A 134,323-nucleotide genomic window follows, 5' to 3' on the forward strand; every position below is an offset into this window, starting at 1 on the left:
TGATACTTTCCAGTATAAAATATTCAGATCCCTAAAACTCATGGATCCTCTCCTGTAATGAAACCTACTATGTATACGGGTGCCATCTGGCCCTCTTTGCATCATAACCCTATGGGACTTAGGGCTCCAGGAGCCAGCACGCAAAGAAATGTGATACTCTGGCTACTGATATTTCTATCTCTGACTAGACAATCTCGTGTTTTATACCAGCACCCTTGAAACTATGGAAGACTAACTTTTTAGCTAACAAATAAAGTAAAAATTCTAGACCTTTCACTGTTCTTGGGGAGACATTTAAAAACACAAATGTCTGGTCGCCATCATATTAGCTAAGAATCTCTGGGAGTGAGCCCTGGGAACTGGCTTTTTTAAAGCTCCCTGGGTAATTCTAATATGCAGCCACATTAGAGAAACATGTAGGATAGAGTTTGCATGCAAGGCCATCTAAAGTCTGACTCCATTTTGCCTTTTCAAACTCATTTTCCAGGTGGAAAATTGGACACAAATAAAAGAGGTGGCTTTGCTGGAGGAAGAGAAACATGTTCATAAGAGAAAATTAAAATATAGAAGAAAGGAGAAACATGTACAGTGGAAAAATGAGATTCTGAAAAGTGGAATAGAAACATATAAAAAGGAAAAAGACATACATTCAGAATCACTTCCTGTTAAAAAAGGGCATTTTAGAAAAGAAAGAGAGCCCTGGCTAGTATAGCTCAGTGGATTGAGCACGGGCTGCAAACCAAAGTGTCACAGGTTCCATTCCCAGTCAGGGTACATGTCTGGGTTGCAGGCCATGACCCCCAGCAACTGCACATCGATGTTTCTCTCTCTCTTTCTCCTTCCATTCCCTCTCTAAAAATAAATAAATAATAATAATAATTTTAAAAATCTTTAAAAAAAAAGAGGCATCTAACAACTCCCAGTAAAGTCTCAGAAAACAGGATGAAAACTTTTCAGGAGACCAGGATGCTGAATGACTTTTCAGGAGACCAGGATGCTGAAAACTAAAAGAAAGAGAGCCCTGGCTAGTATAGCTCAGTGGATTGAGCACGGGCTGCAAACCAAAGTGTCACAGGTTCCATTCCCAGTCAGGGTACATGTCTGGGTTGCAGGCCATGACCCCCAGCAACTGCACATCGATGTTTCTCTCTCTCCTTCTCCTTCCATTCCCTCTCTAAAAATAAATAAATAAAATAATAATTTTAAAAATCTTTAAAAAAAAAGAGGCATCTAACAACTCCCAGTAAAGTCTCAGAAAACAGGATGAAAACTTTTCAGGAGACCAGGATGCTGAATGACTTTTCAGGAGACCAGGATGCTGAAAACTAATAAGAAGTGGCTTCCAAAGCTGTAAATATAGAGTCTACTATAAAAGTAGTTGGGGAAAAATTCCTTAAATGCAGGACAGCAATACTAAATTGTTAAGAAAATTAAAATCTGCATAGACTTGAGGTGAGAAAACCTCAGGACATCACAGCAAGAATTATTAAGCAAGTTTCAGAGTGATACACCATCCTAAGAATACATACCAGAAACATGGGTGAAATTAGGACTCTTAGGGGATGGCACCTTAGAGTGGAGCCAGACTGAACAAAAGCAGATGGAGTCTGAATTAGATGATGGTCTTATGGGAGAATATCTCCCAAGTGGGATTATCCAACCCAAAACATATAAGTTGGACAAGATATATTTAGCAAGCAAAGATTTTGGCAGTCCTACTATTGCACTATAGCATCCATACAAAACCTGGAGTAATAGGGTAGAAATATAAAGAATGAACTAAAGAAAAAAGCAATTACTGGGTTGACCAAAAAGTCTGTTTAATTTTCTCTGTAAAATAAAAGACACATTTTTCATTTTCACCAATAACTACATTGATTTGGATAGTTCGAGTTATGTCAGCTATTCCCACATGGTATAACATTGATTGTTCTTCATTAATGTCTTGATTTGGTTGCTATTACTTTCATCTGGTCTACCTGACCATGGATCATCATCCAGGGAGAAATTTCTAGCACAAAACTTTGCAAACCACTTTTGACACATTTGATCACTCACAGCACTTCTCCATACACTGTACAATTTTTTTCATTTCAGTTGCATTTTTACCTTTTGTGAAATAATAAAGCATAATATACTGAAAGTATCACTTATTTTCTTTCATCTTCAATGTTAAAATAGCTATACAAAGATTCACTAATTTTGATATGATTTTTTAATGCATGTCAATATGACAGCTGTCATAATATCTAACAAAATTATTTCAAATGAAGTTAAAAACAACTATATGCTACTAAAGCAATCCTATAGAAAAAAAAACCAGATGAACTTTTTGGCTGACCCAATAACCCAAGCAAATATTGCTAGAGATGAAAACGACTTAAGAAGCTGATCAAAGATACAACTGATAATTCTTTTCATATATAACATAGCAGTAGAAAGAAGAGAAACCAGACAGATATCCTACAGCTACAGAAAAGAATGTGGGAGAAAATGATGTTACTTAAGCCCTACAACACTTAAAAACTAAGTACAATGCCTTAAAGAGCAGGCCACTAGGGATGCCATTTTCAGACTTACCAAATGGAACCTCAACTCAAAAATCTATTAAGAGTAATTCTCAGGTAGATAGATACTAGAGAGAAACTTCCCTAGCAGATGGCTTCTGGGATTAGACAATTCATATGAAAAGAAAAGAACAAGTACAGGGCTGAAAATGCCTGCTCACAAGATACCAATGACTATATCTCTACACAGAGTCCACTTATTAAGCTCTGGAGCACCATAAGCACAAGATCAATATTTAAAGGGATGCATGTAAATATAAAGGGTTTAAATATGTAGAAATAAAAAACAAACACCTCAAATGAGACCCATGAGCCAAAGTTGCCATTATTGTAACTTGTAAACTTGGGGGGAAAATACAGAGTACATGGATAGATTCTTCTCCCCAGTTTCTCATCAGGGAATAGTGTCAAAGTTAAATCTTGTTAGAGAGATCTCAGGCTTTCAAGTTCCCTGATGATGAAAGGGAAAGAGCTACTATAATCATGGACAGAAATCACAGCAAATCTGAACTGAGAAAAAAATCTCTAACTCCCTTCTCTCAAATACTACTGGGACTTTGGCAAACTAAGTGTAGGGCTCTGGGAACACAGTTTTGCTTGGGATCATTGCTCTCAGAGATTGGAATTCACCTGTTTTCTAAATTGGGTGAGTGTAGTTTTGGTGCTCAGATAATGCTTTGTCCCACAAACTCATGACACTTTTTAAGGTCAAGTATATGAAAAATTTAGACCTGCATGTATTTTTGTGAAAAATCCTGTCCACAAATCTAAAAAACAAAAGCAAAAAAAAACAACAACAACAAAAACAAAACCTTCACTCTACTCAGACAAAAATTGGGGAAGGTTTGAATTTCTTTGATTTTAATTTAGCTTAAACAATAGAATTTGATTAGAAACTATTTAGAATATCCTTGGAAATTTTATAACTGTAAGGCATTTATAGTCAAATTTGGGACATCTCTGTGTTGATGGCAATTAATTACAAGAGTATCAAATTTTTCATGCAATCTTATTGCAAAACTCTAGTACATGATTTAGGACGTTATAGTCAGTCAGCCTTATATGCAAAATTCTGATATAACCAGCACACTGATTATAATTAATCTAATTATTTCAGAACCTCTAGGTGTTAAATCTATACTGGCAACTAGTGGTGGTAGAAAGCTCAATAACTGGTAGGACAGGAGTAGCCTCATGAAGAGGGAAGCTGTCCCAGAAAGTTCATTTCCTTCTGAATAAGGGAGAGCCACACTCTTGACTGACTATAGGCTGAATTGTTAAACTCCATGGGTTAAAAACAGCAAAAATAAAAAATCCAGGGAATGTGGCAAATAGAGGATGGGAAAAGTCAGTGAATTCAACTGATGAATTTGGGAACAGAAACCAGGTAGGCAGAGCTGAGAACTTTCCCCTCCTGTTTTGGAAGGAACAATTTGCCTGCATAAAGCACACATAATCTTCTATCCTTAACACAGCTAAAAACGTTACAACTCTGTCCTGGGGGAGGAGGCCTGCCAGAGAGTCCCGACAGCCCTGTGGGTGGCAAAGTCTTCCTATCTATGGAACTCTAGTATTTCTGCCACCTACCCAAGATGAATGTCCCAACAATTCTGACAATAATAAATTTAGATCCTTCTTGTCTATCTCAGCTGAATCAGAATTAAGAGTATTCACATAGCTGTTACTCACTGCTCCTCTCTAAATTCAAAGTCACTCTTGTTCTAAAAGCCCAATCAATATCCTGTTACCTTACATCAGGCAGTTCTGCCAACTGTCTGGCCCAAGTAAATATTTGAGTGTGACCTCCAGAACTGCCTAATAACCAAAGAGTATAGGAAAGTTTATTGAATAAGCATTGTGGAATTGGGCGATAGATTGGTGCCAGACTGGTAAAAGGAAGGAAACTTTATAAATAACACCAAACTTTTGGGCGGGTTGGGGGGGGAGAGGAATCAGAAAAATGATGGTATTGCTCTTAAAAGAAATGAGAAAGCAGAGATTATAAACTTTATAATTTCATTTATAGATCATTCACAAAATAAAACTACAGAGATGAACAGGTTAGTGATTGCCATGGGTGAGGAACTGAAAGTGTAGCTGTGAAGGGACAGCATGAGGGAGCTCTGTGCAGATGAATAGTGTCATCTGTGGTCATACCTACAGGAAGCTGTACACAGTAGTTTTCACTCATCCACAGGGAACACGTGCCAAGACCCCCAGTGGATGCCTGAAACCATGGATGGTACTTAATATTACATATACTATGTTTTCTCCTATATATACCTACCTATGATAAACTTTAATTTATAAATTAGGCACAGTAAGAGATTAACAACAGTGACTAACAATAAAAGAAAAATTAAAATAATATACTGTAATAAAAGTTACCTAAATGTGGTCTTTTTTGATATATCTTGTATTGTACTCATCCTCCTTCTTCTTATGATAATGTGAGGTGATAAAATGCTGAACTTATTCCTGAATCTGTGTGGCCATCCCTTACTTGCAGTAAACAGCTCATGCCACTCATTTCAGGGAACCCCTTGCTGACCTCTTCATATAGGTTTGATGTTTTCTGGTGCAACACATCATCACCAATTGGAACACGTTTTCTGTTCATGTCCTCCACCCACAAACGTAATGTATTTTCCATATTAACTAACTAACTACCATACACAGTGGCCTTAACTTTTACAGTTTAAAGTGTAACAGCAAAACTGGTGCAATTTTTTTTCCTTTTTCATAGTTTCACAGATAGAACATTCATTCTCACTGTAGATTTCAGCAGCTTCAGCATATGGATTTTTTTTCTTTCCTTATTTAGTCAAGAACTTTTACCTTATCACTTAAAGGAACACTTTATGGTGTATCCTAATTGCCAACACCACTACTCGTGCACTTTGGGGCCATTATGAATTGAAATAAGGGTTCTTTGAACACAGGCACTACAACACCACAACAGTCAACTACACGACCACCCAGTGGCATATACAGCATGGAGATATTGAAGAAAGGGATGATTTACAAAGGGTAGGATGGACCAGGTTGGCATGAGATTCATCAAGCTACTTGGAACATTATAAAATTTCAAACTTATGAATTGCTTATTTCTGGAATTTTCCATTTAATATTTTTGTACTTCAGTTGACCACAGGTAAGTGAAACCATAGAAAGTGAAACCATAGTTAAGGAGGACTGCTGTGTATGATAAAATTGCATTGAAGTATACACACACACAAACAAACACACACACAGACGGGTGTATCCATAACTGGTAAAGTCTAAATAAGCTCTAGACTGTACCGATGTCCACTTCCTAGTTTTAATAGTGTATTAGAGACGTTAACATTGAGAAAGAGTAGGTGAAGGGTGCATGGGATCTCCCCATGTATGCATATCTTTCCACTTCCCATGAATATATAATTATTTCAAAATGGAGAGTAATATGCTAAGTGAAATAAACCAGGCAGTGAAAGACAAATACCAAACAATCTCACTTATAAGTGGAACCTAATTGACAAAACAAGCAAGCAAATATAACCAGAGACACTGAAATGAAGAACAAATGAAGAACAAACTGACAGTCACCAGAGGGGAAGGGGGATAACAGGGGAAAGAAGGGGAAGCATCGTTAAGCAACACATATAAAGGACCCATGGACAAAGCCAAAGAGAGGTAGGACGGAGGGTGGGAGATGAGGGTGGGTGGGATGGGGCAGAGTGGTAAGGGGAAAATGGAGACAAATGTACTTGAACAACAATGAAAAAAATTAAGAAATTTTCTAAAATATATAAGCACTCTCTCTGCATTCACAGAAATAACAATAGTGAATGTAAAGATTGTGCAACTCTTACAAGATTAGAATGCTGAATATCGTTCGTACATTAACAGAGGTATAGATGTATAAAGAAGGTTAGAATTGTTAAAACATGCTGACATAATCTTATAATCTCTTAATAAGTATTTTTGCAAATAGCAAAAAAAGTAAAAGTTGCAATATAGATACAGGGCTATAGCACATTGGTATAAAATATACAAATATTTTTATATTAAAATATCAGGGAATGTTTACACTTAATTCTTAATAATGGCTACATCTAGGGAATGTGTTAGAGCTGGGGTCAAGGAAGGTGAATTCTACTTTTTACATTATAAATTTCCATGTTGCTTAACTCTTTTTTGTATTGGCATGATTTTTGTTTATATTTAAACTTTATCAGAAGGATAATGCGGAAGGAAAAGCTGAACAAATGGGAAAGAAGGAATTTCTTCCTCTGAGCTTTTGCTCATTCCATTTCTTCAAGGCCCATTTTGAGACTTCCTTTTCTACTTGAGGTCTCAACAGAACTCTGAACTCCAGAGGTAATTTACTTACTGTCTACACTATGCACTTGTGACTTTAAAAGTCTTCCTTGAAATAATACGCCCTGGAATAACAAGTTTCTGCAGAAATGTTTATCATAGCAATACTAATACCTCACATTTATTAAAAGTTCACAAAACACCTGCACAAAATTACCTAACTATAAAGGCAGAAATAAAGAAGATGGTAATTTGAGAAACATGAAACTTAATCAAGTACCATAGTCTTAAACTTCTGGGTCAATTAGTCATTCAGAAGGAAAAAAATGCAACCATAAAGAATTATTCAAGCTTCATCCTGGAGGAAGACTTTAGGGTTATTTAAAACATAGCTACTTCTTTTAGAGAAGCAGCCTAAATTTCTTTAACTTAATCTTTATTGTATTTTTCCATTACCATTTAGCCCTCTTATATCCCCTTCCCCCAGCAATCACCACACTGTTGTCCACATCCATGAGTCCTTTTTCCTTTTCCCTCAATTCCTCCACCCCTTCACTGCTTCTTTTAGAAAAGCAAACTGAGTTTTTTTTATTATTATCACAATTCATACTAAAACCTAAACAATGATTCTACCTAGCTATTCCAGTACTCATCAATCCACTGTTGTACCGTATTCTGCAGAAAAGCCTGCCCTGCACTCGTGGTGGCTCTCAACCTATGCAACAAACATGGAGGAAAGATAATCCAAATTGCAGATACCACTACATTCAGGCTTCCTGTACTTTTCATTGATGTTAAGGAAGAGATAGAAATTGTTTAATGTATATTAAGGCATGTCAGCAATCAACACCTTTAAGATCTAATTTTCAATGTAGACCTGTTTTCCATTCTGCATTGATAGTTGTATAGTTGATGATGGTCTTGATATTTAGATATTTATCATTCACTTAAAATAACTCAAAGAAATGAATGTGATATATCAAAATTTCCTTTATAGAGGACTAAAAATTGATTTTATATCAAAATATTATACCTGAATTGTACTATACTCCAAGTGATTAATGTATACATTCCAGTATCTCAAAAATATGATATAATATTAACCATTACATTATAGTAAGTAGGTAAAAGAGATATGGTTTTAGTCAGATGCAGAATAAAATACAGAAAGGCTCTAGGAATTTTCTATTGATTTTCTCACATAAATGTGCCTTGTGCACCACCTAGGGGAAAAATTTATATTGAACATAAACACTTGTATTGGTTCTGAAGACAGACTGAACAGTCTCATTGAATTATAAAATAGAATGTTTTCATCTTATTGAGATGATTTTCATGTAGTCCTGCTAAAATATGACTTCCAATATTATCTAACTCAAGTCATATGCCAAATGGAATCTAGCAGGAATTCTTAGGGTTGCAAATTAAATTTTTCTTGAACATAATTTAAACTCCAATTTTCCTTATAAATTAAAGAGCCTACAGCTAGATTTAATTCTAACATTAAGTTAAAATCTAGTTATTTATAACACTTGTGTTACCAATAAATAATCTAAATGATAAGGAAAAACTTTTTTTCTCTTTTGTTCTCTACACTCACCCTCCCCCCCACACAAAAACATATTACTGACTAACAAACTAGAAAACCAAAAGGTAGATTACAAAAACTCCCAAACTTAAGTGTTTTATTACCAAAAATAAAGAAATCAAATTTCATCACCAAATATTTTTGCCAAGTATCTTTCTGGACCTCACAGCATTTTGTAGCAAAGTGAGTAAAATTAACAGTAACACTACCTTCTGGGAGTAAACATTTTTAATATACAACTCTATCTTTATGACAGATACTCAACTTATTTTGTAAAAACAATTATTACTATACTTATAAGCATATTTTTTTAAAAAATGAGAAGAGGCTTCTTCCTTTTACTATACTATATTAAAAGCACTTAATCAGCACTAATCTCTATGCCTTAATTTCTTCTCACTATATGCTCCTTCTCCTTAATTAGTCTCATTAAAAAATAAAGTCTATTTGGGAAAGTGTGTAGTCAGGTCTTTTGAACATCTTTTAAATTGGCTTGTTTGTCTTCTTGGTGTTGAGTAGTATTTGTTTTTTATATATTTTGGAGATTAACTCCTAATCAGATGTATCACTGGCAAGTATGTTATCCCATTTAGTGGGTCATCTTTTCTTTCTGTTGATGGTTTCCTTTACTGTGTAAAAGCTTTTTATTTGGTGTAGTAGAGTTTGTTTATTTTTTTCCTTTGTTTCCCTTGCCCAAGGAGATATATCTGCAAAAATATGTCTGCAAGAAATGTCTAAAGTGTTACTGCTTATGTTATCTTCTAAGATTTTTATGGTTTCATGATTTACATTTAAGTCTTTAATCCATTTTGAGAACATACAGATGGCCAATAAACATGAAAAAATGTTCAATGTCACTAATCAGACAGATGTAAATTAAAACCACAATGAGATACTACCTCATGCTTGTCAGACTGGCTATCATCAATAAATGAATGAGCAAGTGCAGGTGAGGAGGTGGACAAAAAGGCACCCTCGTGCACTGTTGGTGGGAATGCTGACTGGTGCAGCCACTGTGGAAAGCAGTATGGAGTATAATTTTTGAGCAGATACCTCAAAAATTTCAAAATGAAACTGAATTTTGACTCAGTGATCCCACTTCTAGGAATGTATCTAAAGAAACCTGAAACACTAATTCAAAAAAATATAAGCACCCCTATGTTCTTTGCAGTGTCATTTACAATGGCCAATACCTGGAAACATCCCAACTGCCCATCAGTAGATGAGTGACTATAAAAGCTGTGGTACATTTACATAATGGAATACTACTCAGTGGTAGACAGAGAGAGAAAAGAAAAAGTACCTTTTACAACAGCATGGGTGGAACTGGAAAGTAACACACTAAGTGAAATAAGCCAGTCATCAGAAAAACAAATACCACATGATCTCACTTATATGAGGAATCTAAAGAACAAAATAGATTGACAAACAAAATAGAAACAGAGGCATGGATACATGGAACATATATTTATATATGCTGATAGCCAGAGGGAAAGGTGGTGGGAGGTAAGTAAGGTGAGCAAAGGGTCAGGGAGAAAATGAGGATGGAAAGGGACTTTATATGGGGCGATGGATGCACAATGCAGTGTGCATACATTTTGTCGAGTTGTATACTTTCTTAAACATATTTTATTGATTATGCTATCACAGTTGTCCCATATTTTTCTCCCCTTTATTCCCCTGCTCCTTGCAACCTCCTTCCTACCAGCATTCTCCCCACTCCCCTTAGTTCATGTCCATGGGTTTGTACATATAAATTCTTTGGCTTCTCCATTTCCTATACTATTCTAAACCTCCCTCTTTCTATTTTCTACCTACTATTTATGCTTCTTATTCCCTGTACCTTTTCCCCATTCTCCCTCCACCAGCTCCCCGCTGGTAACCTTCCATGTGATCTCCATTTCTGTGATTCTGTTCTTGTTCTAGTTGTTCACTTTGTTTTTGGTTTTGGTTTTTTTAGGTTCACTTGCTGATAGTTGTGAGTTTGTTGTCATTTTACTATTTAGAGTTTTGATCATGTTCTTTTTCTTAGATGAGTCCCTTTAACACTTCATATAATAAGGGCTTGGGGATGATGAATTCCTTTAACTTGACCTTATCTGGGAAGCACTTTATCTGCCCTTCCATTCTAAATGATAACTTTGCTGGATAGAGTATTCTTAGATGTAGGTCCTTGCCTTTCATGATTTTGAATACTTCTTTCCAGCCCCCTCTTGCCTGCAAGATTTCTTTTGAGAAGTCGACTTCTCAAAAGACTTCATTTGATAGTCTTATGGGAACTTCTTTGTAGGTAAGTATCTCCTTTTCTCTTGCTGCTTTTAAAAGTCTCTCCTTATCTTTAATCTTGGCTTCTGTAATTATGATGGGCTTTCATGTGTTCTTCCTTGGGTCCAACTTCTTTGGGACTCTCTGGGCTTCCTGGACTTCCTGGAAGTCTTGCCAGATTGGAGAAGTTCTCCTTCACTATGTTTTAAAATAAGCTTTCAATTTCTTGCTCTTCCTTTTCTCTTTCTGGCACTCCTATGATTTGGATGTTGGAACATTTAAAGTTGTCCCAGAGGTTCCTAAGCTTCTCTTCATTTGTTTGAATTCTTGTTTCTTCATTCTGTTCTGGTTGAATGTTTATGTCTTCCTTCTGGTCCAAATCATTGATGTGAGTCCCGGTTTCCTTCCCATCATTGTTGGTTCCCTGTATATTTTTCTTTATTCCACTTTGTATAGCCTCCACTTCTTCCTCTATTTTGTAACCGTACTCTTCTGTGAACATCCTGATTAGCAGGTCGGCTATCTCTTCATTGCTTAGTTCTGTTTTTGGAGCTTTGACCTGTTCTTTCATTTGAGCCATATGTTTTTTGTCTCACTGCGCCTATTACGTTGTAAGGGGAAGAGTCTTAGGTATTCACCAGGGTGGAGTAACCCTGCGTTGTAGTGCTACACATGGGGGAGGGACCAGAGAGGAAACAATGCCACTTCCTGGGCTCCTGGCCAGCTTTCAGTCCCTTCCCCCTGCTACCCATAAGCAAATTGGGCCCTTCTGGTGCTGATTCTCAGGTGGGTGCATTTGTGTACATTCTAGGACCCTGTGGGTCTCCCCAGCAAATGCTCCTATGAGGCTGAGAGTTTCTCCCCACTCTGCAACCCCTACAGGTTTTTCCAGTCAGAAGTTTTGAGGCTTTGTTTTCCCATGCTGGAACCCTGGGTTGCTCAGTCTGTCTTGTTCCCCAGTTGTTCCTCCCAGTTTATCCACACCCATATATGGAACTGCCTGGTCCACCGCCACCGCCTCACCTGCCGGATCCTCCAGCCACCCTTGTCACACATCCTCTCTGGCCCAGTTGCCTGTGTGCACCCCTCCTACCAGTCTGGATGAATATTTCTTCTTTAACTCCTTGGTTGTCAGACTTCCATACAGTTCGATTCTCTGGCAGTTCTGGTTATTTTTTGTTTTTAAATTTGCTGTTGTCCTTCTTTTGGTTGTGTGAGGAGGCAAAGGGTATCTACCTATGCCTCCATCTTGGCCAGAAGTCTCATTGAGTTGTACACTTGAAGCCTGTATGATTTGTGAACCAATGTTACCCCAACAAATTCAATTAAAAAGATAAAGTCTCATTTAATAGTTATGCGCCATTGACTTCCAATTAACAACCAAATATAGATCTTAGATCCACATATTCAAAAGCCAGCTCAGGATCTCTGTTTGTTTATTTCACAGGACATTTCAACTCAACACTTTCAGAGCCATATGTTTTTCTCCCAAAATGTTCTTCCTTTTCAGATCTCCTTTGTTTAGTCTAAGGTACTGAGAAACTTGAAAGTCACCCTTGAAGATTGCTTCTCCCTCTCCTTCCAAATCTAATCTATCATCCAGACCACTGATTTGATATGTAAGCCCTTTTATAATATTTGGCTTCCCTGTGTTTTTAAAGATTAAGATTCCAGTCCTGAGTCTACATTTCAGCAATCTTATCTGGTCAGCACCTATTTCACCTACCCCACGTCACTTTGGTCTTCCCTTCATCCTCCATGTATTAGCCACCAGAATTCATGTAGTTCCTCCCAGTGGGCATCTCTGTACCACACTGGAAGAAGTGCTGTCCTGAGCCACACATAAAATATGTTGTAACATGTAATCACACACAAAAAAATCTCATAATGTTTTAAGTAAATTTATGATTCTGTGTTGGACCACATTCACAGCCATCCTGAGCCCCATGCAGCCTGTAGGCCTCAGGTTAGACACCCCTGGTTCTTTTTTCCAGGTCTGGGATTTTGTAAATCCAGTTGCTTTTTTCTTGGAACACTCTCCCTCCCACCCCATTTTAGTCTAATTACTTCATTTTCGATTATCTCTTAGGTCTCAATCCAAACTCATTTTCCCAGGGAATCAGCCCCATGAGACTAGATCAGCCTACCCTCTCTCATCTGTTCCCCTTGGTGTCCCCATGAGCATACAAATGTTCTCTGTTTTTGCTGCTCTTTAAATTTTCAGTGCACGGCAGAGTTAGAAAGGGCTTGATAAATATTTCATGAATAAACAAATATTTTCATGAATAACAATGATCATTTTATCTCCACTCCAAGGGGGGAAAATCAAAGAGAAAGAAAAACAATCTATGTTTATCTCCTCTCTTTCCCAAGACTCATTGAAATGATCGTAAAGGTAAACACAGAGATGGTATAAACCAAAGTGAGAAAAGGAGAAAGCAGACAACCTACAAATAATTGCAACAAAACATTGGAAAGACTAAGAGCAGATGATGAATTAGTGACTGTCAAAGGAGTCAAAGGAAAATGCTATGAAGTATACATAGAAAAGGCTACACTAGGAAGCTAATCGGCCCAGTGCCAACTACTGTGGAGTGGAGAGTAGAAGTGAGGTATGGGCTAAAAACAGAGAGACTCATTGAGAAAACAAACATATTATCTCCCTCCACCCATCTCTCTCACCTAACTTTTTTTTTCAGTAGGTCCAACTGCCTAGCATCTATCTTCATCCCAACACTGGGTGAAAGGAAAGGAAAAACCAAGACAGTAAGTGGGGTGAGTGGAGAAGGCTAGGAGAGAGGAAAGGAGGGAGGGAGAAAGAAAAAAGTGAGGGAGGGAAGAAAAGCAGCCATTATTTTTAATAAAAATTGAATACACTGCTTGGGAAGAAGTGCAGCTTGTGTAGGAGTTGGAACGCTGACATTTAGGAGTTGCAAATTATAAGGTTCAGCTCCCCTCCCACACACCTTGAAAGAAAGCTTGCCAGTGCAGTAAACGCCTCTGACAGAAACTCACTTGGCTACTCTGTTATCTCATTCTTATATATAAATGGACAAACCAGAGCCACCAAAAAGCTGAGGGGGGAATAAACCCTGAAACATTAATGAGAAAGATCAAAATAAGCAAAAATAATTCCAGGAAAAGGAGAAACAATTCACCAACAAAGGGATTTAAAAATATACTCCTTATAGCATCCTCGGAGATATTCGAGACAATACTATATCTATTGCATGTATAAAACAAAAAGCAAGAATAGGATGTTATTAAAATTTAAAAATCAAAAAGCATATGCGTTAATGTATCAAATTAAAATATGAATAAATATCTTCCAGAATAATTGAGCGCAATGACAAGAAATAGAAAATATAAAAAAATAAGAATCATAGATGATTACTCCAAGATGTCCAACATTAAAAAGGGAGAATTGCGACAATTGAAGGGCAATGATAATAATGACAATAGAAGAAATTTCCTACAGCTGAAGTCCTTCTGTGAAAATCTATAGACTACCAAAGCCTGTGGCATGTCTGGCTTAATGGGTAAAGGAAGGATACACTGACCCATTTCATTGAAAAACCTTAAAACAATAAAGATAATATTTTTAAATTTTTCCGTGTAGAAATGAAAACAAACTCCTTAAAAAGAAAGAAAATGCACTCTTAGAATTATCATCAGTACTAGAAGATAGAAAATAATGGAAGAGATTTTCAAAATTCTGAGGAAAATTATTTTCCACCTGGAAGTTTGCATACAGCAAATCCATCTGTCAAATGTGAAGGGAGGAAAAAAAAACATTGTGAGACATGCAAGAAATTCAAAAGTTTAGCTACTATGGTGCTTTTTAGTTGAAATTCCTTTAGGATCTACTCCAACAAAAAGAAGGAATAAACCAAGAAAGAAAATACCAGGCAAGAGTGGATTCTACTCAGAAGAGCAGTGAACGCAAGTCACGAGAGGGCAGCAGGGCACCCAGCCAGCCACACTGGGTGCCCAGGGGGAGGGAAGGCACCAAGCAGGAGAACAGGGCAGGAAAAAGGTCCACAGAACCATAGATGGCATGTTAAGAAATGTGAACAAAAGGTAAAATGTAATAAAGGCAAATGATGCAAGGAAAAGAGGAACCAATTCATATGTTCTCATGTACTACCTGATGCTGCAGGAAATAATATTTACATGATCATAATAACCATTAATAGTGTCTTTTAAATTTCGTATTTTAGAAACACCTTAAAGACAAAGCATAAAAATGTTGCATAGAGTAGAATGTAAGTGGTGTGGCCCTCAATAAAAGTAAAAGTACAGTGACAAAAGATGGCAGGCGGAAGGAAAAGTAGGGGAGAACTGAAGGGACATCAAGGCTCCTACCCATGTTTTACACAGTAGTGTCAAAAATTACTCTCTATACTTGGAGAATCACTCTTAAACTAAAGCTATAGCATAGATGAAATTCTGATAGAAAAATATTAGGGCCTTGGCTGGTGTGCCTCAGTGGGATTGAGTGCCGGCCTGAGAACCAAAGGGTCGTTTGTTTGATTCCCAGTCAGGGCACATGCCTGGGTTGTGGGCTAGGTCCCTAGTAGGGGGCATGTGAGAGGAAACCACACAGTGATGCTTCTTTCCCTCTTTTCCTCCCTTCCCCATCTCTCTATAAATAAATAAACAAACAAACAAATAAATAAATACAGGGAAAATATTGAAAAGCTTGGTAAATATAGTGCTGGAATAGTTTCCTAAGATCTCAAAAAATACCACACTTTTTAAATTTAAGCAAACAGCTTTTTAAAAATTTAAATAAATATGAACCATGATTCAGCAGTATTCCAAAGTTCTATTGACTTAATGGATCATTGAAATTACTCAGAGAAACAATGTCATTAACATTACCTAGACACTTCTTTAAAAAACCATACCTACCAATATAATCACTTACTGTGCATTCATATCTTATCATTAATAATAAAAAAACTGCTGTTAACCAAGGGGAGAAAAATCTCATTTTAGGGAATAGACCTCTCTGCAATATACTCTGCGACGTAGTTTTGCTAAAAATGAACGATTCTAGTGCTTGGAGAGCTGAACTGAGGAAATTAATCATATTAAACACCATTTTTAAAATGGCACTAGGGTTCCATTAATATACATTTTTCTAATAATTTTTTTCTGGGTTTTTTTTTTAACTCAGTGGCCAAAAATAATGCATTTACAAGTCGCAGCAGTTACGCAGCATGAACAGCAGAGGGAGCAAGAGGCGCAGGCCGAACAGTGAGAGTCAGCAAGGCTCAAAATTTCACTACCTCCAAACCACGCCTGAGTTTGTCCCAGGCTTGCCTATGCAAAACTCTGCTCCATGAGGGTGTGCAAAGCATATTGATAGAAATAATTGGGAGATCTCTTTATTCTCGAAAGTAGTTTGAAAAAATATCAATTCCATTCTTACCAAATATTAATTCTTGGATAAATATAATTAGGAAAAGATCTTGTCAATTTATTTATCAAATATTTTAGAAACATCATTTTTAAATATTTTAGCACCTCCATGATTCCTGGTAAGAGTACTTTTGGATGGGTGGGGGGATGAAGACAACTGTACTTGAACAACAATTTTTTTAAAAAAAGAGTATTTTTGCACCAATCAGTGCAAAGTCCAGGCTCCTTACAGGAAGATTTTCTACCTTGGGCGAGAGGAATTAGGCCAAAACAAATCATCTCATTCATGACTTATACTAAGAAGGACTTGTTAGGGTGGCCCAGTTACATACAGATGCAAAAGGGACATTTTGAAATCCCTATTCACTCCTATCTGTGGTCTCATGCTTTCTCACTTCTTTTTCTTCATATATTTCTTTTCCTTTGTGTTTTGTTTTTTCTGTTTTCTTTCATTTCCACAACTCTTTTTCTACAAATGCTTCCTATTAGTTCTTTCCTATTTTTATTTTATGTTCCAATCACATTGTTTCAGCCCTTATTTTTTAGTGATCTTTCATTTCTTTTTAATAATATGTCATTTTCCCATTCATCTTCTTTCTTCCATCCATAAGTTTTCTTCCTTCTATAATCTTAGCTATTGTCTCAAAAATTGCTCTTTCTCTTTTCATATTTATTGAAAAAGCTACCTCTTTTCAACTTTCATAAAATAGAAAGAGCAATGTCTGTGGCCCTATTCATTAATGTTCTTGTTTTATAAATGTTTACCACATGCCTACAGTATATGACATGTACCAAGCACCAGCATTGGGGGCAGGAATGAAAAAGGAACATAAAAATGAAAATGACATGATTCCCTTCCTCTGTTACTCATAATATAATAAGAAATAGACACAAATAACTATCAAGACTGTATAATATCAATACGGTGAGAAAATATAATATTTTCCTCTGAGGAGATGGGATTAAATATGAAAACTCTTAGATATCAATGGAGAGAACAAAAGGAATAACAACATGAAGAAGAGAGTAGTTTAAGTATGTTAAAGCATGGGCCCATATGGAAGAATAACCGAGAATTTTGCACAATTCACATTTGTGGAATGTAATGAACAAAATAAACTGACTAGAAAAATAATAACAGAGGCATGAATACACAGAAGACTAACAGTTGTCGTGGGGGGTGGGTGTGGAGGAGGTACTGGGTGAAAGAAGGTGAAGAGATTTGCCAAAGAACACATAGGCATAGCCCAGAGACAGAGACAACAGAGAGAAGAGGAGGTAAGAACTGGGCGGAGGTGGGCAGAGAGGAGGGAAAGGAGGATGTTTGCAATAGTGTCGACAATAAAAATAAAGTTAAAAAATTAAAAGTGTAAATTATCAGACATCCAAGGAAATCTAGCAAGAGATATCAAATGTTGAAAACTGATATGAAAGGCTAGAATTCTGCAAATTAATTGCAATGTCACCAAAATATTAATATTTTATGTTTTTAAAGTTCAGCCTAAATTCTTTCTTGACCCCATGAGTGAGCCAAGCTAACAAAGAAATGTTAGCTTGGAGTAGAATACATTACTAAATAGAGCCTGCCTTTATGACAAGTCCTTTAGCCAGCTCTGACTATACACTTAGTTGATAGAGTATTATCTAAAAATCTGCTCCTCTCATTCATTCATTTTTTCATTTTCAACAGATATTTATGAAGCACTTATGATGTGAAAGGCACTCTTCTAGAACCTAGGGATATGTCAGTGAAAAAATAAAGATGTCTGCCCCTGCAGAAAAACTAAGAAGGGTTAGGGATGCATGGAGAGGTGTTAGTGAAAGTAGTTGCAATTTTAAATAGGCTGGGCAGAATGGGCCTCATAGAAAAGATAGCATTTGAGCAAAGACTTTGGAAGACTATCCCTGAGGAAATGTAGAAAAAAAAGCATTTGGGTGAAAGGCAGCCATCAGTGCTAAGACCCTTAGTTAAAGTGTTCCTGGAGTTTAAGTTACAAGGAATCCAGTACATCTGGAAAGAAATGAGCATAGTAATAGATAAACTCAGAGGTAAGCGCTGATTGGCTTTTACTTGGAGGGAAATGGGGAACCTTTGCAGGGTTTTGATGTATATAGTTGCAGTTAAAAATAAGTAGCATAGAGCCATGTACTGACTTGTTAAAGGATAGTTTAAAAGCACCAGGATAGCGAAAGGAGAAAAAAATGATTTAATTACATCCAAAATATTGATAGTCAAATTTTTTATCTTCTTCATTAAATGTTTTCCATTCAATGACAAATGTCACAGAGAAAAAGTAATTTAAATTTAATTTTAATACAGAGAAATTTTAACTCATTTAAGCTAAGAATAGGGCCTATCTTATCAAATTTTGATTATTAAAAATATTAATAGCCATTAAAAATGTTTGTCAGTTTATCCGGCCACAAATCAACTAGGTTTGTCAACATTTTAATTAAATTTGCTTTAATATGCAGAATGGCTCCACTTTTTGAATGGCCTAAAGTTTTGCTGTAGTTGAAGGTCACAGACCTCCTGCAGAGAGTACTTCAGTAGTCTCAGCTGCAAGGCTTCCAGCAACACCAGTCTTCGAGAGGGGATGAGCTTGCGGAACTTCTTCCCTACCTGAGTACTGATACCCGAAAAAGAGAAGCCGAGGAATAGCTGGGTTGCTGCAGTACTTACCTAGGAAATTACAGTCGTTTTCCAAGGCTGCTATAACAAAATATCAGACCCTGTGTTTTAAATAAGAGAAATTTATTTTCTCACAGTTTCAGAGGCTAGAAGTTTAAGATCATTATGTCAATAGGTTTGGTTTCTTCTGAGGCCTCTCTTCTTGAGTTGCAGATGGCTACCCTCTTGCTATGTCCTCACATGCTTACCTTTCAGTCTGTGTGTTGTCTGTGTCCTAATTTTTTCTTATAAGGACACTGATCATACTGGATTAGGGCCCATCTATTTGACCTCATTATCTCTTTAAGGTCCCTATCTCCAAACAGTCACATTCAGAGGTCCCAAGAGTTAGAATTTAAACATATGAATGGGGGAGGGGGGTGAAATTACAGCCCATAACAACTAGCATCAATAGCTGAATGATTTATTAGGTTGAAGAAAAATTAGGACCAGAGCACCTAATTGCCTAAGCATTATGGAAAGAAGAACTTAAAATGTTTTTGAATTTATTTCTTTTATGTTTTGTTATTGTTGTTGTTTGTAGCATATTTTTATATTTTCAAAAAACATCAAAGACATCATCATGAAAAAAAGCAGAACTTTACTACACTTTCTTGTACTTATTATAATAGTCTTGTTACCTGGCTTCTAAAAGTCTTAGCTGGCCTGTGGCCAACTCTAAGTGCTAAGTAAGCAGCCCAGCCAAGTGGGTGGGTGGGTATTTGAGTCAGACCTCTGGACCTGGCATGGAAATTGAAGTGTAAATCGGAAAGCTATGACTGAATTCCAGTTACAGGGTCCAGGGGACTAAAAAGAGTCAAAAGAAAAGGCTACCGCTGTGGACTGGAAATGCTACGGACTCACTTCAGTCCCATATCAGATATGGGACTTGGGATATCAGGTGTGATTCAGATTCCTTTATGGTCCTCAGAGGGTAAATCCTAGGTAAAGCATTGGGAAGACATGGGCTTTAAAGCAAAAAAGTTCCAAATCAACAAACTAAATATAGATCATATTGGTTGTGACTCAATGAGAATATAATCAAATTTCCTGAGAATGAAAATGTCTCTATTTAAATTAATATCTCTGTAACACAAATTCATTTTCTTTATTCTTGTTGCTCAGCTGAGGAGGACTGGAGGAGCTAATTACTGACAATTATAAATTTAATTCAGTGAAAATACACCAGAACTCAAAAAGGCCAGAAGCATCATAGAATATATTTTCAGCTGTCAGTGCCCTCGAAGTCGCATGTAATAAAATCTACAGTTTTGCATTAATGTGTTATGAAAATATCAAAACTAAGGCATCTCCTTTAATTTTTATCAAAGAGTCAAAACTCCCCTGAGCACTAGATATTAGATTTTATCCTATCACACTTAACTATTTGCTCTTGCCGGAGAAGCACGATGTTGACATTTCTGGTTGCTAGGAGCATCACAGTATTGGATTCGTATACAATAACATTCTGTTGTTTCAAGTGTGGGGCTTTTTAATCGGCTGAACATGCAGTAATGAAAAGTATCAACTTACCATGCAAATTATACATGAAAATCTTAATTCACTAATCCAGAGAAACAAAAGCACCCATATTTAAAGGCTTATGTTTAAGGATTTTTCTGCAGCATCTTTCATAGTGAAAACATAAATAAAACCCTTGAAACAAAGCAGATGCCCACCAGCAGCAGCAGAATGGCTGAATATTTTGTGCTGCACACACACCATGGAATACCATGGAGTCATTAAAAGAAGGAAATTGTAACTCTGCTAGTTGACTTAAATTCTCACCATGTGTTGTCAAGTGAGAAAAGCAAAATTCATAAAAGTATGTGTATTTAGCAACATTTATAGCAGCATTGTCTATAATAGCCAAATGGTGGACACATTTCCATTTTGACATTTATTATAATTTACATTTAAGTTTCATTTATTACATAATTCTGGATAATTTATAACTTAAAACATGCATATAACTTTGTCAAATTTTTACAATTATTTTAAATAAGATTTAATAAAATATATTCCATTTGGATTGTAAATATAATTATGCCTTGAATACAATTACCCATTTAATACTTTGATCATTACAATGGGATACAGATTATGTGAAAATCTTGATGACAACCTAATAATTTTGTTGCAATAAAAGCAAGAAAAAACAATTTTATAAAATAAATATGATTTAGGAATTATGTGTCTTTATTTTAGTAGTCATTTAAAAAACCACTTCCCAATCAACAGGACACCAGATAATTAAATTTAATCTTTTTGGATATTTCGACAACTTAATGTCATATAAAAACTATAACTTTACACACATCTTTCAAATTTGTTATTATGAATATATACTTGTCAAGTAGAAAAACAGAACATTTTATTCAAGAGTTTGTTAACCTGTTCTGTGACCTTTAAATATTCTAAAACATGCACGTGGGCCTCCATTTTTACTTTTAACCCAGGCTACACAAGTCCTCTAGACGGACCTGACCTGAAAAGTGCTTTGAGTAAAGGACCTGTGAGAATCTAAGGTTAGGGTACCTACAGAAAAAGTGCAGGCACCTGGGCTCAGGGTGTCTTGATGGCCAATGTACTGAAGAGAGAGAGCACCAATGCAGTTTCCAGTCAATACACATTATCAGGAACTCCATGCCTTCCACCAAAGAAACATTCTTTTCATTTCCATTATCCTCTTAGAAAATTTCTAAGATAAAGCCTTCATAGAGTAGGGTTTTGATTAGTATTTCAAATGTTAACTAACCGCTCCTGAAGAAAGCATTCCTAATTAGGGTATTTCAAATGTTAACTAACTGCCCCTAGGTTGTGAATTAAAATGAACTGTCACACCACGTAGCACTTTAAATAGCTGTATTTAAAAGTAAATGATAGCAAACGTAACAATCAACATGTATAAGGGCTTTATAAATAAAGACTTTGCAGTTTTTTCAGGTGTTCTTGTAGGTCCCTGATTCAAATGACCGCAGCCTTTTCTTTGAAAGATCAGATCATCCATTGTGTCCCAAGGTAACTGTATTTGATAGCCGCTATACTGAACTGCACTCGGAGCACACAGACTAGAAAGGATGTCTCCCTTACCAGTTGGTTCCTAAATGTGCTCATAATACTTGGCTAAAGTTTAAAGAGGTCAGAAGTGTTGCAATCACTGTCACCTCTCCCTACACACCTCTCAAATCATGGCACACATCTGTGACAGTGGCTACCTTCTTAAGGAAGCCAATTTCTCCAGTTTAATTTTATATATAAGACATATTTAAGCCGTATGACCCAGTTCATTTCATCTTTGAGGGGGCTTTCATCTTCACCATTAAATGATTTGAATAAAATAATCATTTAACCCCATTATACAGAAAGATTGAGTCGGAACACCATCTATTTTGGCAACTACCTCCACCTAGAGTGAGACCAGTCCCAGGGGAATGGAAACTAGTGCCCCAGCATGATGCTATTTTAGTGAAAATTAACGAAGGCTTATAACGTAGGCTCTGTCACTAACCTACATTTTTCTGATGCTTCCAGTCCTTTTTGGTTTTCTAACTTTGAGTTTTCTTTCTTATCAACATCTCTCTACATGGGTCTGGGCCTCCACCAAGATCTTGATTTGTGGGGTACATAGATTCTTTCCATTTATTAGTTGGCTGTTCAGGGTGCCTGTGAAAGAGTACCTCCACCTTGCTCCCAGAAAGGCTAAGAGCTGCATTAAAGTTTCAGATCCCTCAGGTGCACTAGCTGCTATAGAAGTTAGCTGGCTTAGCTTAACAAGTCCCTGCTTCTTGTGCAACATCAACAGCAGGAAGAGGCTGACATTTGGGTGGTCAATCACTGTGGTTTGCTCCGGCTGAGGTAGTATCTGGGACAGAGGACTTTCAGTACTAAAACAGAAATGCCCTGTGCAAACCTGGAATTCTTTGTCACCCTTAATGGGTGACTGGTTGGATTCTAGCAAATCTGGCACACATTAGAACTTTCATATAAAGTGGCAAGTCCAGTGCAAGTGGTACTAATGCATTTCCTAACTTAAAAAGATCCCCCAGCCAGTGCCTTCTGTGTCCAGGTTGTAGCTTTATAGAAAAACAAAGTACTTTGACATTCCTGAAAATTTTAAGAAATTAACTTTCACAGTCTTCTAGCTCTCTGCTTATTCGAAGCCTACTATAGAGTCTTTAAGCATTTTTGCTTGTGTCACCAAAGAGTTGTTTGTTCAAAGACAAATGACCTCAAGCCTGGAACTCTATGACATTCCATTAATGTCTGGTATTAATGTCAGGATTCTCATATTTGCTCCACTAATAGCTCCTCGGGAATATGCTTCTTTGCTAAGCTATCCTTACGCTCCCCCTTGTCTTTATTTTCTTCTCTTATTAACTAAAAAGTTTATATGGACTGAGACTTAACAAATTGTAAGGAGTTTCCCTATTAGGTAAAAAACAAAGGGTTTCAAAAACTAAAATTATTCACTCAAGAATATTTATCAAGCAGTTCATATATGATTAGCACTGTGCTGCTAAAGATACAAGAAATGAATGATGCACTACAATCTGCCAAGTGTGGCTAAAGACACTGTGTTTGTGAGGCATGGTAGACGTTGACAGGAATGGTAGGTAGGTAGAATAAGATCACAGAAGGTCTTTTATGCCATCTTAAGGGGTTTGGATTTATTCTGAAAATTGCGGTAAATCACTGAATGGTTTTAAGTCAGACAGTGACTTAAAACCATTCACTGACCTTTTCAGAGTTGTGCTTTGGAAAGATAGATATCTGTAAAGATTGTGAGGGTGAACTGGAGGAAGAAGTAACTTATCTAATCCCTGAAACACTCTATGAAGTGAGTATAGCAGGTATTCTCACTCATATTTTACACAGAAGGATTCCAGATGTCAAGTAATTTACCAAAGTTCCCCTAGGTCATTCCTAAGTTGAACAAAATCAGCGCTGCCCACACAGGAGTGTAGGTGGAAACCTCTGTGCCATTTACCTTTGGCTTCGGTCATGTTATCCTTCAAAATAATCTTTAGAGGTTCTGTTTCCACTGCTAATTCCAACTATTTTCACATAATTGATTAGACAGAACTTGTACAATCTGAATCAGATGCTTTGAAGCATCAAAGTGATCCATAATGTTCTTTTCTATTTCCTAGGCAACGGTCTGGGCCACTCATATTTTCTAATGTTGTTCTAAATTTTCTAAATCTTACATTCTAGGCTACAAATGAGCTATTGAAATATTCCAACTTTTTTTGGGGGGGGTGAGGGTCAGCAGGAGGCAATTGGCTGTAAAAAAGTGGCGTGTGTATCCTCTAATATTGTAAACATTTCAAAATTGTTGTCACTGGCTCAAATTGATTTTTTCTGACATTTGTGGAATATTATGGATGGCAAATAATTTGAATCAATAAGCTTGCTTGGGTTTTGCTTCTCAATTTTATAAATAAGTGCTGAGGGGCCAATAATGATTTTTCTCTTCCCTCCAAAAATATTCCTAGTCAATAAGTTTTTAAAAAGTTTATTAATTACAATCAATATTAGGATTAAGTTCATAGAAAATAAGAAAAAACAGTAGTTTAAATTATCCCTGGAATGTCTGGAATTTGTTAAGAGATGAAGGGTAACAACAAATCTGTATATGTTTTGCAAGGGAAAGTCAGTTTGCCTTTTTCTTTAGAACTGTGGCTCTTGAAGTGTGGTCCCAGGGCCAGCAGCATCTGTGTCATCTGATAACTTGTTAGAAACAGAAATTCTTAGCCTGAACCACTGAATAGACTGAGGGGAGAAACAGCAATCTGTTTTTGCAGAAGCCCTTCAGGTGATTCTGACATATACTGAAGTTTGAGGCACAATGGTGTAAAGGAAAAAAAAAACAACAAACATATGTTTCAGACTACAAAGAACATGGTTTCAATTCTAACTCCAGCCATGGAACTTCAGACACATCATCTATTTTCTGGTGCCATCACAAGATTACATGGTTATTAACTCTTTTGCTTGCCTTATTAGTATTGTAAATACTACCCAAGTTATTCTTATTCACTTGCTATGTTGGCAGTCTTCCCTCTCAAAGTGATTTGGATACATTCTTAAGCTTGAGAGCTGCTGATCTATAAGGTGCAATAATACACTGGAAGCACACCAGCTACATAACCTGAGGTGCCCAGTGCAAAATGAAAATGCAGCATCCCTTGCCCAAAAATTAAGAATTCAAGTAGGTGACAGCAGAGCATTAAACAAGGAATGGGCCCTACTAAGCTCAAGCCAATGCTTGCACAGATTAAATGCCTAAAGAAGAGTTTCTGCTTGTATCTAACCACACTTTTTTTTTTAAGATGAGAATAACACAATGCAATGAAAGTAGGCCACATTTCCCCCTCAGACACCACCAATCTTACCCTCTGAGCTGTATCTCTTCATAGATGGACCATGCTCATTAGCCTCTCCATCTTTTCTCACTGATGTCTGTCTTCCTTTCAGCTGTATAAGTGTATTTGTACTTCAAGAGAAAACCTAAAGTCCTCATCCTCCCTGAAATCTTCCCCTACCACCTTAACTCACTTAACTCTTGTCTTCCTAAACTTTTTATGTACTTGTTTTATACCATAAATTTAGCTCCTATTTTTTAAATACTAATGACTGCTGATGATTGTGTTCATGTTGTTTCTTGAGTTAGGATATAAGCATCTTACACAAGGAGATGGTGTCATCATTACGTAATGGAAAGAGTAATTCCAACGGGTTTTAAGGCTTGCATGTAAATACCTGTTTTATTTGCTGATTGTGATGTAGGGTAAATTAATTCACATTGAACCTCAGAATCTTCATTGGAAAAAAGGGGTAACAAGACTATTTAATTGGGTGCTTATGAGGATTAAATGAGATAATACATATATATAAAGACCTGGGTATAGATAAGGGCTCATGAAATACTAGTTTCTCTATCAGCTGTACCCCACAATACATCTGATTTGCTTCATCAGACAGACAAGTGTTGAACATAGAGGTCAGTATTCAATAAATTTTGCTCATTGGAAATTAAATATATATTTTTTTAATGTATTATTTTTCATGTATCCAGGAAATAAGCCAATCTTACGCTAAATTTTGTATAAAGTGTTATTGGCTCTGACTTGTTATAATTCTTTTTTATTTTCAAAGCATTTTCACACCTACTGTTAATAATACTTTACATGGCTGAAAATAGAGATATTCTTATTCTCAATGAGGAAATGAAGAATGACACCAACGGATTAAGGGATTACTCTAATTTACAAGGTACCACTGCAATTTAATACGCACTATAGTGCTCTTGAAGCTAAACTCAAACAAGCTGGCTCCTTGTCCAATATTTCTTTCCCCACTATAACCAATTATCTCCAGCAAATAAGAATATACCCGCAAAGTAAGTGTAGGAACTATTATTTCAGTTGATTAAAATAGTGTGAGACTATTTCTTTTTTTGTTGAGTACGCAGTGTGCATTCAATGTCTGTTGAATTAAAGTGCCTATTAGAGATCCTGATTCACAGAATAAAGAATGAGTTACTTAAATTCCTTTTTTGATAAACGTATTTTAAAAAGCCCACTTTCTTCTAGTTAAAATTTAAGAAAAAGGTCTATTATTTTTAAGAGTTTCAATTTGTAGCTTAACACATCAGGCTTGAAAACTGCTCCCTTCTCCTATCTTTATTATTGTACTCTTTCCTGCTAACTGGCACAAACCAGACGTGCTTGCCAAACTTATGACTCAGGCCTGTGAAGACATTTTGTAGCCTCTCAGTCACAGCCCAGGAACTCAAAAGTGTTCCCACGTGCACCAGCTAAACATGGTCCCTAGGCCAAAGGTCCCGTACTGTAGGGGCTCTTGCATAAAAGGCGAATGAGAAGGCAGCGCCCCCTTTTGCTCCCACCCCCTTCACGTCCGTAGTATCCAATCGCTTTCCTCTGTCGTGTAGTCGGCGTCCCGGATTGGCTGGGGATGAGACCGCGCGGGGCCAGTGCGCACGGGCGGAGCTCGGAGCCTTGTCCATCACGTGCAGCCTGGAGGCCTCCGGTACTCGCTGAGCACTTGGCGAGGTTGGGGGGCGGGGCCCGGGAACTGCTGCGCCTGCGTTGTGGGCGTTCTCGGGGAGCAGCTGCCGTCGCCGCCAACGCCACTGCTGCGTTCTGGTGTAGAACCTGGAATCCCTGCGTCTCGTTAACAATGAAGCAGAGTTCGAACGTGCCAGCTTTCCTCAGCAAGCTGTGGACGCTTGTGGAGGAAACCCACACCAACGAATTTATCACCTGGAGCCAGGTACGCGGTCGGAATACGGCGGCCTCCGAACCCCTTGACTAACCGCCTCCTTTCTCGCTCTCTCCCGCGGGGTTGTCCCTCGCGGCCTGTGACTCGACGCCCTGTGCGAGGCCCGTGGGGTGGCGGGATGCCGCTGGCCTCTGCATTCGGTCTCGTGGGGGACCCCTTGTATTATTGTTCCGGCGGAGAGTTGCGGGAGCTGCTGGAGCCCCGGCTGGCGCGGCTAATCCCAGGCCGCGGTGGGGGAGGGGCGGCCCGCGCCCGGCGCCGCGGCGGTGGAGGCCTCGTAACGGTCCCGCCCGGTGGGCATTCGGAACCTGCCGGGCAGAGGCGGGGTGGGGGGGGGGCGGCCGAGGAGCCGAGGGTGCGGGAGCTACCTTACCGCACACTCACACTCGGTCCTCCCGCCGGGCTCGCGGGGTACGAGCAGGCAGCCCTGGGTGGGATCTTCAACGCCGGGGTTTATCTGAGGAAATCTACCCCGGCGACCCGATTCTCCACTCCATACGTACGCTCCACTCTACATCTGGGATTTTTACGAGGGGAGCATAAATAAGCAGGGAAGGAGGCAGGTGTTCAAAAGCAGCTTACTGCTTATCAATAGGTTTTAAAATATGTAGAAAATAGGAGATATTGAGCCATTTATGTACACGGATTTTTATGATTATTTTAATGAAAGTGCTTATAAGTGTTGAGTGACTTAGTAAGGAGCTATTTTAAGTGAGTCACTATTAACAGTTGCTTCAGAGTGATAGATGGAATGCCTCGATTGTTGTTTTGATTCTAACTGTGCCACTAAACGGGTCATCACCTTAGGCAGACTCCTTATCTTGTCTGCCTGTGCTTCAGCATGGGTTGGTAAAATGAACGGGTTGCCTAGGTGATCCAATACCACTTCAACTTCCAAACACTAAAATTCTAAGCAGAATGATTTTTAGATGAACAATGTGTTTGCGTTAGAATTCGCTCTTGGGTCATTGCAATTGTTTTGTGAAGGGCAATGGATTTCCCCTGCTTATTATAGATGATGATCTGTTAGGGATATTTTCTTGTTTAGAGGTTTGGAGGAGAAATCAAAACTACCTGCAGTGTTTTCTCTTCTTTCTCTCTCTTCTGTTCCTTTCCTGTCATAGGAATTCCCAGTTATATTATTCACTTTTGTCTTCACAGGGAGCACTGTGTTGAGTACTTGAAGTTTTGACCACTGTAACACCATATTCTATCTTACATTATTGTCATTTGCCCTTTTTTTAAAGTCTTCTAGGACTTAATTTTTCTTGGGGTATCATCAACTGGATGGTATTAAGCATTTGATGAATTCTGTACAGTTATACAACGAAAGGTGAAAATAGGGAAGCCAGTTGCCTGCATACACTTAAAAATAAACAGATGTCTCATGCCTTCATCAGTCAGAAGGATTAAAAGTTGACAAGGATGGATCAGCACAGACTGCTGCTACTCAGCCTTGTATTCATGTTGCATATTGGATTTGAGAGTCTCCCTCCCACACAGACTGATTTTATCATGCTTTTTTGGCTTGCATGGGCCTTGTTTTTATTGCCTAGAAATGGTACATGAATACAGGGTCTGGCACAAATAACACCCCCTTTTTATTATAAGATCATAAGCGTGTATTTCTGTAACATCACAATAGCATACTCAAGCACACCGTATGACATTTTAGGTGAAATGTTCAAATAAAAACTGTAAATTATTACACCCATATTATTACCCCACCAACCACACACAAGCAGCCATTACTTTTGCCAGACCCTGTATGTTGGTAATTGGTTTTAATTAAAGGGTGTTATGTTAGTGGCAGGTCCAATAAATTCTTATTAGCCAAAATATTTTAATAACATTCTTATGGGCAGCATCAAATGTGGAGAATTTCATACTAATCCATAAATGCAACATTTTATGAATTCTAAGCCAAATAAGCAACTTAAAATCATTCCCATTTTTCCCATTATTAAGTCTAAACTGCACATTTTATATATAATGGAAAAACTAAAATATAAAATTCATTGAGGGCAAGGACAGTATCTATGCCAGGGACACAGTAGGTAATTAATGTTTGACAAATCAGAGAAGTTCTTGAAATATATAATGGGAGTGCTAAGGATGATGATAAAAATCAGATTATGCTTTAAAAGAACCTTAGAAATCATCTAGTTTAGACTTATCTTGTAGGTAAGGATTTGAGGTTTAGGATTAGTTATTCATAATTACAAAGCTAGCCATTATTTGAGGTGGAAGTCTAACATAGATTTCTGGCCTTCTAGACCAGTGTTCCAGCAACACCACAACACTTAATATAGGTTGGCACAATATTTAGTTACCAAAGTGTTACCCTTTCACAAGTCACTGGCCAGTTCTGGATTTAATATTGTTCAGGGCTAAAGCTTAGTGGCTTAGGGAAGCTTGCTCCTACAGATTTTTCCAAAAACAGTGACAATGAAAGGTAAAACTTAAACAATGATGTTAGATGGAAAAACCAAAATAAATTACTCTCATGTTTTAAAAGTTGCTATTAGGCCCCAGCATAGCTCAGTGGATTGAGCGCGGGCTGCGAACCAAAGTGTTGCAGGTTTAGTTCCCAGTTGGGGCACATGCCTGGGTTGCAGGCCATGACCCCCAGCAACCGCACATTGATGTTTCTCTCTCCATCTCCCTCCCTTCCCTCTAAAAATAAATAAATAAAATCTTTAAAAAAAGTTGCTATTAAAAAAGTTATTTTAAAGAAGTTTCTGGCTTCTTTCAAACTTGCTTTGCTGAATTTTGTTGGGTAATTTAGCATTTGTACTATTTCAGTGAAAATCATATTAAGACCTTTTAAAATGGAGACAACTGTATTCAACAACAATAAAGAATAACTTTTAGAAGCAGCAGATGTTTTGGAATGGCAATATTTTATGAAATTTTTTTTTCACTTGTGGAGAATAATTCACTCCTCCAGCTTGAGTGTAAGGCAAGGGGAGAAAACTCTTACCAACTAAAGTTTGGCTTAATATTCCTGAAGACTTGTGTAACTTCAGTTTTCTTTGAAACTTGTATTATGACAAAAATTAAAAGTAAAATAATATTTTCATTCTCATCATTAATTATAGAAATGTAATATTCCAAGCAATCAGAATTATACTGTTTTATTGAATCAAATAATAGAAATGTCTTGAGTCCTAGAGTGTCTTTAAAACTTACTGTACTTGTTTTATTTTTCCCATATTCCTGCCATGGAAGTTTCTTTTTACTTTCTTTTTCTGGTTCTTTCACTTCCTATATCTTCAAAATTTTATTTAGCTATTTTGGCTCTGGTAGTTAGTCTATTGCTGAATCAAGGACAGATAGTACAACTGGATGACCTAAAGCTGTTTCAGTTGTAAAAAGGTACTAAACAGAGAACACAGGTTTAGCTTGGAAGCAACTGGGGAAACATGACTTTCAGAGATGAGGTTATAGAAGTTCTTGCCATTGATAGTAAGAAGCAGCTTTTACTGCTATTGATATTTGATACTCATGTATGTTGAAGTGAAGCAGTATAAAATAAGGGGAAAAGTGGAAAGTTATTGTTTTGCCAGTGTTACTACTTTTGTCTGGACTCTTCAGATTGCTTGAGGAGACCAAGAAGTGATTTCCACTGAAGACTTTATATCCACCTTCTTTGTGTGTGTCCTTTGGCATTCTGTACATCCCTATCCCTCTCAAATCAGCAGAGACTAATTTGGACATACAAGGGAAAGGGTGTAAAAAATAGAATTTGTCCAGTGTTCCTAGTTATCTTGGTTGAGTTTGTAGGCTCTTAAACCTCCCAATGTTCTGGTATCGTTTTATAGTTCTCAGCAACCATTATGTTATGACAGTATTGCCAAGTGAAAACAAGAAAGGCCACAAATGTGACAGAGATCCACTTTATGTGGACCTAGAGAAAAGTTGAAAGATTGATTGAGAAGTATTTTTAGTTTGTATATGTAAGAGAGAATGAGCCCGAGACTCAGAAGGAATGGTTGGTGAACATTAAGAAGTTATAGACTGATTATTTAAAAAAGCATTGCTAATTTCTGTTCTGAAAAATGTTTTAGTAATGGGGCTGATGTATTAGATTATTAGTAAGTATAGTTTATGTTTTTAACCAAGAGGATCAATTTGAGCAGTAACAACTGCTGCTACTCTTCAGAAACTTGATAACATTTATGGGTGAGGCTTAAAGAGAAGCTGCACGTTTCTCTCACTACCCTTAGTTAATGGCTTTCCACCCCTTATAAAGTATGTAAAGAGTTCTGGGTTGTATTGCTTGAACCTCATAGGTCTAAACCATCAATAAGGGGGAATGTTTACATTCAGGTTATTTACTAATTTTAGAGTAGAGACTGCAGGAATACTGTAAGTAGAGAGACACAATGAGTGAATGAACTTGAATATGTGTGGGAGAGCCGAAAATAACCAAGAGGCATTCATCTTCTCATTTCTAAAACCCAAGAAACGAAGGTCTAAAACTAAAATCTGATGTACTGTGACACAAATTCTTTTATTCAGTCACTCACAAATATTTGTTGTGAATCTGTTATGGCTAGACAGTATGCTAATACTAGGTTTAGTAGTGAACAAAATGCCTTCATGGAGCTTACATTCCAGTGAAGGATACTGATAATTAAAAAATAAGCAGACATAAATAGTATAATACAGTTAGTGTAAGTACCATAAAGAAAATGAAGCAGGGTGAAAAGAGAGAGTGCCATTTAGGGTCCATTTAGGAGACAAATCACACTTTCTTGAATAGGGAAAGTTGAATAGAATTCAACTATATTAGGTGAACTGGAGTAAAAAAACTTTATAGAATAAAGGAATAGCAGTTAAAGAGGCAGCCGTCACTGCTAGGGCTAAGGTAGTGTCCAAGTTAGAGTGCCCAAGTAAAACCCTCTTCCCAAGTCTTCTTGACCATTTTGGAAAGAGTGTGACCATGTTTCAGTGAATGGCAACGAAGTTACTGGTGCCACACTGGTGGAACTTACTGGGAATTCATCCTTCAGAACATGCCGGGAAATATAACCCCTAGGTAGAGGTTGCCAAACTATGGCCATGAGCCAGCCATCTGTTTTGCAAATAAACAAAGTTTAATTGGATCATAGCCATGCTTACTTTATTACATATTATTCATATAGTTGAATTCTTGCTACAGGGGCAGAGTTATGGTCCTATGATCTGCAAGCTTAAAATACTTATTGCTAGCCCTTTAAAATATTTATCAGCCCTTGCTCTAGAGCAGGGGTGCCCAACTTCTGGGCTGCAGACCAGTACCAGTCCATACAGCAGGAGGTGAGCTTGAATATTGTGCCTGAATCATCCTGAAACCATTCCTCCTATCCTGGTCCATGAAAACATTGTCTTCCACAAAACTGATCCCTGATACCAGAAAGGTTGGGGACTGCTGCTCTAGAGTACCTTAGAAAGCTGCTCATGGGGAGATGTCTTATAAGAGATACACTAATTTGAAACCTTCAAGGGAGAGGGAGTGTTGGGGGAAGCTGCTATCCTTGGGGTATTCCATGTACTGCAAGAGCTAGGTGCTGAAGAACCTTTATGCAGTGAAGGAGCCTGTTAAGGACACACCGGAATTAGGAAGGAGAATTTCTTCCTCTTTTAATATCTCTCTTGTGTCTTCTACTGACAAAACTTTAACAACATGCAAGCTAAGAAAAAAAAGATATATATGGGACCCAGCTCCATGTTTGCAGAGCAGACAATGAATTAATTTGGAGCAATAAATTGATAACTAGCATGTAAAATGACAGAGGTTTGTAGGTAATGAGAAACGCCTCTCTGAACAGGTGACTTTTGAGCAGAGACTTGAATGATTAGAAAGGATGGACCAGAGGAGCATGGCACATATAAAAGCCTTGAACATGGCTTGCTCGTGTGATTTGAGAAGGTGCATGTGATTAGAGTATCTTTAGAGAATGTGAGAGTGAGGTCAGAAAGGTAGGCAGGAGCAGATGGTTTGTATAGGGCCTTAAGGCTATGGTGAGAAGATTGGAAATGAAGGACCTTGTTAGAAGACTGTAACAGTTTACTACTATGGTTTTGAGTATACTGTGGCTGAGATTAGGGTACAGCAGTGAAAGTGGTGAGAAGTAGTCTCATTTGATACCTACTTTAAAGGCAAAGCTGCAGAACTTATTGATAAATTGGCTGAAGTTGGAGGAGAGACAGAAGAATTAGTTTGGGCCTGAATAGGAGGATGAATGATGGTACCATTTGCTAAGATGTAGGATGATTTGGAGAAGTGCTGGGGAGGTGTAGTGCATATAAACTTTGAGATTACAATTGGATCACTGGTATTATTTGAAAATTATTTTATTTACATTTTCATTGACCACACTTAGTCATATGGTCACACTAATTTTAAAAGAGGTGGGGAAGTGCAGGGTTAGGAAGGAGAACGAATATCTAAGAACAGCCTGAATGACTTCTACACTCGAAGACATCCATGTGGAAATATTAATTAGGATGTTTGGATATGACTGGTGTTCAGGGTGGAATTTGGATCTTGTGAGTGGTAAAAGCCCTGGGACTGGATGAGATCACCCAGGGAGACAAATGAAGATAGAAGGAACTGAAAGATAGGGTGTTCCAACATTTAGAGGGTATGAAGAGAAGATAAATCTAGCCAAAGAGATTGAGAAGGAACAATAAAAGGAAAGACGGGGACTGAGGTCATAGAAGTTAATGGAAGAAAATGGCTCAAGAAGGAGAATAGATGTCATGTGTTATTATGAATATTCTTATACACCTTTCCTGCTGTGTATCAGCAAACAATTTTCTAACGTATACACACCTACATTGAAGTGTAGAATTGTTGGAAAATGTGGTATGAAATGTTCAACCTCAGTATAGTTCAAATTGTTTTCCAAAGAGATCAAACCAGTATATACTTTTTTAGCCATATATGAGATTTTCCATTAACACATATTTTCAGAATTTGAGTTTATCATTTTTACTAATCTACTGGATGTAAACTGTTATCTCAACAAGGTCTTAATTTATAATTTCCTGATTACGAAGGAGTTCAAACACCTTTTTGTATTTATTGACCATTTATGTTTCTTAATCTGTGACATGTTTCACCATTTTTCTATTGGGTGACTTTTTTTTATTATTTGTAGGAATTCCTTGTACTGTGTATTAATTTTTTTTTTTTTTTTGGATATATCTGCTGCCTGTATCTTCTCTCCGTTTGTGGCTTATCTTTTTACATTGTTTTGATGAGCAGAGGTTCTTAATTTTAGTATAATTTAAAATATCTTTTTTGTGGTTTATGCTTTTTGTTTCTTCAGAATGTTTTCCCTTACCTACCCCAAAGGGAGAAAAATACTTTTCCATCTCCTTCTGACAGTTTTAAAGGTTAACATTTAGTATCTTAATCCCCTAGAATTTATTTTTGTGTTATATAAGGGATCCAGTTTCATTATTTTTAATATAAATATTTAGCTGTCCTGGCTCCTTACTGAGTAGTTTCTCCTTTCCCCAGTGATACGTTATTTGGTACCTTTGTCTTATAGCAAAATTATATATTATGGTTTTGTTTCTAGGTTCTCTATTCTATTCCATCAGACAATCGCATATCACATGCCCTTACCACATACCTTAATTACCATAGCTTTATAAAAAGACTTGCTTTTGGGAGGGCAACTTATTTTTCAGGAGTATCATAACTATTGTTGGTCTTAGATCTTCTGTATATGTTCTAAAATCAAGCTCCATTAAAAAATTGGGATTTTTTTTTATTGGAATTGCATTGAAATTGTAAAATAGATATCATTACAATGTTGTATATTCCCATGAAACAAGACATATTTCTAAATTCATTTTATTATTTAATAAAATTTTATAATTTGCAATTAGGTCTTGGACATTTTTGTTAGATTTTTCCTATGTATTTTATAGATGTTGTATGTAGTATCCTTTAGTCTAAAATATATTTCTAGTTATTGCTGAGAAATACAAGTACCATTTGTACATTTATAGTAAACCAGTGAGCTAATCATTTTACTGATTTGGGTTCTCTTTTAAGTGTACATCTGTAACATCTGTAAATAGCAATTTTGTTCTTTCTTTTAGAACCTTGTACCTTCATTTTGTTTTCTTTTGCAATGGCTAAGACCTCAAGAAGGGTGTCTGATAAGAGGAGTGAGCGATCATGGGATTCCTATTCCTTATTTGTAAAGGGAACATTTTTAATATTTTCCTTAAATACTAGCTGTTAAAATTGAGAGTTTTAAATTTATTTTTTGGTTGTTGATGTCAAACTTAATTGAGTAACTTTAAAGGGAAGGGATGAATGACAGGTTGGGGCATACAGGAAAAAGATGATTTGGGGGGAATAGGAAGAAATGTTTGAAATTGACAGTAGGGTAGAACATAGTGAGTTAAAGAGCATTGTGTAAAAATGTTGACAACAGGAAATCCACATGTGAAATATGAGATGGTCAAGGGCAGAGATTTAGATGTGATAATCATCATATATAATGAAGTCAATAATTAGATACACTATTGTGGATGAGATTTTTTTTTTTAAGGAAAGAGTATAATAGGTGCCGTGGTCAAGGATAGAAACCAAAAACACACTACTTCTTGATAGGTGGAAGGCAGTTGAAAGGAAATACAAGAAATAGGATAGCCAATAGTGTATAGTTTTAAAGCCAAGAGTAGAGCATTCAAAGAGGGTAATGCTAAATGAAATGCTACAGAGAGGTGTAGGAGGATAGGACAGAAAAGAGGACATGCTTTTGGCATTTGACATTTTTAAAAAAATGGTTTCAGTAGAGTGAAACAGAAACCAGTTCTTAGTGAAAGTTAGTAGATGGTCCTGAATTGGCAAAGGGCACTTTAAAATATGTTTGTTAAATTTTGCATTGAAGGAAAAGACAAATAGGGGTGGGTGGGTAGATTGAGAGGGAAAGTCCTTTGAAGATAGGAAATTATTCATTTTTCAGTTATTACCTAATAACCAATAGTAGTAATTCAACTTTTTAAATTTTACCAATATAATAAGTGAGAAATTGTTTGTTTTGCTGTACATTTAATTATGAGTGAAACCAAGTCTCCCTAAAATTCAGAGTTTTTCATTTGTTAGAAATTTTAATTAGTGCAGTTAATTTTTTATCATAAATGTTTAAAATATTATATTAATAGTCCTCAACTTTATTGAACTTTTAAAAGTAACTCTACTATCAGCTTAAATGATATAAATTGTATTCTCTTACACCTGAACTTTCCCAGTCTCCCTTTGGTCTTTTCAGCCATTAGCTCCAAGTACAAAGCAGGGATATGGGATGTAGAGGTTTGGCAGTATGAATCTCCCCCATTTTAGATGCTTTTCTGGAAGCCCCACTGAATACATTCTACCTTTATCTTATTAGGTGTGTTATTTGGCCACCTCTAATTGTAAGAGAGACTGAGAAATGTAGTTGCAGCATCAAACAAAATTGTGATTCAGCTAGTAAGAAAGTAGATCATCCTTATTGTTGCGTATGGCAAGGTCTCTTTCTTTTTTTAAAGCTGAATAATACTGTCCCATTGTGGTATATAACAAGGTCTGTCCAGAAGGTGCCTAGCCATGTAATAAGAAAAATAGAGACATTTATTAAAGATGATACAAGATACAAGAAATATTGTACATAGGACAATGATGCCTCAGTCCCCTTCAAAGTAGGCACCTTGGGATATCACACAGTTCTCCCAATTGCCATGCCATCCACTGCCCTGTCAAATTTTCCTGAGTTTCATTGATGGTCTGAAATCTCTTCCCTTTCAAAGGTGACTTTAGTTTTGGGAAAAGCCAGAAGTTGCAAGCTACCAAATCTGGACTGTAGGAGGGCTGAGTCACCTGGGTGATTGGATGTTTCACCAAAAATCTCTGCAAGAGATGTGATGCATGAACAGGTGCATTGTTGTGATGAAGCTGCCAATGACCAGTTGCCCATAGCTGCAGCCTTTTGAATCATCTGAATAGTTTCTGTGGAGGAATGTTCAAGCTTAATGCAAAATTTGAGCAGATTTGTTGCTCTGCTTGCTCAGTCATTTTGAATGTGATGGCCACACAGTTAACACGCTCACTCAACAGTGTCTATCACCTCCACTGACTACAGTGAAGTTGTCATTGTTCACATACAGCATTTCAGTCCACTCTCCTTAGGAGCCAGGTTACATCGATGTCACACAAACTGTTCTTGTTACATTAACAATGGTTGGACTTTTTCCAGACAGACCTCATATATATACACACATATATACATATATACACACACATATACATCACATAAATATATAAGTATCAATTTTTCACAGTTTTTTTAATCTAGTTTTTTCCCCATCTTGGCTACTGTGAATAATGCTGCAGTGAACACAGGAGTGCAGATATCTCATTGAGGTACTGATTCCAGTTCCTTTGTGTATATACCCAGAAGAGGGATTGCTAAATCCCTGTGGTAGGGGTTTTGTTTTTTTTGTTTTTTTTTGTTTTTTAAATTTTATTTTAGGGGAACCTTCATACTGTTTTCTGTAATGGCTGTACCAATGTACTTCCCCACCAACAGTATACAAGGGTTCCCTTTCTTCCACATTCTTGCTGGCATATTCTTTTATTTTTTGATAGTAGACATCCTGATAGGTATGAGGTGATACCTCATTTCAATTTTGATTTTCGTGTACCTGGTGTTTAGTAATGTTGAGCACGTTTTCATATACCTGTTAGCTGTTTGTATGACTTTTGAGGAAAAAGGTCTATTCAAGTACTTTGCCTATTTGTTAATTGTGGGTTTTGGGTTTTGTTTTTTGTTTTTTTTTTCTGTTGAGTTGTATGCTCATATATTTCGGATCTTAATCTCTTATCAGATATATTATTGCAATTAGTTTCTTTCATTCTGTTATGTTATTTTGTTGATTCTTTTATGCAGGTGGAGATAATATATTAGCTTGACTAACAGTTATTTCACTGTGTGTGTATATATATGAAGTCATTGTGTTGTACAACTTAAATATATACAATTTTAGTTTTAAAAAATAAAGTAGAGATAGGGTAGGCAGGTTACAGTCTCCATGAATAAATTTATTACTTTCTAGCTATATGTCTTCTGGGTTTATTATGTATATCATGCTTCCAAATGTTTGATAATGAAGAGTGAGGCAGCAGTGAGCTTTTCTTTTTTCTTTCCAAATGAAGAGTTTTTAACTAATCCTTTTCCCTCTCGATTTACCCTCCTGATTTGAATGCTACTTTTATTCTTTATTAAATCCACGTATTTACTTCTTTGTACTCTAGTCTATCCTTTCTTTAGTACCAAACTTTTGTAAACACTGTTATTCTACTATCTGTATGGTATAGGGTTAACTTCTCTCTCACCTCGTTTTTATATTTTCTTGAGTATTGCTACATAATTACTTTCACCAGTGAACTTCAGTACTTAATATATCCTTGTGTTAGCAGCTCTTAATCCTGCTACCAAAAATCTTTTTTTTTTCTTAATTGAGAGAGAATTTAATGTATTGATTAATTTCGGGAGAATTAACAGTTTTACCACAGTATATTTGTCTCTCTGTAATTTAATATTTTCTGAAAGGTCTTGTATATTTTTAAAATTTATTTTTAGATACTTGACACTTTTCTATTACTGGAATCTTTTATTCCATTTTAGTTTTAATTTTGTTGTGATAAAATACATATAAGATTAACCATTTTAATCATTTTTAAGTATATGGTTCAGTGCCATTAAGTATATTCACATTTGTTATAAAATCATCACTATCACCCATTTCCAGAATGTTTTCATCTTCTCAGACTGAAACTTCATAGTTGTCAGATAGAACTTCCAGTTCCCTCCTTCCTCCTAGCCCATTGTACTGTCTCTATGAATTGACTGTTCTAAATACCTCATGCAAGTAGAATCATACAGTATCTGCTCTTTTGTGACTAGCTTATTTCACTTAGCGTACTATCTTCAAGGTTCATCCATGTTGTATGTAGCATGTCTCGGTTTCTTTCCTCTTCAGGGCTAAATACTATTCCTTCATATGTATATACCGTATTTTCTTTATCTATTCATCTGTCAGTGGGCATTTGGGTTGCTTCCACCTTTTGCCTACCGTGAATAATGCTACTATGAACGTGGGTGTACAAATATCCTTTCAGGTCCCTGCTCACAATTCCTTTGGGTATACACGTAGAAGTAGAATTATATGGCAATTCTGTGTTTAATTTTATGAGGAACCACCAAACTCTTTTTTACAGTGGCTGCACTATTTTACATTGCCACCAGCAATGATGCAACAAGGGTTCTAATTTTCCTACCTCCTCACCAATACTTATTTTCTGTTTTTTTTTCCCCCTCCATGTGTATGTTTTAATAATGGCCATCCTAATCGCTATAAAGTGGTAATATGGTGGCTTCCATTTTCATTTCCTTAATGATTAGTGATGTTAGGCATCTTTTCATGTGTTTATTATTCATTGTATATCTTTTTTGGAAAAATGTCTACTCAAATCCTTTACCCATTTCTAATCAGGTTGTTTGTTTTTGCCATTGTTGATGTTGAGTTGTAGAGGTTCTTTTTTTTTCTTTTACTTTAAAATCTGTATGGTTTTACTAATCAATGTGACCCAAATAAATTCAATATTTAAAAAAAGAACAAGTAAAAGATAAAAAAGATTGATCTGTTTTCCTGACTACTCACCTCTTTTAGGTTGTACAGTTCTCAGCCACACAAATTTTTGTAAGTCCTCCTGGGAGCCCAAGAACAACTGTGTCTCCCTGGGAAGCTTGGGCCTGCATGCGACAGACTTGGGGGAAATCTTTCAAATCTCTGACATATGGCCAGTCCCCAGACTCTGCCTCTGCCCTCAGCTTAAGATTTTCCAACACCCTGTTCCACTGCCAGGGTCGCAATGTGCCTACCAGAAGCTCCGAGGTGGTCGCCTCCGCCTTCCATCACGGGTTGAGAGATGGCATCCCAGGTGTGCCGGGACAAGACCAGTGGCGAGGGCAGTTGGATTCCCCTTGCCAGCCAGCAATCTAGATCCCTCTCGCTGAAGTCACTTCACCTGATGGCCACTTTCTTTATATATATTGATATTAACCACTTGTAAGATATGAGTTTCAAATATTATCTTCTATTCCATGGGCTGCCTTTGGTTGATAGTGTTCTTTACAGAAAAGTTTGTAAGTCTGAGGTAGTCCCATTTGTTTCTTTTTGCTTTTATTGCCTGTGCTTTTGGTGTTATCCAAGAAATCATTGCCAAATCCAATGTCATGAAGCTTCTCCTTATGATTTCTTTTGAAATGTTTATAAGTTTAGGCCTTTCATCTATTTTGAGTTAATTTTTGTATATGATGTAACGTAAAGGTTCAAACTTCATTCTTTTGCATGTTAGTACCCGGTTTTGTCAACCTCATTTCTTGAAAAGACTGTCCTTTCTCATTAAATGGGTTTGGCACCCTTATAAAAAATCCTGACACTGTGTATATGAGAATTTAATATTTCTGAGTTTTCTATTGTATGAGTTGTTTTGTCTGTCTTTATGTAAGTACCTTGATGTTTTGATTACTATATTTTTCTAGTAAGATTCAAGTTGTTTATTTTTTATATGACAGGATACTAGTGATTTTAAATATTAGTAACATGAATCTTACTTAAATTCTCTTACAGTTTTTCAAATGATTGTACAGATAAAATTATTTTTATGGCAAAAAAAGATTCTACTTCAGCCTCTCAAATTTTATTTTTGTCTAATATTCACTTAAAAACAATGTTAAATAATTGTGCTGGCCACATATTGTACTTGTTTTTCTTGTTTCTGATTTAATGGAAATTTCCTTTTTAAAATATATTTTATTGATTATGCTGTTACAGTTGTCCCATTTTTTTCCTCCCCTTTATTACCCTCTGCCCTGCACCCCCTCCCACTAGCATTTCCCCTCTCTTAGTTCATGTCCATGGGTCATACATATAAGTTCTTTGGCTTCTCTATTTTTTTATGCTATTCTTAACCTCCCCCTGTCTATTTTCTACATACCATTTACGCTTCTTATTCCCTGTACCTTTTCCCCCATTCTCCTTCCGCCACCTCCCTGCTGATAACACTCCATGTGAGCTCTATTTCTGTGATTCTGTTCCTGTTCTGTAGTTGTTCATTTAGTTTTTGTTTTTGATTTTTAGGTTTAGTTGTTGACAGTTGTGAGTTTGTTGTCATTTTACTGTTCAGAGTTTTTTATCTTTTTCTTAGATAAGTCCCTTTAACATTTCGTGTAAGAGCTTGATGATAATGAACTCCTTTAACTTGACTTTATCTGGGAAGCACTTTATCTGCCCTTCCATTCTAAATGGTAGCTTTGCTGGATAGAGTAATTTTGGATATAGATCCTTGCCTTTCATGACTTTGAATACTGCTTTCCAGCCCCTTCTTGCCTGTAAAGTCTCTTTTGAGAAATCAGCTGATAGTCTTGTGGGAACTCCTTTGTAGGCAAGTGTCTCCTTGTCTCTTGCTGCTTTTAAGAGCCTGTCCTTGTCTTTAATTGGGTAATGTAATTATGATGTGCCTTGGTGTGTGCTTTCTTGGGTCCACCTTCTTTGGGATTCTCTGAGCTTCCTGGACTTCCTGGAAGTCTATTTCCTTTGCCAAATTAGAGAAGTTCTCCTTCATTATGTTTTCAAATAAGTTTTCAGTTTCTTGCTTTTCCTCTTCTCCTTCTGGCATTCCTATGGTTTGGATGTTGGAATGTTTAAAGGAGTCCCAGAGGTTTCTAAGCCTCTCCTCATTTTTTTGAGTTTTTGTTTCTTCATTCTGTTCTGGGTGAATGTTTATTTCTTCCTTCTGGTCCAGATTGTTCATTTGAGTCTCGGTTTCCTTCCCTTTACTGTTGGGAGTTTCTCCTGCCATGCAATTTCCCCACAGGTTTTTTCAGCCAGAGGTTTTGAGGCTTTATTTCCCCATGCTGTGACCCTGAGTTACGCAGTCTGTCTTGCTTCCTAGTGTTCCTCCCCATTTATCCTCATGCAGTGTGGGACTGCTGGGTCTGCCAGCCATCGCCTTACTGCACGTCCTCTCCATCCCGGCTCCCCATTTCTGCCCCTCTTACCAGTCTGAATGAATGTTTCTTCTTTGACTCCTTGGTTGTCGGACTGCCACACAGTTCGATTTTCTGGCAGTTCTGGTTATTTTTTGTTTTTAATTTTGTTGTTGTCCTCCTTTTGGTTGTGCGAGGAGGCAGAGTGTATCTACCTATGCCTCCATCTTGGCTGGAGGTCGGGAAATTTTTCTACTATTTTACCATAGAGTATGATAAAGATTTTGGTTGGGACACTGCTGAGCTTTTGAACTTGACATCAAGATGCTTAATTGCATTTTGGCACGTATTTGGAACTTGTTTCTTGTTGACATTAACAGAAATAAACGGTTGGTCTGAAGTTACTATAAAAGGATTGCCCAGTTTTGGGATTTATATGTATCATGTAGTGTCAGAGGACTTTAACTAATTGACTTTTTCATTTTTTTCAGAATGGCCAAAGTTTTCTAGTTTTGGATGAACAAAGATTTGCAAAGGAAATTCTTCCCAAATACTTCAAGCACAATAACATGGCAAGCTTTGTGAGGCAACTGAACATGTGTGAGTATGGACTGCAGTTTATTTGGACTAGTATCATTGGCCACTGATTAAACAGTTTTTTCCCCCATTAGAATGATAAAGAGGAAAATATATTACATGGAAGCATAATTAATTTTTGACTTTCCTCTGTTTTAGTTATCTGAATTTTGAATCTTTTTCAGATGGTTTCCGTAAAGTAGTGCATATTGACTCTGGAATTGTAAAACAGGAACGAGATGGTCCTGTTGAATTTCAGCATCCTTACTTCAAACAAGGCCAGGATGACTTGTTGGAGAACATTAAAAGGAAGGTAAGCTATTGTTAACATGATTCAATTAGGGCATTGCCATGTAGTATACTTGGCCAAGACATATTTCAGCTATTGAAATTAAGAATGTATAAAAATACACTAGTGTTCTTTGTTGGGATGATTTAGACAAATACATTTTTTAAAAAATTTTATTTATTTATTTTAGAGAAGGGAAGGGAAGAAGAAAGAGAGGGAGAGAAACATCAATGTGTGGTTGCCTCTCATGTGTCCCTTGTTGGGGACCTGGCCTGCAATCCAGGCATGTGCCCTGACTGGGAATCGAACACTTTGGTTTGCAGGCTGATGCAGAATCTACACAAATAAAATTTTAATTATTTCCTTCTATTTTTCTTTCTTGGTGCAGAACTATATTAAGGGCTCAAACACTTTTAAAGGAAAGGAAAATGTTTACATTCTGACTGAGGTTGAGGAGCCATTCACATTGGGATAGCTAACCCTTTTTTTAGCTTAAAAAATGTAAGCTCCTGCTAGAATGTAAGTTCACTGGAGGGCTTATTATGTAGTTTACTGACAAATATTGAAAGCCCAGGATAAGTCCCTTGCAAATAGTAGACATTTAACAATACATTTTTGAATGATTTATTTTTCTTTTGCTGAAATAAGATATTTTTACCAAATCTACAAAAGGAAGGTGTGAGGTAAAAGGGTAGTGTGGACCATGGAAGAAAATGGCATAGCATGAAGCTGTTACTGTATGAATTTAATTAAACATGGAATGTGATAATAAAGAGGCATGGGAAAATTACAGGGAATTTGACAGAAGGAAATGAAAAATTAAAAAAGCCCTAAGGTGTTTCTGCTTGTGGAAATTTCCCACATAAAAAAAAAAAAAGACTATCTCTTATCCTCTCTCTTTGAGCCATAAAGTTTATTCTCTTCCTAGAATCCTATCCTGGGTTTTTTGGAACTTGATCTCACTTCCTGAACAGACTACAAAAACATCTTATAATAGGGAAGCTTTGAATTACAACCATGGCATTTAGTATTTGTTTGATGTCCTAAATTTTCTCTTTAAAAGGTTTCATCTTCAAAACCAGAAGAAAATAAAATTCGTCAGGAAGATTTAACAAAAATTATAAGTAGTGCTCAGAAGGTTCAAATAAAACAAGAAACTATTGAGTCCAGGCTTTCTGAATTAAAAAGGTAAAGTATTATTTTCAAATATAATTCTAATATATGTGTTGGTGTTTATGTGTTGGGTGTAGTGTGTTGGAGGTTGGTGCTTTACTTTCAGGTCATGTTGTTGAAACCAAGATCAAAGATCATTTTTCACTAAGTATTAGTTACCATTATTTTTGATTTGTAACCATAGACTTTACCCCAATACTGTATTTTCATGATGGTGGTTGAAAGAATATAAAAACCTGGGCATGCAAAACTATATGATGCAAAAGCCTTTCTCATGAAACAGTAGGTCTTTTTCAGTGTTGTTTTTTTTTATTTAATATTTATTGTATTTTTTCCCATTTTTTATCCTCTTATATTCCCTTTATCCAGTAATCACTACAGTGTTGTCCATAAATCATTTTTCCTTTTTGCTTCTCTCCATCCCCTCACCTCCTACCCCCAACTGCCATCCTGTTTTCCATGTATGAGTCTGTCCTCATTTTCCTAGTTTGTTCATTAGATCCTATGTAGGAGTGAAATCGTACGGTATTTGTCTTTCTCTCTCTGGCTTATTTCATTTAGCATAATATTCTCCAGGTCCATCCATACTGTTGGCAAAGGGTCAGTTTTTCTTCTTTTTTTATAGCTGAGTAGTATTCCATTGTGTAAATGTCCCATAGTTTTATCCACTCATTTACTGATAGACACTTGGGCTATTTCCGTATCTTCACAATTGTAAATAACACTGCAATGAACATAAGTATGCTTACATTCTTTCAAATTGGTTTTGTGGTTTCCTTCAGATATATCACCAGAAGTGGGATCGCTGGGCCAAAAGGCAGATCCATTTTTAATTTTTTGAGGTATCTCAATACTGCTTCACGCATTGGCTGCACCAGTCTGCATTCCCACCAACAATACAAAAGTGTTTCCCTTTCTCCACATCTTCACCAGCACTTGTTTGTTGATTTATTGATGATAACCATTCTGACAAATGTGAGATGGTATCTCATTGTGATGTTAATATTCATTTCTCTGATGATTAGTGACATTGAGCATCTTTTCATATGTTTATTGGCTATCTTGATGCCCTTTTTGGAGAAGTATCTATTCAGGCCTTTTGCCCACTTTTTAATTGAGTTTTTTGCTTTTTTTGATGCTGAGTTTTGTAAGTTCTTTATAAATTTTGGGTATTAACACCTTATTAGATGTATTGGCGAATATGGTGTCTCATTCTGTGGGTTGTCTTTTTATTTTGTTGATGATTTCTTTTCTGTGCAAAAACATTTCAGTTTGATACCTACGAATAAACCCAACCAAGGATGTAAAAGACCTGTACTCAGAAAATTATAAGACACTGATACAAATTATAAAATAGAAATAAGTGGAAGCACATACTATGTTGTTCATGGATAGGAAGAATTAACGTCATTACAATGTCTGTACTCCCAAGAGCAATCTATAGATTCATTACAATTCCTATCAAGATTCCAGTGATGTGCCCTGGCTGGCGTAGCTCAGTGGATTGAGTGTGGGCTGCGAACCAGGCATTGCAGGTTCGATTCCCAGCCAGGGCACATGCCTGGGTTGCAGGCCATGGCCCCCAGCAACTGCACATTGATGTTTCTCTCTCTCTCTCTCTTTCTCCCTCTCTTCCCTCTCTAAAAAAATAAATAAATAAATACTTTAAAAAAAAGATTCCAATGATGTATTTCACAGAACTAGAATATTTCAAAAATTTATGTGAACCCACAAAAGGCCCCACATAGCAGCAGCATTCCTGTTAAAGAACAACAAAGTTGGAGAAATCTTGCTGCCTAATGTCAAACTATATACTGTAAGGCCATAGTAATCAAAACAGCATGATACTGGCATAAAACCAGACACATAAATCAGTGGAGCAGAGTAGAGAGCCCAGAAATAAACCCACACCTTTATAATCAATTAATACTCAAAACAGGAAGCAAGCACATAGAATGGGCTAAAGATAGATTATTCAATAAACAGCATTGGGAAAATAGGACAGATATGTGCAGAGAAATGAAACTAGACCATTTTCTTACACCACACAGGAGTAAATTCAAACTGGATCAAAGACTTAAATGTTAGACTTGAAACCATAAAAATTGTAGAAGAAAGAATAGGCAGGAAAATTTTGGACATTCCTTGCAGCAATATTCTGTTGAATATATTTCCCCAGGCAAGGGAAACAAAAGGAAAAATAAACAAATGGGAAACAGTAGATCTTTAAATTGGTGTAGGAAATCTAAGTGTACATAGATTAGCTTTTAGATGATCAGACATGTGAATGCACACAAAGGCATAAAAGTACTTATTGCACATTACCTGTTTTTTTAAGATTTTTTTTTTTTACTTTTCTCTGTGACCTATTTCTTAGGGAAAAGTAGGGCATAAAAAATAGGGAAAAAAAGAACACAAGAGACTTGCTCTACTTAATATTTATTGTATATACATTGGACAAAGTATTATTCAAACCTTTCATCTGCAGAAAGACGCTTTGATTTGTAACTACAGTTCTTAGCACCATTATCCTAATTTACCATAGTAATAGCTTGTGTGTAGAGTAGATGTATACATGTTTTTTTAGTAAGTAGTTGAGATTTTGCTCATCCTAATAGATGCCCAGGTCTTAAGAGTAGTTATTTTGTGTATTTTCTATCCCATTTCAAATATGGGACATTAGTTTAACTATACTTCAGTATTTTTATTAAAAGAGTAATATTGGACTGGATACCCTTTTTAAATAGGCCTTAATTTTAAGTTTCCCCATTTTGCATATTTTATTTAATATCTTACACTGGTAAATTGTATGTGCCTTGTGTCTGCTGAGATGTCCTTTGACCCAGTTCCTTGAATCTCAGGTTGAGTCTTTAAGGAATGGGATTCCAAATTTATACTTGAAATCTTAGGGATAGCCATTCTCCTTACCTTTAGTGAGCAGATGACAGTATCTTTGAATTTCTGAGCCAGAAAAAGTACAGTATTTTTTTCAGTATGTATTAAAGTCTCATTTTCAGTACCCTCTATTTTTTGGTTTGTCATATATGGAAATGCTTTTAAAAACATATTCTTTAGTGTTTTTATATGCTTGTATTTGAGACAGATCTTAAGATAGACAGTTTGGAGTTGAGCAGATTTTATTTCTGCTTTAATATTTAACTAATTATTTGTGTGATCTTGGGTAAATCTTCTCAGTACTCTGAGTCTCAGAGTCCTCATGTATAAAGTAGAGAGTAATTTCCTTCTTGATGGATTTAAGAGAAGTTTAAATTACTAGTATATATAAAATGCTTAGCATAGTACTTGGAGTGTAGCAAGTGCTAGGTAAATGTCACTTTTCTTTAAGAATTGTTTCCTAAGCACAAGTACTGGAATTCACATGGTAGCCATAGTTTTAAGGTTAGCTTAAATAAAAAATAATGAACCTGATTGTCAGAGGAATAAATTGCCTCCTATTATATGGATGTAGGCATGAGTTTTAAGTTTTTGTGTATATATTGCCATGAGTAGAAGCTACTAGAGTTATGAAGGAATGATTCTGGATTTGCATCAGAATAGTTGCCATTTATATAATTGAACCAAAGATTTTCTAGTCTTATAAAAATATATAATAAAAGCTAGTTAAATTCTCTGGTATTTTTATAAAATCTTTATTTTTAATTAAAAAATGTTTTATTCCCATGCCCTCCCCTTTGGCAACCATTGGCTTGTTCTTTATATCTGTGGTATTCTCTGGTTTACTTAAAGATACTGAAGCCTGGATTTCTGACAGAATTATTTTTTGTTTTCTTTTTTTGATAAATGATATAGTGAGAATGAGTCCCTTTGGAAGGAGGTGTCAGAGTTACGAGCAAAACATGCACAACAGCAACAAGTTATTCGAAAGGTAAGCTTTTTTCCCATGACCATAATTGTGCTTGTTTGAGTACCATTTGTGACCCAAAGTCTCCGTTGCATAGACTGATTGGTTTTAGTTTCTTGTATTTTGGATGTACAGATAGAAGTAAAACTATGAAATCAAACAAATTAGAACAAGTGTTGTATGTTCTTTTTAATAAAAATCTTTTCACTAGCTAAATGTGGTCATTCTGTACTCCCAGTTAATAAATCTTTAAGGACCTTTGCCTGATAGAACACTTATAAGATACTTTATTCATAGAAGCATAATTAATATACTCCCAATTTCTTACACAATTTTTCCTATAAAAACAAAACTTTACTGTGTGGGGGTTTTTTTTATTTGCTTTGTTGTTTTTACTGTTTTTTACTCTGAAAGGCATACATACAGGTTCAGAAGATAAATGACTAGTATTTTCAAATCAGTCGACAAAATTATGAGTTTAAAAAAATCAACTGTCTTGTATGTTATTGTTAATCTGTACAGAAAAGCATTAATACAGATGCTGTAAAATAAATCTTAGATTTTAGTATCCAAGCTGAAAATTACTGGGGAACTGAGAATCTCTCTGGTGCATTGTATCCTGGTGATTTGATCTGTTCATATCAGCTTTCATATGTTAATAAGATAGGAAACATAAAAGTAATTAAGGTAGCTATTTTTTGCTCATTAGAAAACTGGACTCTTAAGTTTAAGCAAAAGTTTTTTTTTAGGGGGGAGCGGGGGAGAGCTTCAGCTTGTTCATGCTAAAAATAGGGTTATGACTGACAGGATTTGAATCTAGGGGAACAGCTTGGAACAGAGATGAATGGTAGTTGCAGCCTTTGGCCTGTAGTCAAAATAGATAGCCTATATTTAAAAAAAAAATAGTATACAAGTAAAGCTTGATTGGAGAATTAATTCTAAGTCCAAGTATATATATTTTCAAAACTACCATAGCTAATTTCAACATGCAGTTCTGTTAAGAATATATGATTTAAAATGATAATGTACCTTAACCTACACTTTAAAAATTTGTTTCTTTTCCAGAAAATGGTATTTTGGTTAAATACTAACTTACAACACTCCATAATTTGTTGTTTTTTTCCCTAATGGCAAGAATATTTTGTAAAATACTTACATAACATTTCAGGTTTTCATGAAAGCTAACATTCTGTCTGCTTATATTTGAGTTTGCATCTGTATGTTTTGGTAAGGTTTAGGGAGTTTATATAATGTATGATGACAGCCAGTAATTTTTTCTCTATTCATGGAATTGATTTTTAATTCTTGCCATTTATTCTTTGGCCTTGAATTAATTAGGAATGATTACTCTAGAAATAAATAAATAAAATCTTAAAAAAAAAAAAAAAGGCCTGGCTGGTGTAGCTCAGTAGATTGAGTGTGGGCTGCGAACCAAAGTGTCACAGGTTCGATTCCCAGTCAGGGTACATGCTTGGGTTGCAGGCCATGACCCCCAGCAACCGCACATTGATGTGTCTGTCTGTCTGTCTGTCTGTCTGTCTGTCTCTCACCCCCTCCCCCCCTTCCCTTTCTAAAAATAAATAAATAAAATAAAATAAAATAATTATGTGAGGTTTCTGTTACAAGACTTACCAGATACAGAAGTTGAATGTGGTACATGTGAGATTCCTCATCTCCAGGTTGTAAATTCTGTATGGTGTGAAGCAGAAGTATAAAAAGAGAAGTGAGCTTTTGAACATGTCAGGAGAAATGTAGCCAATAATTCATGTCCTTATAAATATAATTACTAATGCTTTTAGAATTTTCTGATATCTTTTAATAAATTAAAACCAATTAAAGTTGAATTACTTTAAAGATATCTTTAAGTGTAAATGTTTTTTTGTCAACTCTTAGCATTTTTTTTGAATAAGTAAGGTAGTGGCTAACCTTTTCGTACACTGTAATGTTGTCTGACTATTTAGTTAAAATATTAGTATTTTGAAGGGATTAAGAAAAAAAGAAAATAAAGGGAAAAAACCTCGTAGACAGACAACCATATGGTGGTTACCAGAAGGAAAGGGGGGTAGGGGTAGGTAGGAGAGGGCAAAGAAAGGATAAATGATGATGGAAGGAGATTTGACTTGGGGTGGTGAACATGCAGTACAATATGTAGATGATGTATTCTCTAATTGTATTACTGAAACCTATATAATTTTTTAATCAGTGTCACCCCAGTTATTTCAATAAATTAAAAAATAATAAAAAATAAAATGTTTACATTTTTTCCATGGAAAAGTTCATATTGATTGTAAGGCAAACTATTTAGTAGCCTCTTTGGGGGCTACTATTGAGAACACACAATATTAAGGGTATACAATTTATATTTTTAATTGACAATTCTTTATTTTAATTATGTAATTACATTTCCCAAAGTTTACAAGGAAATTTTCTGCAGTCTACATTGTCCCCTAATCATAGCCTCTCAGTGGTATACTATTTTTCATAATTCATCATGTGATAGCCTCGCTTTTGGTTCCTTTAGGAAGTTAACAATATAATCTCAAGGTGTACCATACCGTATATGTCTCTCGTATTCACATTAGTACCACCTGGACAGCTTGCTAATAAACACAACATTACTGGGCTCCACCCTTAGAATTTCAGATTCAGCAGTTCTGGAGTGGGGCTGAGACCCTGCATGTCTAACAAGTTTTTAGGCCAGTGCTGCTGCTCCGTGGGCCACACTTTAAGAAATACTATCATAAAATATGGAGGAATGTGGCATGTCTTAATCTGTTTAATAATTTTCCTCTAAATTTAATCAGACTTGGAAGATTAAACCAGCTTCTTTTGGTTGTCAGCAGGAAGCTTTGACAGATGGTTAGTGCTTTGACAATAATTTTTCTATAGTCAATAAACTTTCTAACTTGAAAATTTTATGATCTTTTATTTTGAGAGAGAGTGCAATTTTTTTTACCACTATAATAATACTTGGTATAAGAAAAATGTTGCCTATGAAACACCATGTTTTTGTTTTGTGTTTTTTTTTTAATTTTGCATTATCATGTTATTGAAAGAATTGTAAAATTGGGGGTCTGTATTCAGGCATACTTAATACTTACCACCAGAACAAATAATTGAATATTGGATGGGTGTGTGGATGGATGAATGGAAGGAAGGAAAGGAGGGAGGGAGGAAGGGAGGAAGGAATTTTTAGGCATCTCTTTGTTCTAGGTAGTAGCAACTTTTATCACAGGTTATTCTGCCTGGAGGCTGGTATGTTTCTTTAGATGCCAATTTTAAGATGTATCCAAATTTCAAATATATTAATATTTGAGAAATTATATGACTTAGAATAGAGGACATGTACAATATTTGAGTTTTTTAAAGTTTTTAATGTAGACTAAAGAACTAGGAGTCTATAATGGAAAAAAGTTATTTGTATTTTTCTTTTAGATTGTCCAGTTTATTGTTACATTGGTTCAGAATAACCAGCTTGTGAGTTTAAAACGTAAAAGGTAAGTTTTTATGTTAAAACGTTTTGATTTATACTTGGACAACCAGAAATTTTAATGTGTAACTATGAATGGCCTACAATGGATGAACATTCATCCCTTGATAATTACAGCATTTCAAGAGTGTGTTATTTTTTCCTAGTGCTGTCAGACTGCTGATATTTTTGAGAGATAAGGATAGCCTAAATGGTCACTTTACAGACATGTACAGTTAAATAGAGAACTGTATTTCATTCACATCAGCAATTCAATGTAGCATTAGGAAACCTGAGGGAAACTCTTAAAAAAAGGCCATGTCTTAAAAAAAATTTTTTTTTTACTTGATCTCTCTTATGTTTAATCTACTCCTGAAGGTCTTTAAAAGCCTGTATGTCAATTTTAGTTTGTTGACCTTGGAATACAACCAAGGTTTGTATTCCTATAAACGTTACTAACTACCACTGTCACAACTAATACATAAGAATAGTAGACAAAGGAGTATCTGGGAGGAGAAAAAAATAATCTTGTAAGGCTAAGATTTTAGCAGAACTTGGTTATGCTCATAGCTTATGCTGTGGCCTTAATTCTGCTTCCAGTAATTACTGTCTGTCTTATGGTATTACCTATTTATTTTTTACCATGAAAACACATTTTTAAAGAGTTTTATAGTTCAGTCAGCAGTGAAGTTTATTTGGGGAGACCAGTTCATTACATTATAACAAAAGTAGTACAGACAAATGGAGAAATAAAAGTTTTAGACATATTCATCCTCCAGTTTCTATTCTTGAGATTTAATAATTTTTAAGCATTTCTTTTGTATCCTTACCAAAATTTTTTAATTATGAAAATGATTGTGTTTGTGTATGAGTAAATTGTTAGAAGTCATTTGAATTGTTTGTGTGTTTGCTTCACTGAACTTCATGAATATCTTCTGATTTCAGGCCTCTACTTCTAAACACTAATGGAGCCCAAAAGAAGAATCTGTTTCAGCACATAGTCAAAGAACCAGCTGATAATCACCATCATAAAGTAATATTTAGTTAAATTCTAGTTTATATTATCTCAAACTAAATTTTATTACCATACCGTTTCATGTATTCCAGGAAGTTTATTGAGTAATATTCTAAGTGCTCATCCTACAGCTTTTTAAATTCATGACTTTTTTCATTATTTGCTTTAGATTATTTTGAGAAATAACCGATTATAAATGTAAGTAGTCTCAGTTGTCTGTTCCCAGGTTTGCTTTTTTCCCCCTTTCCAGTTTCACCTAGAGATAATCACTATTTTGAATTAGTATTTATGATTTCCAAAGTCATTTACAGTTGTGAATCTATGAACAATATTCATTATTACTTTACATATATCTGAACTTATAAATGATACCATTTTGTACATATTATTTTGCTTTGTGGCTTTTTTTACTTGGTATTGCTTTTAAGATTTAATGAAACCAGAATTAGTTCAACTCCTATATGATACTAATCGATTATTATAATGTAATTATGCATGTATCCATTGGTTATTTTATGTTGTTTACAACTTTTATTATAAATGTACACAGACTAGACTTGAACTATAGTAATTTCAAAAAATATTTTTGTTTACTTTCATTTTTTTCCACAAGCTCTCTGAATAATTCGTTAAACTTGTGTCCAGAGGCAAATTCATACAGTCCAGAGTCAGGACTTCTTTTAGTATCTGATTATTCTTGTTACTTTCAAACCTTAGAATTTTAAATACTGTTACAGGTTTATTATCGAAGTATCAAGCTTTTTGTTTTCAGGAAAATTAGAGTTAAGCTTATCTCTGGTTTCTTTTCCTACCACTGTTTCTGATCAAGCATACCTAATACTTTACTTTTAGGATTGAAAATTCATGTAAGAGAAAGAAGAGTAATTTAACTGGATTTATATATTTTAAATACTTCATATCTGCCTCTGTATTACCTCATTAAAATTAATAGATTTTTGCATTATATTAATGACTTCAGTTTGCTTTAAAAAATTGAATGCTTGTGTGTGTGTGTGTGTGTGTGTGTTTTGTTTTTTTTGTTAATGTACCTATGGTCTGAATGCAGCTAAATTAAAAAAAATATGTCATCACTAAAATGCCAGGCTGACATTTAACTTTGGAATAGGTGAAGTGTTCATTATTTCCTATTTTCGAAACCATGCAATCAGTATGAATAAAATATGTGTCAAACAGAGTACCTTGAGAGGAAATAGTTCTCATCAGCACAGCAACCATGTGGTTGGTTATGCTTGAAATTTTTGGTGAAATCCTGACTTTTTTACTTTGGGTATAAAAAAGGACTTTAAAATTTGAAGATCTTTCCATATAAACATTCTGAGGCATGACATACAGATTATAAAAAAAAAAAGTTAAATAGAATGCAGAGAATATAACCTCTGTGAATTGGTACTACTTATATAATTAGTGTGTAAGTCCGGAAGGACAGAGAACATATCTGTTTAAATGCTTGCTATTGTATCCTCAACATTTAGTAAACAGTAGGTTCCAATTTAGCATATTTTACATAATAATGTTTGGTAGATAATATAATTTCATTTTTTGATATATTTTCTCCTTGATTTTTTAGGTTCCACATAGTAGGACTGAAGGTTTAAAATCTAGAGAGCGGATTTCAGATGATATCATTATTTATGATGTTACCGATGATAATGCAGATGAAAATATTCCTGTTATTCCAGAAACTAATGAGGATGTTATATCTGATCCCTCCAAGTAAGGAGATTATGAAATAAAATTTATGAAAATAATGGTTACTTTTCTTATTAAAGAGTTACTGTATTTTGCCGTGTGTAATGCATACCACAGTCTTAATGCTACCCATTATAGTGTGCATCCTTAGCACTACTTACATATAAGTGCACATCCTTATTTTTCTCTCAAAAATATGGGCATTGTAAAAAATTTGGGCATTAAGTATGCATTATACATAGCAAAATATGGCTTAAAAAATGCATACTGCTTTCAGAGAAAAGACTCCCAACAACAAAATAATGAAAATTCTGATTTTTTCATTTTTTAGTTAAATACCTTTAATTGATGCTTTGTGGTCTTGTATCATATGAACTATGAATATTGGTTATTAAGGTACTTTCCCAAGAAATTTAACCATTCAGAGGTGTGGTTTGGGGAGAGAATTTCCAAGGAGAATGAATGGATAGAATTAATTTATTGCATTGGTCTGAAAATCTAATCTAAATCTTGGTTCTTTGTTGTATTGCTGACCTAGCTGTAGTCAGTACCCTGATATTGTCATTGTTGAAGATGACAACGAAGATGAGTATGCACCTGTCATTCAGAGTGGAGATCAGAATGAACCAGCCAGAGAAACCCTAAGTTCTGGGAGTGATGGCACTAGCCCTCTCATGTCTAGTGCCGTCCAGCTCAATGGTTCTTCCAGTCTGACTGCAGAAGATCCTGTGACCATGATGGATTCCATTTTAAATGATAACATCAATCTTTTGGGAAAGTGAGTGCTCATCTAGGTGGTTAATTTTGTTTGCGTTGTTTATTTCACATATTCTCTCTCTCTCTCTCTTTGATCTTCCTTTCACAGTGTGAACACATGTAATCAGCCTTTCTTTGTTTTGGTCATGGCTGAGCTTCACAAATGCTGTTGTGAGAAGGATTTAATCATCCCAAGAGCAGTGTTGGGATTTTCTTGTCAGTTCCTCAGATTATTTTTAACGAAATACTTGTTTGAATGTCTATAACATATGTGTAATTGTATTATACTAGCTTATATCAGGACTATAGAATAACATACCTTTATCAAGGGACCTATTAATAGCATAAGAAAATCAGAAATTAGTCCCAATGACAGGTAATAAGAGGTTAAATATTTAATAATTTATAATGTAAAGGAAAGATGAATCAGGCTGTATTGCTGCTGAACCTTTTTTCTGTAAACACTAAAGTTTTGTGTGCAGGTTGTGGCTTCTAAGTTAACTGAATTTTCAGGAATCTCCAGTATTGAATAGGATCTGTTGAGATTTAAAATTGGTAAGGATTCAGCAGTTTCTGGGAATGGTTTACTTAGCTAGATTGCAATGTAATTTTAAACATAAAAAACAAAGGAAACCTAATTGATTTCTTATTTCAATTTTTTTTCCTTAGGGTGGAGCTGTTGGATTATCTTGACAGTATTGATTGCAGTTTAGAGGACTTCCAAGCCATGCTGTCAGGAAGACAGTTTAGCATAGATCCAGATCTCCTGGTTGATGTAGGTACTTTGAATAATCTTTTTTGTACTGGCAGTTTGTGTATCTTATGTATATTATTTCTAAATATGTACATCATTTTCTTGTACACTTGGTTTTGCATTTTCTTTTTATTTAAATCAATGGTTTTCGTGTATCAGAAAGATTGAGCAGATGGATTCAGGACAGGAAAGACGGTCATAACTACCCATTTCTGAGTAGCAGTTCAGTTAATCCCCATATAACATGTCAGCTGTGTTCAACATTAGTATCTAGGTCTTGTCTGTATGTGTTGCTGTATTATGTTTTACTGTAGGATAAATTGTCTGAACAGAAATTGGTGGAAATTAGTAACAGAAATATGTAGCCAGGAAATGGCATGAAGATACTTCTTAACTTTGGGAATTAATGTTTTCCACTCAAATATATTATATACTAACTATATTTTTAAAAATTTTATGTCCTGTGCCCTCAGGTTTCCCTGCTCCAGTCCCTACCACTACCTCTGTGAACTTGACTCCAGTGTTGTGTTGTTTGTGGGTCCTTATCTAGTACCATTCCTGGCACTAACCACCTTTCTTGTTCTCTTCCCTTGTGTGCCTATCACCCCTCCCTTCCTTACCTAAGCCTTTTTTACCAAAGCTTCCTTTGTGGCCTGCTTCCATCCATATGAATCTGGTTCTCTCCTCATTTTTATTTCCTGTCATGAACATGTTTCTGTCTGTTGAAAGTTTTGTTTGATCCTTTTTTGGCAATTTTTTTTTTTCCATAAAATGCAGCTTCTCTCACATCAAGATTGTACAGTCTTGTCCTTTTAAGAGCTTCTCAGTGAAGCTAAAGGAATTAGTCCTTTCTTACCCCTTAGTCTAATTTTACCACCTTATTCCTCTGCTTCTCATCAGTCTTTGTGTGACAAGACTTCATCGTCCTATCAGTGCCTCACAGGATGGATTTCACTGTCTTTGAAGACTTCCTTCCATGCTGACCTGTGTTAATGATTTTAAGTGAATTCAACGTCCATGTTGATGCCCTGTTTCAATTGGTTAATAGTAAATTGACCGTCCTTGAGCCTATTAGTCTTTGCCCCACTCTGAATTCCGGGACCTTCCAGAGTATCAGTCTCTTAGATTACTAAGAAATAAAATCCTATAATTCTAATCTTCTACAAACCCTTGCAGTCTTCAACTAGATTATTTTAATTCAACTTTGGAGTATTTATCACACTTGTTTTTCCTCATGACTGCATCCAGGCAACTGTTTTCACACAGGATAATTCACCCTGTCTTGGTCCTCTCATAAGATGTGGAATCTCATCTTAGAGGAAGTACTTACTTCCTCTTTGAAGCCAATTTGTACACCTGCTCCTGCCTCTCTATTTTTCTATCTCTATCCTTGATCTTTCCCCATTTGCCTTCAGTAGGTGCAGATCTTCCCCGTCTTAAAAAACATTTTGACGTGTTGTTCTGCTCACTTACCATTCTGCTTTTCTAAATGAGTGGGGCTATATTTGTTTCTTTTTTTTTACTCTTTATTTCTTTTGAAACCCTGTAATGTTTTACTTGTTTACTCTAAGCCTGTTCTGCCTTGGTTTATTCATAGCGAGTAGGCTGTGATTTTTGCTCCCAAATTAGGTCACTGAGCTATCAGAAGGTTTGTTATTGAATCGGATTTGGGATCCATTTTTGTTTCATCTTACTTATTACTATACTAGCTATGTGATTATTAATCTTGGGAAAGTTAACTTCTCTTCACAGTTTGCCCATCTATAAAATGTAGCTAATGCCTTGAAAGGGCCATTGTAAGAATTATAACTGATTACTAGTATTATTATTAATACTACTGAGTTTCCTAAATCAGTGTTTTACTAAAATCAACTTGTTCTGTTGATTTGAGAAGCTCTGGGACCTTTGTTCTTTTCCTGTCTCCCTAAATGTTCTCCATATACTCTAGAAACTTCTCTTTTTCCTGTTGGCTTATACTTGTTGGTCTTCCCCAAGGTACTTGGTCTTTTATCCTCTTTTATTTTCTCTATGTCTTCTTTTTCTGCCCTTCCTCTCTGAAGGAATTTGTGCTTGTAGTATTGCTCTCTTCCTAATATTTTTTAAAGTAAACTTTCCTTGAATTCTAATTCCATACTTTTGAGAAAAAACAGTTAGATCTTGCCTTATATTAATTGTGTTTAACACCAAACGTTTATTTTCTAAACTAGATACTGTTTTCAATTTTAAATTTTCCATTCTTGCCTCTCTCATTCAAGACCTTCATAATAGAGCATAATTCAAAGATGAGATCATCCTTGAATTATGTTCTATTGTCATAAATAAAAAATCCAGCCATAGGTTTGCCTTGTTGTCTGAGATGGCAAAGATGATAAAGACATGAATAAGTGTGCTGAAGAGTTCCTGGGTTCTCTCTGCAAAGTTTAGTACTGAGTGACCCATTGTGGAGTCAAATAATTCAACCAACCATGTTAGCTCCTCATCTGTGATCTACTTTTTTTTCTAGTTCATACTATAGATCTGCTGGGAATACATGAAGGTATTCCTGAGTCAATGTGTAGGGGGAGTAGGGCAAAGAATGAGTGAGGATGTTACACTGTTGGTCCTCTTTAGATGCCACTCTCAGTAGGGACAAAATTTGGTCAGGTCTCTAAGGCAGTGCAAGAGATTAGCAGTCACATATAACTGCTCTTAAGGAACTAAATCTCTTCATGTATCAGTATGTGATATGACAGGGGAAACAGTTAATGAATGAAAAGGAAGAGCTGGGGATATTTTTAGGTCTGTGAATGTGGAAGTTTGAGAGGAGTCAATGTCTAGACAGGATAGAGGGAATTTGCCTGTGGCTTCTGCATTACATTCTATCCTGTGAACTATTCTGGTGTGCTCATTCTGTTAAAATGCTTTAATTGCCCTATTTCATTGCTTAGTCCATTCGCAAGGCTTTTAAAGCCAACAGAATGTGGTCTTGTCTCCTGATTGGCTATGCTTTATTTTTTGAACCTTATTTATACAACTCACTAATCAACTCACAACTTCTGTGTTATTTGGACTGGTCATCTTATTCTTTGTTGTTGCTAATGTTATATATAACAGTGTATTCCCTCCATCCTTTCCTTTCCAGGTCCTAACCAGCCCCAGGGACTGACTGATAATGTTACATAGCGTCATCCAGAGTTTTTGTTTATCTTGTATGTGTATGTGTGTTTGTGTCTGTGTGTTTTCCTTCTTTTATTCTCTTAACTTCTTAGTACTTTTGAACTCTGCCATCCATTATTACCTTAATGCTGGATTGTATGTGATCATATGTTGTTATTTGATGTTGTACCTATTTTGTCTTCTAGATTGTAAGCTCCTGAAGAGCAGGAATACTGTCTTCATTTTATATTGTTTATGATGTCAAGTATGTCTTATATGGTTAATAAATCCCTATGAAATTAATGACTTTGAATCTTACGACAAACAGAAGTTATGTCTGTGAACTGGCTTGACAGGAGAACAGTAAGCAGTGGTCTTAGTGTCTACAATTTCCCTTGCTCGGTGAGGTGAAAACCAACAGAAGTGTGCCATTTGTATTCTAGGAGCCACTGTCATAGAGCAGATTCTATAAATTTATCACAGAATAGCAAATGGTGAGTGAAGGGTTAGTGTCAGGACAAGGAACTCAGTTCTGTTTGCCACTTAAGGCCTAACATATTTAGGGAGAAGAAAAATAAAGGAATGAAGGGAGAGGGAAGCTGTGGAAAACCAGTTTGTCTCAAATGGTTACTTCATAGTTTTATAGAGAAACTCATACAACATCTAATGCATGGGCTAACTTGCTCTGATTTGTTTGTTTTTCTTTCTGCTTTCCTGCTTTTCACTTCTAAATTTATTTTATTGTATGGAAACTTCCTAGTACAGGAGCTACATCTCTTCACCCAACATGGCTGTATAAAAATTTTGAACACAGTTAGTTTTTTAAAAATATTTTTAAACTTATCTTTCTTGTTTGGTCTTTCAGCTTTTCACTAGTTCTGTGCAGATGAATCCCACAGATTACATCAATAATACAAAAGTAAGTTTTAATTCATGTTGCTCAGGACCCATAGCTATAAGAATCTGAAAACATTCCTAGTAAGTAGAGAGCAGTGTCACTCCCAGTTACAAAGCATTTTATATTCTGACCTAATATATGTGAACAAGATAGTAAAATTTAGATGAAAAATCAGCTTTTGTTTTCTGGGTGAATCGTTGCTCACTTTTACTGGTACTTATATGATTAACTACCAGTATGAAATCAGCCCTCAAAGTGCTGGCAGATCGTATAATTAAATTTGGCATGTTCAAGTATGTCACTGAAATAAGTTATTAAAATACGATTTCTTTGCTTTATGTGCTTGATTTTACATACTTATAACTTCAGTAAACTTCTCAGCATTTTAAATTGAGAATTAGCTTGAACCCATATTCTTAAATAAGTTTCTTCATTTTATTAGAATATAGTAAAAGCTCAGGGATTTGTACAGACTTTAGATGAGGTAAATTGAAAGAAATTATGGCTTTTAGACTTCTTTAAGTAATGGTTTTTGTTATTTCCTTAAAGGTACAGGAACTCCAGTTGGGATTAGCACATGTTAATAAGAAATTCTTTGAAACTGGTTTTTCATGAGTAAAAAGGGATAGTTTGAGGTTGTTAGAATGGACATTTAGAAATTACTGTTTTACTTGGTACTGTTTATTTTCTTAAATAGGTATATGCTCTGTTTATCTTACATTTATACCAAATTGTTTAGTAATCCCTGTTTTTCATTGATTACAAAGGTAAATCAAGTCGTCTGAAATTTGTGGACTCTAGATTAGTGTAATCAAATATACAGTCTAAAAATGAACACATCAAATAAATGAGTGATTACAGTAAGGGACTTTAATTTTTCTCACTATTATCATGTGTTAATTTTCTCACTATTATCATGTGTTAATCTCTGTCACGTCTACTCAGCTTTGTAATTTTACTGCAGAATAGTACTTTAGTGCAGTACAGATAGTACTTAAAAGAATGAGTGTAGCTGTGTTCCAATAAAACTTTATTTACAAAAGCAGGCAGCATGCTGTGTTTGGCATGTGTACCTTAGTTTGTCCAGGTTTATGTTATAAGATTCTGTGAACCACCTCAGCACTGTGATTTAGTAAATATATTATTGAATAGTTAGACATTAAGTTGAATGATCCCATATCATGCATTTATTTAGCAAATGTAATATACTGTTTATTTATTGCTTAGACATTTAAGTCATTCTTTATTCTTGGATCTCCTCCCTGTTCCAAAAACCAGTAGCTTAAATACAGTTTTCAGAAATAGCTTTTAAATAGCAAATTGCATATTACTTCAAAATACTATAGAAGAATTAAATTTGAGAGTCACTTTTCATTATAGTTCTAGAATCTTGATTGTTTTCAAATAATTAGCACATCCACTCTTATCCCCTTGTTTATTTAGGTATGATATGGATTACAACACTCTTTCCTAGTAAATGGGGATACTTTATACTTCTCAGTACAGAAATCTGGCCACTACTAATGAATAAGAATTTGCATGGGAGCTGAAACCTATCTGTTATCTTGGTTCTCATATGTTTTATATTAACAGCAGTGGCATCCTTGGAATATATCTATTTTTTAGGAAGCACAAAAATAAAAATTCTGTTATTGCTTTAATGTTTCTTGTGAATACTAAATGAGAAATATTTTAATGTAAATTTTTGGAAAGGTATTAAGTTTTTATTATATCTTGGTGTTTTTATTCTCTCTGAATCCTGGAAACTTTACTGCTTTATTTTTTAATGACTATCAGGGGAATTACAGGAATTAGTACGTTTATTACACCATATGTGCCTAACCAGCATGCAGGTATCTGGGTCTTAAGGCTGTTTACGAGAAATTGTGAACCTCTACAACTCACTTTGAACATCGTTGAAAAGAGCACTGAAGAATTTAACAGCATTAGAGATTTAATTCCCTTAAAATCAGATGTAAGAAGAGAAGACACTGGTTGAAAGAAGAAATTTAAATAACAGGAAAAAACTGAAGGAGCCACGTAAAGGAAATGAAGAACCACTTTAACTTTGAGGCTTCCAAATATAGGGATAAATAGTTTTAGAATGCCACTGTGTTATCCTCAACTAATCTAAATATGTTCATTTACTCTGTGAATGAAGAGAAATGTCTAATACATTTTTAATGAAAACTGTTTAAAATTAGTTTAAGAATTACCTCCTAATTACAAGTAATCTTGACTTAGTCCCATCTTTTATCCTTGACAAATTCTGTCTACTCTACTGTTGAAATGTTCCCTCCTTTTCATACTTATTGTCATCCTAGTTCAAGATCTTTGTTTCATCCACTTAATGACAGCAATAGTTTTCTTAACCATTCTTGTTGCCTCTACTCAAATCTCTTTCCTGATGCTTCTCCTTCCCGTATTTTCCAGATAATATACCAATATTCACAATATTCACGTACCAGTTTTTATGTTTTGCTATTTTCAGGAATATATACAATATGAAAAAGTATTATGTTATTTTTCTTTTAGTCCGAGAATAAAGGATTAGAAGCTACCAAGAACAATGTAGTTCAGCCAGTCTCGGAAGAGGGAAGAAAATCTAAACCTAAAACAGGTAGGTATAAATGTAGTACTAGTTTCTATAGAATTTTAAAATTAGGAATACTGCCCTGGCTGGACAGCTCAGTTGGTTGGAGTATCATCCCCATACGCCAAGATTGTAGATTCCATCTCCGATCAGGGCACATACAAGAAGCAACCAATTTATATGCATAAAGAAGTAGAACAATAAATCGATGCCTCTGTATCTCTTTCTCCCTCTCCCTTTCTTTTTCTCTCGCGCTAACATAAAATAAAATAAAATTAGGAGGCCTACATAGGAACTAATGCATGCCAGTGAAATTCTTGCCATACTTAACAATTGAACACAGAATTGTGCTGGTCTCATTTCTATGCATAATGTGTCAAGGTTCCAGCAAAAGAGAAAATCGAATTGGTGAGGTAATAGTTTTTAAAATTTAAGTTGTGTTTTGTATTTTAACTTGAGTAGAACTAAAAACACCTTCATTTCATTTTTTAAAAGATTTTTTGATTTTTTAGAGAGGGGGAAGGAAGGGAGAAGGAGAGGAAGAAAACACTGATGGACAAAAGAAACATCCATTGGTTGCCTCTTGTACAACAACTGGGGGCCTAGCCTGCAATCCAGGCAAGTTCCCTGACTGGAATTGAACCTGCAAACTTTTGGTTCACAGGCCAGCCAGCATTCAGTCTACTGAGCCACACCAGCCAGGGCAACCCTCATTTCTTAATTGTTGAATAAAAGACTAACTTTTCTGACTTGAACATCTTTTAATGTTTAATGTTTACTGACAAATACCTGATTTCTTGTTTGCTGGGTTAGTGATTACGTATGTGTACATCTCTGTTTCTGTTTATTCTACTGTCATCTTGAACTCTGTATAAGGTGGTGATAAAAGTCCTATTTTCTAATCTTTATTATAGATAAACAGCTTATCCAGTACACGGCCTTTCCACTTCTTGCATTCCTGGATGGGAACCCTGCTTCTACTGTTGAACAGGGAAGCACAGCATCATCAGAAGTTATGTCCTCTGTAGATAAACCCATTGAAGTTGATGAGCTTCTGGATAGCAGTCTGGACCCAGAACCAACCCAAAGTAAGCTTGTTCGTCTGGAACCATTGACAGAAGCCGAAGCTAGTGAAGCCACACTGTTCTATTTATGTGAACTTGCTCCTGCACCTCTTGATAGTGATATGCCACTTTTAGATAGCTAAATTTCCAAGAAGTGGACTCTACATGTATATATTCATCAAAATGATGAACTATTTATTTTAAAGTATTATTTGGTACCTTTTTTGTAAATTGCTTTCTTTTGTTGTTTAATTGGATACTGTGGAATCAAAAGCACCTTTTGCTTTTCTCACTAACCACACACTCTTGCAAAGCTTTCAGATGTTACTCAGCTATGTAGGTACACAAGATTTAATGCACATTATTGGCATATCTTTAAGTTGGATTCAGATGGGCATTTTTCTCCAGTTGTAGTAAATTTGAATTATTTTTTATATATATATATATATATGCCCATTAACCCCAGTTATTAAACTTTTGTTTGTTTTACTTGTTTGATGCTGTCTGTCTGCATTGAGTGTAGTTACTAAAATTAATGGTAGAACTACTAAAGCTTTCTCTGTTCCAATTACTTTACTAAGTATTTTTCACTTGGCTTATTTCTAAAACTGGGAACATAAAGTGCCTGTATCTTGTAAAACTTCATTTGTCTCTCCTGGTTCAGAAAAGTCCATTCATGTTCAACAGGAAAGGCAGAGTATACATACATGAGTGCTTGCTGTCTGATATGGTTCCAGTTATGTCTACATAGAAGAAGGGGATGGCATCAGTCCAGTCTGCCTAGTTGGGCTAGTTTTAAGTACAAGTTTTTGGTTTGTTTTTTTGAACCATAATATTTAGTAAAATAAATATAATGAATGTTGCATACTAGTGTCCGTTACGTGTTTTCTTTGGAGGTGACACTCACCTGAGTTACACCATGATCTTTGTGCCTCATCCCAAAAGATAGACTGTGTATTGCTGTAAGGGAAAATATAAAGTTTCTAAACTTAATGTTTTATATTTCTCTGTTCAAAAATTATAGTGGCTTTCTTACTATGTTTCTAATAAAGAACTAAGAGTAGTATGCCTCTCATTGTTCCAGATATGTAAAAATCATTATCACTGGATAAGGGCTTATGATTTTTGTCCTGCAAAAAGATGAGAGAAATTCAAATCACTTTTCTCTCTTTGGAACAGATGCTCAGAGGATTATGGAGGCTTCATGCAAAACAAAAACAAGGCCACCTTTTTCTTTTATTGCTTAGATTCAGGCTGGGCGCTGGAAGCCATATGGTTAATATCTGAATATTATAGGGCTACTTGAGGAATTACAGAGATGGCTTCCCTATTGGGCATATTCTGCTTTTTAATACCTTGAAATTTCTCTATAATGTAAAAATTCACAGTAAAGCCTAGCACAGGGATAGTAAACCTTTTCTTAGCATATCTTAAAATACTTAGCTCAAACAATGGGATCTTGGTTAACTAATTGAAGACCTCAGAACAGTTTTCTGCATAAGCGCTTCATAGAGGTTTTCAGGTGAAAGGAGTTGAAAGACTGAAAGAGACAACTTCAGAGATGATTCTTTTTCTCTTCCCTTCTTCATTGTGGGATATGATCACATTTCTTCTCGGGGACATATTGGAGCTTTGGAAGTATTCTAAAAATGATTTTGAAAGACTCTATACACCTAGTAATTTTAGGTTGACATTTTAAGGTTTTTTCATCTAAAGTTTGATAATTCAAATGAATTTAGGATGTTAATGACTATTTTAAAAAAGTTATCGAGTGCTTCTTTTTAATGTAACTAAAATAATCTAAGTACCAGTGATTTCATACATTTCACCATTCATTTCACTTCCTCAAAGAATTTTACCCTATTTTTATTATGCACAAAGGTTATGCAATTAAAGATGTTGTCACATGTCTCTACAACTAAATTTGAAATTATTTTCTGTATGCTTAAAATTCTAAGTGTTCAAAAAGTCTCCATTATAAATACATGGTTCAGCAAAACATAAATATACGTGGCAGAGACTTTCAACTGGTTGACAGACTCTTCCCATCATGCAGTTATTTCCACCTTTGTAAATCAGAGTAGCTATATAACAGTTCTGCTAAGTCAGAGAGAAGTGATGCATAGAACTTCCAGGTTTGGTCTGTGAAAGCCTTCCTCATGCAATCATCCTGGCCCTTTACCCGTCCACTAACTTGATGCAGAAGAGTGTGTGGCTTCCAGTATACACCCAAGAAGGAAGAAACTTGGCTTCTGGAATCACAGTTTAAAGGAGAGCCACCCCATCCTGTAGACCTGTGAAATCTAAAATGGATACTCACAGTTGTACGTTCTGGTAAGGGGGCAACAAACTTACATTCATTCTCCTCTGAATTTTGTTCTACTTGTTACAGTTTCAGTGTTCACTAGTATACAGTCCAAATTTTGATGAACTATTACTAAACAAAAAATTTTTTATCAGAAGTACATCTTTTAGTGGGATGAACAGATCCTGAGAGTTTCTTCCCTATTTTTTAAAATTCAGAGAATAATATCAATATAGTAGTAAGATCAATTTTATTCTTATTTTTTGCTCTTATAGATGTAAAGTTCTAAGAACCATAGTTTATAACAAAAATTAGATGAGAATGGAAGGATTTTTTAATAATGTCATTCAATTCTTTGAACAACTTGGGAATTATATACTAGAATTCACTATTACGAAGTTTTTTAAAGTGATTTTATCAGCTGGTGACTTAATTACATCACCTTTTAATTTTTGAGAGGGACTCAATAGAAAACATCAGAATTACAGGATTTTTTTGTTTACAAGTCATTTTTAAAAATATAAATGTAGGTATATATTTTAGTTGTACCATATGGTGATTTGGTATTTTGGTAAATTTACAATGTGAACACCTCACTAATTCTGGTGATCATCTGTCACTGTGTTAACTTACCACAATATTATTGACTATATTCCCTTCCACCTTTTTCACATATTCTCATCTCCTCCCCCTGGGTAACCAGCTATCCCTTTGGTCTGTTTTTATGAGTCTGTTTTTATTTTGTTTGTTCATTTTTGTTTAGATTCCACATATAAATGAACAATTACACAGTCATTCTCTTTCACACCAATATTTAAAATTGTTTCTACTTAGATTTTATCCAAGTGCCTTGGTAAGATTCAGAATGGAGGAAAGGTCTTATCAGTTTTGTCTAATGTGAGAATAATTGTTAAGGAGGATAAAGCTTTATCCTGAGGCATCCTTTCAGGCAGACCACCTCTAGGAAAGAGTACACATGGAAATTCAAGGTGTGGGAACTGATTCCTTTAATTTAGCTTGTGTTTACCAGAGAAAGTGTCTGTACCATTTGGAAAACAAGTATCACCATATGAAGACACTTAACTGAGAGGCTGTGCATCTCTATCCCACCTCCAACTTTCTCATGCCTCAGGAAATGCAGTAGGAAGTAGCTTGTGCATTACAGAGCTAAATGTTCTACTTAGGGTATCACTACAGCAGGTCCTCAAATACCATTTGGTCCAATGTGGTTTCATTATAACGATAAGGAAATCAGTTCCCAGCTGGGGTCCCTGTGCAGTTTGCATGTTTTCTCCATGTCTGTGTGTTTCCTCCAGGACTCGTTTCCTCCCACATTCTAATGATGTACACATGAGGTGAATCACCCTGTCTGAATTGTCCCAGTTGAGTGTGTGAGGGTGCCCTGCAATTTGTGTTCTGTGCAGGTTTGGTTCCCACCTTGTGCCCTGAGATGCTGGGATAGCCTCTGGCCACTTGCAACCCTGAGCTGGAATAAGTGGGTTGGAAATCATCTTGTGTTTTATACATCCATTTAAGAAAGGGTAATAAAAACATTTATTTCAGTGTTGATCCTGGAAGTGTTTTGGGTCTTTATTTAGAAGTTTGGTGATGTTTTTGTGACCAGAAATAAGCCAGAAGAACTCAACTCTTGCTTTAATCAATTCGCCAGTGGTAAAGTTTTGTTGTATGAAGTCACAGTTTCTGAGAACCTACAGGTGATGTTAAGTAAAGATTTACTCTTTGTTTCATACATACAGCATACCCAGGAGTTGAGAGGCTGAAGTGTGAGAAGGTAGGTTTGCATACTGGGAAAATGACCAATGACAGTCACTATGATGAGCATATATAGAATGCTACATTTAAGAATTAGCATCTAGCCTTTTGTTTCAAGCATACATTAAATATTTTTTGAGAACAGGTTGCTTATTAGGCTACAAAGGAAATTAACACATTTCAAGGAATTGGTAACAGGCTACAATACAAATAAGCTAGACCTTGATAGTTTTGGAGAACATTGGCCTGATGATACATTGTGTCCTCAATTGGGGGTTACCTGATGCTTTTTCCATGATTAGACTGGGGTTATGGGGTTTGGGAAAGACCAGAGGTGAAGTGCCATTTTCAGCATATGAGGGGGATGCCCCCCCCAAAAAACAAACGAGAATCATCTTCTAGAGGGCAAGCCCATTATAACACAGGCTTCCCCTGCGAGTGCCCTAGGAACCAGTGAGAAGCTGCATTCAGCTTCAGGGAGGTTGCTTTGAAGACTCAGTGTGTTTGCCCATTTCATGACAGGTGATTTACAAGCACACCTGCCCACATTGCTGAATGTCAGCAGTTTTTGACCAAAAAGACAGCATGACACCCATGCCCCACCCTCTCTATTCACCTGATCTCACCCCAATTGACTCTGTTTCTTCAGTTAAAAAAGTCTTCTAAGAGACGTTTTGCCAAGGTGGAAGAAGTGAAACGAAAAGCAGCAGAAGCACTAAAAGCCATCAAAATCAATGAGTTCAAGAACTGTTTTGAGCAGTGGAAAAAAGTCTCAATAGGTGTATTGCATCAGAGTACTTTGAATGTGGCTGAAGTTTAAACATTTAAGAATACACAATTTCTCAAATTCCAGTATTTTTGGCTCCCCCCCCCTTTGTATATAAAAGGTACATGCTATCTACCTTTTTCAGTTAACTTTGACTTAGTAGATTGGAGTATCAAAGGGAACATATCTGAGCCCAAAGGTTCTAAAATACTTTGCATGCTGTCCCAAAAACAACCCAAGGACGGCAAGACAGATAATTGAGATATTTAGGGTCTTTTTAAAAAAATTGATAAATTTAATCTAATCAAAATTACACACTTTCGCTCTGCAAAAGAACCTAAGAGGATGGATGGGGAAAAAAAGTTATAGACTGGGAGAAAATATTTGCAAACTACATACCTGATACAGAACAAATATCTAGAATATATGAACTCGCAAAACTCAACAGAAACAAACAAAAAAAAAAAATCCAATTAAAAAATGGCCAAATGACATGAAGAGACATTTTGCTGAAGAGGTCACATGGATGGCAAATTGGCAGTGAAAAGATACTCGACATTAGCCATTTGAGAAAAGCAAAACCACAATGAGATCACATTTCTATCAGAACGGCTAAAAGGAAAAAAACTGGTATCAAAAAGAAACCAAACTGCTCATACATCAATGGTGTGAATATGAAATGCTACTGTTGCTCTGGAAAATAGTTGCCCTGGAGGATCCGCTTAGGTCATATCAATAGTGCACTCCTTTTTATAGTTAAGTAGTATCCCCAAAATAAACCGGTACACTAAAAAGTTCTTTAGAAGTATACCAACACTTTAAAAGGACCAAAAGGGTAAATTATCACCTTTGAAACAACTGAATATTTCAGGACAGAAAATGGTTGATTAGCCCTCTAGTGCCAGGTTCTTTTATATACAAGAAGTAGATCTGAGTATTATAGCCACCTATATTTGAGTAGATAAAAAATACAATGCACACTTTCTCTGAATTTATTTATTTAGAGACAATACAGTCATTCAAATCATAGAATACAATATCAATAGAGAATAAGGTTGGGGAATTAGCTGTATTGTTACATTACATTTAAATAAATATCTTAGAAGCAAATGTAGGTTTTTGGGGGGATAAGATTAAGACACTGATGACACAAGTAACTAAGTTTCTAAGTTAGCTGTTACATACTGCATAATTTTTAAGATTATAACAATCTATATATTTTACTTAGATGGCAGCAGATAAAAAAGCATTTTAAAACATCCTTTCAACTGTGTAAGTGAACTATAAGCAGGAGTTTATTCTACAGCATTCCACCATTCTCAGGGCCCCAGTTTACAGGCAGGTGGCAAGCTGGACACCAGCAATTCACAATACAAAGTACCTACAACTAGTCAGGTGTAAAATCTATTATGCGTGTATTTTTAACAAATTAGTTGTGAATGCCAGAAGGAATGTCAGCTGTTTTGGGCAGACTCAGACCTTCTGAGCTTTGCCACTAATTAGCTATCTGAGCTGTTTAAGTCTGTACTTCTGTTGCTTCTTTTTTAAAATGGCAGGACTGCACTAGATTTTGTCTAAGTATCTACTGAAGCCTACTTTTTTGCAGTTTCTTGCTGTCCTGTCCAAAGTTTCTCACCTTTGATTTCAACAACTTCCTTCTAATTCATGATTATCCTTTTTAAAACCTTTGTCTAAATCCTCCAGAGTTCCTATTGTCTCCACTGAACCCATACTTTACATGTTTATAATGACCAAAACAAAGCTTACTGTGTTGTAAGGCCATCCCTACTCTGGGAAGATTAAAACCTAATTGGGTGTTCAATTTGAGTTTCCATTACCAATATGAGTTTAAGTCTCTGCCTCAATTCCCATCCTAACTTACACTGCTTTCCATCAAACATTGTCTGTATAAGTTTCCTATCTTTATACCAAGGGAAAAACCTAAAAATGTTTTTGAGACAACTGTCAAATTTAAGTGACTCGCTTATACAATTTTTAAATAGCCGTATTCTTTGCAGTCTCCCAGAGCAAGACATCAAATATTTCAAAAGGCAGCCACTCACTTCCTTTATACTTTCTACACTTAAGTTCTAACACAATTTAAAAGTCAAATTGTCAAGTAGCCTTTTTTTACTATTATGTTCACAGGTACAGAACAGGATAAACTTCACAATGTCCACCTTTCCTAACTCACCACCATACCATAAAACCTCTGCAATTCATTCTAACACTCCTTAGCAACACGCCTGACAAGAATATAATGAATAAAATGGCAAGCAGTAAAATCTAATTCATGCCAGGACACTGGAGAAGTATCATGGGAAGCACACACGCACACAACTTTACAAAAGTTGGAAATACTGTTAATTTCAAATAAGCAATGATTACATTGGGACTTTCATGCCAGAAGTCCTCATCAGTCAAAATCACGGTTTGTAAGAACAAGTGGTGCCACCAGCGTCCAAACATATAGTACAATGCCGATCCAACTAGAAGAGATTTTAACCCAGACAGCTGTCCACTGACTTTTCATCTCACGAGAAGGCTCATACCTGAAATTTAAAAGAAAAACAAAATGGGAGGTACTGAATTATCAGCCCTCATGCTACCTCATTACTTCAGAAGTTTTCTTTGTATGAAATTTGTAACAACAGATACATAGTTGCTGACTAATCTGTTGCCTTGCTTTCCACATTAATAACTAATATGAAGGTAAACATCAGTAATTTTCTTTAAAGGAGTAAAAGACATAAGCATCTAAAAGCTGTTTTAAATACTCAGGCTTTTTGTATACTTCTAGGATTTGTAGCTATGAAATAGAGAAATGGAGCATGACCTCTGCATAAGAAAGATGTTATCACAAAAGACTTGTCAATTCTATCCTTTATAAAGAATATAATCTGTTCAAAGGATATAAAGGGAACTCCCTCCTATCCCCCATTCCAGTCTTGGATTTAAGACTGGGAGGAAATACATCCCAAATTTAGCTGATTTTTGTGTTAAGGAAACATGCCAAATACATTTTGATCTAAAGTCTTAACACTTATTACTGAGAACTAGGTGGATTCTTACAGCTTAATATGTTTTGCACTGTAGGAATTTTTAAAACTTTATTTTTTAATAATAAATGACAGTAAAGGTTGCTCTGAAAGAAATGAGGCAAAATAATTTTTAAAAAATCTTTCTGCTGGTATTTAAAGGTTTATTACAAGTTAAAGGTATTATGCATTAAAAATTATTAAAAACAGAACTGCCCAAAACATACAGTTCACCTTGAATCTTGAAAATCAATCATTTGAACAAAATTAGAATTTTGAAAATTAAAATAATATAAATTGCTACCTTCCTCTTACTAGAAAAAGATGTGTAAGTTTTGAAAGTGATTTACAAAAAGCATGAATTAGCTTTGAAGCATTCTAAGGATCCATCTACACTAATGTATTCACACTTCAATTTTAAAGCCTTAATGACAAATTGAACACAACAGAAGTAGTATCTTCTACTGTATTTTGTCAGCAATTGGTTACAGTATTTAAAAAATAAGGAAAAACAAATTGTTGGATCAATTATCAAAATGTATTTCTCTAAAAAATATTAGTTTCATGAAACCTATTTTAACTCCTCCAAGATTTGGAAATATTTCAATGTTTATTATTGCAAAAGCATGGAAGTAAAAGCTGCATTTCACTCTCTGATCTCACCATTCATTTAGCTATAAAATTTTAAAATATACTAAAGGATTAACAAGTATTTTACACCATATTTTACACTGGAATTAAGAAAGAGCTATCAGAATTTCCACATGCAAAGTTTTCATAAAATGTAAGTACCTGTACCAGTTGGTAAGGGTCATCATGATATAAAGGGAAGCCAGGAAAAGCATGAAGTGAAAGAAGGAATAACTGTAAGTGACACCATCCCTTTCATTATCTACAGCTCGGTGAACATCATCTCCGTCCTCAAGGGATCCATCACTTCTGGCTCCACCGTCCTCTATCAAAGTTGATTCATCACTTGTTAGAGTCAGCTTATTAACCTGACTATTATTGGAAGTACGGATGCTGAATGAAAACGGTTTAGAAAAAGAGAAGAAAAAGGGCATTAAAAATTGATTTATAAATGAATATCTAGACTTCTTGTTAAAAATAATTCATAATTGTTCTTACCTTGAATAAAACACACACAATAAAAAGAGGATTAGTCCTATAATTCCTTGAGCATGCCACCACTGGACGGACTGCCCGTCCTTTGGGGCAGTTCTCGTCGTATTGTACCCAATTATGCTTAGCAGACTCGGGTTGCAGTTTGTTTCTGTAATGTAAATTAAGGTCAAATTAAACTGTTAGAATAAAATGAAAATTTTATTTTTCAAGGTTTAATTGTAGTTCTTTTTTTAACTCTGACAAAGAACAACAAATTCAAAAAAGTTTTCTGGAAAAAGGCACAAGCATAACAAAAAAATACTTTAAGACTATATGTATTTATATTAATAATGAAACTTTTCCAATTTTATATTGCTAATTTTATAGAAGTGCTTGAATATTATTAGGTTCTCTAAAGTATAATAAATCTCTAGCCAACTTAGGAATAAATAAAATTCAAGTGTTCCAAACCAAAATGCATTGGCTTTTTACCACGTATTATGACAAACAGTGAGTACTAAATTTATGAAGTTTATCAATCTGTCAAAGTACATTGCTATAAAGGCAAGATAGCTTACACATACCAATTAGAATTTTAGCAAACACTTTGTGAAAATGACCAAATAAGTCGTAATGACCTGATGCTTTTTCAGTTTCTTAACTCTTCTAAGAAAGAACTGAAGCAGGCTTGGCAAAGTATTCAGTAAAGTTTCCAAAGTATGTTTTTCCCCCAAAAAGCCAGATATGTTAGTGAAAAAATGATTCTTAAAGCCATTCAGATAAGAATGACCTCAAAATCAAATTACTAATTTTTTTCTAACCACTTACCTAGATCAAATTAATAATGAATCTTTAATATAGTAAACAAAAAAAACCCATTCTCCAACTAGTGATAAAGTGCCTACAGAGTCTCTAAATTCAATAAAATGAGACTCAATGTGTTATAATTATCCTAAAGGAAAAGACTATTTTCTTCCTTTCAAAAAATAGTAATTCTTCAACCAATTTGTTTCACTTCAAACGACGTATATTGGTTTCTGTTCCCATGAAATGCAGTGTAACTGACCTATAAAGAGATTCACTACAAAGCCCCAATTATATTCACTTGCAAGGTTGTCACAGACAAAAAGGATAACCAGTAGTTAAAAAAAAAAAAAAAAAAATACAGTCTACAACTGAATCAGTAAGCATTTGAACCACTTTTATTTCTCCAAATTTATCATATGCACTGTGCAAATTAGGTACACTTCTTGTAATTTCTTAAAATTTTGTCAGTGAAAGAAACTAAAAAATATATAACCATTCAGCATACATGAAAATGGTATGTCCGTACTCTATTCTTCTGGGAATACGACTGCCTTCTGTCACCAGCTGACCCCCTCTAAACCTTATGCCATCCCTCTAAGCACGCCTTGCCCTCTGGTAACTGCCAATCTGTTGCCTATCTTTATGAATTTGTTATCTATCCTTTTGTTTTACATATTCCACAAATGAGTGAAATAATGCAGCATTTGTATGCCTTAATTTTTAAATAGCTTCCATTTCACAAAATGGCTACCTCTGGGGGGAAAAAAAAAAGAAAAAATTGCAGGACTGAGTAAAAAGAAATAAACCCAAGCAAACAAAACATTACCTGGTTCATTGGTCATAGCAGACCATGTCAAATACATTGTATAGACTGTAATTACTGAAGACTGTAACAAACCAGATCTTGGTTGTGATTCCTACAAACATAAACAATAGAGATAAATATTCTAACCACCTTGAAGATTTAGGAAAACTTAGAAAAAAAAGAAGTTTCATGCAAACTAATGATATAAAAGAGCATACTTGGATTTTGGGCAGTATAGACATTACAGAAGCACCAAGGCAGAGGAGCATGTTGACACTGATGAACGCTTTATTTTCTGAACAACTGGCTGGATGAGTATAGTAAACAAAGAACAGGACGATAGCAACTAAAGACAGCAGATAATTCAGAGCTGTAGCTGATAACAAAGCTGTGAAAGAAATATATTTGGACAATTAGATTGTATCACAAATATTAGATATTAGGCATAGGCCTTGTTTAAAAACAATCTTGTTTTACTAAAAATATATTTAAGCAAGTGACACTGTCAGCATTATGCAGACTATAAAAGCAGGGAAAATATTAATTCTGAACTTTATTACAGAAGAATTTTATAATCTTTAAACCTATGCACTATTATGTCTTCAAGTTAGTAACATACTAATATGATTGTTATTAATGGTAATAACTATATTACAGAGTATGCAAAACACATTTACATGTACTAACCATTATTTTCAAAATACAGAAAAACAAGGGGTCTAAGTGGTATTGGGAAAAAATACAATAAAGATTAAATTAAAAAAAAAGAAAAAGAACTAGGAGAGGAATATTACTAAAGGTTTTTAAAGATCCATAATTGTTTAGTTATAAATAAAGGCACTTGAAACAAAATTATTTTCATTGCTAAGCTCCAAAATCAATGCTTTTCTCAACTAAAATTTAAAAAAGTACTTGTTATGAAATAAGTCATTATTATATTTATAAGGTAACCTAAGTGTCTTCTCTATAAATTTCAACATACACAATGTGTTTTAGTTTCTGTGCTTATGTGTGCTCAATATACATAATATTTATGTACATCTGCCTCAAGGACAGGGGACCCATCCAACAAATCTTTAAATGCCTACAACATCCCAGGCCCTGGGGGCACAGCAGAGGGCAAAACAAAAATTCTTACATTAGACTTTGCATTAAAGACTGAGGTTATCTATATAAGTGAATTTCCCAAAGACTAAAGCTGACTTCTTTGAGTACCAAACTCTCCTTATTTTTAACCACTGAGCTCAAATACACTAGTTGTATGAGAGAAGTATTAGGTTAGAGGATATGCTGCATTTAGCTTTCACTCTGATATAAAATATTTTTTAGCTAAAACTCAGATTATTTCACTTAAAAATCCAGATTTATGGCTTTTCTAAAAAAAAAAAAAGAGAAGGCAATAATGGGTTCACATTTCCAAAGGGCAACCATCAGATGGAAATGAGCAGTGGCTACGCTCTTTAGACGGGGCCTTCATACTCTCCAATGTATCAGAATCGCTACAACTTTCATGAGGACTGAATATAAACTTAAAGTCTTGGCTTGCTTCCCTCATTTTTGTTACCAGCTGTATGCACCTGAATGTTCATGTTTTATAGGAATCAAGCTCATCATTATTAATAAACATCAATTAGAATGCTGTAAGAATGCTTTTAGTGTTACTGATACATACAAACCTCTTCATAGAAAATTAACCCCATAAAATCATGATTTCCCCATAGTCTACATATCTGCTTTCATCTTCAGAATTCAACTACCTTGAAGATAATCTGTAAGACAAAAACTTACCTGCATACCAACATCTCGAGTTTCCTTCTTCCATTTTTTCAACCCATGATTCATTCCATGAATGGGCAAAATCAATAAGTAAGACTAGCTGTATGAGGATGAAGCAAAAGGCACCTGCCATACCTACATAAAACCACACTGAAAGAAAAAAAAACAAACATACAAATGAGTGGTTGGTGCAGTTTTTATTTTATTTTCACAATCACAATACACACAAGGAAAACTAAAATTTTACATAAATTCTTTGATTTTGCCAACTTGGAGAAAACAAAAAAAAAACAAACCAAACCAATAAACAAGCAGATGTTACAGTTCAAGGAGATTCTTTTGGTTTCTTTAAAAAAAAAAATCAATATCACACAATTTAAAAAAAAAGAGAGAAAGAGATTTCTCACCAGTTGTAAAAGTTCCTTCTGGAATGAAGAAAGCCCCAATAATAATTGCTATTGCTGCAGCAAATTTAAAGAACCAGAATCTAAAACAAGAAATGTGATTTTTTTATTAATAAACATTCATTTAACAAATAGTATCATACATAAAATCTTTTAAAAGCATGTCAGAGAACACCTACACTTATGTGACTTTCATTTTTTTCTGATGATTTTCTGAAAATGAGAAGTGAAGACTATTATGTAAACTGTTTTACAACAATTTGAAAGGAAATATTTTTGTCCTTAACTCATAACAAAATTGAGAGTATCGGTTCCATTTCAAGGGCTTATTTTATATAATGAGTGCGATAATAGTGGAAATGTAAGATACACTATAACACTAAATAGTTTTGTTGTTTTTTTTTAACTCAGGGTACCAAAGTGATAAGCACCATTATCAGTACAGTAAACACACAGTCCACAGCTCATCCTTTAAAACTAGAATAGCCAAGTGAGAAGTCATTACGGATTGTTATTTTTACTTAAGCCAGTGTACTAAATCAAAGCAGACGGATACCAGTAGAACTGTGTTATTTTATCTCTCCTCGTGCTGAGCTAGACCAGTGGAACACTGTCTTGGTAGGAGATTTTGACAAGAAGGATGATTTGCAGAGCCTCTACCCCAACAGAAAATGTCATGAACTGATTTATAAAGAAAGGGTTGCAAGCAAACCTGCACACTTAACATGCTGTAAGGAAAAAGTTATTCTATTTCCCACATAAGCACATATTCATTGGTGCCCAGTAAAACTGGAGTGTCACAATAAAAACAGTATTTTTGCTTTTACAGCACTGTTAACTAAAATGCACACAGCACATACCGTAATACTTGGATCTTTAAAAGGGTAATTACGGGAGTTCCAAGGTTATATCCACTAGGGTAGCCGGAGTATTCATCTATAAAAATATTTTTTCAGAAATGCTTAAAAGATATTTCTAGATATACAGTTGGACTACAACAGTAGCAATGGAAGACAGTGATACAAAGACTCCAAATGTAAGACTAGGAACTGATATTCACAATGTAACTTTTAGGTAAAGAACACTCTTTGCAGCTGATGACCAGCCAAGACTAGCTGTGATAACAGGAGATCCAGAAATCTCAAGACAGGCATCTGTTTGAGTAACACCCAGATAAACAGTCAAAAATCCCACTGAGGACTGAATATTTAATGCATGTAAAAAGCTCTGAGTACACAAAAAGACTGATGCAAAGCCTGCAGGGACGCAGGGCTGGTGATGGTGGGTGCTGATGCACCAACATGTAGCTGGGGAAGGCCCTCCAGGTGGAATATGCTGGATGTGGGATTGCTCCAGGAAACCAAATGAAAAGCCTCAGAAAGGTGTCTGTCTAGGGAGGGGTATTAGGGTTTCTGAACACACAAGGTTTTCCTGGAGAAACAAGTCCCAGGAGGGTCAGGTATTTTTTTTTGATCCATCAACACTTAACATTAATGAAGAGCCAAGCACCACAGAGCCAGTCTTTCCGAGATGTATTCTTTCATCGTTAGCTGAAGCCTCGCCCAGTATACATGTACTGGGCTGCTGCTATCCAGAACCACCTCATTGCTTGGAGGTGGGACCTAGTGCCCAAGATTGTTCTAGAAAGGCAGCAAAAAGGATGATTTGCACAATAAGTCAACACTAAACTACTGTTTAAGTCTAGTTCCCAGCCTTCGTTTACTGCTCTGTAGTCTAGAAACATTTCTTTAAAAGCCAGAAATCGGTAAATGAAAGTAGCATGTTGAGTATGTCACGAGCCACTTCATCTTCATGGTGCTGTAAAGTTGTGAAAGCTGCCGTGTTAAATCCAAGAATCCACTCCAGCAGCTCTTCTTCAATATACTTTTCTACCAAAGAAATATATTGGTTAAAAATAGGCATGTACACAAGTTGATCCTCTCCTGTATTCAGACTCCTGGCAGCACTACTCCATACAATTTTTTATGTAGTAACTGGAACTTGTCATCCATGATAATGTCCTCTAAATATCTAACCACACCACCAAATTCTGCATCAGAGTCAGAAGAGGCATCAAAGGTGAAAGGGAAAGAGTGAAGCACTCTTCCTCTAGGACATCCACGGCCACTGTGGCTGCATCCACCTGCATTATGCAAGCGGGTCCACAGGCCCCACAGTGGTCTGGGCCCAGACTTCTTTCTGCTCCACAGAACGCACTGACATAGGGGAAGCCTTGTCACTGAGGCCACCACCAACTCACCAGAGCCTCAAGGCCCAGCCAGGTCAGCCCCCACACCCTGCTCTGGCCTCAAGAAAAGTATAGACTAATTTCCTTGATGAATGTAGATGCAGAAATTCTCAACAAAACATTAATTAGCAAATTCACAAAATACAGTGTCTTTTCATGATGAAAACATTCAACAAATTGGGTATAAAAGGGACATATCTCAACATAATAAAGGCCATGTACACAAATCCCACAGTTAATATCAAACTCAATTGTGAAAGTACAAAAGCTTTTCCTCCACAATCAGGAACAAAACAAAGGTTCCCACTCTCACCACTCTTATTCAATACACTACTAGAAGTTCTGGCAATAGCAATTAGGTAAAACAAAGAAATGAAAGGCAGACAAACTGGAAAAGAAAAAAGTAAAATTGTTGTTATCTGCAAATGATATGATTTTGTCTACAGAAAATCCTAAAGACTCAACCAAGAAACTGTAGGAATTAGTCAACAAATTCAGTAAAGATACAGGATATAAAATCACCTTAGAGAAATCAGTTTAATTTCTATACACTAACAACAAATATCCGAAAAAGGAAATTTAAAAAATAATCTTAATTCACAATAGCATCTGAACAAATAACATACTTAGGAATAAATTCAGCCAAGGAAATAAAAGATCTGTACAATAAAAACCACAAGGCTATGATGAAAGAAACTGAAGACAAAAAAAATTAGAAAGATATCTGGTGTTCATTGATCTGAAGACTTAATATTGTTAAAATGCCCATACTATCTAAAGTTATCTCTAGATGTGATGCAATCCCTGTAAAAATTCCAATGGCATTTTTCACAAAAATAGAAAAAAGTCCTAAAATAATTATAAAACCACAAAAGACTCCAAATAGCTAAAGCTATCAGGAGGAGAACAAACCTGGAGGTATCAAACTGACTGACTCCAAACTATACTACAAAGCTACAGCAATTAAAACATGGTACTTGTGTAAAACAGACACACCGACCAATGGAACAGAACAGAGAGTGTAGAACCCTTATATATGATCTTTAACAGACAATCTTGGGAAAACTGGAAGTCATATGCAGAAAAATGAAATTGGACTCCTATCTTACATTATTCACAAAAATTAGCTAGAAATGAGTGAAGACTTAAACATAAGACCAAACACAGTAAAAGATTACTAGGAAGATACTGATACTAAAAAGAAGAAAAACAGGGAAGAAGCTCCTGGATGTTAATTTTGGCAATGAGCCTCTGGAGAAGACATCAAAAGCACAGCAACAAAATTAAAATCAAGCAAGTGGGAGTATGTTAAACAAAAACTTTGGCACAGCAAAAGAAACAAAGTGAAAAGGCAAACTACAGAACAGGAGAAAATAACTGCAAACCATATACTGGATAAGGTGTGAATATATATAAAGGATTCATACAACTCAATACATAAAAAATTCAACTAAAGAATGGACAGAAACTTTTTTCCAAAGAAGAAATACAAATAGCCAACAGATATATGAAAAGATATGCAATATCACTAATTGTCAGGGAAATAGGAATCAAAACCATTTTAAGATATCACCTCACACCTGTTAGAATGGCCATCATCAAGACAAGAAATATTAAGAATAGTAAGTGTTGGCTAGAGTGTGATAAAAAGGGAACCTGGGTGCATTGTTGGTTGGAGTGCACACTAGACCAGCCAGTATGGCACAGAGAATGAAAGTTCCTCAAAATTTTAAAAACAGAACTATCATATGGCCTATCTCTAGGTGTATATCCAAAGGCAATAAAGACAGGGTATCAGAAACATATCTGTGCTCCCATGTTTACTGCAGTATTATTTACAATAGGGAAGACATAAAAATGAACTAAGTGACTGTCAATGTGTGAATGTAATATAGACACAACAGATTATACGGCCACAAGAAAGAATGAAGTCCTAACGTTAGCAACAACATGGTTGGACCCTTGAGGGCATTATGCTAAGTAAGATAAGTCAAACAGAGAAAGACATATACCATACATCACTAATATAGAATCTAAAAAAGGTAAACTTGTAAACAAAAGAATAGAATAGTAGTTAGCAGGGTTTGGGAGGTGGGGGAATTGGGAGATGTTTTTTAAGGGTACAAACTTGTAACAAGTGAGTAAGAGTTCTGGAGATCTAACACACAGAATAGTGATTATAAGCAACAACACTGTGTTAGACTTTAAGGCTGTTGAAAAACTGGATCTTAAAATTGTCTTCATCATATACACACACACACAAATTAAGACACAAGATAATAGAGGTGTTAGCTAACACTATGATGTTTAATATAGTGCAACGAATAAACATAAAATCAGCACTTTGTACCCCTTCAACCTCTGCAATGCTATATATAAATTACATCTCACTTTTTTAAAAAGCACACGTAACAAAGACAGTTGTAGGAGTGCTGTGCGTGTGATACTTTGAGAAGAACAGCAATGGTTAAGACTGTCATTCTGTAATGCATTTTGAGAGATGTTTAGAAACACATTCAAGCCCTGGCTGGGTGGCTCGGCTGGTTGGAGCATCATCCCATACACCTGGTTGTGGGTTTGACCCCCGGGCAGGGTGTATACAGGCAGCAACCATTCAATGTTTCTCCCACATCGACGTTCTTTCTCTCTCTAAAACCAATAAATATATCCTCAAGTGAGGATTAAAAAAAAATAAAAACATTTAATAAAGATGGTTATAAAAGTCCTAAAAAAAATAAAGTAAAACCAATGACCAAGGACAAAATAAAATAAAAACTGGTCAGCACATTTTTTATAACTATTTATATTTCACTGGTTCATTCTTCCTGACTTTGGTAGCATATGTTAATAAATACAAAATAGCAGATACTAGATTGTTTTGTTTTTTTAACTTATGGGGGAGAGAGATAAAATTTAACATTTTCAAACAGAGTATCAGAAATGGTACTCTATAATAACAGAGATTAATAAAAGGGACCCTTCTAGGTTGCCCAGCCAACCATTTAGAAAAGTAATTATCCCGTGTATTTTCATTCTGGCGGAACTGTATGTCTAAGAAACTGAGTTCTGTTTTATGTACTCAGACTGGTCTATGAAAAGCTAAGAAGAGAAAGAGGAATAAGCTCATTACTGGTCATAGATGTGGCAGATCCCTGTTTTAGGATGAAAATATAAAACATTAAGTATCAGAGATAATACCAATAAATGCCCCACAGCTTATATTTAACGTTTATATTTCCAAGGTCTGACATTCTTGAGTATACACAAGACTTTCTTACCTTATCATCCATGGATAACCAAATAATTCTACAAACTGGATAACCTTTAATGTTTATTTAGACAGATCTAAATTACTGAGAAGAGGCTACCCAGAATTTTACACTGAAGTTTACAGTCGTGTACCACATAACATTTTGGTCAACAACAGACCAACCACCTATAGGACAGTGGTCCCAGAAGATCACAATTGAGCCGAAAAATACCCATCAGCTAGTAACACTGTAGCTGACATAGTGTTGTAGTATGTTTTGGTAATGCTGGTATAAACAAACACAGTATATAAACTAGATAATGCTGATAAAGAAATGGTAGTGGTTTGTGTATTTACCATACTTTCTAAAATTTACTTTTCAACTAAAGTTGACATGCAATATTGTATTAGTTTCAGAGTATACCACACTTGTTATTAATCTTCTCTACTTATTTAAAGTTTCCTGTAAAATTGTATGTGGTGTAATGCTGGCAGCATTCCCATTTATCTCATGCATCTTTTCATTGCATCTCCATCTTGTTTTTTTCATTTGATCTCATGTTGTTTTATATATCCAGTGTGGTCTAAGTGTAGAGTATTTATAAAGTCTGTCTACAGTGCTGTCTCAGGCCTTCACATCCACTCAGCACTCACTCCCTGACTCATCTGGAGCAACTTCCAGTTCTGTAAGCTAAGCTCCATTAATATTAAGTGCCCTCTCCAGGTATACCATTTTTTATCTTTTAGAGCACCTTTTAACTGTAATGTTTCAATGTTTAGATATGCTTACAAACACAAACACTTAACACTGTGTTGCAACTGCTTACAGTACTCAGTACAATAACATACTGTGCAGGTTTGTGGCCGAGGAGAAATAGGCTACATCACATAGCCTAATTGTGCAGCAGGCTATACCATCTAGGTTTGTGTAAGTACACTCTATGATGTTTGCACAATGACAAAGTCATGTAACAATGCATTTCTCAGACCGTATCCCCATCATTAAACAGCATGACTGTATTTAAACACTTACCCATTGTGCACTGCAGCTCTAGGATCACTGCTGCTCTTCACTTTGATCATTAACAGAGAGAGGAGAAGATAGAACATAGCCAAGCCAAAGCACAAGCGGTACACAGCTTTGTAGCCAACCAGGATATTACAAGGGACGACACCTTTCTCATTCTCACAAAATCCAGGAATCTAATGTAACAAAACAAGAGTTGGTAAACTAGAATTTTTCTTAAGTGAAAGTAAAAAATTCTGTATAATCAAGTAATTTAAGATTTAGAAAATTAAAGTTTGCTTCTCAGTTTATGCTGAACATGTAATCAAGATAAGTCTGGAACATTTTCATAAATAGAAGTTTAATTCTCTTTTTACTTTGCATGAGCACATGATAAAACCACAAATGCAAATCTTAAACAAAATACTTATTTTGACTTGCAGACTAATTCTAAATTTTTTAAAATTTGCATTTTACTGTGATACACTGAATTACCTAGATAAGCAAAGAGGAAAATAAAATCAATAAAAGTTTAAAGAATTATAGAGTAACTAAGTCAGTTTTGAACCCTAATGAGGACAATGGCAGCTTTTCAAAACCAATGCTACTTCAATTCAGAGTTCTATAAGTGTTATTTCTGATAATGAAATCTAGATTTACATAATCACTGGGAGTGATTTTATTTTTTTACTTAGAGTCTTGAAAAAGACTGATGATCATTTCAGAAAGTCACATTGGAATCAGAATACAAAAATATTTTTAAGTGAAATAAATGGAAGTAGGTCTCAGAGCTATATATACTATTTGTATGTTTAAGAACTAAAATTACACTAAGCTAAGAAGGCGCTATTTCCTTTTGCTGGTTTTAGTTTCTACAGAGTCTATAAGCCCTTTCTGGGTCTCATGTAAATTCTACCTTTCTGACCCAGCTTAAACTTTATGGAAGTATGTATTTACCCATAATCACTTGGCAACATGTACTCACTAGCACCTTTGATTATCCCACTCCCTTACGGCAGCCCAACACCTGGCAAATTTCCATCATTAAGTTAATTCAGCCATCTATAATAGTCAGGTTAAGCTGGTACATTAACTACAAAATACCAGCTTAAAACACAAGCTATATTTCTTGCTCATGTACATTTACATAATTGGTCCTGTGTAGTCAACTGAGGAATCCAGGCTGCTGGAGAAACCACCATCTCAAATGATATACAGGTTGTGATAGAAAAGAAAGGAGATCTTGCATCAGCAAGTAGAGGCTGAAGTGTATTACATCTACTCGCAACTCAGTGACCAGTACTAGGAACATGACCTAACATACTATAAGCACTCTAGAAAATACAAATCTTTGATGACCCTCAGAAAGCAGAGAGGTGGAAATATTTGGAGGTAAGAACTAACATCCACCAACTAAACTCTTAAAACCATTGTCACCTGGATCTACGACAAAACCCTATCAAAATCTCTTGGTATGTTTTTTCCTTATACCCAACAACATTAACTGAGCATCACAATAATAAAATTTTCCAAACTTTCACCATTTCTTTTCACCCCAAAGCCAACCCCAAGCTGACAACTCTCTGCTTTAACATAGAGGTTCTCTGACAAATACTCTAAACCTCAAATTTTCTATTATCATTCACCTTGCCTTGGAAGACAGCTAACTTCTACATCCCTTCTCTTAATCACCTCCTCCTCCCTCTCTCTTACACAAAGATGACACCACTTATCTTTGACTATTCTCAAAATGCAAATTAAATCTCCCCATTCTAAAAAATCCTTTACTTAATTCAGTTTCCTGCTAAGACCACCATCTTATTAAAACTCAGATCAGCTATTTATATCCACTGGATGCATTTCCTCATGGCCAGCTGATTGCCGCCCACCCCCCCACCCCCCCACCCCTCCTCCTAGCCCCAGCACTCTAAAGGTGCTTTTTCAAGACACTAGTCATGTACGGATTGTCCAACACTCTCTTCCTAAGGTCTGCATAACAGTACATTCTCTTGATTCTCTTTTCACTGTTTCTTTAGAACAGGGGTGTCAAACTCATTTTCTCTGGGGCTACATCAGCCTGGAGGTTGCCTTCAAAGGGCCAAATGTAATTTTAGGACTGTATAAATGTAACTACTCCTTAACACTTAAGCAAGAGCTCGGGTGCCCTGGATAAAACAAGGTAGAAGGCTGGATTCAGCTCTCAGGCCTTGTGTTTGCCACCTGTTCTTTAGAAGTTTCCTTTTTCTCTACCAACCCTCTTTCTTTTTAAAGTTACACACCCATGTTTTCTACTTCCTGCTAGATATTCTCTCTTGCACACGCACACACAGAGTCTGTCTCACACACATGTAGTTCAGTATCCCCAAGTCAACATATTATAAACTTTAGTAAGTTGTATTTCTCATCTCTTGTTCAACCTGACTCCCTGAAAAAGTTTTTAAAATAAAACACCTTTTCTTACCGCCCCCCCAGCCTCAGATTTACAGCAACAGTTTTCTCCCAGTTGTCTAAGACCAGAACCTGGTTATTATTTATAATCCTACCACTGCCCATATTTAAATCCAGATTCAGTCATTTCTAATATCAAAGTCTATTTAAGGCCCTCTATACATTTATTACATCACTGCAACAGCCTCTACCCGTAACTGCTTGACTTCTATCCTAATTAACAGATCAATCTTTCTAATACACCCTCTCCTCAAAAAAGCTCTTTCATCCTCATTTGGCTTCTGATTTTTCAATGTCTGAATACAAAGTTCTACTCATTCCTAGAATGTCCTTTTTTCCATGAGACCCACTAAAACTGACATTTACTTGATTAGAATTACTTCCTCTTATTACCATAGCACATTTTTTGTACCACAATCACAGAATTTAACAAGCTTATACTGTTTGTCTTTCCTAAAAGACGAGACACTAAAATTGGGATTACATATTATCATACTTGTATATTATTGTTTCCAGTATACAAAAATCAGTTTCATGCATACACACACTACAGGTTCAGTTAACCAATCAAAAAAAAAAAAAAGACTAACCTTATTCAGCTGTTCTTCCATTCCTGGTATTAACATTACACAAGCTACACACACTCCAACAAGCAAGAAAAGAGCATAGATCAGCCTCGTTACAGTGGAGTTGTTTCCACTCGGACAGCATCGGCACAGCAAACATGGGGCACTGCCACACAAACACGGTATCTGAGTAAAGAACATTAATGATCAGTAGTTTAAAATTATACAGTGAAAATTTACATTCTACCCATTCACAAAAGAAAAAGAACTGATGTTAAAGTAATTACCAAGGGGTGAAAGGTATTTGGCTCACTTGCATTATCTGTAAATTTTAAACCTTAGTAATTTGGGGGCAAAGATGGAGCAAAGCAAAACATAAAAATTTTTGTAAGAAAAGTAAATAAAAATCAGTTAAAACAAAAAAGGGGTAAAATCACCAGCAGCAATCAATGTTTTGGGGTGGGGGGAAATGAAATAGTCATGATTACAAGCTACCTAACTTTCTCTAACAGAACTGCACATAAACTCAGGCCAAGATAGAGTAACAGTGACTAGATTTACCCTACTGCCTTAATCAATGGGGAAAAAAAATAAATGAAACATTTTTCAAACAATTAACAACAGGCAATGCAGGATAGTAATTTCTAAGAGGAAACAATATGAGCTCTATGACTGGCCCAAATTCCTGCCTGGAGAGAGTTTCTAGAACAGGGAGTGTCATCCAGGATGAGACCAGCAGTCTATATGAATTGAGAGTTCAAGAAAGTGAAGGTAGCCTCACTGGGTAGAATCCTAGAGAGAAGAAAACTATACAAAATAAGCTCTGGAGATCTACAGAGGCTTCAACCTGTCCAGGAAAGCACTGATTGGTGCATACATTTGAATAAATTATCGAGGAGAAACGGGTAAGTAGGAGGAGTTGGTATTCCCACCAGCCAGAATGAAAAATCCTTATAATTCATGAGGAGTAGAGTTATAAGGGTATTATTCAGTACTAGGAAAAAAAAAATCAGCCATACGACTAAAGGTCACTCCAGTCTCACTAAGGTAAACACCAAATATACATCAAATACTCTTCAAGTAACTCACTTATGTCTAAGAACAAAGCCCGAGTATTTTTAAAAATAAAAGTATACCCACAACCATCAAGGTAAAATTTGCAACTGTCAAATATCAGTTGACTATACTTACATGGGTCTGTTTCTGGGCTCTCTATTCTGTTCCACTGATCTATCCATCTATTCTTTTACCAATATAACACTGTCTTGATAACTATGGCATTCTACTAATTCCTGTAATCAGGTAGTGTCAATACTCCAACTTTATTCTTCAATATTGAGTTGGCTATTCTGAGTATTTTGTATGTCCATATAAACTTTAGAATCAGTTTTTCAATATCCACACAGTAGTTTCCTGGGATTTTGATTGGGACTGCATTGAACCTATAGATCATACTTGAGAAACCGACATCTCAACAATAGTCTACTAATCTACGAACATGGAATATCTGTCCCTTTAGACTTTGCTCATCAGTTTTATAGTTTTCCTCATATAGATCTTGTACATATTTTGCTAGATTTGTACTTATCTATTTCAGCTTCTGCATACTATCATGAATTGTATTGTTTTTAATTTCAAGTTCCACTTTTTAATTGCTGGTATATAGAAAAGTGATTTACTTTTATGTATTAACCTTGAATTCTGCAACCTTACTCTAACTGCTTAGTAGTTCCAGGAGTTTTTATATTGATTCTTTTGGACTTTCTACATAGATGATAACTATCATCATCTATGAATCTATATACCTTTTATTTCCTTTTCTTGTCTTACTGCACTAGCTGAAACTTCCAGGTCAATGTTGAAAAGAAGTGGTGAGAGGAAACATTCTTGCCTTGTACCTGACTTCAGTGAGAAAGCTTTGAGTTTCTCACCATTAAATATGTTAGCTGCAGATGTTTTGTTGATATCCTTTATCAAGTTGAAGAAGTTCCCTCTATTCCTAGTTTATGGGGAGTTTTTCTCATGAACACATATTTAATTTTGTAAAATGTTTTCTGCATCTACCAATGTCATCATGTGATTTTTAAAAGCTCGCTGTTATGAGGGATTACACTAATTAAATTGACTTTCAATTGTTAAACCAGCCTCCCATACCTATGTTTATAGCAACTTCATTCATAACTGTCTAAACTTGAAAGTAATTGAGATGTCCTTTAGTAGAATAGACAAATGAAATGTACATCCAGATAATGGAATATTAATCAGTGTTAAAAAAAGGGGGGGGGCATGCTATCTGAAAAGGCTACACACTATATGACTGTGACTGTACGACATTCTGGAAAAGGCAGTAAAAAGATCAGGGATTGGGAGTAGGGAGAGGGATGAATGGGCATGGCAAGGAAGATTTTTGGAGCAGTGAATCTAGTGTGTATTCTCTTATAATAGTGGATACGTGTCATTATATATTTTCTCAAACCCACGGAATACCCAACGTCAAAAGTTCAATTTTTGTAAACTACAAATTTTGGATGATTATGATGTGTCAATCTAAGTTCATTAATTGTAACAAATGTACCATCCTGGTGGATAATGTTGATAATCAGGGAGGCTATGCATGTGTGGGGACAAGGAATATATGTGAAATATACTAGATCCCTAATAATAAAAATTAGAAAGCACTGATGGAAAAAAATCAAAGCCCTAAATAAAAGGCACAATAAACTGGGTTCACTGATTGGAAAAGTCAATACTGTTAACATGTCAATTCTTTCCAAACTGATCTACAGATTCACTGCAATTTCTATCACTATCCCAGAAGGAATTTGGTAGAAATAAATCAATAGCTTCTAAAATTTATATAGAAAGTCAAAGAAACTAGAATAGCCCAAAGAATCTTGAAAAAGAACAAATTTGTAATAACCCTACTCTGATTTCAAGGCTAATTTTAAAGCTACTTTTACTCAAAACAGGGTTTAGTTGGGAAAAGAATGGACACATTCATAAATAGAAGAGAGTTCAGAAACAAACTTACACAAATATGATAAAGGGATTTTTGATAAGTGTCAGAGCAAATCTTTGTAGAAAGGATAATGTTTTTGACATAAGAGTGCTGAAATAGCTGGATATCCATTTTTTAAACAGAAAATTACCTTAAGCCAGAGCAAACCATATGTCAAAATTAATTTAAGATATATACAATATGTAAAGTGTAACCCACAAAAGAAAACTGATATACTGGGCTTCATCAATATTAAGAACTTTTCTTTAAAAGACAGCATTAAGAAAATGAAAAGATAAGCCACAGACTTAAAAGATAATATTTGCAAATCAGGTACCTGAAAATTTATTGGTATCCATAACATATAAGGAATTATCAAAACTTAGTAAGAAAACAACCAGAAAAAATGGCCCATACATTTGAACAGAGATTTTAAAAAAGAAAAAGTATGGAGAGCAAACAAGCACACGAAAAGGTACTCAATATCATTAGTTATTAGGAAGCTATCACTATACACATATCAGAATAGCTAACATCAAATAAACTAATAACACTAAGTACTAACAAGAATGCAGAGCAACTAGAACTCACTTTGCTGGTGGGAATGAAAAATAGTATAGCCATATTGGAAACCAGTTTGGGGGTTTCTTATAAGTCGAACATCTGCTTAATATATGACAGCAACTCCACTGCTAGATATTTACCTGAGCGAAATAACTTGTAGTCACACAAAAAACTTTTATGGGAATTCTTATAGCTATTTTATCACCAAAATCTAATAATGCCCCTCAACTAGTGAGAGGATAAACTGTGGTACATCCAACACATGGATGTTCCATGTGGAATACCATGCAACAAAAAGAATACCCAATAATAAAAAGAAATAAAGTACAGCAATATGAATGAATCACAAATAAATTATACTGAGTAAAAGCAGCTAGACTCAAAGGGTGATATATTGTATGGTTCTATTTATATAACATTCTGGAAAGGCAGAACCCTGAAGAAAGAAAAAACAAGAGTTACCAAAGATGGGACAGAAGAGTTTTTTCAGGAGATAATTATTCTGTCATTATTACACAAGTACATGACTTGCCAAAACTCACAGAACTGTGTAATACAAAGCATGAACTTTATGTAAATTAAATCAGCTAAGAAATGACAAAAACGAATATAGAAGTAATAATGTGGAAGGAAAACAAAGACAATATAACATAAAGGTAACTGGTATCCTTGAAACAGAGAATCCTCTCAATAAAACAAAGGAAAAGGGTGAAGATATAATACAAGAAAAACTTCCTTAGATAAAGAAATTAAAAATTTAAAAATTTAATTTTTAAAAATAAAACTGTTTTCCAGAAGGGGAAAAAAGTAATAAATAATTTCAAGTCAGATATATTTGGTTAATTATTTCAAAGATAAAAAAACCTCTTCAGTCACCCAGGCAGAAGAAACCAGTCAAATGCACATGAGATGTCTGGCAGGGATTAGATACAGGGCAGTATTAAGAGAGAACACAATCCATACAAATAACTACAAAGTTGAAGGCAATGAGTGTAGAGTTGACCCTTGAACTTCATGGGTTTGATCACTGCAGGCCCACTTATACGATCCCCCCCGCCCAATAAATACCTTACACTGTTCTCAATCCATAGGATGGGAAGGGTATGCATTGATGTGTATCATCCTAAACAGGGAACGTGAGCATCCATGGATTTTGGTATCTACAAGGGGTCCTGAAATCAAACCCCTTCAAATACTAAGGGTAAGTTTGGGGGACTCAAAAGTCATACTTACATTTTTGGCCTCATGGGGGTCAGTGCCCCTAACAGTCCACCCTTGTTCAGGGGTCAACTGTGCCATTACATCAGTCTAAAATATCTCTCAAGAATGTAACAGACATTTCTAAATACAAAAGAACTCAGGGATTTCAGCATCCATGAATCCTTTTTGAAAAATCTATTAGACAACAAAATTTGGTTAATTAGGAGATGACATTGAGATTTTTAAAACTTTGGTGGACACCGTGGTAAAAGGTTTGCTTTTAGCTTTGAATCCACTTAAGTGGAGGGCTTATTAAAACAGACTGCTGAGTCCCAGTCAAACGTTTCCAGTAAGTTTCTCAGTGTGCTGATGCTACAGGGTCTAGGAACACATGTTAACAATGACTAGTTTAGTTCAAAGACTATGCAACTAAGGCAATTATAGTTATAAAACATAGTGGTCACATATAAAAATAATATACAAGGCTTCTAGTTAAAGATGGCAAATGGACTCTATGAGTTTACTCATGTTCCCTTTAGAAACACCAGTAAAATGAAAAGGGGATTTTTAAAAGAAATAAAATTAAAAGGTGAAAAGCACAGGATATTAAATATGAAAGATAGAGTATAATAACTGACTTAACAGGACAAGAAAGCTGCATCATAAGCCATCAAAGGAAAAGTTAAGCAGCAATGAAATTTATAGCAGAATCTCCAAGTACTTCAGGAAGGGAACTGGTGTGGCACCAGGTATCAATACCTCCATACGTGAGGCTGATAAGAGGATTGGCTGAATGTCTTTTTAGCCATTTAAAACTCCAGATTTCATCCCACTTTTCCCCTGGCCAAATGAAGAGGATAAAGCAGAACTGGTAATATTGACATTGTGGGACAATTATTTGTTGTTGGGGGTTGTCCTGTGCATCATAAAAAGTGTGGCAGCATCCCTGGCCTCTACCACCCACTAGATATTAGCACTGCTTACCGCAGGCTATGACAATGAAAAATGTATGCAGACATTTCCAAATGTCCCTGAAGGGAGTAAAACCATGGCCAGATGAGAACCACTGCTATAAAAACAATGCCTTAAAAAATCTTTGTAAGAAACTCTCCTAAGGAAGAAATGTTTACTTACCATTTAGAAATTCCTTTACTTTGTTTGTTAAATTCAGGAAATTAAATTTAATGCTTTGTTTAAAAATGTATGTTGCCCTGACCGATGTGGCTCAGTTGGGTGGGCATCATCCCAGAAAGCGAAAGGTCACCAGTTTGATTCTGGGTCAGGGCACATTTCTGGGTTGCAGGCCTGGTCCCAGGGTGGGGCACGTGTGAGAGGCAACCAATCATTCTCTCTCACACATAGATGTTTCTCTTCTCTTTCTCCCTCCCCTCTGCTCTCTAAAAATAAATAAAATCTTTAAAAATATGTATTTAGCCCTGGCTGGTGTAGCTCAGTGGATTGAGCGCGGGCTGCGAACCAAAGTGTCACAGGTTCGATTCCCAGCCAGGGTAAATGCCTGGGTTGCAGGCCATAACCCCCAGCAACCGCACATTGATGTTTCTCTATCTCCCCCGATCCCTTTCCTCTCTAAAAATAAATAAATAAAATCTTAAAAAAATATGTATTTAGCATGCTACAATTCCCCAAAAGGTATTTTTTGTCTATTGATTCATCCATTTGTACAGATGCATTGAAACAGAAGAAATGTTATTGGTAGTGGGATTTTTTTGTGACACTTGAACTGTACACTCTGCGTTGCATGACTATCTGTGGCAACTATGAATCATTTAAAACAAGACATTGTACTAAAAAATAAAAATCTAGCAGAGGCTGGCACAAAATCGTCAGTAACCACTAGCTCATTCTTATTTACTTAACTACATTAAATGTCTTGGACAAAAAATGATAGTTACTGTATACAAGGTGTAGTCATCCAAAAAAAATCAATTCTTGTCACTAACACTTTGTTGAGATTGGGGTGGGGAAACCTCCTGGCAATGTAGTTACAGGGTAATGTAGCAGGTCCAGAGATGTTTGATAGGGTTTAAGGTGATCACCAAAGAGTCACACATGAACAAAGGATTATGAATTATCTAATTCTTAGGCCCCTTCACAGCAATAAAAATAAATAAATAAATACATACATAAATAAATAAGATGCAACATAACACTCCAATCTCTACATAGTATTACACATAATTTTTCTCTATTATACTTTTCCATAGTTTAGACATTCTCTACAGTTGCTTGATTAGAAATACTTTTACAAAGATAAGCCCAAAGGAACTTGAGCAAGGAAGAATGAGGTTTATTTAATTCTGCCTTAACTGATCCAATTTAATGATGTAAATACTTTTGAAAATTTGAATTTTAAATTTGGCAAAACTTAAGTAAATGAGCATATTGACTGTGAAGACTGTGGAAGAAATGGATTTGCATATTACAAGGCAAATTCCCCTTCAGTTGCTGTGGAACTGCACTGCAATGGAACAATTCTGGAATAAAGAGACAAAGGCACCAGGAAAGCAGGAGAGAAGGATGATCTGGATTGGATAGTATAGAATCAATCCCTAGTCTGGCCACAGAAATCTAGAACCATGAATAATCTTGGCCAACTAGGCTATCTGCCAAGAGATCTATTATTAGAAGATAAGAAAACTGCCTTGGTAGTACCTTTCCAGTGTACCTTGGAATGGCAACATCAATTCTATTACAGTTTTGTAGTCAATAAAGGTGGAGAACTAAATTTTAAAAACATATATGGGAATATCATTTTCCCCACATTGTTCACTACAGCTATTTATTATCTTTGACTTAAAACATATACATATTTTGAAAACAACCGTAGAAAAAAATTCTTAACTGTAATTGTCCCTAACTGTTAATTGTCCTTAACTGTAATTTGCCCCCAAACTGTAAAAGAGTTTGTCCATCACTGATCTGGAGATGAGAACGAAGTGGGAAACGTACCCCTCTTTTTAAATCTTTCCTATATACAAAGAATATGCCCACTTGGTAACTGGACAAAACCTGACTTTCTGAATCAAATGACATGACATCCCTCCCCGGCAAAAACAATCTTATAATAATCATTTATTTTGTAATACATTTTATTACATTAATATGCCTCTTTTGCATAAAACAGTCTATGGCACAAGCACATTCTCCAGTTTCTTTAGATAAAAAGACACCAAGTTTTCCTGCCCCCTAATGAGAATGACCTGATAGGAGTAACAACATCCACTTATTATTTTATTAAAACTTAATATTTATAATTCAAGCCATATCAAGAACTTTTGGGGGGGAAGGCTCAGTATATAAAATAATCAAAATGCTGGCTAAAGTATATAATGAAGTCATTTGGGAAGTCAGACAAGAAATTGTTAGAAGTGGGATATAGAATTCATAAATTAGAGAAATATGATTTGAATCTCAATATCTCGACCAAAATTACAACTATCTTTATTAACTGTAATGTCAATATTTTGCCTACTTTTATTTGGGAGAATGTGGTTATTTTAAATAAAGTTTATTTGTACCACCTCAATCAAGAAATCTTGCTACTAAAATGAAAAATGGTTTCACTCTAACACTGTCTAATCAAAATGCAAAGTACACATAATTAAAAATGAAACTTCAGATTACACAAGAATGCTTTATGTTAAAAGATACAAAATTTTGCCCCAGCGGGTGTGGTTCAGTTGAGTTGGGCATCCTCCCAGAACCCAAAGGTCACGGGTTCGATTCCGATGAGGGCCTAAGTCTGGGTTTGCAGGTTCGGTAACCTGGGGCCCATACAGAAGGCAACGAATAGTTTGTTTCTCTCTCAGATGTATGTTTCTCGTCCTCTGTCTCCCTCCCTTCCCTTCTCTCTAAAATAAATAAGTAAATAAATAGATACATATATTTTTTTAAAGGGCACAAAATACTTACTGCAGAACTGACCAGCTCTTCCAGATACGAGGTCGCAGAATAGGACTACTTATTTCAAAACGGTATTACTACATATAACTACAGCAATATTACTGTCAGGCTGTCCCCAATAACGGGTACTTAACTGGAGCCTGAGCGACAGAACAAAGAGGCCGACAGGCCTCCAGGGATGACAGTGCTGCAGTCTGAGGTCGTGGGAAGAGATGACGAGAAGGGCTGGAGTACTCTACAGAAAGAAAGGCCTAAGGCTTCTGTAGAGATAGCCTACGCAGACACGAACACACAACAAAAGGGGGCCTAGAAGAATGGGGAGCAGCTTTCAAGAAAGGCGGGTGCGGCGGGAGACTACCAGCTCTTTTTCACTTCTCCCGTCGGAGTCACCTTCCCATCTCTACTGCTTCCCGCAGCTACCGAGTCAGCTCTTAAGTCGGAGCGACGAGGGGAAATAGAAAATGGGGAGAGAAGGCACTCCCTTTTGGGTGGGGTGCCACGTTCCCGTCGGTTCTCACCCAACTCAATCAAACCCCTTTCTCTTCCGCCTCCCACGTTAGCACCCTGAAGGCTGCCAAAATCCACCTTACCCAGCTCGCCATGGAGCACAGTCCCAAGACGCTCCCCATCTCCAAATCGTGGCAGAATCAGCCAACGCCAACAAAATGGAGACAGTGCCTTTCTTGCCTTTTCCAAGTTATTTACGATCTACGAGCCACTTCCGGCGCAGAGTTTACCCCGCCCCCCAGCCTTGCGTCACGTCCTCTGCGGCCTGCCTTGGGTGTAGTGGGGAAAGCGGCCTGCATTGGGTGTAGTGGGGAAAGCGGCCTGCATTGGGTGTAGTGGGGAAAGCGACGCGCTGAGATTGCGCATGCGCGCCCGTGAAACCCAGGGCAATTTTCCTTCGAGTAGAATCTTCTAATACTTGGAGTCCAAAATGTCTGGCTAATGCAGAGTTTGCCAAATTAAGAACGCAACGTGAAAAAAACTCACTTTCGATGACTTTTTATTTGAATTTGAGTATTAATAGAGGATAGAGCTGGGTTTGGGGTTGCTGTTGTGCCCTCCTAGGTTAGAGAAACCTCTGATGGCTTTGGAAGAATTGCTTTCTCTTTCTCGACGTTCATCCCTCCTATCTCCACTTATTTCCCGTTTTTCCACTTTTGCTTCTTTTTCCCCCTACTTACTTTCTCAGTTTATTCCTGCAGCCCACTGCCTAGGACAAGCTTTATTGTAATATTTCTGTTCATTTGAGTGTATCACTTCTGTTGGCTGTTGACATGCATTTTAACTTAAGATGTTAAAAGAAGTGTGCAGATTCAGTAATTTTAAATTACTGAAACAAGGAGACATACTAATTATGAAAACTCAAACGTTGATTTTACTGAAGACACATTTGGAACCCGTGTTAGATGATAATGGACACCTCCAGGGACTTGTCTTCATTTGAAGTTCTAGTTCTTATTTTTTTAATGATTGCTCCCAGAAGATAGTCTAGAAGAAGGGTTTCACACACAGTAATAACTTAAACTTGAAATAGTCGTTGTCATAACTAATAATAAGAAAGTGTCTTATAAAACCTATACAAATTGAATGGGTGAAAGTGAGGATCTGTGCCATTTTCTGAAAGGTAACAAAAAGGAAGGAATGGGATTAGATAAAAGATAATGGGTTTAGTTTGGACCTATTGAACTTGACATCTCTGAAATATCCTTTAGCACTTGAAAATGCAAGCTTAAAAAAGAAGAAAAGAAAAAATCAATGAAATACAAAATTTAAAGTAATTTTACATTGCAGTTAAAATTGAAGACATAGAATTGAAGAAGGTAACCAAAGAGAAATACAGAGTTCAAGAGGCCTTACTATGGAACCAAAAACATAAATAAATAACGCTGAAGAATTACGGTGGGGAGAAGCTATTGACTTAGTTTTTACCTTCTCTCTTTGGTTGTTAATGTCATCTCCACACACTCCTACCAATTTCTGCATTTTAAATTCTACTATCAGTGTAAGTTATAAAAATATCTTCAGTAAGATAGTTGATTCCTCAGAATCTTAATATCCTCATTAATAGTATATCAGCCCTAAGGAGTTGTGAGGACTAAATAATTGCATGTAGTCTTTTAAATCGTAGCACCATGTGTAGCATATTATAGGCAATCAATACAAGCTAGTCTCCTTCCTTATTTTCCTACCAAGATTAAGTAGCTTTTGTGCCTTGCCAAGCCAGAATGGACAGAGTGTATATACCAAAGGGCTGCTTCAACTCCTCAGATAGCTTCTCCAGATTACCTAACATTTCCTGGTCTACATTCTTGGGAATAATAACATATTGTGACACAACATGGAAGCTTGTTTTCTGGACTCCTTGATACTTTTAGCAATGATGTCCAGAGAGCATTTAATCTTCATTGCTCATCAAGAGATCTATTCAGCAGTGATTTCTGATCCTAGGGTTGTGTCTTTTCCTTAGGCAGACCTATACTATTTATATGAAATCAATATTGTATAAAGACAATAGTAGTAATATATTCACTATAAAGATCATAGCTTCTAATCTAACCAAGTTTGTTTCATCACAAGCTGTGGGAAGACATTTTGGGGAATCAAAACTATGGGAGATCTGGAGAGGATCTACCAAATATAAGAAAGAATGAGTGTATGTAGTAGAGAGTTTCAAGAAAGGGTGCCAGGTTCACATTTTTTTCTCAGTAAAGGGTTTCATCTGGATGCCTAATAGGCATTTAAATGCAACAGGTCAGAAAGTGGAGTGTGTATCATCCAATAAGCTGCAAACATCTTTAAATTTTGAAATATTTTGACCTACAAAAAGATAAAGAGAATAATGTCATAACCCTGAACTTTCCACTGTCCTCAAGAAATAAAACATCAAATAGAATTGCTCCTGATTGCATTGCTGCTCCCCCAAGAGAAGGTTATAGTGAATGAATATTAGGGACCAATTAACAACCTGTGCTACAATGTCTTCAATCTACTCACTGTTGCAAATTGCTCTTCAGAGTGGTTTTACCAATGTACCCTTTTCTCTGGCAGTAGGAGAAGTGTTCCATACCTATGCTAGCATTTGAATCTGTGATGCTTTAATTTAGAAAACATGAAAGAAGTAAAATGTCTCACTATACTACTAATTTGCATTTCCCTCATAACTATTGTAGTAAGGTTGAGAACTTTTGTTTATTGACCAAGACATCCTCTTATGTATAAAGTGCCTTTTCAAGACTTTTTCCCATTTCCCAGTTTGGTTATCTATCTATTCTTTATGGATTAGTAGGTGGCTTTCATGTATTTTGGATACAAATTCTATTGTGTTTAGTAGTTACCATCTCTCAGTCTGGACTTTCTCTTTTTTTTTGTGGTGTCCTTTAAAACCTCAGGATAATTTTAAAATTTATTATAACGTACTCAAATTTAGAAAACTTGGCCCTTAGTTACTCGACTTTGTTGTTGAGAATGGCCACCTAGTAACGAGATTTTAAAGATTTTTTTTCTCTGTGTATTTTTCTTCTAAGTTTTAAAGTTTTGCCCTTCACACTTATGTTTTTAATCTCACTTTTGTGTATGGTAGAAATCCAGTCAGTGATATGCTCTCCAGTGGGGGGAAATAGCCTTCATATGCAACATTTACTGATTTCTATAGTGTTTATTTGGCATTATACCCATGGCTTATTTCTATCTCCCAATGGTTTGACAGTATACAAGTCTTGACTCTGTCAACCAATGGTTGTTGGTGCCATTTCAACACTAACAGAAATCCCCAGTTTGGGGTACAGTGAAGAAGGAAACTTTATTCAGTACAAAACAGCTCAATTGTGATATAGCACAGCTATGAAAAATGCATGGCTATGGAATAGCTCAATTGTGATAACAGCATTGCCATGAAAATAGCACAGCTCTGAGGCAGCCCTGTGGCCAGGTGGCCCTGGGGCCAGGCCCCTCTCTGACTAGATAGCTCTGCTCTGCTCCTTGCTGGTCTTTTTGCTCTGTGCTAGTCTGCATGGTGCTGCACTGGTCTGGTCTTCTTTGCTCTGGGCAGCCCCATTCTGTGCCGGTTTACTCTGACCTGTACTGGTCTGCTCTGCTCTGCATCAGCAAGACACCTTGGTGTTTCAGCTCAGCCAGGAGAACACAGTCTTCAGTCTTCTGTGGGCTAGGAAAGTGTTCTCTCACTGAAGAGATGCTGGCTTAAATAGACAGAAGTCCCTGACCCTGATCCCTGATAGGTTAGTCCCATGCAGATGAGGCCTCCAAATCCTCACAGTATGATTTGTACAAAAGCCACTGTCCTGCTTGATCAGAAATCAGCTGCTCTGATTGGTTGGTGAAGATAATTGATGGGAATATAGCTGTGTAGCTCTGATTGGATGGTGAAAACCTCAGTCCCTTTGGCTGAAATAGAATTTCAGGAATTCCTTTATATGGACTGGCTCAAATGGCAGAAACAAAGTGCAAACAGACAGTTCAGTGCAGAGGCAGGTAGTTCAGTACAGGCTTTCTCCCTGAGGTGTAGAGTATGGAGGCCCCAAACAAATACAATTGGAACATAAAATTAAGAGTATCTTAGGGAAATTCGTGAGTAAGACCAAGACACAAGTCAGAATAGACATACACAGAAGTGGGCTGAGAGAATGCTGTAGCACTATAGGCAGGCTAAAGGTTTTCCTCGGAAACAGCCTGGGTTCATTTTCACACATGGGCAAACAAAAAAAAAATCGAAGCTCACAAGTGGAGCAAGTATAGAATGATTGTGGTCATTTGATCCTGAGAAAAATGCAAAGCAAGGTTTTCAGGCTTATTCTGGCAATAGTAAACAATTCAACAATGCATTCATAAAAGTCAGTTTAAACCAATATAACCCCCAGGATGATTTAGGCACAAAAATTATCCTTATGAAACTATATAAATTACTTTGAAATATAGACCTATCACTTATTAAGTATTATGATAATATCTACCTCAAACAATAATTTTGGTTTCAGAACTTACCCATAGACACTAAAACCATATCTTCAGTGTACAAGAAAATATTTAGTTTTATATTTTCTATGACAACCTATGCCTGGCTTTGAGTCAGAAGAAGGGTCAAAATATACCTTTGCCTAATAATACTCTGGAAATAACTATCTGAACAGTAAAGAGTTCATGCCTAATATCCCCAATTCTCAGGTTATATTAAAGTACAAGATTGAAAAAACAAGGTAGCCTGGGCTTCATATTGAATTCACATAGCATAGTCCATGACTGATGATTTTCTCCAGAACAAACGTGAAAATGAACTGTCTTTTTAAAGGTTGCTTACAAACACCTCCTAATAATGCTCTACTCTACTCTTATTATTACAGAGTAATACGGACCAACCTTCTGGACTTTGTGGCATTGTACCTCTTGAAGCTACCCCACAGTTACTCCTGGGCTACTCTAGTTTCCGCTCCTTGAAAACCAGCACTGCTGAAACTCTTCTCTTAGGTTAGAAATTTTCCTTTTGTACAATCTCTGCTAATAGACTGGGAAGAAATAACTTCTGTATCTCATGCAAGTTTGGCAATTTTTGGAAGCATATGGTGTGTGTAGAGTTCCTGTTACAGATTGTCAGTGATTACTCGTGGCACAGTTTTCTCTGATACCTTGGCTGGTTGCCGCTGTCCTGCCCCTTTCTACGTTGTCTAAATAATTCCTTCCCTACTACTCATTCCTGGAGATGCCTGTGCCCAGAACCGAGTAGTCTGTAGCCTTTCACCCCATCCTGTAATTCCACATCCATATCCTTAAGGAAATGGTTAAAAGTTCCCAGTTTAACCTAGAATTAGTGTCCATACACCAAAGTTAGCTGAAATCAGACTTACTCTGGTCCCAAGTCCTTGCTGCCTTTATACACATAAACTTTAAAGTTAGTTTCTTGATGGACTATAGCTATAAAAATTGTGAAAACAGAACAGATTTTGAGGAAAATAATCAGGTCATATTTTGCTCTTGAATAGTAATTATGCTGCTTAGTTCCTCCGCCCTCAGTGGACCAACATTGAAGTTAATGAGAGCTAGCTAAAACATCTTGGGCTTCCAAAATAAACTCTCTCAAAGGATTACAGAAATTTGTGCATAGTTATGTTGCACATTATAAGGAGAGAAAGGGCTTATGAAAAATATTTTATGGCTTTACTTCTAAAATAATTAAATCCTAAATGTAAACATGTTTAAATATTGTTCACCATATGGTCTGTAAGAATAGGCCAGAAATAAATTAGAACTTAATAACCTATAGGGGTCAGTATAAACTTAGAATTGGAAGAGCATACTCTGTTTAAAAACGTGCTTTTGTCAGTGAAGACAGATTTTGGTATTTAAAAAAAATTAAAAAAAACAACATATAATGTCAAAGGCACAAACCTAAATTATTACCTTAATAATTAAAATAGCAGGTAACCAATGTTCTTTCCACACAGATTGTCTTTCCCCCCCACAAATCTGAGTCAATGATGTCCATGACAACCAGATGTGTTTATACCAGTGAAGTAGATTACTACAAAAATATAATATTTATTTTAGGCAGAACATACATAAATTTAGAAAATTTAAATAAGTGCTGAAATAATTTTAGGACTGTATAAATATAAACTACTCCTTAACTGTTAAGGAGTTGAAATTACATTTGGCCCTTTGAAGGCAACCATGAGGCTGATGTGGACCCACAGTGAAAATGAGTTTGACACCCTTGATCTAAAATATAAAAATCTGAAAATCATATTTACTTTTCCAATACTAATTTATATTTTCTTTTTTTTTACCTTTTTTCATTGTTAGGTACAATTGTCTCTATTTCCCCCCTACTTCCCCCATCCCAGCCAGCCATCCCCACTTCCCCACCTTGATCCTACCCCCTGTGGTTTTGTCCATGTGTCCTTAATACATGTTCCTGAAAACCCTTCCCCCTTTCCCCCCATTATTCCCTCCCACCTCCTCTTTGGATACTGTCAATTTGTTCTTAATTTCAATGTCTCTGGTTCTATTTTTCTGGCTTGTTTATTTTGTTGAGTAGGTTCTATTTTAAAAACCAAGTATGTTAACAGTCCTAAATGAATAGCTATTGCTAAACCTTATGATATTATCAAATGTAGCAATTTGTAGAGAAAAGCAATTTATGACATTATCTACTGATAAAATCAGTTAGGCTTCCCTTCCTACTCCATTCCCCAAATGCCAGTAAAATAGAAGGACTTTAGTGCAAAACATTATTAACTTGAACTCTAGGTCACAGAGCAAAATTTTGTTTTCTATTTTGTTCTTCCTCTGTGGGAAAAGGGAGATACGCGTGGTCTAGTGTGATGAAATATCTCAGCAAGCTTCATTTGTCTCCTGAATGAGAACTTAAAACAATTTACCTCTTTTATATTTGCATGGGTAGGACAAGTGACTTTCTTGAGGGAAAAAACTTTAATCTATGGCTTATTTTAGAATTTAATTTTAAAAGCCAGAAATACAAGTTGCCACCAATTGTCACTTTCAGAAAGGCAGAAATTTGCAATGCCATAAATTTAACTAAGGAATACTTTGCAACCTTGAAGAATTTAAAAACTTTTCTTCTTAGTTTATAGGGTTATCAAACCAATTTAAAGGTTGCAGAGGTATCCAGCCCACGGCCCATGGGTCTTGTGCAGCCCAGGATGGCTGTGAATGCGGCCCAACACAAAATCATAAATCTACTTAAAACATGATGAGATTTTTTTTTGTGATTACGTGTTGCAATGTATTTAATGTGTGGCCCAAGACAACTCTTCTTCTTCCACTGTGGCCCAGAGACACCAAAAGGTTGGACACCCCTGTCAGCATTCAGATTATCCTCTCTATCCCAGAAGTCTTGATTTAGAAAATCGGGATTAAAGAAATGTGGAGAAGGGGGCCAGTCTTGCAGAAAGTATGGCTGCTTTGACAACAAAACCCATGAGGTGCTTCCAATCACTGAGGAGAGAAGCAGAAAAATAAACAACTGAAAGTGTAAAGCTTGATTGTGAATATTATGTAAATGAATAACAAAATACCCACAGTGTAATTACCAATAATTCAATCACTACAGGTACATTTTATCTGTCATTTGTTGTTCTCAAAACTCTGAGGGGATTTTTGATTTGGTATTTACCTTCAAGTAAAATAAGATTTCTCAAGTGCATTTACTCCTCCCAAAAATGCCTGCAGCCAATGTTAGCTGAAGATGGATTGATTTTTAATTCTTTAAGAGCTTTTCAGTTCTTCTTCAACAATACCCTCTTTGGTAAGCAATGGTAGTGGAACAATGTCATAAGTTCTTTTGACTTCCACAGCTTGATCTTCCCTCTGTATTTAAAACAGAATGTAAGCTTCATGAAAAGAAGGTATTATAATGGCCGAGATTTATGTAGGCATTATATATGCCAACCAATAAAGTTGGTAGCTCTTATATAAATAAAATAAATGTTTTGTCTGAGAAAGTAGAACAGCTATCCTAAAAATCAGTTGTTGATTCTCTATATATTAATATTTGAATTAGTATTTCAATTTCAAATAAGAGTTTTATTCTAGATAGATGTCCAAATTTTACCTTGACTCTACACATTAAAACACTTGCAACTTGGGTCAGAATGTTTAAGATTGAGAATCCTGACTTAATTTATAAGGTTATTGATTATGCCCTGGGGAAAGGGAAAAATATGCAGAGTACCAAATGCAAGCAATTTAAAAAAGACCATGTATATCATCTCTTTACAGTTGTAAGGGTTAGTTCTACCCAAAGCAGGGTAATGGAGTGCTCTAGGATATACATGCACTTTGAAAATCTTATAATTTGACATGAAACATGACTTTAAATTATACTAGGTTTGTTTTCTTCCTAACTCAAGTAATGCTTGAATTATTAGAGGTAATTTTTTGTCCATTTATGACTGATATTTTTGTAGTATAGATTTAACATGTGAGTATCAAATTAAGAGAGGTAACACTCCTGAATGATATTTTATTTCAAAAGTAAAAGCCAACAAGAGTGTTTTAGTTGACTATTTATCCATTTTCTAAGTTAGTCTCTTGGTTTTATATTTAGTTTGGATGCACAGACATTTATTCCAGGTCAGAAAAACTAATCACCTAGCTGCTTTTCCTCTACAAGACTCCTCCTCCTCCTCTCATCATCATCATGAATAATAATGAAAATATTAATATATTAACCAAAACCTTGTTGAAGCCATTATAATTAAGTGTTTACATGTATTAACTTGTTATTAATATTCCTATTTTATAGATGAAGAACCTGAAGCCTGGAGAAATCAAGTAACTTGCCAAAGGCCACTCAGCCAGTAAGTGGCAGAACTTCAGGTAGCCACTGGTAACTACTGCGTATTAATAAAACCTGAGTTATGATTTTAAGAATTGGATCTTAAGTTTATCTGCTGTCATATGATTCAGTAGTGCTCAGTGACTATATTTACATCAGAATTAATTATACCTATTATCATTGAAATTCATAATTGTTAGTGACCTTTACTCACAGATATATATATGTTTTAATTTAATTTAATTTAATTTTTAACCATTTTAAATTTTATTTTAATTATTGTTGCATTACAATTTTCTATCTTTTACTCACAGATATATATTAATATGCCAGGAGGAGTGGGTGCTTAGACTACTGAGGATATGGTTGAGACAACGTTGTGAATATTCAAAAACTGTTTTTAAAATGTGCCAGATACTTAGAAGAACTAAAAATGATTAAGAGATTGTCCCTACCTTCAAAGAGTTTACAGTTTTATAGGCATCTAGGATCTAAAGGCAAGAAGATCTAGTGTATATTACTAGACCTACCTAAATTCTAAATATTTAAATATTTAAGATTTAAAGAAATGATGATTTAGATGGCCAGCACCATTACTCACAATTTCTCTTTGACATCACCTGCCCCTGCCACTCAGAATCCTGACACTCTCCCTCTATTAATCATTGTAATTCTTTAGAGGAATTAAGCTCTTTCTGATCTAGGGCCTTAACTCAGGCTAGTTCTCTCAGAAGCACACCTAATCCCCTTAAACAGTTTTACTGCCATCATCTAGCTTAGTGCTGGAACTGAGGAGGGGCTCAGTGAACAATTACTGAATAAATGAATGAATGAATTTCCTTGTGCCTTTCATGTTTTCCCAGTGATGTTCCTACAACAAAATGTTCATACACATTTAAATACTTTTCTCGGGTAAAAGCTATTACAAAGAAATTGATACAAACACAAACTAAATTATATAAAATATTTTTACATGATCAGTTTATGTATTTGTTAAAAGATATGTGGTTTTGCTTTAGAAGTCAGGGCCACTTTTATATCTTAACTGAGAATCATTCCCATCAACTCTTGAATATGAACAACTGCATTTGATTTGATTTTTTGGAAAATACATTCTGTAAGGAGTTGTTACAGGAAGAGGAATTATTTAGCTGTGTTAAAAGAAGATGAATCCAGAAAAAGGGGGGGGGGCAATGTAAAGAGATTTTTTCAAATAGGTTTGATATTCTCCCTATTAGAGATTCACAGCACACATTTCTTCTCAAAGCTTTTGTTAAATCCTGCGATAAACCTAGCAAGCCAGTGTTTCTCAAACTTACATGACCTCAGGACTTTCTGTCTCTTGAAACAAAACAAAAACAATTAACATATGTTTGTTAAGATAGGCCTATAATGCTGTGAATTTCCCTCTTGGGATTGCTTTCCCAGTGTCCCACAGATTTTGGGTTATTGTGTACTCATGTACATTTGCTTTAAGGTACCTTTTGATTTCTTCTTTGATCTTATTGTTATTGCTGCTCTGATAGGGTGTTTTTTCTACCTTGTCTTGCAAATTGCTGATTGGACCTTCTGCTTCGTTCAACTTACTGTTTATTCCTTCTAATTGATTCTTCTTTCAGATGTATTCTTCATTTCCCACTGGTCCTTTTTTATGGTTTCTGTGTCCTTTTTCATGCTGTTGAACATTCTGGTAACCATTACTTTGTACTCTGTATCTGATAAATTGCTTGGCTCCATTTCATTTTGCCCTTTTTCTGGAGATTTCTCCTGTTCTTTCATTTGGGGCATGTTTCTTTTTCCTCCCCATTTTGGCTACCTCTTTGTGTTTGTTTCTATGCAGCAGACAGATTTGCTGTGACTCCCCAGTCTTGGTGGACTGACCTCATGTAGTAGGTGTCCTGTGGGATCCAGTGGTGCGGTGTTCTTACTCACCTGAGCTGGGTACCTGTAAATGTCCTTTGTGTATGTTAAATGGGCCCTCCTGTTGTAGTTGAGGTTTCATTGCTATTGGCCCATTCATGCATGGGGTTGGCCTCAGGCTAGCTGACTGTAAGACTCAGTCCTGGGCATGGCATGTAAGCTGTTGCAAAGGTGCTGACCACACAAAGCAAAATTTGCCTTAGCAGGGTTTGGTGCCTACTGATACCTGTCTTTGGATATGCCACTTGTGAGACCAATTGGATCCTGCCCTGATGGTGTTTGAAACTGGCGACTAGGTGTTGGTTCTGGGACTCTTGGTAGGGACTCTTGTGCAGTCCAGTGTCAGATGCTGCCTGTGTTTGGCCCTGAGCAATCTGTTTGGAGCAGCCTTCATGTAGCTTTTCCTGTAAATCCTTGGTTTATGCACATTTCTAACAGATTTTATTACATGTATTTTGATGCCAAGCTTTTCAGCACATAAATGTTCATTGTACTATAACTTCGATATTGATAGTACCTCATAGAAAGAGAACCCTTTGCCCGAGGTTCTACTTTGTCATTACCAACGGTGTCACCATATTTGTTACAGTGGTTTCTGAAGCGTTTCTCATCCATCTTTTGATCCCTGCATCAGGATCAGTTATGTGCACAAACTGCAGCCTTAAAAGCTCATGCATATGGCTTATGAAAATTACGCTGTCTTACATCTTAAGACAGACATTTATGTTTCTTAAAGAATTGTAAGGTTGAATTAGCAATTTTTCTAATTTTCTTAAATTAACCTGAATAAATTGGTAGAGCCTCAATCCTGTGTACATCCAATTATTTGCCTATTCCATAACTGTACCTATAGACTCATTCTCATGTTTGTAGCTACAAAATTTTCAAAATGACCTTTAAATTCTATAGTTTTCCCACTTTCCTGAGTTCCTTCCAAATATCCTGTTAATAATAGTCATTTTAATGTCCTTGTCTCATAGTTTCATCTTTTCTATCATTTCTGAATCTCTTTCTTTTGACTAATTTTTATCTTGATATGGGCTACATTTTCTTGCTTCTTCACATGTTTAATTCTTTAGATTTGATTCTGCTATCATAAATTATGTTAATCACTATGTGGACATTTTCCTTCCCAGTGAGGGTATTGTATCTAGGAGATAAAGTTGTTTATGAGTCAACCTGAGACTTTTGAGACATTTTTCAGCAGTAATAAGGGGGTATCTTGAGTGGCCTCTATGCTTGTGCTAGATTAGCCCCACAGCTATGATGTTATACTTGCAGGCTCTACAGTGTGCGGCTTGGTATTCAATAAGGTCTCTTCATTCTGGATAGTAGAAATCTGAAATCTGTCAGCCCTGCATGGACTCAGGAAATTGTTTAGCTTACTGATGACCAGTTATTTTTTGCCTCATAAATTGCCTTATTTCACATATAACTGAGCATTTAGCACAGATGCCTCAGACAACCCAAATTCCAGGATCGATCTTCACAACCAGAGAGATCATCATATTATGTATGGGTCCCCCTCATCCATCTTTGGAATGAAAAAGGCCACCAGGGAAAAAATCAGGGTGATCATAAAGCAGACCTCAATTGTCACCCTTCTAATAGGGATCATCGCCTCCTGTTAACCACTGTTCAAAGACATTCAAATATTTTAACCAGTTTTCTATTTGTTTATTGTGGGAGGGCAAGTCCACTATCAATCTCTCTGTTATAGTCAGAAGTGGAAGTTCTTACTTTATATTTTTTTATTTTTTTAACTTATTGATTGTAGAGAGAGAGTAAAGGAGAGAGAGACAGAGAGGGAGAGACAGAGATGAAGACACTGATTTGTTGTTCCACTTATTAATGCATTCATTGGCTGATTCTTATATATACTCTGACCAGGGGTCAAACCCCACAGACTTGGTGTATCAGGACAATACTCTAACTAGCCGAGGCTACCCATCCAGGGCCTCTTATTTACTTTTTAAATGTCCACCATCAATACCAATTTATGATCGAAATACTGTGTAAAAATAAGTACAAAAATGGTTTACTCTATCCTTTCAAATTACAACGCATTTTAATTTCAGAGCATAAGAGACTTTCTGTACTCTTACTGTGGAATTTTTATGCTTGTGTTTTCAAATCCTAGGAGAACAACCACTATATTTTAAGGTGGCTTTATTTTTATTTTGATTAGTCAGGTAACAAGAACAATTTACAACCATAAAACCAACTCAGGAACACTTTACCTGATCTTATTAAGATAATGCCTGACTCCTGCTTCCTTTCTTATATGTCTACCACCTCTTACTCTTTTTCAATTATTTACCTTAAAAAGTTGTTTCAGTCATAATGCATGACCCTCAAACTTTATAGTGCTTACCTCTTATCTTCTCTACATCTTCTTTCTGCTTCTCAATTTTTGCCTGTCTGTGAACCATCTTCTCTATTCTCTTTTCATGCTTGTCATATCTTGTGTTTTGTAACCTTCTTCTCACTCACCTCCTGTCTTCAGTTTGCAACAACCTTCACACCTCACAACAAAAGAATGATGACTAACTGTTTTAATATCTTTTAAATGAAATGTCATGCAATCATTTCACTGTACACTGTGAATTTAAAATAGCATGGAGACTGACCATGTTACAATGTCTAACTTCATATACAAATTATTCTGACATTATGCTTATGTCTATATAAAAATGGCCATAAACAGGAAAAAAACTAAAGGAGAGGTAGTATTTTAAAGCATTGTCTTCGGTATATTTAGATGAAACGGTGGTTCATCTGATTTTTTTTTAACTTTTACTATGTTCTTGAAATATTCATTAGTGGGCATATATTATTTTTTAAAAAACACTGTAAAATAATGTATTGAGTGCTAAATATGTGCAAAATCAGAGCTAGGTACTGTGGGGATAATAAGATAAGTGAGAGAAAAGGCCTTTCTTAAAGAGCTGTGTTGTAGCAGGGAGATGGGACTCACACAATACATTGTGGATGCAGCGGGTGCTACAGGAGGGCTCGGGAGAGGTGCTGTGCAGATGCAGGGACAGAAGGGGCTATGTCTGCTGCCTTGCATTCTTTTTTATTCACTTTCTGTTCATGAAGGTCGGCTTTCTACCAGTCAGTAACAAAGCTAAATCCATAAAATAGATCTGTGTGTACCTTTAGAACATTTTATTTACCATTCATATTTTAGAGAATAAGAACCTTGTTGCCGGTGTTTTATTGAATCTCTTCTATGCCAGATTTGGAAATATGTAGTAAGGGAAGACAAAGGTACTTTAATTTCAACACACCTGTCCTGACATGACACTGACTCATTAGAAACACACCCGGGAATTATTGTAGCTTAAAGAGAACTCTCAACTAATTCCCTGATCAAAAAATTAATTCACCGTGTATTTTAAATATGAAAATAACAGTTTATGAGATATGTGGTAAGGACTTCTATAATTTACACAATGGTTTATTATTGACTTGCAGTGGCTGAACTCTTGACTTCCTGAGTATTTCCAAAGCATTAAAAAATGCACCTCTTAACAAATATGAAATCTCATTCTGTTCTTTTCAGAGTGGGCATCTGGCACCAAGATGGAAAGCATACATAGAGAATAATAGGAGAAAGGACATCAAATATTTATAGCATTTATCATTTCATTTCAATTTACAATATAGTTTTGTGATAGTTACACAGGTCACATGTCGATACTATTCAAAGTGTTCCAATAACAAGATGGCAGGACAAATACAAAATAGAGTTAAGCATTTTCTTTTATTCACTTTTCACCCTTTATTTTATGCTATAAAAGAGACAGATATGGCAGTTTCACAATAACTAAATTAGCAGAAAAATGGAGGTTAGTAGATAGAGTTTAAGTTACTTTATTCAGAATATATTGAGCACAATTAATATTAACATTTAAAAATTACAAAGGAGAAGAACACAAGCATATTTTCATTATGCTTTGAATTTATTCACATGGAAATTCTAAGAAGTTTACTTAAAGAGAAAAAAGAAATAGTTTCTTTGATAACTACACATAAGAGGTCTGTCCAGAAGGTATCCATCCATGTACTATGAGAAATAGAAACATTGATTAAAGAAGCTACAAGATACAAGAAACATTGTACATAGGACAGTGGTGCCTCAGTCCCTTTCAAAGTAAACACCTTGGGTTCTCACACAGTTCTCCCAATCACCATCACTTGCCCTGTTGAATTTTCCTGCACCTCATCAACAGTCTGAAATCTCTTCCCTTTCAAAGGTGATTTTAGTTCTGGGGAAAGCAAAAAGTTGCAGGGCACCAAATCTGGGCTATAGGGGACTGAGTCACCTGGGTGATTTGATGTTTCACAAAAAAACTGCAAGAGATGTGATTCATGAGTGGGCCCATTGTTGTGATAAAGCTGCCAGTCACCAGTTACCCACAGCTGTTTCCTTCTGAATCGTCTGAATAGTCTCCATTCAGGAATGTTCAAGCTTAATGCAAAATTTGATGCAGATTCATTGCTCTACTCACTCAGTCATTTTAAGTGCAACACCCACACAGTACACACATTCACTCAACAGGGTCTACCACCCCCATTGACTAGAACAGTGAAGTCATCATTGTTTACACATGTACATTCCAGTCCACTCTCCATGACTGCCAGGTTAAATCAATGTCACACAAACCACTCTCATTATGTTAACAATGGTTGCACTTTTTCAAGACAGACCTCATGTATCTGTAGTGATCAACAGTTAATATTGAATTTTTAAAGGGATATTTACAGGACAAAGCTGTCTTCATGTCCTATACACAGGTCTATTTCAACAGTATTGTGAGATCCTGGCAACCTACAGCAGTGACTTTTCAACTTTCTCAACTACAGCCTGCAGGAAAAAGTACACTATAAATGCACAGTGCTTGAAGTAAGACAAGGAGGTAATTTATTTCATTCCTTCCTCTTATGACTGAATCATGTGTTAGCCATCCACACAGATGTGAAGCTTTTCAATTCTTAAAGCTCTTATGATTTAGCTCATCTATAAAATGACACTAATAAGATTTGACTTATTGAAGTTATGATTAAATCAAAGGATGCAGAAAAAAGACCTAGAATGCTGTCTTATACATATGAGAAAGTAGAAAGAAAAAAATTGCAGCTATTACTACTATTATTAATAAGTTGATACAGCAACCTCTTTTAAACTGTAAAAATATTTTCAAGGAACTTTCTTTTATACTGCTTTTAGACTATTGAATTTCCCATGCCACAGTTAATACTCTGCATCTGTCACTTAATGGCAATGTCCTCTAATTTGTTTGTTTCACATTTCTCTCACCACCCTCCTGTCAGTTTTTAACTTTGTGAGCTCTCTGAGAGTAGGAATCCAGTCTTCAATTTGTTTCCCAGTTCAGGGCAGTGAGCAAGGCACACATGTATAACTAATAATTTTTTTTCATTCTTTTTCAAGTTAATTTTATCTTTGGAAAACTAATACATATGCATAATTTTTAAGTCAAATGTGTAAATAACAAAATCTAGTAATTTTCTGTCAGACTCTTCCAATTCCTTTACCCAGAGGCAATCATTTTTGACTTTAGACATTTCTTCACAGGTGTCCATACTTCTCAGTACTATGCATATACTTCTGTATCTTTACTTTTCTATTTTGAATTTTATCTACTGACTTTCTAATATGGTGGTTAGGATTTAGCTCCTTAAATCTTCTATCCTGCTTCCTCTCCTCATTCAACAATCATGTTTCATTAAAAATTGCCAGAAGGGGAAAAGCAAGAAATTGAAAACTTATTTGAAAAATAATAAAAGAAAACATCCCTAATTTGGAAAAGGGAATAGGCAAGTCCAGGAAGCACAGAGAGTCCCACACAAGTTGGATCCAAACAGGTCCCCACCAAGACATATCATAATTAAAATACCAAAGGTTAAAGTTAAGGAGAGAACCTTAAAAGCAGTAGAGAAAGGCAGAGAGTTACTTACAAAAGAGTTCCTATGAGACTACCAGCTGATTTCTCAAAAGAAAACTTGCAGACAAGAAGGGGCTGGAAAGAAGTATTCAAAGTCATGAAAGTCAAGGGCCTACAACCAAGATTACTCTATCCAGAAAAACTATCATTTAGAATTTAAGGACAGATAAAGTGCTTCTAATACAAGGTAAGTCTAAAGGAGTTCATCATCACCAAGCTATTATTATATGAAATGTTAAAGGAAGTTATTTAAGAAAAAGAAGATGATCAAAACTATGAACATTAAAATAACAAACTCAAAACTATCAACAACTGAATCTAAAAAACAAAAAGTAAGCAAACAACTAGAACAGGAATAGAATCATTGATATGGAGATCATTTGGAGGATTATCAGCTGGGAGGGGGAAGAGGGAGATTGGGGGAAAAGATATAGGGATTTAGAAGCATAATTGGTAGATACAGAATAGACAGTGGGGATGTTAAGGACAGTATAGGCAATGGAGAAGCCAAAGAACTTATATGTGTAACCCATGGATGTAAACTAAGGGGGGGTGGGATTGCAGGAGGAAAGGGGGGAATTGGGCAGAGGGGAACAAAGAGGGAAAATTGGTACAACTATAATAGCATAATCAATAAAATATACTTCAAAAAAACCCTGGAAAATGTTATGTTTGATTTAATTAATTGCTTATGCTATTGTGACTATGTAAATAGTATTTATAGCTGAGTATTTTAGGAATTTGCTAAAATTATATTTTGTTTTATAATTTGATTTTTCTTGACATTGATTATAGCCTTGGCTTTTCATTAGATTAATTTTATTTAAAACTTTAAAAAAATTATGTTACTGTTGTTAAGTACAGTTGTCTGCATTTACTCCCCACCACTCCCCCCAACCTGACCCTAGCCATCCCCACTTCCCTCCCTGCTTCTACCCCCACCCCTTGGTTTTATCCATATGTCCTTTATAGTTGTTCCTGAAAACCCTTCCCCCATTTCCCCCCATTACCCCCTACCACCCCCTCTCTGGTTACTTTCAGATTGTTCTTAATTTCAATGTCTTTGGATATATTTTGCTTGCTTATTTGTTTTGTTAATTAGGTTCCAGTTAAAGGTGAGATCATATGGTATTTGTCCCTCACTGCCTGGTTTATTTCACTTAGTATAATGCTCTCCAGTCCCATCCATGTTGTTGCAAAGGGTAGGAGCTCCTTCTTTCTTTCTGCTGCATAGCATTCCATTGCGTAAATGTACCATAGTTTTTTGATCCATTCATTTACTGATGGGCACTTAGGTGGCTCCCAGCACTTGGCTATTGTAAATTGTGCTGCTATGAACATAAAGTTTACAAACTTTTGATAATTTTTTACAATAGTCTTTTAGTACCATTTCTCCCAAGATTGTTCTTCTCACACGATCTGTCAATTCCAATTATTTTTTCATGGGGATCCATCTGGAGCCTTCCATTCATTTTCCATTTGAACTGACCTTCAGGGATACTGCAGAGCACTTGTCCAGGAATTTCACTTTCTCATCATGCTGACAATTCCCTTGTTTTTCTTCTAATTTGGTTGTCCTGTTTTTTGATCCCCTCTGTTCTTATTTCCTACTTACTCCTTTGCTTTATCAGAATACATCTTCTAATTATTTCTCAGGAAAGGGTGCATGGGAAATACAATATTTGAGAATTTGTATATCTAAAAATATCTTTATGTTACCATAACACAGTTAGACTGGGCATTGATTTCTACACTGCAAGAACTTTTTCTTCATAACTTTGAAAGTGCTGCTCTACTCTCTTCTACAGAATAGTGTTGCTCTTAAGATACCTCATCTTGGTTCCTCATTTTTGCATGGCATCCTTATGGCCTTCTCTTTTCTCTTCTGAAACTTATCTTGTTATCTTGAAGTTTCACTAATATCTGTGAGTTGGATTTACTTTTCACCATTATCTTTTCTGTCCTTTTCCTTTTCTTTCTTTCTTTTTTCTTTTGCTATTACTTGGTAGGCACTGGAAACTCATGTTTTTCAGTGCTGAGAAATTAAATTATTTTATTAATGATTACCTGATAACTGTTTTATCTATTTCTTGTTTGAAACTTCTATGATTCAATTAGTGTACCAACTGTTCAATTGTCTTCTTATTTTCTTATCTTTTCTCTTATTCCCCATCTCTTTGTACTCTCATTTCTGGCTGATTTCTTTGACATTACCTTTCATCATTACTATTGAATTTTTCATCTCTGCCATCATGCTTTTTATCATGTTCTTTTTTTTGTCTCCCAAATGTCCTCTTTTTAAAAGTGTAGTTAATTGATTATGCTGTTAAAGTTGTCCCAATTTTTCCCCGTTATCCCCCTCCTCCCTGAACCACCGTCCCACCCCTCTAGCATTCCCCCCCTCCACTTAGTTCACATCCATGGGTTGTACATATAAGTTCTTTGGCTTCTTTATTTCCTATACTATTCTTAATCTCCCCTGTCTATTTCGTACCTACCATTTATGCTTCTTATTCTCTGTACCTTTTCTCCCATTTTCCTCTCCTCCTGTCCCTGCTGATAACCCTTCATGTGATCTACATTTGTGTGATTCTGTTCCTGTTGTAGTTGTTTCTTTAGTTTGTTATTGTTTTTTTTTTTTTTAGGTTCAATTGCTGATAATTGTGAGTTTGTTGTCATTTTACTATTCAGAGTTTTGATCATCTTCTTTCTCTTAAATAAGTCCCTTTAACATTTCATGTAATAAGGGCTAGGTGATGATGAGCTCCTTTAACTTGACCTTATCTGGGAAATACTTTATCTGCCTTCCATTCTAAATGGTAACTTTGCTGGATAGAGTAATCTTGGATGTAGGACCTTGTCTTTCATGACTTTGAATATTTCTTTCTTGTCTGTAAAATTTCTTTTGAGAATTTTCCTTTATATCTCTTATTGCTTTGAGAATAGTTGAAGACTCTTTTCTTTATAAAGTAGTGGCAACTCCTTATATCTGTTATTTCTGTAACAGAGTCCTTTCTACTTTTTCCTAGTTACTCACTGGTTACTGCAATCCCTTGATACAGTTAGTAATTCTTTATAATAAACTATCCCCATTCAAATTACTGTGATTCAGACGTGACTGCTACAGTCCCTTTGAGCCTGTACTTCAAACCCAGGGAGGCTGGCTGTCACCCACAGCATAACAGCATGATATGCAGTGCTCTTCCCTATCTGTCCCTGACCACCTATCCATTTATTCCTGTGGCTATCCTGACTGCTGTGTACTCTGTTGTACATCTCTAAACACTCATTTCTTATCCAAAAGCACTACATTAGCTGTAGTTTTCAGGGTTCACAAAGCAGATTGATACTCCTGGGCCTTAAATGCATGCAGTTGCCTCACTCCAGAAATAGCTTCACTCATCAGCACAGTCATCTCTCAGCGTTGGTCAGTGCCACCATTTCTGAAAAGTCTTTGACCCATTCTCTCTCTTGAAATTAGTTGTTTTTACCTATTGTTCCCTTATAGCACAAGCCATTCACAGGTCTATCCCCCTGAATTAACAGTAAGCCCATTAACTTTCTTTCTATTACCAGACCTAGCACATTGCCCTTTGGTCATGTATTAAGAACTCAGTAACCTTTGTGAAATGAATGAATGTGTTTAATTTTTCAGGAATCTAATTTACAGTTTCTTCCAAAGAGAATTGAACTGTGAATATAAAGCAAAATCAAGCTGAGATTTTTAGGAGAGGGGAAAATGTTAAATGGCAGGATGGCACTCCCTTGATGTGTAGCCTTATTTCCACTGCTGTGTCTGGTTACACCTGCACAACCCTGCTATTTCAAAGCAGCTGGCGTGCTTGAGGTTGGAGTTCTTCACAACTCATAAGATTAGGGCAAAGTGACACTTTCAATGTAGTTAGAGTAAACTGGAACTTCTAATTCAGGTAAAACAAATTGGAAGTGTATTGCAGTATTTGGTGTACTTTTACATGTATAGGTTAACAAGTGTAACGGAGATTCGATAGTTCTCAGAAAAAAATTCAGAATTTATCATGTCATAGATTCTTTATATTTACCAATTGAAAATTCAGTAATACTATCTTGGGATATACTTGGGCTGGAATTTTACCTAGACATGAGGACTGCTACACTAAACTACTATGACTGCAAACTACTTGATTCTTTTGGATGAAAGTAAGATATTAGCTACAATAATGGCAGAAAAAGTTAACTCCAACTATGAAGCAAAGATTCCTGAATTTTCCAGGTACTGTCTCAATGATCTTTGAAATTTAGATATTTACATTTGTGTTAATTAGGTTCCTATTTTGTTCAAACATAGTTCACCTTGGTAGAGAAAAAGTTTAAATAAATCTTAAGAGTACATGAGTTATCTTGGGAATGACTCACTAAAGGTACTGGTATATTTAGTAGGCACACAAAATACTCCTAACTCTTACATTTGACTAGTGTTTGTACTCACTTAAAACACAGATTTCAAGAAATCTGTAAGATGGGCAAGGATTAGTATTTTTATTCTACAGTTGAAACATAACTTAGCAGTAAAGGGGTTATGTATTAGAGGTTACATAGTCAGTATATTGGAAAATAGGACTTTAATCAAGGCCTCTATCTACTAGGCTAGGATAAGTATGTAACTTTGACAGAGTAAAATAGAAAAAGAAGGTCAACAATGTAATTAACTGGTCAATTCTTTGTCTTTCTTATATAAAGATTCATGCAAGGCTCGACGCCCCCCCCCCCCAAATCAATGAATTACACACTAAATACCAGACTTTTCTAAGTGACCTCTAAAAAAATCAATTCAAAGGAATATTCCATTAGTGACTTGGGATAACTGCTTACATAGATGTTTTAGAAAAATAACTTCCCTCTGAAAGATTAAAAGAAATCAACAGCAAATTGTAGGTGAATAGATATAATGTTATAGTGGATGATCTGGACAAACTAGAAGGTAATAAATCCATCTGCTCATTTACTGAAAAAATATTCATTATGTTCCTCCTATAGTCTACTTGCTGAGAGGAATGTATAGATATGAAAATAACAATTTCTTATAGTGTGATAACAATTATGCTGAGGGGAACTCAGGGATGAGATTGATTCACTTGTTTGGGGAATCAGGGAAATCAGAGGAGAAATGATGTTTGAGTTGAGTCTTGAGGATGAGTTGAGCAGTTCAGAATAAGAAGAGGGAGGTCAATCCCAGGAGAAGGACCAGTGTGTGCAAACTGGAAGCTATTAAAACATACAGGGCAGTTGAGGAAAGGTGAGGAATTCCACATGGCTTGAGAATAGGCTGTTTAGGGACCTGAGGCTGGAAGGAGAGTTGGAGTCATGTTTAAAAGAGCCCTTTGGTTATGAGTTGTTTGTTTTTGCAAACAGCAGTGAGCCATTGGAACCTGACAGATTGTGGCAGAGGTAATAGATAAAACTCAGCACTTAGGTTGAGAGGAGAAGAGATAACTAAGTGCTAAAAATGAGGAAGATAAGGTAAAGGGCCTGCAGAATTATTCCTGAATGTGACATTCTCCTTCTGATGGAGGTTGGAGTATGGAGTGGGGAATAATTTCATATACTCATTTTATGGTTTTCTACCCTGCAGGACCCTTCTTCCTTTCACATTACCATGAAGACTTTAGCCTCTAATTCCATTTCTTTTCTTAGCATTCTGCTTTCTTTCAGAGCATTACTCATACCTTGTTTGAAGATCCTGTTCACTGTCATTTGGCTCTTCCTTATTAGTGTTGATACCATTGAGGAGGACAGTCTCATCATTACATGCAAGATAAAACCTCCCCACTTTGGAAATGTAAGGATATGTATAACACAGAAATACCACACAAAAATTCAGGGCCTTTCCCCTATAGTGAAATTTTTAGAGGTCTAGTTGTCTGGGGCATGTTGACACACCTTTTTAAAAATGAAGGACAGGTTACTGCATCTCACTTCATCCACAGCTGTTTGCCTCTTCACCTAGAAAGAGGCAAACAGCTGTGGCCCTCTTGGATTTTTCAGACAACATATATTTCATTCGGACTTACCATTCTAACTCATTTTCCAAGTATCTCCAAAGGCTGCTAATTTTGAGTGGGACCAGAGAAAGAGAAGGCTCCATATCAGGTTCCAGCTTCCACACAAGCTGTCCCACAACTTAAGCCATATGACTGAGCAGATCTGATGGTTCTTGAAGTGGCAGAGGTAGATAGGGATGCTGTATGGAACCTTTGGCAGGTCCCTACATAAACTCCTAGATGGGAACTATAACAATGAGAGCAGAGTTTTGCCTTATTTACAGAAAACTATCCTCCTTTAGAAAAGCAGCTTTTGGCTTGATGCTAGACAAGCTACAAATAACTGGAAGCTTGATCATGGGTTGCTAGGTTACCAAATCACCTGAGTGTCCATCATGAACCAAGTATTTGGCATCAAGCCAAAATGTTGTGCGTGTACAGGAACACTTTATTTTTTAAAAGATTTTATTTATTTATTTTTAGAAGAGGAGAAGGGAGGGAGAAAGAGAGAGAGAGAAACATCAATGTGTGGTTGCCTCTTGTGCTCCCCCTATTGCAGACCTGGCCTGCAACCCATGCATGTGCCCTGAGAATCGAACCAGTGACCCTTTGGTTCACAGGCTGGTACTCAATCCACTGATCCACACCAGCCAGAGCTACAGTAGCACTTTATCATCAAATGAAAGTAATATGTACAAGATTAGGTTCAAGCAGGCCCTGAAGGCACAAACTAGAGTATGAACAAATGTCACAGATACTCATGGCCCATATTTCTGCCTAAGTTGCTTCCTCCATCTCACCCTCTGCCTATGGCCTCATGGGGAACTCCCTATGACTAACTCTCTGATGAAAAACAGAACTTGGGGTATGGTTTACAGGTGGTTCTGACCACCTGTATGCTGCCACTACTCTAAAGTGGAAAGCTGCAGGACTATAGCTTCACTCAGGGGTAGCCCTAAAAGACAGTGGTAAAGGGAATACCTCTAATGGGAAGAACTCACAGCAGTGTATGTGGCTGTTCATTTTTGCCTGGAAGAAGAGATGGCTAAAGACATGGATCTACCTGGATGCAATGAAGAACTGAATGTTTGGATGAGCAGTCAGAGACTTGGAAGGAGCACAATCAGAAAACAGGTCCCAAAACAGTCAGGGTAAGAGAGCTGAGATAGACAACTCTGACTGTGTAGAGTATGAAGAGATTTATGACCGAAGTTAATGCTCACCAAAAAGTGGCATCAACAAAGGAAGATTTTAATAATCAAGTAAAAAGTTGCTCTTCTGTGGATATGTCACAATCATCCCCAGTTACTGCTGTCTACCTAAATGAATACGGAGAGTGGCCATAGAAGCTAGGGTGAAGGTTTTTAATGTGCTCAGCAACACAAGGTTGATCAACCTGCTGAGATACAAAAGCTGAGACACTGCTCTGGCACCATTCCCCTGGTAGTCTCGATAGCCACCTGTTGGCAGGATGATTACATCCAACCTTTTCCATCTTGGTCCTTTATTTTCACTGGAACAGACACTTCTCTGGATATGGATTTGCCTTCTTTATCTACAATACTTCTGGCAAAACCATCATTCATGGACTTACAGAATGCCTACTCAACATCATAGAATTCCACACAGCACTGCTTCTGACCGATGAATTATTTTACAACAAATGAAGGGTGACAATGGGCTAATGTTCATAGACTTGACTGATCTTAATATGCTACCTATCACTGTGAAGCAGCTGTTTTCACAGAACAATGGAATGTCCTTTTAAAAACTCAGATGCAGTGCCAGCTGGACAGCAACACCTTCAGGGGCTGCAGTAATGTCCTTCAGGATTAGGTATATAATCTGAATCTGAGACCAACGTATGGTACTGTTTCTCCCACAACTAGGATTGAAGGTACAGAAATGGGGGAGGGGCTTTTATCAACACCTTTTGCTTCTTATTTCTGCTGTTTTTCAGGTTTTATTTCCAAAGGAACAAATATTTCCACTGGGGGACACAGTAATGGTTTAACTAAATTGGTTTTTGAGACTGACAACTGGATACTGTGGGCTCCTTCTGCCACCAAAGCAATTGTCACAAGAGATGGGGAAAGTTATTGGGAGAGTTATATAGCAGGCTTCAGTTATGCTTGTATTTATTTTTAAAGCTGCATTGGAGCTCTGTGTAATTATATTGTTCCATATGTTTTTATATGTCATTAATATAAAAATAATTACCTAAACTATATACAATAAAACTAAATATTTGTAAAGAAAATTCACCTAATATTTGTAAAGAAATATTTATTTAATATTTAAATTTTAAAAACTTTACAAGTATGAAAGAGCAATAAAAAGTTGGATAAAATTGACTCTTTTTGTTTTAATCCTCACCCAAGGATATAATTTTTGATTTTAGAAAGAGGGAGGAAGGGGTGGGTGGGGGGAGAGAGAGAAACATCAATGTGAGAGGACATCGATCAGTTGCCTCCCTTATGCTCCCTGATCAGGGATCAAACCTGCATCCTAGGTATGTGCCTTGTCAGGGAATTGAGCCCACAACCTTTTGGTGTACAGGATGATGCTCCAATCAACTGAGCCACCTGGCCTGGGCTAGAAGTGACCCTCAAAAATGTAAAGTTTTGGTGTGGAAGTATTGTGGGAGACCCAGAGCTGGTGAGTGCAGACTGTGCAGCCACCCCCACACCATCATCCCAGTGGCACAAGGCAGCGGTCTGCTAGAGCAACCAGACCTATGCACGAGGTGCACAACATCCTCAGCAAAGGGGAATTCAGTGTCTGGTCCTTGGGAACAAGGGCTTACGTGAAGCTTCCAGGGCCAATGTGTATGATTTCAAACCCACATACGATCAGATTACAATGGCCTCCTTAGGAAAGACAAAGAATTCTGCACACAGAATGACATTTTGCACATGTCAGACAGAAATAAGTGAATCAAGTCTGGCCAGAAAGTTTCCAGAACTGGAAAGACCTGTTTGACCTGATCCTTACCTGTGAAATGAGAGTGTAGGACCAAGTGGTGAACAACCCGAGTTCCAGAGAGCAGGAGACCTGTCAGCTGCTGTTCATGATCCATGTGGACATTGAAAACAACCAGGAAGAATGCCTGGGGGAGCTCCTCATCCAGTAGCTCTGCCAGTGCTTTCAGCACATGGAGGACAGGAAGACGCAAAGAACATTATTGATGATCTGCAGGAGTTAGAGAACAGCAGCCAGACCTTCTTGCACACCGTCTGCTTCTACTGAGTGGCCAACCACTGCCCCAAACTGGCCTTCTTGTGCTTCTTCCCTTTAATACTTTTTTCTTCTTGACCCTTGTTTTTACTCCAAGAACTGTTTCCCATGGACAGCAGAAACACCCATACACTATACACAGAAGGTGAGAAGGGAGACAGAAGTGCAGATCCACCACAATCAAGTGCAACATTGACAATGCAGGTTTCTGTCTTTAACCAAAACAAAAATTGTTTGTAGTATATTTTCCCTGATATATCTGTATACAAACACCAGAATAGAGCAATGGACTTTATCTATTATAAGAGAGCTGTAATTGTCCATTAAAAAATGTAAAATTTTAAGATACTATAATGGTGGAGACATGTCATTAAGGATTTGCCCAAACCCTTAGAATGTACAACACCAACAGTGAATTCTAATGTAAACTATGGTTTTTGGGTGATAACAATGTGCCACTGCAGGCTCATCAATTTTAACAAATGTACCACTCTAGTGCGGGATGTTGATGATGGAGAGATCATGCATGTGTGGGGAAAGAAGGTTTATAGGAAATCTTTGTACCTTCTGGTCAGTTTTGCTTGAGAACTACTCTAAAAAATAGTCTATTAAAATGTACAAAAGTCAAATTTTTCATGTAAAAAGTGGAAACAAAATTGTCTACACTAGGACACTTACCACAAAGAAGAAAACCATGATGTTCTTAGTGTATAGAAATCACACGATAGAAAAACACAAAGGCCCTAACAGAAAAATGGCAAAAGCATATGAACACACAATTCTCCAACAGAAGATAAGAATGGCTGCAAAACAAAAGAAACTAGTTAACCAGCTTTTAGTTAACTTCACTAGTAATCAAATAATAGCATAATAAATAACAGTTTAAATTTTTATCTCTAAATATTTTAAGGATTCAAGACTTAAGTACTTTTAATGCCAGTTAGGAGGCATACACATTCTCAAATGTGCTCATAGCATTTTCTAAAGTTGGTCCTTTTGCCTCAATAATTTGCCTTCTTGGACTTTGTACAGGCCCAATCAGGGTGATGGTTTTCCTAGTCAGAGAGAAGCTGGAGCATGAAACACGTCTTGGTGCAAATATCTCTTCTACTTCTTTCTGATTATAGGACTTAGAGAAAGTTACTTTTTTCTCCCTCACTGAACATATTTCCTCTACTGTAAAATATAGATAATTATATTTATCTTATAGAAAATTCTGAAGATTAAATTAAACCATGTAATTAACAACTTAGGATAGGGTTAAACATTCAGAGTTATTCACCTGATAGTCATTTTATTATAGCAATGTTTCTTACAGCAGTATATATAATCTTAAAAATTTACACATTATCTAAATGCCTAATATAGAGAGACAAGCAAAAATAATATGATACTGTTTACAAAGGAAACATATATGGCCATTAAAGATATTTTCAAAAAATGTCTAATGACAAAGAATACATTCACAATGTGATATTAAATGGGAAAAAATAGACCAGGATAAAAGCTGTACACTAGTTATGATCCTGCATATCAAACCATATGCATAAAATGAACTCAGTATTTGTAGTTCTAGGCTGTAGAATTGTGAATGACTTTTTTCTTCATGCTTCTTGGCATATTCTAAGTCTTTACTATGAATGATGTTACTTTCTAATCATAAAAAGTCACAAGGGCAATATGATGGGAAAGAGTATAATTTATATGTAATTACAGGGTGGGGCAAAAGTGGGTTTACAAGTTGTTCATATGAAAAAAATACAATAACTAGTAAATAATAATACAAGAATAAACTCTGCCTCATGTACTCACAACCATAAACCTACTTTTGCCCCACCCTGTATAAGTAAAGGAACATTACTGACAACATTTATTTGTTTAAAAGTATCCTTTTAACATCACATACTGATTTTGTTAAGCTATAATATATTATCTTATTCATTTTAAAATTCTAACTTATTTGGCTTTACTTAATAATTAAACAATTTGAAGACTACCAGAGGAGAAATAATTAAGGAAATTGATATGACATTTTAAGCATAGTTCTTTCAAAATACTATGTTCTGAATGGCTATTAAGTTTAGCCCCACAATTTTCATATTAATTCCTTCATGTATTTATTCATCAAACATTAGGCCACTTATTATGTGTCATGTTACTTTAAGAAATCCATGGTGTAATAGCTTTTCCTGGGATGAGGGAGGCAGACTTGGCGAGACATCAAACAAAAAGCAATAAAGTGACAAGAGCCTAAATATGGGCCTTGAATTTGGCCTTATTTTGTTTATACGTTGTCCTAGGAGTTTATAATTACATTGTATTTCAAAAAGATTTGCAGAACAAAGGTTATCAAGATGTTCAGATTTGTGAGTTCATCAAATACAGCACCCATTTGCTGTCAAATATCAATGAAAAAAATGCAGAAACCAGCATTGAGGAAACATTAAAAGGGTTTTTCTCACTTTAGATGAGAAAGACATACATTCATTTAAAGTGCATTAACTGGTGAGAAACAAAAAAGAGCATAGTAAAGGGAAAAAGGATGAAGGGGTAAATTTGGATGAAGGAGTGAAATTTAGTGGGTAGGAATTTATGATAGTGTCAAAAGGGAAGCATGATTGGTGAGAAATTAACAAATACTATGTAGTTAGAGAGAAATGTGGATAGAAATGGTAAGAGCCAGGAACATCGATTGTACTTTAAATGCAAGTGAAACGAGGCTGGGGAGCTATGGACAGAAATAAAGTCAGGGTTCGACCTAGACATTTCCAGGGGGTTGGCAAATGAGTTCGAATCGCATATGGTGATTGCAAAGCCAGGATCTCAGTTCATTCCTCAAATAGCCCTAGTCATTTTGTGGAAATAAAAAGTTAATTACTATACCATACTGTGATCTGCAACCATGATAATCCTATCGAAGTTTTTCTATATAGAGGAATTTCCTCTACTCTCTGAGTTATATCAGAATTGTTTTTATTATCACATTTCTTTTAGTCTGTAAGATTTTCCTTTCCATCTTCACTTACAATTGCTATTTATTATCAAATCTAGGCAATGGTGGGCATGAGTAGCTGGGCAGAAAAGAAGTCATGTAAATTACTTGGTCTGAGAGCCTCTCAACGGACTTAAATAGATTTAGAAAGGAAGATGCCAGACTACTTTACATTTAATTAACTTGCCATATAAATGTTGAAAAACAATTACCAGATCTTTAAAATTTCAAGGATCAAGATTAAAAGTTTAAAAGAAATTCATTTTCTTTGTTACACAAGATTAATCCTCTTTTAATGTGCTTTGTGCTTGTAATTTTGTGATTTATCCATGTACATTTGAACTGACTGTGTTTTTTCTGTTTTTCTTTCCTATTTTATTGTAATCTCCTTTGTGGTCAGGGACCACTGCAAATCTTCAATTATGCCATATGTCTCTGCTATTGAATAAAAATTAATCGAGCCATGAGGATCTGTTTTCATGACTGCCATATGTTTCTGTGCATAACAGTTATTTAAATTTTATTCTAGTTTTCTGTCTACATGGCCAAGAGTGGTCTGAATGTGGATTATTACACCACTCTGTATTTTTAAAGTGTTTATGCTATTCTTTTATATATATATCATATATATGAACATATAGATGTGTGTACCTAAGCATACATACACACAAATAGACATACATACACACATGAATATATATATGTATGAGCCATGAACCATACATTGTTCGTAGGGATAGAATATCTATCTATCTATATATATATATATACAATTTTTTTCTTCGAGTGCAGGGATTATCTCATATCACTATGAACCATTCAGTCTGTGAGTTATGGTTCATCCATGAGTGTTAGTCAAAAAATATTTGTGCCTCTTGAATAGCTGAGAGGACTCTGCAGTTTATATTCTGTCATTTCCATGGAACTAGTATGATAACAGTTAACATCCTAATAATGAAAGTTAAAGTGCTGTGATCATCCAGGTTTTCCTTGAGCCAATGTGTCTCCCTAGAATACAGTGATGTTGTTCATCAAACTGAACTTACTGTAACTGTAGAACCAGCTCAAGCTGGTCCTATCCTGTTTCTATCAAGACCCGGAACCAGAGTTTAAACCCTCTCTGCACCACTTATGCATAACACTTGTGAAAGCCACTCAGGAATAACTCTTATGAGACCTTAGTTACTACTATTTAAAACCCTGCCCCAATCCCAGATCCAGGAGTCTACTTGCAAATAAAGTTTTCTTTTCTAAAAAGCTGGTGCCACACTATTGGCCTCTGTATGCGGAAGGGCAGTGAACCCTCAAGGCAACATTATCAGTAATGTCACTGGGCTTCTCTCTAATTTCTCCTGCTCGCCGTGAAAAAGAGAAGCGAGTAAGAGATGTATAAGAGAGGAATGAGATGTGGTTACTGTTTAACAACCCACCCAGTTATTGACTTGGGGCTTTCATTCAAATGAGAATGATTGGGAAGGATTCCTAAAACCAACAGATGGTTTTATGCCATAATGTGATGCTAAATGAGCAGATTCTGAATCAAGAGTCACTCTTACTAATGTACTACTGACCTTTCAAAGAGGTTGAAGCTAGGGGTGGTGTTACCAACCAGAGGCGCTAGACACAAATATCTAACCAGCAGTCTTTTCTAACCTGTGTTCATGGGATGATGGCTACTTCTTCTTCTTTTTTTTTTTGTCTACGAATACTATTTGTAGAAGGTGCAATTCCTTTGTTCTGTCTGTGATAAAGGAACTGATGACTCTATTAACAAATATATAAACATCTTTAAGTAGAGATTGGAATATAGGCTCTACAAGGTCAAGGATTTTTGTTTTGTTCTCTTATGTATCTTAAGAGTTAAAACAGTACTTAACACATAGTAGTCACAGAGGAAATAGTTATTATATGAAAGGTTACAAATATGAACACATTATTCTTGCATTGCATTATCTTTGGCTATGCTAGTTGTGTTTTGTTTTCCTGACTTTGTAATCATCTATAGAGTATTGATTAATACTAAGTAATATGAAGAGATATAAGATACAAAATAGCCTTAGCAATCAAGATAGAAAAACACTTCTATCTTGAATGTTTTCTTTTCATTTTTGCTATTTCTTCCAAGTAGGTTGATTATGTGGGTTGCTATTTGATTTCATTGCATAATACACTGTAGAAATCAAACAAACTAAGCTTTGGTGAGGATGTTCTTGACCAGATTTAATAATTTTATTTAAAAATATATTTCAGAAATATATTTTATTACTATCCTTAAAACAAATTAATAGTATCCTCTATTGCACACAACAAATGATGAGATTGGTGTGCCAAAATACTTCTTTGGGAGAACTTACACATTGCATTAATAGTAATATTAAATAATTCCCAGAATTGAGAATTTTCATTCTAATAATAACATGCATAATAAATCAATATGACACATATTAAAGGTAAGACTCATAATTCATCTTGAAGAATACAATTATTCATAAATAATTTCCTGAAATACCTCTCTAATATTTTTCCTCACTCACCAGGTTATTCCATTAAATATTTGCTGCTTTCATTTTAGGGCACTATCTTAGCACCACACTGCTTCCTCCCTTTACTTAAAAGAGACACGCACTCACACACACATGTGCATTTTACAGTTATAATCCTAGTGTGTCTTTTCAGTTTTCCTCTGGGCACAAATACCAGTTCTAATGGACACCATTAATCATAATTAATCATAGGATTAACAATAATCCATTCTGGATTAGTTGATTTATTTCATAGACTTAAATTTAAACCATTTTTCTTGACTTCAGGGGTAAACAGTTTCTTAGGATCCTGTGAGAGCAGGGATAATAGAGCAGAAAAATGTTCTGAAAGACATATTAGTGAAAATATTGCTGTGTGGAATATCTGAGATTTTCCTTCCTATGTTCTTCTCTAGGGCTTTTATGGTATTACGAGTTATATTTAAGTCTTTTGTCCATCTTGGGTTTTGTGTGTGTGTGTGTGTGTGTGTGTGTGTGTGTGTGTGGTGTAAGTTGGTAGGCGAGTTCCATTTTTTTGCACATAGTTGTTCAGATCTCCCAACACCATTTGTTGAAGAGGATATTTTTACTCCATTTTATGCTTCTGACCCCTTTGTCAAGTGGGGAAATCTTACACACCATTAATGGTTGTGAGTGGGGCAAATGGCTAAAGTACAGGCTCACTGTAAGTATAAAAGAAGATCTAATGAAAACTTTTACATTCCAATAAGAAAGAAAATGTATTAGGAATAAGAGGAATGTAAGAATGATTACACGTGAAATATTTTAGGTCAGTATCTCCACTTTATTGTTATATATTTCCCCAAATAAATATCATTTGTCTTATTTCATCAAACATATAAATTAATTAATATTTATATCTACAAATCAGAGGTTAAATATACCAGTACAAAAGTGCAATATAATTTGAAAATTATAATAAATCTGAGATTAATTCAATCATAAATAAATTCTAACCAGGTGTTTTATTTTTGCATAAATTAATTCAAAAAATAAATAACAGTAGCAAGCTAAAGGCCTGTGGTACACTGATTAACAATCTAGAGGATTTTTTCTACATTTCATATTTAGAAGAAAGATGCAAAAATATTAACTTTACACTATGGAGATTAAAATATAATTTTAACAGTGGTTAGAACAAAGAAATGTTCAAACTATATTTACCATATTATTGATTCATGGTCAAAGAATTAGCCTCAGTCTACTAGGGAAAGATTTTGAAATGGAAGGCTGAGACTTAAGTATAAGACGTCGGATGAACTTACTGTGTTCCAAAATTTTGAGTTTATTATACACCTTATTCACGAAGCACTATGATCGAGAGAGGATCATTTACCCAATAGAGTGAGGTGAAATGTACAAAGAGCAGCATACGGTCTACTGAATAATTAAACACCTTTCAACTTCACTTGGCTTTTGTAGAGCCGATCTGTGTGGGCTACCTTAATCTGCTACTTTTCTACACGAACAACCAAAAGTCATAGCTCACTCGGCTGTTGGGTTAAAGCTGAAAGGGGCCTCGGGTTGAATGCTCTTCCTCTTTCACGGCTGAAGAACGTTAAGCCTAGAGAAGTAAAATTAAATCGTGTAAGTACGCAGTGCAAGCTAATGAAAGAGCAACAGCGGAAATCCAGTTTCTTAACTTCCAGTCCAGTGCTCTTTCCATGCTACTATCCTGCTTTTCCCAAGCAATTTCTTAAAAAAAATATTAAAATTGGGCAAAAACATTTTCCTTGAATTTTCCAGAATAGTAATTTCTAATGTTTATAGAGCTATTACTTTCTTACTACATTAATCACGCTGAGGCCTTGCCAAACATACAGGTAGCCTGTTTCTCTCTCCCTGTTTGTTTTTCTTTTCTTGGTTTAAAAGTAGCACATTCTGAAATTAATTTGGTTTTGAGGGAGGTTTGAGAACTTTGAAATACTTTCAATGAAAGGTAGACTCTTTTTGGTAGAGATCCAATTTTGTCACTTGAACTCAGTTAAGCTTAACCAAATGTATATAATTGTTGATGGCTTAGTGACATCATGCTGTGAACTCAGCCCCTCAGAGTGTTTCACTTTTCCACTCTGTGTGGGCAGACACAGTTTAAATTGAAACTACATTCATCTATCGGACCAAGCATGGCATCACCAAACAGGGACTTATGGTTCTTTCCTGGTTGGGTTTTTCATTATTTGTATTGTAATTGTAAATGCAGTGTTGATACTGGCATGTTTCCCTCATTTTAATATAACTATACTTTACATAATTTATTTCTGGCTGTCCTCCTGGAAGACTGATAATTCAAGTTTTGAATTACTTTATATTGTCTATGTTTTGATTCATCTTTTTGTGTCTTCCTATAATCATTTTGCCTTTGAAGATACTGTAACTTCAAGAAAAAAGCTAAAATAAACAAAGATATATATATATATATATGTATGCATGTATATATGTATATATACGTATATGTATATATATATATGCATACATACATATATATGCTCAGGGCTAAAAAAGAGGAATCTTAAAAACCTTGATAAAAATAGTTTTGGTTTCTTTGGGGGGGGCAGTTAAAAAGTAATGTATTCACAAGTCTCTTATTGAGCAAGTCCATCCCCTATACTTCCTCTTTCTCGAGCCCTTCTTCATTCAGTGTGGGTGTGTGCTAAGTACGGTTCATGAAGTAGCAGATGAAAGGACAATATTTAGGAAAATAATCCATCAGATGGGCCTTGAGACAGAATTTGGGGAGCTAAGAGTCATGAAACACAAAAAACAGCCCCCAGAACTCCAAGTCTCACTGTTGGCCAAAGCTATTCCTGGCAATTACTACATTGCAGCCACAGAAACACGTAAGCACTTGTTTAAACAAATCTCCCTGTGCCTCCACCTGAGGTGGGTGCTGGGAGGAGACAGTAACTTCATTCCAGATTTTATTGTTCACAGATAAAGCTGTACCAAGCAGCTGCCTTATTCAGACAAAGCAAACTAAATAAATCTAAGTGTTTATCTTCTCTCTCTTTCTCTCTCAGAAAGCACACATTTTGTTTCCTAGATACATTTGTTTAAATGATACCTATCTGTTTATACATTGCTTTGTTTCCTGGTTTTATGTCTTGTTAGTCCTTAGGGAAACATCGTGGATTGTAATGCCTTGTGTATACTTGTGAATGAATCAATAAAAGAAGAACAGAAATATGACATTTTTCTGAAACATTTCTGAGAAATAAATCATCTAGTCCTGGCCCCTAATACCATAGAATGAGGAAATGGGAATCTGGAAAGGCCGCTTATCTTCTAATTAGCAGCAGAAGGGGGTTAGTGTCCATTTCCTTTGATTTCCACTACAGTATGCTTTCCATGGGAAAAAATACAACTGCTGCTAAATCAATAGGATTTTTAAAACTCCTGACTCCAGGATTGAGGAGGTTGTTACTTTATTACCTGAGCCTTTATGACCCTGTAACTTTCTAGACAGAAATACCTCTTTGTGTAAGACCTATGAATAAGTCAGTATCTACCTTAGAATAACATATGTATATAAGGAGTAATAAACTCAAATGTTTATTTCAGCAACATATATAATAATAAAATCTTGGCAAGAACTTAAATGTTTCTGTATGGGGAGTGGTTAAATAAATCTTAATATTTTTATTCTATGAAACACTGTGCAAGTTAAAAAGAATGAGTCAGACATATTTCTAGTAATAGCAACATAATTCTAAGACTGTACAATAAAAATGAAAGTTGTAAAAATACGGTATGTAAACACAAAGATGTGTAAAAAAACAATAGAGTAGTTCTGGCTGTATATGACATTTATGTAAAAGGCATTAATGAAAGGTACAGAATAAACATGTGACAGGTGTCATGGAGTCAGTCACCTGTGGGGATGGCAGGGCTAACAGTTGAAGGTGGCTTTCAAAGGTGGCTTGATTTCATCTCCATGTTTTAAATCTTTAAAAAATAGAATGCATTCATGAATTATTTGTGTAATGTAAAAAAAAGTTTCTTAAAATCACATTATTCAGGCATTGTGGGAAGCATTTCATTGTTTATAGCCCAGCCACCAGCTTTATGAGACTATAGCTTAAAAGAGCTTGAGTTTGAAGATCACAGGGCTCTAAAACGATCAGAAATGGCGTGAAGGTTTTGTGCAACTTTTAGCAGGAATCAGAGTTAGCAAGCCCTCAGCAGTTCTTGCTCTGAAGAAGGAGCTTGCTATCCCAGGTGTGAGCTAGAAGAGACATCTCTATGGTCAAGGCGACATAGAGCAGGTCCTCCCTTCCTCACATGGTATGATTGTGCATGAGCAGTAGCTACAGCATTGGAAAGACAGCGAGGAAGGGCAAAGAAGAAAGACCCCTTTGGTTCCAGAAAACCTAAAAAAGAGAAAGACTTATCAGGCTTTCATAGCCACCCAGGCAAAGCAGGCACTTTTAAAAAGAAGGAGATGAAAAGAAAAGATCTCAGGTTTCGGCAACTGGAATGGTGCCTGCATGATGCCTGGCAGCAACAACGTAACAGGCTGCACCTCAGATGACTAAAAGTGAAACCTTGGGGTTTGGAAGTGCCAGATGAACATTCCTTGGCCTTTGTTGTAGCATCCAAAGAATTAATGGGGAGTAAGTTTAATGGTACAGAGGACCATTGCAAGGCTTTGCCTGAAGATTTTCAGGGGTGTTTTTGTCACAGTGACCTCCTCAACCATGAAAACACTATGTATAGTGAAATCTACATGACCTGGGGATTTCCAAATCCGAAGTCTGTCAGGGAACTCATCCTGAAACATGGGCAAGCCAAGATCAAGAATAAGATCTCTTTGACAGGCAACACAGTGATTGAGGAACATCTGGGAAAGTTTGGTCTCATTAGCTTAAAAGACCTCTTTTGTAAAATTGCCTTCCCAGGGAAGAATTTCCAGGAGATTTCAGGGTTCCTGTGCCCTTTCCATCTCTTAGTGGCCCCCCAAATTGAGTAGGTTTCCTCAATGTGGGCTCACATGGCTATGGAGGTGAACTTATCCATCAGCTCATCCAGCAGCTGAACTTAACCCAAAATATCTGACAGTGCAAGGCATTGGAAGCATGTGGTTGTTTTTCTTTTTAATTATCCAGTATTTTCAAAGAAGATTATTCACTGCTATATCTTTAGAAACTTGAGAGAAAGGGTCATGGAAAAGATGATGATATTCCTGGCAGGCACTTCTCATCACAGCCCAATTCCAAAGGAACAGTCCAGTGGGTTTTGTACATTGGCCACTGCTGTCATCTCTGAAATCAGCATAGGACTTGTGACATGGAAGAGGGGTCCTCCTTGGTCACATCTTCTATCCAGGGGTTTAACATTGATGAACAGATATCCAAACCCAGTCATGAACACAAGACAAAGCCCAGAAGCATACTTGAAGCTGGGGGTTACTAAGGCCTTGTTTTGGAAAGAACTTGAAATACAAGAGCACAGAAACAAAAACAAAACAAAACAAAAGCACATTATCCAATAAAAGCTAAATGTGTCTCTATTTTGACATTACCTTACATAAAAAGGGCTGGGAGAGACTATGCAGATGTGCAAGAGAAGGTTGTCCTTCTAGGCCAGCTCCTATTCTATACAGAGGATATGAGTAAGTGATCGATATTCAATTATAGGAAAAAAGAAAAATTGTACAGAACAATGGGGCAGTAATGGAAGAAAACAGTAAAATTGATCATGTTTTTTATCAACAAAGTTAATTTAGTTAATAAGAAACTGGTTCTCCTCAAGTCCAGGTAAGTGATCTTAAATATACACTATATGACATTCTCTGAATAAAATTATAATTTTCAGGCTTTGGCTATTCTAAAGTATTTTATCTTTTGTTTTTATCATGTATGTTTAGACATAAGTGGAAATCAGAAGACATGAGTAGGAAACAGGATCAAAAAAAGGGGGGATATTTAGGCATATATATTTAGAGGGAAACAGTGAAATACACAAACATGCTAAATTGTTAAGGAGCAGCAGTGTCTGATTAAAACATTTATCTTTCTGAGCTCTCAGCAAATATGATGTCATCTTAAAGTGAAATCTTATTTAGGAAGAAGAGCTTCATGAATTCTATTTTATATAGAACGTGATTCAGAGTGAAACTCTGTGAGGTTTGTTCCTGGGAAGTTACGTAGTGTGGAGGTGAAGATCACAGGCTAGATATAGCTAAGTTTTGAATCCTGATTCCAGCGTTCACAGGCGGAAAGATCTTGGGTAACTTACTTAACCTACCTGAGCCTCAGTTTACTCTCTTGTTAAATGAAATAACACTGCATAGCTCACAGGCTGTTTTAACTTGGTACAGGTGAGGTAATGAAAGAAAAGCATTTGCTTAGTCATGCTCAGGAAACTAGAGAAGAGTTACTTTTTTCTCCCTCTGGCAGAAGTTTATAAACCTAGGCAAACAATGAAACGATAGCCTTTTATTAGTGTTCTGAAAAACAAAGTGTAGATCATTTAGTTCTTTAGTTATCTGGTGACTATAGACACAAAAAGATATGCCAGTTTAATCAGCACAGTCAGATTTTCAGATTTTATGGTAGGTAAAAGCAGACCAATCAGAGATTTTTCTTGGTTTAGGTGGGTGGAGAAGTATGACCAAGGCCAGGGAGATGACTGGAGATGAAGGCGACAGCGGGGAGAGGATGTGTGCTCAGTGTTCTCTCCACGAGGTGTTTTCTGCTCCCGATGATAAGTGACTTTTATTGACAAGGGCTGAGGGAGAAAACAGATTGAAGGAGGTAAAGGCAGGGAAAATATCTGCCAATGGTAAACTACTCCACAGCTGTGTGTTTCCTTTAGAACTGCCTTTTCCGTCTCGGGCCTATTACAAGCTTTACCTTTAAAAAAGAAATCTCAGATTGGGATTTATCCACCTCTCACACTTAATGCTAAGACAAAAAACTCTACACATTCTGGGTTCTCCTTTTTAGATGATTCTACAGTCAGAAAATTTTCTCTTTTGTCTAACTCTTATTTCTTAGCACACACCTACCATGCCCTCTTCCCCAGCATGTGCACACAAGTTGCTTACACGCTTTTCCTCTGAAAAACTGAAGAGCTGCTGCTTGTTGTTACTATAATTTTTTCACTGATAGACGGATTTCCACTGCTTCCTTTACTAGAAATAAGAAATATCCCTTCACCATCCTTTGTAAAATAACTCCCCATAGATTTGAACTTAAAGTCGATTGTCAAGATGGTAGTTGAAATCCAAGACAAAAGCAGTATTTTGTTTCTGATCTAAATACCAACACTGACACAAAAAAGTCAATGCCAGTGCACATGACAACTATTGGTTCTCAAAGTGCCTTCATCTGATGAAGGAGTAAATATTAGTATTGAGCAAAAGGACTTTATTTCCGTATTATAGTTGTTCCATGAATACCTAAACAGAAGGTTTCAACCAAGTAGATACAACTTAATCAAACATCAAGAGAAAGGGTTTTTTTTATTTCTTAATTTTTTAAAATTAAACCATATCTTTGTTCTTACTAGTGTCATTTACTCAGGATTTAGCCAATGGAATTTGGATTTTTTTCTTTTATATTAGACTTTATCCAACAGTTAGCATGACAATGAACCAAATGTAAGCATCTTTTATTTACTGTAGAAATAAAGCCCTTCAGATAAAAGTGTATTTCAAAAAACTGATAATTTTTATAGAAGGTTTTAAGAAGAAAAATGAACCATGTGTTATTAATATCCTCAAGTAGATTCTATACATAGGATTGTAAATGCTAACTTGCTATATAGTTTACCTTTTTGCCTTAATTTCCAAGAAGCGGTTAACCATATTTAATGTTTAATATCCGTAAACACAGGTCATGTGGATATATTTATTTTATTCCTTTTATATATT

At 35.9% G+C, this 134,323-nt stretch overlaps 2 protein-coding genes and 2 pseudogenes across 3 annotated transcripts; 3 read left to right on the forward strand and 1 right to left on the reverse strand.

The window, feature by feature from the left end:
* The first annotated feature begins 26,932 nt into the window (after window positions 1–26,932).
* On the forward strand, window positions 26,933–64,333 carry HSF2 (heat shock transcription factor 2). 2 transcript variants are annotated; one of them, XM_045844062.1, is made up of 13 exons: window positions 26,933–27,118; window positions 42,666–42,774; window positions 42,936–43,063; window positions 44,103–44,227; window positions 48,023–48,098; window positions 51,510–51,571; window positions 52,489–52,576; window positions 54,147–54,292; window positions 54,807–55,046; window positions 55,694–55,799; window positions 59,779–59,832; window positions 62,347–62,431; window positions 63,319–64,333. In XM_045844062.1, exons 1-13 carry the CDS (start codon window positions 27,026–27,028, stop codon window positions 63,609–63,611), a joined length of 1,605 nt encoding a protein of 534 aa, XP_045700018.1. In that variant the 5' UTR covers window positions 26,933–27,025; the 3' UTR covers window positions 63,612–64,333. The 2 variants fall into 2 exon arrangements, with proteins under 2 accessions (XP_045700018.1, XP_045700019.1); XM_045844063.1 differs by lacking the exon at window positions 59,779–59,832.
* A 4,960-nt stretch (window positions 64,334–69,293) lies between these two features.
* On the reverse strand, window positions 69,294–95,195 carry SERINC1 (serine incorporator 1). The gene is made up of 10 exons (XM_045843122.1): window positions 95,041–95,195; window positions 85,789–85,950; window positions 82,778–82,947; window positions 76,250–76,329; window positions 75,855–75,992; window positions 74,285–74,454; window positions 74,088–74,178; window positions 72,479–72,623; window positions 72,143–72,373; window positions 69,294–70,864 (listed from the first exon to the last, which is right to left on the reverse strand). Exons 1-10 carry the CDS (start codon window positions 95,077–95,079, stop codon window positions 70,729–70,731), a joined length of 1,362 nt encoding a protein of 453 aa, XP_045699078.1. The 5' UTR covers window positions 95,080–95,195; the 3' UTR covers window positions 69,294–70,728.
* A 23,521-nt stretch (window positions 95,196–118,716) lies between these two features.
* On the forward strand, window positions 118,717–120,924 carry LOC123821848 (annotated as a pseudogene).
* An 8,272-nt stretch (window positions 120,925–129,196) lies between these two features.
* Window positions 129,197–131,502, forward strand: LOC123821849 (annotated as a pseudogene).
* Window positions 131,503–134,323: the final 2,821 nt, after the last annotated feature.

This window comes from Phyllostomus hastatus, unplaced genomic scaffold (genome assembly GCF_019186645.2).
Source record: "Phyllostomus hastatus isolate PE091 unplaced genomic scaffold, TTU_PhHast_1.1 phas_contig_40, whole genome shotgun sequence".
Classification (NCBI taxonomy): domain Eukaryota; kingdom Metazoa; phylum Chordata; class Mammalia; order Chiroptera; family Phyllostomidae; genus Phyllostomus; species Phyllostomus hastatus.

Bases quoted from the DNA above. Each gene is read 5' to 3' on its own strand.
- HSF2 (XM_045844062.1), top strand. From the start codon at position 27,026: ATGAAGCAGAGTTCGAACGTGCCAGCTTTCCTCAGCAAGCTGTGGACG. The intron at 43,064-44,102 runs GTAAGCTATTGT...TCTCTTTAAAAG, and splicing joins TGGAGAACATTAAAAGGAAG to GTTTCATCTTCAAAACCAGA. The intron at 55,047-55,693 runs GTGAGTGCTCAT...TTTTTTCCTTAG, and splicing joins AACATCAATCTTTTGGGAAA to GGTGGAGCTGTTGGATTATC.
- SERINC1 (XM_045843122.1), bottom strand. From the start codon at position 95,079: ATGGGGAGCGTCTTGGGACTGTGCTCCATGGCGAGCTGG. The intron at 74,455-75,854 runs GTAAGTTTTTGT...TTTCTTTCACAG, and splicing joins CTCGAGATGTTGGTATGCAG to CTTTGTTATCAGCTACAGCT. The intron at 72,374-72,478 runs GTAAGAACAATT...GTTTTCATTCAG, and splicing joins TTGTGTGTGTTTTATTCAAG to CATCCGTACTTCCAATAATA.